We start from the raw sequence: 141,933 nt of genomic DNA on the forward strand, positions 1-141,933 counted from the left end.
TAACTAAGATTGCTAAGCCTACCTATAATAAGTACCACACCGTCCCACCGTAGGAGTGGCTGCTTCGCTGGCTACGGGACTAGGCTAATGCGCTATATCTATAGCACTAGCACTAGCTCCTAGCATACGGCGCATTCCGGCTTAGCTGCTAATATTAACGCTAGGGCGAGGGCGAGGGCGAGGGCATTAGGTGCGGTCGTCTCTATATCTATATCTATTAACCACAGGCATAGTTCTAGATGTTCACTTTAGGCGGTGCGTATTAGGCCCCACAGCGGCCTAGCCCTAAGCCCCGTTACTAGGTCGCCCCTAGCGGCACCTACTATATAGCGGGTGACCTACACTAGCGGCGGCGCAAACTAAGTCTGCGCTGCCGTTTACAGCTACGCCAGCGCTTTTGCGGCTAAGTTACGCGCTAGGCCTATAACGTTGTTAACGTCTAAGTTCTACAAATATAGTAGACCGTAAAGCTCCCTAGCCTCTTAAAGACTTCTAACCTTACGTACCTTAATACTAGCCTATGCTAAAGTTATCTTTACCGCGTAGGCTTATATTTTAGCCATATTCCTAGTAGGATATAGTAGACCCTATAAGCCGCCCAGGGCGATATTACTAATATTAGCTTCCTGCTAGCTAATCTTAAAGTAAAAGCGGTCTATATTAGCTTAGGCTAGGTACTACTATTATATATAGCTAGCGCTATTAGTAGTAAGGCATACCACACCTATATTAGCTAATATAGGCTGCGGGCCTAGCTTAAGGAAGACGCTAACGCCCTATTAGTAAAGTATCTAAATGCTATTAGTAAAGCGAACAATCCTATATACCTAGCGGACCTAATAGTTAGCTTTTTTAAGCTCGCCTGTTATAGCTAGCTTACTAGTTAAGCTGCTAACTATAGGTAATTATAGTAGGTAAAATTGCACCATCTTAGCTACTGCCTAAAAAGCTCCTAGTATATTATCTATATAGTGCGAGTAAAAGGCGTATAATATATTAAGTAACTTTATCTTATAGCCCTACGCAGTAAAATAGACCGCTACAGCCTTAATTGCATTAGAATTACTAGATATAACCATCTACATTAGCGTGTTATGGCCCGTAATATTAACCTTACTAATAAGGCCGAGTACCTAAATCGCTCTAGTTACCTCCTCTATACCAGCTTCTAGCAAAATTATACTACCATAACTAGAAACGGCCTGCATTAGTCAGCCCTATACTATAATAAAATAATAAGTATTAGCGAGGTCTAGAACGCTGGTTATATATACGGCAGCGAGCTCGCCTATATTATAGCCGAGCGCTAAATCTAGTTACACGCCCTAGCTCTTTTAGAGACGCCATAGGGCTACCTTTAAGGCGAAGAGCGCGGGCTATGCGAAGTTAGTATACTATAGTAGCGCGGCGGCGTTACTACTAGAAGCTGCCTATATTATATATATTAGCGGCGTCTCTAGTTTAGTAAAGTAGGACGTTATCTTGTCTAATATATTATAGAATATAGGGTAGACTTTATAAAGGTCCTTCCCTATACCCACGACTTAACTACCCTAGCCGGTAAACAGTATAGCTAGGCGTAGCTGCATAATATAGTTAGTGGCTGGTAGTGCGCTTAAAACTAAGCCTAGTCCCTCTAAAAGCGTAGCTTTATCCTTAGCTATAACTATAAGTTGCCGTTAAAAGTGGCTATAGGTGGTTACTAGCAAGTAGGCTATCTTACTAAGACAATCTTATCTAGGGCTGCTCGTGCTCTTAATATACCATTAAAGCTTTTTAGCCTATTAGTATAGGGTAGCATTAGTATAGCCAGATAGGAGAAATGGAATCTTAGGCGGTAATAGGGTTAATAGCGGCGTGGAATCCACACTTAGTAATAACGGCTCCTCTATAATAGTATATACGTTAGTCCTACTAATACTAAATACGCTAATACCTGCCTGTTACGGCTGGCCGACTATTAATAACTAGGGCTAGCTCTTCTATATAAGCGCTATATAGGCGCTATACTAGTTAATAGCTAACGTAGGTATTTCTATATATAACGTCCGAGGGAGCTTATTATTCTTTATTACTAGAATAACTTTAAGCATCCCTACTAGGCCGGCCGCCGCTTATATATATCTAAGGTTTAACTTCGCTAAGCTAACCTATAGCGGCCCTTCCGTAACGGGCCAGCTTCCACTAAAGACACCCGCTAGCGCTATACCCTTAATTAGATTGCCTAGCTTTATTCCTATACTATATACTTTAATATAGTTAATATTACCCAGCATCAGCCCTAATAGCGCTAGCGCCGTACGCACTAGCCGCTGCTATACTAGCCTACTTGGCACTATAAGTCCCGCAGCGCTCCTTCCCTATAGTTTATAGCGGTTTTACGTAGCACTATATATACCGCGTCGCCGTCACAGACGGCGTCGCTTAGCCGCTTTAGTACTACTGCTATATAGCCCTCGGCCCAGCCTATGCCCTATATATTAGCCGTAAACGCTTAATACTACCCGTCCGCTAATATACCCTAGAGCTAGCTAAACTAAATATATATACCTAGGGTAAGTAGGAGCGTTACGCCGCTAGACACTACTATATTACACTCACCCTAGTAGAGCGTATTATATACTAGGTATATTATTACTAGTAATAACAAGTATATAGTGTCTACTATTAAAGTCGGGCCCTTAAGGCCTAGCGTATATAAGATATGCCCGGACATAGTGCCTCCGGTAAAGCCTATTACTATATACCTATTAAGATCTACTAGTGCTAGCGTGTATAAGTGTGCTAAAATATTATATACGCCTATATAGACGCCTATCTAGCTACTATGCAGCTACTTGCCTATATAGCCTATACGCTTAAATCCCTCCTAGTACGTCTCTAAGATAACGCGCTAGGCTAAGTTTATAGCACGTGCCTTTCTTAGTAAGATACTAAAAAAGGATATATTAAAGTTATTAACTAAGCTAAGGAACCCGCCCTATTAGTAGTATAACTTTCCCTTAGTATCTAGGTTATTATTATAAAGGCTTTTCGCGTCTTAGCGGTCCTCTAGTACGTTACTAGTAACGTTAGCGCCGCGCTTAAGTAGCTCCTAGTACTCTTTTGGCGTAATTACATTACCGAGAAGCCGGTACGCCATAAAGACGATAGTAATGCCCTTATTATCTTATATACAAGGTTATAGAAGTATATATTTAGCCTTAGTCTTCTCCACCCCATCTAGGTATACCGCTAGTATCTTAATAATATAGTGCTTAAATAGCTAAGCTGCGGATAAAGGCTAGCCTAGGAGCTTTTCTACCTCCTTTTATACTTAAACTATAAAACCAACAACCCCAAAGTAGGGAAGAGATATTAGAGAAACAGGTAAAGAAAGCAGAAGAAGAATAGTGCCGCTTTAGGGCCCAGGCCCATATAGAGGAGGAAGGGAGACGCGCAAGAGGTCAGCAAAGACAACAGCAAGATAGAGAAAGGAGCTAAAGTAAAACACACAAGAACGCCGGGAAACCATCTACCGTAATACAATACTAGTTGGACTAACGCTAGAGAGGCAAATGGGAGTCGAAGGTACAGAGGCTAACTTAGGCAAGACGAACCCAAGCTATAGCATAGTTAACGCCATAGGGGGTAAATACCCAAGGGCTCCGAGAAGGCCTAACAAAGGTAGAAAATATAATAGCAATACTCTTAAGAACAGGAATAATAGGACTAAAAGATTAGCTTTACTGGGTGGGTATTCTAGTAGGTAGCCTAAGATATAAATATGGCTAGCTAAGACAGACACCAAAACACGTAATACTGCTATGCCCCCTACGCACCAATTAAGAAATAATGCTCTTAGCAGCTAGCACAGAGAACTATAATACACTACTCTTAACAAAAAAAGGCCTCAAGGCGGTTACCTAGTGGCTTATTAGTTAAAATATGCTAAATTAGTTCCGGGTTACAAGGGAAATAATAATAGAAGGCAAGGGGGCAAGCAGCAGGTGCCCCCTAGTAACTCTACAGTAGTAGAGTAAAAGTTTATAATACTAGCGCGTCCGTAGGCTTATTACGGCAGCAGTGGTTTCTAAGGAGGTCAAACAGTAAGGTAGTAGAGCACCACAGGCGACTCGCAGGCGCTAAGCAGGCAAGTCCCAAAAGGCGGGGAGATAGATCACGGGGTTTTCTCATTTTTCTTAAATAGAGTTTTCTCCCCATATATAAATAAGGAGTAGTCCGCGTGGGCCCAGTAGGGATCCAAATCAGACGTTAAGCAATGAATTATTATTATTATTATTATACTTAAACTATACATATAGAGTCGCCGCTAATCTTAAAGAAATTATTATAGATACTAATTTAGTTGTAGCCTAGGACGCTTAACTAAATAAGCTAAATACTATACTCTATCTTAATTATTAGCTAGCCTATAATAGGTAGCTTTGCCTTAGTTAGATCTAGAAGCGCCTTATAGTTAATCTTATTATTAAGTATTATAGGAAAGGTTGCTATCTTAACGAAGAACGCCGGCATTATATACTTTAGTAGCCGTTTAACTAGCTATAGACGCAGTATACTTCTAAATATTAGCTTAAGCGCCTCTATAGGAACAAGTATACTTACATCCTATATATAGTACGCAATAAGCCTATTATCCCTGCTAATCGCGACTGCCTCCAATATATCGCTATAGTTGGTAATAGCGGCCTTAATATCGCCTAACTTAATCCTATAGCCACAGATCTTAACCTACCTATCCGCGCGACCTAATATACTTAGCCTCTCTATATCCTTAAAATAAGTAATGTCGCCTATATAGTATAGAAGGCCCTTATAGAAGGGATTATTAAGAAAGCGCAACTAAGTAATCTTAGGCTTATTATAGTAGCCCCTAGCTAGGCCGGCGCCGCCTATATATAGCTCGCCATCACTCCCTAGTAGCACTAGTAAAAGGTCCTTACCAAGTATATAGAGTCTATAGTTAGTAATAGGCCTACTAATAACTACCTCCTAACTCTAGCGCACCTTTTAGACGCTTGCCTATACTATTACCTTAGTTAGACTATATATATTCTACACTAACTCTATATAGGGGAGTAGTTATTTAGCCAGCCGCTAGGGCAGCGTATTACCACTATATAGGATTTTAGAGAGACGGAGATCTTTTTACTAGCCTATTTCTAGTAGCATCTGCTAAGTTAAGGGTGTACCCTATATTATAGTAATGCTATAGCGCTAAATTAGCCCAAGTAGTGCGCTTAGGTCTTTAATATTATATATCTAGGCTATAACTGTTATTATACCGTAAAGCAGCGGCAGGAACAGCTCTAATAATATAATATTAAAATAGATGGTCGTTATAGTAAGTAGCTAGTCTATTTCGCTATATCCTAGCTCCCGCTATATTAAGTATAATAGGTTATATAAGGCCCTATAACTAATCTCTACCACCTTAGGCTTTCTGGTTAAGCTAGATATATATATTACATATATAAGGTCCTCTGCCCTTACGTCCGCTTTAAGGTTTCTTTACTTAATATTTAAGTTCGCCGTATTATTTTAAACCTCGTCTATATTTAAGCACGCGCCTTTTTAAAATAATAATATATCTTATATACTAGCTTTAATAACAACGAGCTTTAATCTGGCATTATCTGTTATATATCTAATACGATCTATAGGGAAGGCTAGGTTAATAGGTATAAACGCGGCACCCGTCTTTAATACGGCTAGTAGCACTATAATAAGGTTAATAAAGCGGTCTAAGGTAACGCTAATAAGGTTACTATACCTAATACCTTATTCCTCTAAGACGCGGGCAAAACAATTCGCGCGCGTATTAAGACCATAGTAGGTTAGTTCCCTATTACTATATATTAAGGCAGTCTTTTTTAAGTAGCTATCTGTAGCGTTTTAAAGAAGACGGTATAGACAGTATCCCAACTTCATAGTGTCGTTAGTGGCATTAAATTGCTTAATCGCTATCTAGTAGTCTATAGCCAAAATAGTACTTATCTTTCCTCTAGGTTAAAGGTTGTAGTTTACTTATACTATAAAGTTAATAAGAAGCCGCTTAAATATATCTTACTTATTCTCGCTTATAGCTAGTTAAGAATTCTATGCCCTAGTATAACAGTATAATATAATACGTATGCCTATGCATAGAGCAGTGGCTAGGGCGGGTTTGGATATACTACAGCTAATCCCTAGTATTAGTCCCGCTCTAATAGCCTATAGTCTATAAAATCTCTAGTGTTTCCCCCCTATATACGCGCGTAATATATAGCAATTTTAGTATTTACTAGACAAATGCACCATCTAGCGTAGATACTATGCGCTTGCTAAAAGAGCCATATACTAGTAAGAAAGGTAAAGCCTTTAATTCTTTAAGCTTAATTAGAAGAGTTAAACCTAAACTTCTCTAGTATATATAAAGCGAAATTACCGTATATTGCGCGCGTATACAAGGGAGGGAATACTAAAGGTCTTATAGACTATAAGTGAGATTTCTATACCTTCGACTTAGCAGTATAATCCAATCCGTGCATACCTACGTATAGAGCAGCCGGATTATATGCTACGGCTAGTCATTAGTGCTAATCCCACTCTAATGGCCTAGGTGAGATTTCCATACCTTTACCTTAGTCGGAGCACTAGACCTATACGTACTACTACTAATTATTAGTGCTAGTCCTACTCTAGTGACCTATATAAGATTTCTATGCCTTTAACCTAGTAGTATAATCTAATCCGTGCGTGCCTATATATAGAGTAGCTGGAGCGCTAGATCTGCATATACTGCGGCTAACTGTTAGTATAGGTGAAATCTCTATACTTTTAACTTAGTAGTATAATCTAATCTATACGTACCTATATATATAGCAGCTAGAGTGCTAGGCCTGTATATACTATAACTAATTGTTAATGCTAGTCTTACTCTAATAGCCTAAGTAAGATTTCCATACCTCTAACTTAGCAGTATAATCCGATCTGTATATATCTACGCATAAAGCAGCCAAAGCGTTAGACTTATATATAGCTGCGGCTAATTATTAGTGCTCTTTTTATAGGGTATAGGTATAGTATATAGGCATAGTATGTTAGACTCTTACTAGCACTACAGTTTGGATATTAGCTACTTATATAATAAAGCTAGGCATAATATAATAAGTTAGAGTAAAATTTTTATTTAATTTATATATTTTGTAGCTTATTACTATAGTGTTGGGATTTTTCCTATATTCTTTTGCCAGTATTATTAAAAGTATAATATATTATATTATCTACTTTTTAGATACTTAGTACTTATTTTATATATCTATATATAATTCTTTTGCTTTTTTCAATTAGCTTAACGGATATCCTACCTCTATTCTAGTTATTGCGATTATTATAACCTATACCTATACTATCTACTCCTCTAGCCTTATAGATAGTGCATTATATATATATTTTATCCTATAATAGATCTAGTAATAGCTAGTATATAACTTATTATAGATAAGGTAGCTAGTATTTAAAGCCTAATAAGACTTCTAATAGATATATAGTCTATTACCTTAAAGAAGCCTTAACACTTTAATTATTACTTAGCGTCTATCTACTTTAAGCCTAAGATTAATTAATATAACTTTAAGAAAACTAATGCCTATTAAGAAGTGTAAGGCTTTTCTAGTCTAGCGTGGTTATATACATCGGCAAAATATGGTACCCTTTCAATGGCCTCAATGGTTGGTGGTTGACGCAATTGGCGCGCAGTTGAGGGCATTTAGCAACTCGACCGACTAGCCTATGTCGTGTTTTTTTGACACGCAGCCTGCGCGCAGCCTGNNNGNAACCTGCGCGCAACCTGCCAGCAATCTACGCATTTGGCAACAATAATTATATTTACCTCTTTTATACTAATAATATATTTTAAATAAATAAAAGCTATTTTAAAGCTATTTATAAGGCTAGCAAAATAAATATTATTATTTTAGATAATTTAATATAATATAGCGATGGTTCTCTTCTACCTATCTACCTATTGACTTACCTACCTGCCTACATCGCCTACCTATTTATATTACTTACCTATCTATATCTACCTATCTGCTATATCTACTTACCTATCTATATCTACCTATCTGCATTTGCCTACCTATCTATATCTACCTACCTATTTATATTTACCTACCCGTTAGCATCTACTTACCTATTTATATCTGCTTACCTGTCTACATTTACCTACCTATTTATATCTACTTGTCTATATCTACCTACCTATCTATATCTACCTACCTGTTAGTATTTATCTACCTATCTATATCTGCTTGCCTATCTATATTTACTTACCTATCTATATCTACCTGCCTATTTATATCTGCTTACCTGTCTATATTTACCTACCTGTCTATATCTACCTACTCGTTAGTATCTACCTGTTTATGCCTACCTGTCTATGCTACCTTAATTCAATTAATTGATTGAATTGTTTATAGTATTGGCTAGCTAGTCGTTGTTGTCTGGCTTTGGCGACGGTTGTCTGGTTCTGGTGACGGTCGTCTGGTTTTGGTGACGGTTGTCTGGCTCTGGCAACGGTCGTCTAGTTCTGGTAATAGTCGTCTAGTTTTGGCGACGGTTGTTTGGTTCTGGTAATGGTTGTCTGGCTAGCGACGGTCGTCTGGTTCTGGCGATGGTCGTCTGGTTCTGGCAACGGTCGTCTGGTTCTGGCAACGGTTGTTTGGTTCTGGTAATGGTCGTCTAGCTGGCGACGGTTGTCTAGTTCTGGCGACGGTTGTCTAGTTCTGGCGACGGTTGTCTGGCTCTGGCAACGGTTGTCTAGTTCTGGTAACGGTTGTCTGGTTCTGGCGACGGTTGTCTGGTTCTGGCGATGATCGTCTGGCTTTGGCAATAGTTGTCTAGTTCTGGTAATAGTCGTCTGGCTAGCGACGGTTGTCTAGTTCTGGCGACGATCGTCTAGCTCTAGCAACGGTTGTCTGGTTCTGGTAACGGTTGTCTGGTTCTAGCGACGGTCGTCTAGTTCTAGTGACAGTTGTCTGGTTCTAGCGACGGTCGTCTGGCTTTGGCAACGGTTATCTGGTTTTGGTAACGGTCGTCTGGCTAGCGACGGTTGTCTGGTTCTGGCGACGGTTGTCTAGTTCTGGTAACGGTCGTCTGGCTGGCGATGGTTGTCTGGTTCTGGCGACAGTCGTCTGGTTCTGGTAACGGTTGTCTGGCTGGCGACGGTTGTCTGGTTCTGGTAACGGTCGTCTGGCTGGCGACGGTTGTTTGGTTCTGGTAACGGTCGTCTGGCTGGCGACGGTTGTCTGGTTCTGGTGATGATCGTCTGGCTTTGGCAACGGTCGTCTGGTTCTGGCGACGGTCGTCTGGCTGGTGATAGTCGTCTGGTTCTGGTAACGGTCATCTGGTTCTGGCGACGGTCGTCTAGTTCTAGCAACGGTCCTCTGCTGGCTGCCGTTCTGGTGCCTCCCTAGGTAGGGAGGATATAAAGAAGGAAGAAAGGGTAAAAAATAAGGTGGCTATATAGGGTAGAGGCACGTGTAGAGGCTATTGGGAATATAGCGGGGACCCGATGCAGAGCTTTGTGTAGAGCCTCTGTACGTAGAGCTTCTCGTAGAGCCTTGTGCAGAGCCTCTATACGCAGAGCTTCGCGCAGACCCTCGCGCAGACCCTTGCGCAGACCCTCGTGCAGAGCTTCGTGCAGAGCTTCGTGCAGAGCCTCTGTACGCAGAGCTTTGTGTAGAGCCTCGTGTAGAGCCTTATGCGAAGCTTCGTGCAGAGCTTTGTGCAGAGCCTTTATGCGTAGAGCTTTGTGCAGAGCCTCTGTACGCAGAGCTTCGTGTAGAGCCTCTATACGCAGAGCTTCGTATAGAGCTTCGTGTAGAGCCTNTATGCGCAGAGCTTCGTGCAGAGCCTCTGTACGCAGAGCTTNGTGTAGAGCCTCGTGCAGAGCCTCCAAGTAATAAGACTATAAGATTGTATGAGATTGTATAAGATTGTATAGGATTATATATAATAGTTAAATATATANTATATAACTTTACCTTAATCGCACGTTAAGAAATATATAGTTAGCTTTTAAAGTTGTTAAGTAGGTTAACTGCGTGTCAAAGGATATATAGTTAGCTTTTAAAGTTATTAAGTAGGTTAACTGCATATCGAGTTAGTTAAATTGTATATTAAGTAGGTCAACTACGTGTTAAGTTAGTTAAATTGCATATTAAGTAGGTTAACTGCGTATCGAGTTGGTTAAATTATATGTTAAGTAGGTCAACTGCGTGTTAAGTTAGTTAAATTGCATGTTAAGTAGGTCAACTGCGTATTGAGTTAGTTAAATTGCATGTCAAGTAGGTCAACTGCGTATTAAGTTGGTTAAATTGCATGTTAAGTAGGTCAACTGCGTGTCAAGTTGGTCAATTGCGTGTTAAGTTGGTCAAATTGCATGTCAATTACGCGAAACGCGAAAACCAAAGTCTACTTAAATCTCATCCTGCGAATATTTTCCCGATGTAGTAATAAATCCTTAAATGACTTCCGATTGGATTTTTTTACTAAGCCTACGCTGCCTATACTAGAAGCCATTATTACTACATCCCTTAGAGATGGTAATATAGATAAAAACTAGATAATAAATTCCTTATAAACCTTTATTACTGGCTTAGTAGGCTATAAAGCCTCTCTTCTTATTGTCTTAGGTACTATAGGTAATTAAGTAGCTCTCCAATCCGCTTTTATAGCCCTACCTTACTTAATCCTTACCAACTATTATGCGCACATTACTATCCTTAAAGGTGGTAGCGTATCTAGCCTTTACGGTACCTTAATTAGAATAGTTATCCCGTTTAACGGCTACTACCTTACTTTAGATAATGTTAAGAAACATGCCACTATTATAGAAAGTATCTATAACTGCCTAACCTGGGTTATCTCCTTAGAGAACACACTTTGGGGTACCCTTATACCCCTCTCTAATATTCGCGCTATCTCCTAGTAGGCATATACTTAGAACCCCCTAATCTACATACATCTAAATAGAGCTCGCCTTTAGGAAGCGGTTGCCGCTAGGTTCTATACCCTCTAAGAAATTAGCAAATGCTTTAGCAGCATCTAGCTGTATTTTATAAAGGGTTTTAGCGCGCCAATTAGTAGCATTATAACTAGGAGCTCCGTCTTTATTAAGCGGGTAAAATAAAGTTATAAGCTTCTTGGCGGTAGCATATGCGCTTTTAGGGTAATTGCCGCACCCGCATAAGCGGCCATTAACGACGTTTTCCTTAGTAGGAAGTTAAAGGCTATATAAAAGAAAGTAAAACGTGTATCCGTACTCTAAGAGTAACTTAGCAGAAAGCTTTAATTACCTATAGAAATAAATATGATCTAGTTTAACCTTAAAGCGTTAGGCTTAACGCCTAATAAATTCTATCCTATAGCGAGCAAATTTAACTTAAAGGTAGGGGAACTAATTTTAGGACGGATTGTTGTCCACTATTAGATTACCAATAAGGCATTTATAAGACTTTACGATTTCTTTAGGGTAGTCTTTAAAACTCGTGGCTCTTACACTGTTTGTAACTAGCGTATAAACTAATAAGCTACTTTTTGGTCTGCACTCGCGGACTCTAAAGGCTTTAATGAGCTTCCTAGCTACAAAATAGACTCTACCGCAAAAACCGGTAGACTCTGGTAAACAAACTGAGGTGCTTCACAAGACAGTACTACAAAGGGTAGAGGGGCTACCTGTAAATCCTGAATAATGCCTCACTGTCACAATCTCCTGCGACCCCTCTATTTAACGTACCCCCAGAAAATTCCCGCCCAGCGCTCAAGTTCCGCTGCAGTGAAAACAACGTCGCCCTCTGGTGGTACAGGGGCTCGTAGAAAAACACCCCAAAATTCGAGAGTTAGAGCTCCAGTAGCGGTATATGATGGGGCGGGGCCCGGTTGAATGGTGCCACCTGGCTGAGCGGCAGGATTTTGGGTGATAGTAATCTCTTGCACTCTTGTCGGAACTAGGGGATTGGGATTTGGGTGCGCTCTAGTAACCGGCCTCTGTGCAGGAGCCGGAAGAAGGCACCACTTTTCGATCCGTAGCCTCTTCACTGCTGGTGTTATCGAGATGACAACAACAATCTTTACATCCCCTCCAGAGTTAACGAGCCACCATTTTGCGTCGCGTCTTAGGCGAGCAAGCGATTCAGAGAGTCCAGACTCAAAAACAATTGTTGGCCAGTCAGTTTCCTGGGTTCGGGAGAGGGGTTTAAATGCTGAATCGGCCTCCTTAGAGGAACTAGGGCCATGGAACCTCGTCCCACCAAGAGGATATAAGCAGTCTTCCGGAAGGCCCATTCTTACAAGTGCGAATTCTAAACGTCTAGCCAGTAAAAGGTGTGCACTTTCGTGTTTCGCTGCGGGCATTAGTTTAATAACTAATAGATCGGCATCCGTATCATGGGACATCCGAGTATGCTTCCCTATGCTAGCGCGCTCATGGTCTATTTTGCCAAGGTGATCTTTTGTGACCCCCTCGAAAACAAGGTACTGCTGATTCGAGCGACCGGCCTGCAACTCGGCAGATTGTGCCCTAACACACCGCCGTAGATTTGGAATCCCTATGTACTGATGGATAGGGACGTCTTTCAGTCCCTCCATGAGCGAACTCTCCATTAATGAGCTCTTCGCTGGTGAGGTCTCTCTTGATACACCCGTGCTTGAAGATGACTTTAGCATGGGTGTATATGCATATAGAGTATCGCTGAATTCGGAAAGGGTAGTCATGTTGAGGTTCGAAGGGTGAGAGTAGGGCGAGAGTAGGGCGGAACGCGTAGTGTTGACGGAATAGAGAAAGGTGCTTAAAGATTAGGCGTGCACTAGAGTGACCGCCTAGATCGTGCACGGTCACTCTAAGGCGAGGAGAAGTGATGAACGATTAAAGTAGCCCCTCAGTAGAGAGGCAATAGGTAGAAGCGGATATTTGATTGAACTTTTAAGGAAAAACGTTGCTCTGCAGAGGCGGCGGCGATATAAGTATAAAATTTTAAGCTGGAGCTAGGGAGTTACATCATGGAGGCTTGGCAAAATCTTGGCAAAATCTTAATATTCAAATACTCCTTTAATAGTTCAATACCAATATTAATAAGCCTTTATATTAATATTAATTATTAATTAAAGTATAAACCTTTTAATTAAAGGCATCTTTATCTTTATTATTCCGAAGTCGTTAAGTTTATTCTCCTACCTAGTTAATATTTATCTTATCTACTACTTCCTTTAATTACGCTATTGTAACTACTTATAATGTCTGAGACCAAGGCATGTTGATTGCCGTCTGTAAATTATTTAGATTTAACGGCTGTCGACCATTTAAGTCTATCTCTGGATAATGTAACTTCGGCAAGAAGGCGGAGAAAGACTTTAATCCTGCTAAATGCCATAGACACCAATGAAATAGGTAGAATACCATTAAAAACTTAGACTAGTGCTTTTATTAATATTTAATACTTATTAATAAGTATTAAATATTAATAAAGGCACTAACTTAGACTAGGTAATAATTTCTTATATTAGTCCAGAGTATAACATCCAATATTACGGTAAAACTAGGCTATAAAAAGGTACCCCTAGGGTTTTAGACTAAGTTAATAACGAACTATATCGCCTATCCTAATAATTATAACGTATATATAGAATATAGCTTGCTAAGATTTAACTATAAGGTATTAAAGGAAAAGAAAAATAGAAGAGCAGAATTTTTAAAAAGAGTAGTACTCCTATCCTAATCGAATATATAAGCTATACTTATTTAGCATCTGGCCAATAACTAAGAAGCCACTAATAGTAGAATAAGCCCTATTAATGTACCCAATTAGTGTGAGAAATAGGGACTATTACTTCCTAGCAAGTTTCTAATGCTTTCGGTCTCCTTACCCAGATCTCTATAATAGGATATATAAGAACCTAGAAACGACTCTAAGTATAAGCCAAACTATAGTCTATAATCACACCCCCTAAATGATACGCGTACACCCCCCAATTGGTGCTAACTATCCCTTAGCACGGTGGCGTCCACAAGGTAGGTGGTCCATGCGGAACACCAGAATCAAAAGTACGCGCATCACCTATATAGATTCAATCAATATATTATCATCAACCATACCTCCAATCGTACTTCTAATGATATAGACTTTGTTCCGCTGACTCAGTATCCTGTTTCACCGACTTGAAAGGCCAAAGGACGTCCCCCGGAGCCCTGGCCGCTGCCCGCTTTCGAGCCTGCATATCACCGACCTCATTTCTGAGCACGCACCTTTGATCCTATCGATTCTATTGGCTAATCCTTATCGATAACGTGGACGAATTTCACCGTGCTATGTAAGGGATAGCAAATTCCCCTCTTATTCCATTTGTTAAAAATTGATCCCGACTAAATTTCTTCTTCAGGTTGTCACAATAACTTCAGGACTAACTTTCAGACTCATTGCAGCCGCAATGCTGGTTACCTTTACGGCTCTTCAGCCTTGTCGCTCCTTACGATCATTCTCAACTTATCATAAACATGGACTCAGATGCTACCAACCAGCTCTCCTCATCCCAGCCAGCGTCCACATTTGAATATCGACTGCTCGAAGCTGCAAAGCACGAGATCCGGGTGCTTACACTTCTCCCGCCTCCCGACGAACCTCTGTCCTCCCCGACTAACGCGGATATGCCAGAAGACACTGTCTGCTGCACTCTGGAGTATGTCTCGCTGGACGCTTTCACTCCTGCATACGAGGAATACTGGCGTGGAATGACCGGACAGTCCAGCAACGAAATACATTTTGAATGGCATTTCAAGTTTGATGAAAATGATAACGAGCATGATCCGGAGCGATTACGGTTCGTCTGGGGAGATTATAGCGCTTTAAGTTATGTCTGGGGGTCGCCTGATGATACCCGAACCATCCTCTTGAACGAGAAAGAAGTGACGATCCGTGCGAACCTAGAGGCGGCCCTCAGATCTCTTCGGTGCGAACCTGAATTTAGGAATGGCTTGAAGCTATGGGCAGACGCCATATGCATCGATCAAGCCAATATAAACGAACGCAATCACGAGGTACAGCACATGGGCCGGATATACGGCCGCGCTGACACGGTGACTGTCTGGCTGGGGAGCGAGGTAAAATGCATACGTAGTGCCATTCAAGCTTTAAGAGAGTGTGGGAATACTCTGCACGACATGGACAACTTAACTCCTACAGGAATTCTACAGCTTAGTACTGCTCTATCGCCAGCTCTAATCCATATATCGAATCGGCCGTATTGGGAAAGGCTATGGATCATCCAAGAAATTGCAATAGGTACACCGTGTATGGCCTTATTCCTCGGGAGGGTCCGGGTCCCCTGGGACTATGCTGCGTTACTTGCGGCCTTCTATGAAATGGCTGGTAACCAATTGGATTGTATCCGGCCCGACACATATCCGGATTTGAGCGGTCAAATCTTAAAAGCATCCCATAGGCTAAGTAGGCTAATGCTCTATGTAGATGCTCGGCGAGGGCCTGTATCCGCCGCGTCCAATTATTTTGGAACCTTGAGTCGTTTGCTTGATATGGGATCTCTAACAACGGTATCCGATGATAGAGACCACGTATATGGGCTTCTGGCTCTTCTACCTCCGTCCGTCTCGACAAGAATCACACCAGATTACTCTTTATCTGTCGGGCTGACGTTCTGTGATCTTGCCAGAGCAATCATTGAGGATGCCGGTACCTTCAACCTCCTTTTCTCTCATTCTAGCATTAAAGGTTCCATACCTTCCTGGTGTCCCGATTTTCGGGTTGAATCAAACTTCCTGCTGTATTCCTCCTATTGGGAGACCTGCGAAACCAGTGGGGATATCAAAATTGACTATAAATTTTCCGAAGACAAGACAATTCTGGTTTGCAAGGGTTGGAGAATGGATACGGTTGATAGCTGTGGTAGGGCGCCTCAAAATGCAGAGGATGACGTGACTTCTAAGGTATCGGACCGACTGGCTGTCCAGCCTCGCCGGGGTAAGCATGGATATGCTCTGGATACGTCGATTAAGACGCGTTTGTTACGAGCAATCCTCATGAGCACGCGTTATGAACCGCCTGAGGGAGCTACTTTATTCGATGTGCCTTGGCTTTGTGACGTTGAGCTTGATTCGGAGCTATTTCAGAAATTTGGGTGGCCCAAGTTCACTCAAAGCCAACTCATGTGCGACATAAGTACGCTTCAGAGGGCAAACGCAGGTTATCAGATATGGGGTCTTGAGTTCCGAGCTCTTTTCTCCTCGGAGATCAAACCTTACAATCCAGACGAGTTCCACGAGCTGTGGAATGATTTGATGGAGTATCCAGGTATTGGCCGAACCCTATTTACCACCTCCGGGGGCTTTTTAGGGTCAACACGATGCGATCTGAAGCAGGGCGACCTTATATATGCAATCGCTGGATGCAAGTTTCCCGTCCTCCTTCGCCTCAAGGGTGATTATTTCCAGATGGTTGGCGAGTGCTATGTTGAAGGACTAATGCTTGGGGAATCGCTTGAATGGCTCGAAAGCGGAGAATGCAACATGGAGAATGTTTCAATTTGTTGATGGACCCGAGCCTACTTTTTTTCATGCCGTACTCTCTTTCTTTTATACAATCACGTGCACGGTTTTCGTTATTCCGCCCTCTTACTTTATCATGAATCGGATTAAACCATACCCCGTATCCTATCTCCGCGTACATATCAGTTACACCGAACGCGGACCGCTCTCCTACTATCAAGTCATCTAACTCATCCATCACAAGCATACTGTTCCCCCCTCATAATATATTCCAATCCACATACCCATTCCCCTTGTAACCGCAAAAGAGCCATCCAACCCCCTATGTTAAGCCCAAGAAGATAGCGACGCCCTAGATGTTGCCGGGGGTATTCCAAGCCGTAAGAAGCGAAAGATCTGAAAAGCTCCGTCCAAGTGCCGGCCCTCTGACGAGGATGAGGCCAAGAGAAGAAAAAACAAAAGAACAAAGGACCAGATACTTACTCCACCGACCTAACTCCCAAGAACTCCAAATCGATGACACGAGAGAACGGCAGAAAAACCGCCCCGCATACTCATCGCCCGCACCACTTCTCCAGTCTCCCCCTCCCAACCCCACCACCGTCTTCTAAACCCGCTCATCAGGCTTCACCGGCCTCGCAAACGGACTAACCCCCTCCTCTTCCACCTCCAAACTCTCGCGCCGACTCAGCCCCTCCCCAAGATCTTTCCCAAGTCCCAAATCCTTCCCGAGATCCTGCTTCCGCAGCTCCCAGCTCCCAATGCGCTCCTTCCCCTCCTTCAAATCCCCGGGCGCCGCCGCGACGCCCGTCCCAACACTCGTAATCCCCACCGCCGCCCCATTCTTCGGCAGCGCCAAATCCGCATCACTCGCCATCTTGGCCCCGCCCTTAAACCCGCCCTTAAACCCGCCCAGAACGCTCTTCCGGCTGATCGGCACGCGGCGGAAGCGCACGCCGCCGAGCCACATGGCGAGCGCGAGGATCGTCGCCAGCACGGCGAGGGTGACGGCGGCGCCGATGACGCCCGCGACGGCGAGGGACGTGTGCCCGCCGCTGGAGCCCGGCAGGTAGACGGTGATGTTGTTGGCGTTGGCGAAGGCGTCGCAGAAGAGGATCTGCGAGTCGCACGCCGCGCACCAGTCCATGACGAGGCTAGTCATGGTGCGCGACATCATGTTCTCGAAGTCGAGCCAGGGCATGTCGGTCTGGGAGGGCCCGCGGCCGAAGAGCGGGAAGGCCTGGAGCGCGGCGCTGGCGGTGGTGTCGTTGGTGAGATCTGTGCCGTTGTGGAAGTGGAAGCGTACCCAGAAGTCGGACTCGGTGGCGGGGAAGTCGGAGCTGTTGCCGATGCTGAAGAGTTCGAAGGCCATGGCGCTGCCGTAGGCCGGCAGGCCGTAGAAGTTGGAGTTGAGGAACTCGAGCTCCGCGAGCGCGAAGAAGGAGATAAAGGGCTCGTGCTCGGTGAAGAGGAGGGAGAGCTTCGGGGTCTGCCTGACTGATGCGACGATTCCTTGGAATTGACCTAGGATACGTGCGGTGAGCGTCTTGCCGGCCATGGCGCGGATGCCGCCGTCGGCGGTCGTGTTGCCGAAGAGCGCCCATTGCTGCTGGTCTGAGTAGTAGCGGAGCTGGTCGTAGGCGCCAGCGAAGGAGATGTTGTCGGAGAGGAGGGCAAAGGTTGACGGGTCGTGGCTGTATTGGTAGTTTAGGTAGTCGTAGATTAGGTAGGCATTGTAGTAGTCCCTAGCTTTTGTGTAAGTCTAGGAGTTCTACGTAAAATATAGCAGATCTCCCAATAACAGCACTTCAAGTCTTAGAATTTCAGATTCCAGGTTAGGAGCAGGTGTCCACCAATTGCAACTGGGGTCTCCTTTGTTGGTAGAAATTCGGTATACTCACCATTGAGGCCGCTTAAGCACATCCTTCAGCATCGAATAGCCCACTGCCTGATACAGCCGCTCCGCAGTCGCCCGCGTATTCGCAAACTCCTGCGTGTCATAGTACTCGATCCCGGACAGCGTAGTATTGCGGCAGTTCTCGCTGCCCTGAACCCAAATGTTGGCCGGATCCAGATCCGACGCCGTGTGCACCTGCGCGTACTGATATCCGTCGAGCGGATAGTCCATGTAGGTGCCATTGGCGAGGATGTACGACGGGTTCAGCTTCAGCGCAGCGGTCCTGTTCAGCGTAAACGGCGGGTACAGGCCCTGTAAGAAAGCTTGCGCGGATGCAACGAGCCATGGCTTGTCGGGGGTGAGGACGTATGTCTGGCCGTTGTCAACGACGTTGGCTGAGAGGCCTATAATGGGTGCAGATCCCAGTGCCGTGCTCCCGCCGTTCAGGCTATTGATGTAGCGGCCCCGGAAGGCTTCACCGGCGGTGTAGAGCTGCTGGGCGCCGAGCGCTGTTAGTTGGCGACCTTCCGAGCCGTGGATCTCGGGAGTGCGCTCGCCAGTACGGCTGATCACCGCGGCAGCGTGTAGCTGGTAGGTATCATCGGCGTTGATCAGCCAGGTGGCGGCCATGATGGCTAGGAAGAGAGCGAGCATTGTGAGCGGGGTGGAACCAGCCAAATGAAGCTATAGCAAAGGAAGCCGACCGAGGGGAGCAAGACAGAAAGAAAGAGAGATTGGACAGACGGGAAAAATATGGAGAGGTGAGAGGGTGTACTTAATCCCGCAGCAGTCACCTCAGGCCTTAAGAGGACCTCTTAAGCAAGAGAGACGCAAATCAAGGCAGGGCAAGGCAGGGCGGGCTTATCATAAATAAGCAGCTTGGCAGCTTCACCCAGCAGCTGGGGCGTGATAGCTCTTGATAGCTTCGTCTTGGAGCTTGCAGCTCATGCGCGGGGTAGCTGCATAATGATGGCGGTTGGCCAGCTTCTTTAGCAGCATAACAACCCCCCCCCCCGGGCGTTGCCCGGCGTTTGGGGAAGCCGACAAGTACTATAGTGCAAACGTCTGTCCCATGTCTATGAGACACAGGCGGTGGAATAAAGAGCTGGGGCAAAGAGCTCGCATTCCTCGGCTTGCACGCCTCTGCACATGTTAGTTGCATCATGGGTTGCCGAAGTTGGGTGTCGTTGGCAGTGAGGCAGTTGGGGGCGGTAGTGGGGCGAAGAACTGGACTGTGGCTTTGACGGGCTTTAGTCGGGGTGCAGCTGACCAAGGTCACGGAAAAGTTGAACAAGGTCACCGATGGGGTCGGCGAAAGTTGAACGGGGTCACCGATGGAACCACCGGCAAAAGGTCGGCGGGGTCACACTTTTACCCATATAGAACGCGCATCGGTAGCCACATTTAACTTAAGCGACCGCACAAACTAAATACCTAGGGCATATGCTACGCATACGTACACAGACACGCAGACACGTAGACACACGGATATATAAATATACACATACACATACACGTATATAGACGCGCATTTATATATGCCTCGCTATATTAATAACAACTGAAAACAATACTGAAGCAAATAAGAGTATAGCAGCGTGGCTAAACGGCTTACTAGTAAGTTTGCACTACTATATGCCACGCATATGCTAAGTATATACAGGTACTCTAGAGCGTACCTAACATCGAACACGAAGACGATAGTTCTTAAGATGATATAATTAATAGAGAGAAAATTAAAGATAAAGAAGCTAAGGAGGGCGAGGGTTAAGATAGTATATAATAGCGGCTTTTATTTTATATGGGTCTCTCTAAGGTAAAACTATATATAATACCATACATAGGCTATATATATGCTTAGAATAGCCAAAGTATACTCTAAGACTATAGAGCACTTATTAGCTCCAACGGCAAGCATTAAGTTATTATCTAAGAGGTAATAAACTATATTATAATGCTAGAATATCTAGCAATTAGAAAAAAAGGAATTGCATACTTTATTTATAAAGCAACACCTTTACTATTTATAGATATAGATAAAGAGATAGTACGCGATGTTATTAAGGAGTATATATCAAAGGTAAGCTATATACATACTAGGCATATGCTATATTTATACCTCTAGTAGATTTAATTCTTATTCCATTAAACTGGTAACGCTAAGATTATACGACTAAAACTCCTTAGAGAAACCAATAATTAGGAGAATAGAAAAGCATTCCACTAAGCATTTAAATATAGCGGCATTAGACACTACGAGTACGCCTATAAGGATATACTCCGCATATACTCGGCATATAATTAGGTTAAGCTTAAATTAATTAACGACCTCTAAAAGCGTAGTAGTCATCTATACTAGGCAGTAGAGATTAATAAAAAGCTTAAGCAAAGCACAGAGAAGTAAGCGTCGTCTATATATATTAGGCATATGCTTATAATATACAGCTACTACCACAGTATTCTATAATTATGGTGGTAGTATATCTACCCTAGTATATAAGAACGTGTATGTAGTAAAAGCAGACTAATGATATTTTTTCGGCATAGAGTACGCATATGGCCAGTATATGCATAATATATGCTTATTATATACAGGTAGAGTTTATCGGTTGTTCCAGCAGTAGTAATACTAAAGTATAGTATACTGCCTAGCCTTTATTACCGACAACTGCCCAGGTAGATATTTAATACCTTCATCTACTTATTAAATATGGAGTTTAGGAAATTAAACGAGAATGTACCTATATTAGATATGCAACATTAAAGCGAAAATATTGCGGTACGTAATGTATATATTTTGCATATACTATGCATATGCTAAGCATACACAGGATTTAACCACCCGTAAGGCTAAGGCAGGGTAGTAGGCCGCGCATACGGTGCATAGTTAGATTGTTATATTCCTGTTAATATAGCACAATATCCTTATATTTGCCTTATTACACGGAATTCTTATATATATTATCCACTGTACCTAATAAAGCTACTAATTAACCTTGCTAATAACGTAGTTAAGGCAATAAGGCAGGTGGAAGTCCTAAGCCTTACTATACGTATGCCCTATATATGCATAGTATATATAAATAAAACTACTTACTATTATATAGGTCGATTTATCCTATTACCGTAGTACTATATTTTATATAGGAAGTATAGGGCGCAGACACTACGTGCAGTGTATAGTAGTCTTAATATTAAGAATCGAATTACTGCTCTAATTAGAAAGGAGAGGATGGTACAATTCCCAGAGGGGACGGCATATATAGGTAAGTATAGGTTAGATATATGCTAAGCATATATAAAGACTAAGTAGAGCAGGTATACTACGCGAGTTCTCTATTAATTAATATAAAGAGAACACCGAGTAATAGATTCGGGTAATTTATAACTTTGATAATGAGCATTTCCTTATTATATACTATATGTACGCACAAGCCAAGGCATTCCAACACGTAACATATATGGAAATGGACCTATTATTTAAGATGGTTTAAGGTAAAACAAATCTATTCTTAATTGTAGGATGGGATAAGAATTCTAAATATATATATGCCCTATGCTATATATATGCCATATATACGCTAATACCGATAATAGGAATCAAGGTATAGGTATACGCCTTTCTTAACCTAGAAATACGTGCTGCGTATATAAAGACGTTTAAGCTAGTATTTAAGGTTTTAGGTAATGCTGCTTAATCATCTATATAATTTACATATATTTACGGAACCGGATTTTGTATAGCTATCGTTAATATATATAAGAAACAAGCTAGCGGTAAGTATACGTTTGGTATACGCTTTGCATACGCCTAATATATGCTTATAACATATAGGCTTTAGGGACTACCTATATATATTTAACCCATCCCATAAATAGGATAAACACCTTTAGTATATACTTATATTCTGCCTAGTATATATTAAATAGAACTTTGCTAAGCGCTTTCTAACTTATAAAGCAAGATATATTATAGAGCAGATATAGGAAGCGGAGACAGAGTAGAAACTAATCGCGCGTATGCAAAGTATATGTACACTGTATCCGGAGCTTACGTCTTAGATAAACAATAAGAAGAAAATATAGATACTAGCCGGGCTTGCAAAGGAAAAGTTAAAGGTCCCTTATAAGTGGTGGGCATATGCACAGAAGCATACTAGAATTGGTAAAAGTAGTTACTTTTAAGATAATAACTTTACCGGTTGAAAGTTATGCGTGCTTGCCGTAGTGCTACAGTAAATGCATATACTCTGTATATGCACCGTATATTCTAATATTTTAGTAAAGGCTTAAACTCCGTATATAAGAAATGTTCGATATATAAGAGCTATATAAAGAGGCAGGAATAGATAATATATAGAAAAATTATTACAACTTAAAGTGGATAGTGGTATAGCTACGGAAACAATATATATATATATAATGTAAATATAAAGTATATACTAAGCTTAGGCAGCGTAGAAATAGCGGAAAGCAGCTAAGCGGCAAGCTAGAAATCCTAGGCTAAATCTTCCCTAAAATCCTCGGAACCCATTTAACACCCCTAAACCTACTATATTTAGTAGACAGAATATATCGCAGATAAGTACAGTAGATAATAATATTGCATTAGTATCGGATACGTCGCGTATATTTACCGCATATACAGCATATATGCCACCACTATCTTAAAGTTAAACCCCCCAGACTGCAGGTAAGAGGCATAGGTCTTACCTATCTATAAAGGAGCTAGAAAAGGAGGCATATACGCTATATATAGAAAATATGGAGCAACAAATTAATGAATTAAAATAGGCTAAAGACGTATATAATAAAGCAAAGGAACTAGCAGAGCTTAAAAAGTGGGCGTAGGAATATAGTGTTAGCATATAGGTGTATATGCAAGGTATATACATAATAAATATTACGTAGAGTTCTGTTACCATAAATAAAGAATTAATTAATATAGGCCTATCGGCCGGTGCCCTATATTAGGTATATGCCTAGCCTATCCGCCGAATAAACTCTACTAAAACTCCGACTATATATACTGCGCACTACGTATATAGTATATAGGCCTAGCGTATGCTAGAACTTAAAGATTAATACTAGCTTTTTATATAGTGCGGGAGAGGCGGGATAACTAGTAGGTTCCGCCCGTGGCTTATATAAAGCATAAGCATAATATACGCAATAGAAGGAACTAGACTTACTAGAGCTCTTACTACTACTACAACAACGGCCGGCTGGTTTTCTACCCCCTGCTGCTAAATATTAGTAGTGCATATATAGAGTATATGTAAGGAAAACTTGCCCCTTTAGCGGCGGGTAGACGGTAAGAGAGACTCCTTACGGTCGCCCGGGGGAGTCGGGCCACGCTATGTATATAGTTAGCATATGCCGAATATATGCAGGTAAAATACTAACCTTGCGCTTTAAGCCGGTTAAAGGAGTAGACGGGCCGATATACTGTTTCTCTTATATTAGCATACGCCTAGTATAAGCATATATTAATCTATAGTTAGTAGAAGACATTAGGGGTTTGTATATACGTAGTATATGCGCGTATAAGCTAGCAATATAACTAAGTGGTGGTGTTAGTGACGCATATGCAGGGCCTATATAAAGTCAGACTTTGCCAGTGTCCTAAATATAGAGATAAGTATTCGTTTCTGAATCGGGCAGTAGTCCTAGTAGTAGCTATAGTTATCCCTCGTATACGCTACCCTTAGGCCTACAAGTACTATTAGGTCTAAAATTAAACTTAGGGGGAATAAGTATATAGATATATAGATAGATAGACATATTAGGGTATGGTGCGTATATATAGAAGCGATACTAGTGCTCTTACCTTGCGATAGAATTGCCTGCCAAATTAGGCAGTAAACCCCTAGTCTTAGGTACTATATCTAGTTAGTTTGGGCTAGGTATATACTGGGTATAGAGTAAGTATACGCGATTAAAGTATAGGCGTCTATATACTCCGCAATCCTTAACCCTAAAGGGCCACAGCTATATTTAGTATTAGTACTATATATATATTGTATATATATAACCTACCTAGGCTTATATAGGTACCTAGTATCCCGCTAGCCGCCAGACAAAACAAAATACTTTAGGGCGCTATATTGTATTAGCGTTGTATATACATAGCATATACTAGGCATATACTTCTCTCCCGCAATCAGCTCTACGGCCAACATATTAGTAGTAGGAGGGTTTATCACTATATATGGTAAGCGTATACCTTAGCTGCTATTATACGGTAATACATATAGGCACCGCTGTGCTCGTTACGGATATGGCGGTAGTACTACAACTATATTAGTAGATAAAGCAGATGCTATGCGTATGCGGAATATACGCTTAGCTAGGCGGTAAAAACCTGGCCGCATATCTGCGTGCTATTTACTACAATATCGCAGCTATGTTTTTTGTTAGCATATGCTATATAGAAGGTATAGATATATAACCTATACTATGGAGTTAATAGCAGACAACACGGATGCGGGATTAGGTAGGTCTAGTTTACGCTTAGTATATACACACTCTTTACGTTAAGCTCTTCTGGCACCTATTTACGTTGTTCTATACCGTCACAGCTAGGGCTGTATAAGGTTAGCATATGCTATAGATATACGGCGCTTAGTTTACTTACGCCTTCCACCAGCTACTAATGCTGCGGCGCGTGCTTTGTCTATTGTGAGCATATACCTTATATATATATTCTCTATAACTAACCTAGTGTTACCTAATTAGGGTTAGGGTTAGGGATCGGGCCTGTATACTTCTATTAGTATATGCTTCTTATAGGCATATATAAAGCATATACTTACTATAGTAGTAGCCAAAGGTACTAGGGTTATTGGCGCCGGCCACCTGCGGATTATTAAAATTAATAATTAAGAGGCTTATGGTGAGCGTAAGCAGGGCATATACGAGAATAAAGTTTAGTAGTTAAATTTAACTAGCACTATGTCAGCATATGTAACGCTTATGTGTAGGTTATATAGAATATACCCGTGGCGTGTGGTGTTATGGAGAAGTTATGGTGTAACCGCTATTATTATGGATATGCGACGCGTATGCACGGGCCATGTTTTAATAACTTAGCTTGCGTATTTTATACTACAGCTAGGGGATGTATATACCCTACATATGCATATGAAGTGTTTTATTATATTCGTTATTTATTAAATACTTTAAATACTTTAAATTCTATATATTAATTTTTTTGGGTATATGCGCTACATATGCACAAACTCGGCGGGGTCGGAAGCTGAGCAGGGTCAGAAGTTAAGCAAGGTCACAAAGTCAAACTTAAAGTTCTGACCCCGTTGAACTTTGTGACCTCGCCGAGCTTTTCCATAACCTTGCCGAGCTGCGACCCCGGCTTTAGTTGCGATAAGAAGGTTAGCAGCTTCTGGTTTTTTGGCTTTCGGGAAATTCTTAGCGCACGGTTTTCCTGAAGCTCTTGGCACGCACTTTAGCCAGGTCCCCAAAAAAATAAAGGATTTAAAGAATTACAGTCCCATCCAATTCAGCCTATCTCTCCCGCGAGGTGTAACAATTAACCAGCTTAGACCTGCGCAATGTCGATGTATTCTTCAGACCAATTGTCTCTTCGTATCCTTGCAGTGCGCGCTTTAATATCTCCTCTGCCTCAGCGGGCTTGTACTGATTCACGTAGAGAAGGTCTAGCTTTAGTTATGTGAAAACTGACAGGCAACATGTCGCCCCACCATGATGGGCTCGGCCGCAGCCAGCATCGCGGCAGCCGTAACTTTCCCTGCTGGACTTTGTGGTGCCGCTGTTTTACCTTGTCTCACGACCCTCTATCGATCCGCACAAAGAACTGCACACCCCTAGTTGTTCCGCACTCAACTATTTCACATCGGGTCTGGTCGGACTTACGCTTGAAGAGACTATGGATCCGTACAGCTATTCTTCGCTTCTGCCGGGACATGACAGCACTCGCTTGCTTCGCCTAATGCCAAATAAAGACGAGACTGCCGTTATCAAATGCCAACTCTTCGACTACACCCTTGAATCAGGCAAACAGACTCACCTGTACGAAGCTTTATCCTACGTATGGGGCGATCCAAACAAGACCGTGCCTATTTTTGTAGGCGAGTATTGCTTCAACATCACGGAAAACCTTCACACGGCGCTGCTACATCTTCGAAATCACTCTATCGAACGAATTATATGGGTAGATGCTGTTTGCATCGACCAAGCAAATGAGCAAGAGAAAGTGCACCAAATTCAGTATATGGCGAAGATCTATGGTCAAGCAAACCATGTAATCATTTGGCTTGGAGAGGCGGCAGACAATAGCGATCAAGCGTTCGAAGACATACGTATTGCTGCAGAAGATGAGTTTACGAATTCGTTGATAGAAGAAACGAGCCAGAAAGCAATTCTCAAACTGCTTGAACGACTGTGGTTTCGGCGCATCTAGGTAAGGGAGCAAATACTCGACAATATCCGCAAAGTACTAAAAGTCGATCTAGGTGCTTCAGGAAGTCGCTGCAGCGCGAAGCGTTCTGATCATGTGTGGTTCTGCAGAGATGAACGGATACGCCTTTTGCTCAGGTCTCAACAAATTGGGGCTTTCCTGTTTTCCAGGCTTACAGGGTCTGATCCGTTCAGCAGTCTATCTGATAAGGGGAGCAATATTCCGACCTAGACATGCAGTGAGTTTGCCAAGCAGAGTCTCTTTAGGCGAGCTGATAGATATGTACCATAACCGCGAGGCTACTAGGCGCCACGACAAGATCTATGCCTTGCTCGGCATGAGCTCTGAAGGTCCCAGCGCAGCTGGTTTATCGCCTAATTACCAGGTCTCTTGGAAAGAACTTTTGCTGCGACTTGTTGGATTCCTTCTTTACAAAGAAATCTCTGTAGAGACTTGGAATGAAAGAGAGATAGCAGTGATCAAAACCAAGGGCTTTATTCTCGGCCAGGTGTCCTCGGTAGAAAGTGACAGTGCTCGGTATGATAGACAGCACGTGACTATCAAATTTAAGAATACGTCTAGGTCGTCAGAGTATAGGAGGAAATGGGGCAATCGATGGACTCTCCAGGCCTCGGCAAAGCCCATCCGGAATGGTGACCCCGTCTGCCTTCTACAAGGGGCTTCAAAGCCAACCATCATTAGAACACGCAAGGACCATTTTACTGTTATCGTGATCGCAGTTACTCCTCGGCAGGGCGTACAAACAAAGAGTAGATATGTTGAGCGCCAGGGATCCTTGCCTTCAATGGAAAGCTTCTCGCGTGACTTTCTACTGGCCTGGAACTGGGACGAGTCCAACGAAGCTTTGGCAGAGATCAATACTCTGGTATCGGAGTATTCGATGACAGCTTCGAATAAAATAACCAGCTTGTATAATGTAGCACTAATCTTACAAGACGCGGGAGAGTATGAAGAGACAGGAAAGAGGTTTCAAGAAATAATAGAGGCCTATGAGGGACCGTCTACGGAGGAGCACCCATACAAGCTAGCATGTATGGAGAACCCGGCGTTTATATACAAGAAAAAAAACCTATTAGAAAAGGCAGAAGACTTATTTTTGCAGGTAATACAGACAAGAAAACGGGTGCAAGGGGTGGATCATCCAGATACGCTGAGCAGCATAGCCAACCTAGCGTCAATTTACGTGGATAAAGGCAGGTTAAGCGCAAAGGCACTAGAGATGATGGAAAATCTATTAAGTCGAGTAAAACACAATGTCCAGATCCTAGAAGAAGAGATGGTCCTTATTACAAAGTCATTCGGTAAAGAAATAGTAACACTTTTACTCGTTCTAAAAAGAGACAATGCCCAGATTACAGAAGAGATGCTTAAGGCAGCAGCAGGAAATCTAGAGTATGGAGATGAAGTAATGACACTACTACTTGACCGAGGAGGGGACAATATCCAGATTACAGAAAAGGTGCTTAAGGCAGCAGCAGGGAATTGGGACTATGGAGATGAAGTAATGACACTGCTACTCGACCGAGGAGGGGACGATATCCAGATCACAGAAGAGGTGCTTAAGGCAGCAGCAGGAAATCAGGGGTATGGACTTAAAATAATGGCACTACTACTCGACCGAGGAGGGGACGATATCCAGATCACGGAAGAGGTGCTTAAGGCAGCGGCAGGAAATCCGACGTATGGACTTAAAGTAATAGCACTGCTACTCGACCGAGGAGGGGACAATATCCAGATCACAGAAGAGGTGCTTAAGGAAGCAGCAGGAAATCCGTGGTATGGACATAAATTGATAGCTCTGCTACTTAACCGAGGAGGGGACGACATTCAGATTACAGAAGAAGTGCTTAAGGCAGCAGCAGGGAATTGGTATGGAGATAAAGTAATAACACTGCTACTTAACCGAGGAGGGGATAATATCCAGATCACAGAAGAGGTGCTTAAGGCAGCAGCAGGAAATTGGTATTAAGATGAAAGAATAGTGCTGCTACTTAACCGAAGAGTGGACGATATCCAGATCACAGAAGAGGTGCTTAAGGCAGCAGCAGGGAATTCGACGTATGGACTTAAAGTAATAGCACTGCTACTTAACCGAGGAGGGGATAATATCCAGATCACAGAAGAGGTGCTTAAGGCAGCAGCAGGAAGTCTGGGGTATGGAGAAAGAATAATGGCACTATTACTCGACCGAGGAGGGGACAATATCCAGATCACAGAAGAGGTGCTTAAGGCAGCAGCAGGGAATTTAACTTGTAGATATAAAGTAATGGCGCTACTTGACCGAAGAGGGATACTTGAGGTAGCATTATAAGCTAAAGAGCCAAACTACCTCCCTACTCACCACCTCTTTAGGGTAAGCTTCCTTTTATATACTTCGCGGGAGGTAAATTGGCTTAGAAATTATTGGAGATTAGTAATATAACTTAGTAGCTTTAAAATCAACGAATATAACAATTTATCTTTAATATACTCTACCTCTATACCCTATATACCTTATATACAGCTTATAGATATATATATTAGGTAAAGTAAATAAGTATAACTAATATATTTTGGGCTTATAATATATATAGAGTTGGTCACCACTTGCCACGACTATGCATAAAGTCTGTTCACAATGGATAGGCAATGTATTTAAGCCCTTAGACTGAGAAAACTAGAACTAGTGTCAACCTATAAAATATGTCCTATCTGGCTTCGTCAGAAGGACCGGTCTTTTTGAGCCAATTGGGCGTTCAACAACTAGGAAGAAAGAGAAAGGAAGGAATACTTATGCCTAGCCGGGTTGCCCGTTCATCGATGACGCGATCAGTTTCCCGGCGGAAGTTCGGCGAGGTATCATGGCAATACCTAACATGGAAAGAGGTTGGAAGCTGGAGATGTTGACAATGGAAATCGAGATGGAGTTGGGAACGAGGAAGAGCTATGTGTAAAAATTTCGATTCATCCTCGAGTCATCTTTTACGTGTTAGTTACATACACACTATGCAAATAAATCAAAAATCCAATTCCTAGGTAAAGTGCGTGCCAAGAACTATCTCGAATGCAAGAAGCGGAAGCCGATTATCAGCTTGGCGCCGATCCCGCCTGCCAACCCACTGAGTAAGGCTAGCACAGAAACACCAACACGAGCGAACGATAGTGAACCGGCACCGCACTGTCTGACATGCTAGGATGGGACCTGGCACGCCTGATCTTCCGGCTATAACACAATCGCGCCTGTTCCTAGATAGAAAAAGAACACCGACGCCTCCAAGTTAGCAGCGTTGCTCTAGCTTTTGCTAGCAGTGGCACGGCGCCGGCCTGATCACAACCCTGTATCCACTGATCGTCAGGTCCTAGTCGTTCATACGGGGCAATTCATAAAGCAACCAAGGTGAATTCATCAGATGATATTAACTCTACCCAGACGTCCCGAGTCGTATGCTACACTGCTAAAACTCTAATGAACACCCAAGCCGCAGTAACCGCAGCAACTCCCTCCCAGATCCGGAGAAAAAATATTCATCCTTAAACTCGTCCCTCTCTTTTCAATCATTCCCGTTCCGTTCCGTTCTTTTACAAACTGACCTCTACTCTGCCCTCGTTTCCAGGCGCACCGCCACCAAGGTTTGGTAGCAGGTAGGTGATGTCGTCCCATGGATGCCTGTACAGACCAGTCCTCAACCTCTTCTGGTCGAGGAAATGGGCAATCAGACCGATACTCCTGCCGAGCACGAACAGACCGTTGAGCACACCCATCTTCAGGTAGTCCTCGGCCTCCTCGGCGCTGAAGGCACCGCAGTTGCGCATCAAATCAACGAAGCAGACTGCCACGCATCCGTCCACATTCAAGATCAGGTTGTCCTTCTTGGACGTTGTCACCGTCTCGACCGCAAGCGCATAGTCTAGCATCTTGCAGCTAGGGAAGTTCTTCTTGACGAACTCCTTCACGAGCTCCACACGGAGATCGGGGTTGTTACGTGACTTAACCCTGTGGCCGATACCAGGAACTAGGACATGTTAGGACATGATTTATCAAAGCACTTACAAGGACGCTTACTGAGCTTGTTCTCCTTTCTCATCGTGTCCACAAAGTCACGTGGACTCAGGCCCTTATCATAGGCCTTAGTGAACTCCTCTGCGGCGCCATCGAGAGCGCCACCGAACCGCGAGCCAATGGTCAAAAGACCGCTGACCAACGCGCTGATGAGATCCTTACCAGCTCTCGTGGTGATGATAGTGTTCATAGCACCAGACACGGCTGGACCGTGATCGGCAGTCAACATGAGGACCATCTCTAGGAAGCGACTGGCGTAGTCGGGAAGACGACGACGGAACCAAAGCAACGACATGACACCACCAATACCAATGTTGTCCTTGAACACATCGGAAATAGGCATACCAGCGTAGAGGAGTTCTTGGCCACGGTCATCAGAGATGGTAGAGATGAAAGCAGCAGGCTTCCGGATTAGACCAAGCTCTTGTGCCCAAGAGTAGTCAATGGGAATCTTGGGGACAACAGGCTCAGCCTTAGGCTTAATGGTGCCATCTTTGACCAATTTCTGGTAGACCTGAGCCAGCATGCCGGGCATGTCCTCGAATGTCTCCGGGATGTAGATGCCGGCTTCCTTCATCATCTTGTTCTTCATCGCAGCAGTCTCAAGTTGAGAGTTTGCGAAAGAACCAGCGTGACCGAATTGGACCTCGGTCTTCAGCATGCTAGCAACAGTACCGATGGCCCACGCGACGACGGGCTTGTTTACTTGACCCGATTTAACAGCCTCAATGACACGGTATTCCTCAACACCACCAACCTCACCGAGCAGGACGATGATCTTGCAGTCGGGGTCGGCCTGGTAGCGGAGAACGTGGTCAATGAAGGTCGTTCCGGGGTACCTGTCACCACCAATGGCGACACCCTCCAACACACCATCGGTTGTGTTTGCGATGATGTTGTTAAGCTCGTTGGACATACCACCAGACTTGGAGACGTATGCGACGGAACCAGGGCGGTACAACTTAGAAGCAACGATGTTGTCCATCATACCACCAGTGTTACCAATCTTGAATGCGCCAGGCTTAATTCCACCAACGGTGGCCGGGCCAATGATGGTGATGCCCTTCTTCTTGGCAACATGGAGAATTTCACGGGCACGCTAGAAATCCATGTTAAACTTTATTTCCATATGTAGAAAACATGTAAAATGTGTTAGGTAAACTTACTCGCTCGGGAACGCCTTCGGCAATGATGGCAATTGACCTGATCTGGGGGAACTCCATCAATTCCATAGTGGAGCTGTACACACTGCGGGACGAGGCGAAGTTGACGACGGTATCGACGTCGGAGTGCTTGGCCATGGCTTTCTCCACGGATTGGTAGACTGGCAGCAGAGTCTCGCTTGTCCCCCAGTACCTGCAGAAAGTAGATTAGTAACGCGCAATCCGAGATATCTCATAGGGCAAGCTCCAATAGGCTAAACGCACATTTTGCTAACGAATTGACCTCCGAACGTATAAATAATACCAGCTACAGAAGGCGTCTTGCGCTTGCAAATGAAGTCGAAATCGAGCATGCCCTGCACAGCACGAGGCTGGAGACCGCTGTATTAAAATTCCAATTAGTCTCTTTTTCCGATTATCTCCACTCAATTCGAGGCGGGAAGCTCACTAGACGAAGCATCGCGTCTTTGGATGGAAGAGAGTGTGCTCGGCCGGGGGGCTCAGCGGCCTGCTAGGAGCTGCGAAACGGCGAATGTTGTCGTTTGCAGACAGACCGCCCTCAGTAGAGGTTGTGGGTGCGCTGTTTGTGGCAGGCACGGCGGAAGGCATTGCGAGAGATGTTGACAACAGTCAGGGTAAAAAAGAGAGGTGATATTATCTGAGTTTAGAACACTAGTCAGTAATCGAGATCGCAGCGGATTTTGATAGCCTCGTCGGATTCTGGAGCTTGAGCTGACGTGAGAGGATTGGAGCCGAGCATACGAGAAAAAAAATATGGTAGGTGATGGGGGCGGTGTAAACGGACGGAGTAGAATGGGGAGAAAACAGGAAGCACAACTGACCTTTTGGGTTTTGTTGTCCCAGAGAAAGCTTCTCGAAAATCAGTGGAAGGGTGGAGCTTTGTGATGAGATGGATGATGAAGATGACGCTCTCCGAAATTCTGGTCCGACTCTTTTGGTTTTCGGTGTTGGGTTGTTGGGGTTGAGCCGATAATCTCCCACTTGCCGGGGCGGGGCGGGGCGGTATTATGGGGATCCGTGTACTCTGCGAAATGCCTAACGACTAGCTGGCTGACTTCGGGCTTATCGTAGAAAATAGTCGCACCTTGGGTTTTGCGGCTTGTCGTCGAGCGCAAAGCCTTCCGGACTGGAGGCGTCGTTTTGAGCTCAGTCAAACTGCGGTCCAGCTCAGGTCTCGGTGTCCGTTTCCCAAGTTTTCCCAACGAAGTGAGGGCCTTCGGGTGTTTAGCGCGATCCCAAAGAAAGCTGCGGTCAACCCACCAGAAAACAATTTGGAGTGCCATCCCTAAACTGTGCCTGACTACCAGAAACTCAATTGTCAGACACCCCCCGACCCTGCCTTTCTCACCCCAAACCGTCTCTTCGCTTTTCCCCCCTCCCTCTGCAGTCCTGCAGTTCAACAGTGACTAGGTAAGTGCTCAGCGCTTTTTTTTTCGGGTTGCAATGTGCGGCCGGGATTCCACCAGCACCTCCGAGTAGCCTCTTCGGACTTTCATAAGCCTGCCTTCCAAGTCCAATAATTTCCCGTCCTCTTCGGGTACAATCATCGTTGCAGCTGTCAATCCTCTCAGACACTATTGTTTTGTGGATATTCCCATTCCCTTCGAGCCTTACCTTTTCATCAGCTGTCGAGCCCATTTTCGATAGAAGGTAGAACTCACAAATCTTTCTAGATTTCTCCCCCTCAGTAAAACTCACTCACAATGTCTGCCAAATCCATCCTCGAAGCCGATGGCAAGGCCATCCTCAACTACCACCTCACACGCGCTCCCGTCATCAAGCCCACTCCTCTCCCTCCCTCTGCCACACACAACCCAGCTCCTAGACTCGCATCTCTGCACTTCCCCGCGGATGCCGCCGTCAAGGACGTCCTAGACCAGGCCGAGGCCACATATCCGTGGTTGCTCACCAAAGACTCGAAGTTCGTCGCAAAGCCCGATCAATTGATCAAGAGGCGAGGCAAGAGCGGTCTTCTTGCTTTGAACAAGACATGGCCAGAGGCACGCGAGTGGATCGAGGCGAGAGCAGGAAAGGTTCAAAAGGTCGAGACTGTCGAGGGTGTCCTAAGGCAGTTCTTGGTCGAGCCATTCGTGCCGCACTCTCAGGATACCGAATATTACATCAACATTAACTCGGTGCGAGAGGTATGTCGAAATACTCATTTCCGCATTTTCTTCGAATTGCAACCATTTCCATTTTGGCTTCGCAAAACAGACAATTATTTGTTGTATTGGTTGGAGAAATAGTGCTGTGAAGTTTTGGAGGCTGGCGTAAAGCAGGCTTCGCGGCGGCGGGAGTTCACCAGGGTTTTGTTTCCCACGGGCGAAGGGAAAAGTTATCCAGACCCATCACAGAGCACACACCTACAGCCACCCAGACATGTCTCGTGCTTTGCATTGCTTATTATCTATTATCGGTCCCTTTTGTCTGCCGCAGATCGTTTTTGTTCCCTAGAATATGTTGCGACTCTTTCGCGGCATCGCTTCAAGGCTCGGTTCGCAACGGCCCTATCACGTAATCATGCTAACATTCCCTTTTTTAGGGTGACTGGATCCTCTTCACCCACGAAGGTGGTGTTGACGTTGGTGATGTCGATGAGAAGGCTGAGAAGCTTCTCATTCCTGTCGACCTCACTCAATATCCTTCAAATGAGGAAATCGCCGCGACCCTCTTGAAGAAGGTCCCCAAGGGTGTGCACAATGTCCTCGTTGACTTCATCTCGAGGTTATATGCCGTTTATGTCGACTGCCAGTTCACGTAAGTCCCGCTGCCACCTTTATAACCATCAGTTGCTCATAACTCTTCCAGCTACCTCGAAATCAACCCTCTCGTTGTTATCCCCAACGCCGATGCCACCTCCGCTGAAGTCCACTTCCTGGATCTTGCTGCTAAACTTGACCAGACCGCCGAGTTCGAGTGCGGTGTGAAGTGGGCTATCGCTCGCAGTGCAACCGCCCTCGGCCTGCCTCAGCTTGCCTCTAAGGACACCAAGGTCACCATCGACGCCGGCCCACCAATGGAGTTCCCCGCTCCTTTCGGTCGTGAGATGAGCAAGGAAGAGGCATACATCGCCGAGATGGATGCTAAGACTGGTGCTTCCCTCAAGCTTACCATTCTCAATGCCACCGGTCGCGTGTGGACTCTCGTTGCTGGTGGTGGTGCTTCCGTCGTGTACGCCGATGCTATCGCCTCCGCCGGATTCGCCAGCGAGCTCGCCAACTACGGTGAATACTCCGGTGCGCCCAGTGAGACTCAGACCTTCCACTACGCTCGCACTGTCCTTGACCTCATGCTTCGGGCCCCGATCCACCCTGAAGGCAAGGTTCTCTTCATCGGTGGTGGTATTGCCAACTTCACCAACGTAAGTCTTACAACTATATAACTTTTTGGATGAATGCCTGCTGACATCGCACAGGTTGCCTCCACATTCAAAGGTGTCATCCGCGCTCTGCGTGAGGTCGCTCCCATCCTCAACGAGCACAACGTCCAGATCTGGATCCGTCGTGCAGGCCCCAACTACCAGGAAGGTCTCAAGAACATCAAGAGCGTAGGTCAGGAGCTCGGACTCAACATGCACGTGTATGGCCCAGAGATGCACGTCAGCGGCATCGTGCCGCTTGCTCTCTCAGGCAAGCAGATTGACATCAAGGAGTTCAGCGGTTAAGTTTGTATTATATTGCGCGTACGTTCTCTTGTTCATGAGTCCCTTTTCTGTCTAAGTCATGTCGAGACGGGTTAGGGTAAAATGATGTTGCCGCTGGTTGCTGGAGTTGTCGCTGATCCCCATCTAGAGCTGGTGCATTTGGGCCTTCGCTACTTCTTGGGTGTGGATGGACTGGTCATGTTATGGGGGAATACACGTGCTCTAATATATTTCTGGGCGTAGAAATAGAGAACTGCATTTCCGCTTTAGAGCCATGATGATATCAATTTATGAGTTGAACTAATTGCAATATTGACCCACAATATTGCCTGCTGGAGTATGTGTTGGTTGTGTCTAATTGATCATCAAAATACAGTGCTGTGCCATAACGAACCTTTCCAACATACCACGCTTCAACAAGAATGGTACTGCACTGCACTGCGTCTCATATCGAGTTTCCATCTTAGATCCCTCCATTGCTTAATTGGCAGGTCACTTATTGGTTGATCGCTAGATGAGATTGCGCCTCGCTAGATTTCGGAGATGTGTATATCCTGCTTAGCTAAGATTCGCTAATGATCATCCACTCGGCTAGTAACAAAAAATAACACCACAAAAAATGTGGTCATTTGTCTCCGCTCCCTATTTGAACTTGTTAGTATTTGTTGAAATTCCTAAAGAAGCCTAGGTATTACCAGAATCGAACTAGGGACCTTTCGATGGCAAGAATACAATTACAGTCGAACGTCTATGAATATTAGACTTGAACTCGAATTTGATTCGAGGCTGAGTTGACTTACGATAAGCCAACTACACCAAGCGGAGTCTCTTATGTAAGCCGTAGAAAAATGCAATTCTTATTCCTGAAGCTTCTGCTGACTGCTTCGAAGGAGAAGACTAACCAGTGCATCTCTTAACCACCGAAGCCATAGAAGTTTCACAGAGAAGTATAGTCATGTCCTTATATAGATATTCTCGTATAACATAAGGCTATCCCGACTCTTAAGTCACAAAACCCGACGATCGCCTCGCACACCCTACCGCACCACCAACCAGACCGCATCCACACTACAACCGCCTACCCATCTCTCCCAACCCTAAACCCCTTCACCACCACCACCTCCTCCTCCTCCTCCACCCACACATATCTCGCCTCCTCCCTCCCGCCCCTAACCCACCTCAGCCTCCTCGCAATCCCAAACCGCGCCTCCTTCAGCCGCGCGCAGGCCGAGGCAGGTGAGGAAGGAGAGGAAGCGCGTCAAGTCCGGGGTCCAGGGGGAGGGCACGGAGCAGCTTGCGCGGGAGGGTGCAGGCGCGGAGGTGCGAGAGGTACGCGAAGATGGTGGTGCGGATTTCTGCGCAGGGCGAGGCGGGTATGGTGGCTAGGCCGGGTCGTTGAGGAAGACGGCGACGGCGGATGCACCTGGGGGCTTTTTTTTCCTGCGGCCGCGGGGCACAGGCCGGCTTCGATGCTGGCTTTGAAGCGTGGCCAGGTGAGGAGACGGGTGTTGAGGAGGTCGTAGGCGGGGGGTGGGGGGGAGAGGGCGCGCTCGCGAATGTTGCGAGGGGGCTTTGGAGCTTTTGAGGATGCCGCGGATGGAGTTGCGCGTTTTGCTTTTCGCCGGCTAGAGGAGCTCTTCGGGTGTTTTGCTTTTCCGCGGGGAATAGGACCTGCGTGCTGTATTTCTAGAAGATGTGCTCAGAGGTTAGCTTCGCGGCGATCGCGGGACCGCTACGTGGAAGCTGAACGCTCATAGCCAGGGAGAATGTCTGCTAGAGAAGCTCTGAGGGGAGGTTCTCTAGAGGAGAGAGAGGGCAGGCCATGCTTGCTGTGGATTGCGGAGAGAAGCTAGGAGAAGAAGAGCGATCAGGTATATTGATTTAGCTGCCTGACGGCCACGAGTTATTATTGATCGATGTGGCTGAGGCGGGGGTCAATCATCGCTAAGAGTGGAGTTTATAACGGCTGTAACGTTGCCGACCACATCAATAAAATGGACTGCCAAATCGGAATTATAAATCTTTGATGCTGTATCCTAGGTTTCTTATGGGTGTCTCTAACACTCATGCCATAGTTACAAAAGCTTTTCACAGCCTGGCTTTCTTCCTTGAATGGTATTAAATTCAGACTTTTGTATACGTATACTTATAAAGCTCAAGCTTTCCTCTACGGGGCTAAAAGCCATATTGTTCGATCGAGATAGTAGAAGCAGCAGACCACGTCCAAGCCGTCTCCGCACAGGCCACGATAGAACCCAGCCTTTGCCAGCTATTGCGGCGCGATGTTTGTGAGAGGCTATTACTACACCCTCTCATCAATTCCGGTGGTTAGCGCAGCCACGTCTGCACGGCCTTTTTGTAGGGGAAGTTTTGGTATTTTTGCTGTTTAAGGGAAAGTTAATAAAACACGCTAACCACCGGAATTGACGAGAGGGTGTAGAAGGATTTTAATCGGGCGGGATCAGGGCAACAACGAACCAGCCAGCCGAGGCCCAAAAGTGGCATTTTTTTGGGGGGGCGGGGACAAACAAACCTAGAATCTTCCATCAGGTTGCTATTCTCGATACCTCCATATTGTAATTTCTGAATTCAAGAAATAGTCTCCGCAGACTGCCTTATATATCCGTTAACGCTAACAGCTCCACTAGATGTAGTAGTCATGGCTTAAAAGAAGATCTCATCTGCGTCGGTCAAAACGTTTTACGTTTATGCTATATCTCTGTACTAGGTATTCTTCTGATCAAGAGTACGAGAGGACTGTCTAACTAAAATCAGATGAGCATATTAAGAAAGAAAAAAAAAACGTAAGAAATTGGAAGAGTGCGAAACAGTACAAACATCTCCCTACTCGCATATTTCATCCTTAGCACCGTTCTGCAGTAATGCGTTCGCAGCCCTGCTCAGTCCCTTCTTCCTCGCAGCCTTAAGAGGACTTCCAAACTTTCCACCCGACGCATTCGGATCTGCTCCGTGTTCCAGCAGGATTTCAACGAATTTTGGGTTATGGTAAGCCGCGGCCTGCAAAGCCGTACCGTACTTACCACCTTGTGCGTTGACATCCGCACCTTTCTCCAACAACAGCTCTAGGGTCTTGGAACCATCATTCGAACTGATCCGGTCCATGGTCGTGTCGCATGCCGCAGCTTGCAGGGGGAAGCCATATTTCCCACCTGGTAAATCCACGTCCGCACCATTCTCCAGGAGAAGCCTGGCGGTTTCCAGATTTCCTCCCTTCACGGCGGCTTGGAGGGGGCTACCGTATTTACCGACACTCGTGTTGACCTTGGCGCCCCGGGTGAGAAATAGCTGGACGTGACGCATAACGCCTGTGCTTGAGGACGCTTGGAGCGGAGAACCGTGATATCCTCCTTCAATGTTGACGTCGGCACCAGCTTCAAGGAGCATATTGATGAGAGCACCGGAGTATTGGACTGCCGCCGCTTGCAGAGCTGTGTAATAATCGCCTCCCACAGCGTTGACATTAGCTCCTTCGTCCACCAATAGTTTCACTACTACGTTCTGCCTGCTCATGACGGCTACTTGCAGGACATTACCGTAAGTACCTCCTTGGGCATTGATATCGGCTCCTAATTCGAGCAACAAGCGAATAATATGATCTTTTCCAGCATAAGCGGCTGCTCCGAGCGGGTTCAAGAGCACCGTACTCGCACTGAACTCTGTGTATTCAGGGCGTTTTTGGTCAAATGCGTTTAGATCGGTTCCCATTGGCACAAGGCGCTTTATTAGCTCGAGTTGACCAGCCTTTCCCCATCCACATGCTGCAATCAAGGCTGTCGAATGTCTCCCTTGGGCATTTGGATTTGCGCCTCGGTCCAGCAGCTCGTGGGCCATATCGTAGTATTTCCCCGTAATAGCGACTTGGAGTGCGTTGCCATAGCGCCCATGCTGGATGTTGACGTCCGCACCGCGGTCCAGCAAGGTGTGGAACAAGTCCTCGTCACCTTTATATGCCGCTTGCATCAGGGAGGTTCCCCAGTAGCCAGCCTTTGCATTCACATCGGCTCCTCTCTCGAGAAGGTCCATAGCAGTCTCTTTTGACCCGCGTTCGATAGCCGCTTGCAACGCAGTGCCCCACTGGCCACATTGTAGGTTGATATCCGCGCCTGCGGCCAGCAGCGTGTGCATGAGATCCCATCGACCCCGCTCAATGCTGGCCTGCAAGGCGCAACCAGGACTTGTGATGTTGGAAGAATAATTGCTATTCACAAAATTCACATCAGCGCCATGCCGAAGTAACAAGTCAAGGTGTTCCGGGTGATGTCTTTCCACGGCCCCACGGATCGCATTTCCTCCGTGTCTCTTTATGTCTGCTCCATTTGCGATCAGGAACTTAAGCATAGCCGTGTCAGAGCAGACCGCAGCATTCCAGAGAGCAGAGGCACATGCCTCGCCGTCCGCGTTGATTTCAACGCCATGATCCAGCAAGAGCTGAATCAGCCCCGGCTTCTCCGACCCGGCGGCCGCTGCAATTGCGGAGGAGTATTCTTCCATCGAATTCGACTCCGTGGCCTTTGCGAGCTTCGCGGAAACTTGCTCCTCGATATCGGCTTGGTGTTCAAGAAGTAACCTGGCAATGTCCCCGTGTCCGCTCGTAAGAGCTGCGCAAAGAGCTGTTCCAAACCGGCCACCTACAGCATTAACATCGGCGTCCTTCTCAAGAAATAGTTGTACCAAAGATTTCTTTCCGCTATTAGCAGCAGCTTGTAGAGCTGTTTCGTATCTCCCTCCTCTTGCGTTGACATCAGCGCCACGGTTGAGAAGTAACTGGACGACCGACTCGTTTCCCCCTTCCACAGCGGCTTGTGAAGCATTCCCATAGTTGCCGCAAGCTGGCATATTGACATGAGCTCCATAATCCAACAGCAGATGCACTCCGCTCTTGCTTCCTAGGTAACAAGCAGCTTGCAGTGCGGTTCCATACTCGCCTTCAACGGCGTTGACATCTGCGCCTGCCTCGAGAAGCCATCGCACTGCGTCTTCGGAACTCGACACCACGGCAAATTGGAGTACGTTGCCTTGGTTCTTATGTTCCGCATTTGGGTTTGCCCCAAGGTCCAGGAGTCTCTTGGCCAGGTATTCTTTGCTATGATAATCCAAAGCCTCGAGGAGAGCATCGTCACCAAATTGCGCTCCCAAATCCAAGAGTTTGTCCGCTGCAGCGAGATTGCCACCGAAGATAGCCTGATCGACCGGGAATTTCGATGTGCTACCCTGCGCGTTGATATCTGCGCCGCTGTCCAACATGAATTGGAAAGACTCAGGTTCGCGGGATTGGATCGAAGCCTTAAGAGGAGTGCCATACGTCCCGCCACTTCCGTCAACATCTGCACCTCTGGCAATAAGTAGGCGCATAATTTCCAGGTCGGCTCGTTCCGCCGCACTGTGAAGCGGGGTCTCCGACGAACGCAGTGTGTTGACTTCAGCACCGGCATCCAGGAGGATCCTCACAGAATCTGCGCTGCCACGTTCACAGGCGGTGGTCAGTGCCGAGAAGTAACGCCCAGAATATGCGTTCACGTCAGCGCCGTTGCGCACCAGAGCCGCTAGAGCCTCGCTGTTCGCGTGCCGAGCAGCCAGACAAAGGGGATTTCCCATTCTCAAAGCCCGGACGTCCATCTCATGTCCAGCATCAACGAGCAACTGAACCACCTCAGGATTGCCTTGCTTCGCCGCAAGATGGAGTGCAGTGACGCCCTCCCCATCCTGAGCTTTGACCTCGGCGCCGACTGCGAGAAGCAGCTTCACTATGCTTACATGTCCGCCTTCTGCGGCCGCATGCAAAGGGCGGTGGTATACGGCACAGTAAGGCGTATTGGGATCCGCTCCTTCGTTTAATAATATCTGCACAATATCAGGATGACCCTCAACGGCAGCTGCACCGAGAGCTGATCCCAGTTCCTCTTTCTTTAGTCCAGTGTCAGAGCCCTTTAGTAACCATGTTGCAATGGGAAGAAGTCCGTAGTAGCAGGCGTAATACAAGGGGGTTTCGAAGTCTTGCCTGTTGCGTTTCAAGTTAAACCCCATCGAAACGATCTTTCCGTCGTCATATAGGCTCCAGACTGATGCAGGGTCGTAGAGGTTGAGGAAGTTCATGAGACTCTCGGGATGATCAGGGTCGAATAACCGGACGAGCAGACCTTCAACAGAATTTCTCCCACTCGCAGGCACTGCGCGCATATGCGTGATCCAATGTAGGGAGGAATAAGCGAGCAAAGGGAACTCGTCATGGTCGAAATTGCTCGCTCTTTGACTGCCGTTAAAGTCAAGCAGGTATATCAAGCACATCTCGGTGATCTGCCGCTGACAGACAGACTCTTCGATATGCAATTTTGCGGCCATAGCCTTTTGGGCCCGCTCTGAAAGGATGTATTCTTTGACTGAAAAGTGCGCAAATTGGAGCATCTTGACATCAGGTGCCCACGGGATGCTTGAAAAGCCTCTTTCTTTTTTCAAGTCTGACGTTGGGTCCGAGCTGGGCTCTGACAAGGACACAAGACTTGAACAAAGCTCCAGGATATCGTAAGGGTCAGGAAATCTTTCCTCGACGGAGAACTTCTGGGCTTCGAGGTCCACAGCAGTCGCCTCTGCGACTTCCTGGATTGTCATTGGCCTAGTGGAGAATGCCAAAAGCATAAGAATGGTTCGCATCTCCCTTTCGTAATCGGGTGGCATATCTTTGAAGATCCTTTCGTAGGTACCTTCCAAGGTTCTTGGAAGGTCATCCAGTTTCTGTTTTATAGTTGGTAGCTTTGGTTTGAGACAGGTTCGGAGAGAATCTAGCTGACATACAGCCCATCGAAACCTTAGCAGAATTAGCTTTTGTCCTTTACAGGTTACGAAATACTTACATCCCGTTTGCTTTGTCCGTGAGAGCATCTACAACCTCTTCTTTCACATTTGCTGGCCATTTTTTCATTCGGGCATCTTTCGCTAGATACGCTTTGACATGCAATCGGATATCTTCATTCACTAAGGTCCCTAACACCTCCAAGACCATATCTCCAAGTACCATCATTTCGCGTCGAATGTCCAGTTCCGGGCGACTCGTAACGAAGATGCAGTAAGACCCCGTTGCCAACGTTTTGATACTAGCCAAAGCTTCGAAAAAGGCCTCTCGCTCTCGTTCCCCTTCCTCTTCTTTACATTCATCCAGAGCATCAATGACGATGAAATCTCTTGATGAGGTACTCAGCATGGATGTCAACGCATCAGTCAGCTGTGCAGAGCTAGGATCACTCCCTTTACACTCTTCGTAGAGCGACAATAAAGGTTCGGGAACGCTATCCGACTGCGCGCAGAGCTGTTGAACAAGAGACTTCAGACAGCCGGTGACGGTTTGCTTTCTGGGGTCATTGAAGTCGAAGTAGTAATAGGCGACACGGCAGCCTGGACGCTTATCATATTGAGCGGTAAGGTGACGGATCACCGTTGAGCTTGATAGAAATTAGACTCGTCCTGGTGCCTTGGGCTGCGACAGGGAAACGGACCTTAATATCGTCTTTCCCGCTCCAGGTATCCCGTAAAGCCACATAAATTGGCCGTCTCCTACCTCCCAAGATTGAAATTGTTCTGAATGAAGTAGCCAATCACTAGTACCACTTTCGTGCTTCTTACGCGCAGCGTTGTAGTTGGTGGAAGGATCAGCTCCTCTTAACCAACCGATAACCTTATTCCGCTGCTCAGTGACCTTCATATCCTCCAACATTATCTTGACTTTGCCAACTTCAGCCGCATTTGCATCGTCCGAGAAGGCGTGATCTCCAACGAGAGCGAAAAGGAATGTCTGTTTCTGTTCCCCTAACTTGTTCAAGATTTCGGCAATTTTGCTTTGTTCAAGGGGCCACGTCAGTCTCCTCCGAGCATTGGAAGCTTCAGTAAGTGATTTCAGCCTCTTCTGCAGTTCCTTCAACGCCTGGGAGGATGCTTGAAAAGCACCATTTGGCCCCTCAAGAGACTTTAATAGAGCATGACGTTCATCTTCAGGATCTGAGGTGAGCGATTGTAGGCGCTTGAGGATGCCCTCAAGCCCGCTGATATCATTGATGACGTTCTGTATATCACCAGGAGCATTCTTGGCCTTCCTAATATAGTCGTAACAACTTGAGAGGACAGTCCCGCTGAACTGGACAAGTTGAATGATAGTGGCTGCTGCGGCAATTTCGGCCATGGCTTTGATTAATGTGCTTTGGAATACAGTACCCCAATTAGGGCAAAGTACCGATATGAAAATGGAAGTGTGATCGTCCAGTTTCTTTTCGGAGAGAGATACTATGAAATCACAAGCGACATGCACAACTGAAAGAAAGTTCGAGCATAGGCCCTTTCATCAAGGAAAAGTCGACCTACCACGCACTGCAACCGCCGCCTAGGCTCTCCTGTTCAGCCACATCTGTATGTGCGCTCAAAGCGAGCCAGTAACGCCCGCCAAGAACGCCCCCTAGTCTTCGGCCTCCTGAGGGTTGGAAGGCTGAAATCAGAGGCACTGCCGCCCTTCTAGGCCTCGATGTATGACCTGAATAGAGGATGGTTGTCACTGGATGGTCTCCAGAGCATGAGCGAGATGAAAATGAGAGGAATGCAGTCGGGAATTCGATGATGTGGCCCCGGGAGTGGTCAAACACGCTAACTACAGTGGTGCGCTAAACTCAGAGGCAGCGTACCTACACGTAGTTTACTAGAATGTTAAACGCTACAATACAAGTCTACATAGTTCTTTTGCATCAGACTTTACATGATATCACATGACTTAAACTGGATGTTGGTGTAATAGCCGAAGCCGCCTTTTCTAGTTAAATATCAATAGTGATATCCACGGGAAAATTTGTATAGCTGATTTAGTAGCTTAGCAGCAAGCCGAATACCAGCGCGAGCGTTGATTGGAGCTAGGTGAGGCATTCAATACCATACAAAGCACCTTACTGTCTGCTGAGTACATAGAAAACTAGGTTCAACCCGTAACATGCCTATCTCCCATCCCGTCTGTCTCAAGGGGACATTAGACCTTTTAGAATTAATCGGCCCTCCTCGCAATCATCGTCATCATAGAACTTTAGTCCATAGCTATACAGGAAGTTCATAGAGTTACCATACCCTTTCTCAATGTATTCCAGTTCAGCGTCCGTGAAGTGGTAGTCGGCCATATGTCCTTCAAGGCTGGATTCGATATCTTCGTCCTCATCCTCGTCCTCGTCCTCGTCCTCGTCCTCGAGTTCCTCTTCCTCTTCACTTCGCATTAAGGAACGCAGAATCGCGCGGCCCTCTTCACGATCCTCGTCCTTGTAAATGCTCAAACCAAAGTCCCGAAGGAACTGGAACTCGCTACGGTAGTTCTCCTTTAGCCATCCTTTCTCCTTTTCTGTATAGATAGGCCCGGGATGATGGGCGGTACGGCCTTGATGAGCTTCCCACTTCTGCCTCTCAGAATCAGGCCAAATGGCATTGATCACGTAATCCTGCCCATCCTTTAGGACGTTCGATCCAATTGGATGACCGCGAAGCTTGACTTGTAGCAGAGGGCGGCGGCTATCGAAGTACGCGACCGAACGGCCTTTCCGATCCTTGATCGAGCCTAGGGAAGCTTTCCCAGCGGGACCGGCGGTTACCTTGTGGTCTTCTAGGATTGGGCCGCCAATGATATTGCAGAGAGCGGAAGGCACATGGTTACCTTGTGGTCTTCTAGGATTGGGCCGCCAATGATATTGCAGAGAGCGGAAGGCACATGGTTACCTTGTGGTCTTCTAGGATTGGGCCGCCAATGATATTGCAGAGAGCGGAAGGCACATGGAGCACGTTCGTGAGGCATAGAATGCCGTGGGAGTCTCGTCCGGAGCGATTTGGTGATCGCTTAGTTGGTAGCTCGACGGTACCTATACCTTCAACACCGAGACTCTCCTTGACCATTCCGTAGAGGTCGCCGACAACGGATTCGTACGGCGTGTAGTCTCTGAACCATGCTCTATCCTTAGCGATGCTGTAACAGTTAGCGGGTTTTGGCTTTGAGGTAACGAGTGCGTCAAGATGAGGAAAGCGATACTCACTGGACATTGGAAGTATTCGAAAACACCCAGTTCGTACAAAGAGGAATAGATTGTGGATTAGATGCCATACCGGGAGGCTCGACTTGAGGGGTTATAGGTAGAAGTTGGTGTTCATGGCTTATCTCATAAATCCGACGCTCCGCAGAAGATTCGGGCGACACGGGGTGATGCACGGACTCTGAAAAACTCCTGCGGACTCCTGAGCCAATTAGAACGGTGCACTAACTTCAGCCCCCTGCACACCCCCTGTCACCCACAAATCTTCTGCGGAGCGTCTGAGAGCTTATGGGCGTCGCTTTGGTGGTAATTGAATGTTTTAGAAATCGAATTTTGTGTATTTCTACGAGCTATGTCTTAACCACGATAGTTATATTATATATATTTAATGTAATGGATTCTTTAGGTAATTATATCTTTATAAATATATACTATAGCCCTATATCTAGAATATTAAGGGGCGAGATACATCGTCGTAGAACGTAAGTTAGGATTCTCAAATGCATCTTCGTAGATTTTGAACTAAAATCGATCGACTACCTACGTCCAACTTCTTATAGAATAGAGCCACGATATCGCCACAACGTAGAGGCGATAGAGAAGATAAAGAGCTTTTACCTTATAGTATTTTAGAGATAATTAGACGTAGAGAAGTACGTAAGTTTTGGCAGTAAGGCAAGATTATAATAAAATACACTAAAACGACTAACTACCTATGTCTAACTTCTCGTAAAATAGAGCTATGATATTGCTATAATATAGAGGTAATAAAGAAGATAAAGGGCTTTTACCTCGTAGTATTTTAGGGATAATTAGATGTAGAGAAGCATATAAGGTATAGCAGTAAGGCAAGATTGCGATGAAAAATGCGACCGACGAGAAAACGCGACTGACGAGAAAACGCGACCGACTGCCCCTATCTAACACCCTATATAATATCGTTATTTAATACAATAAATAGAGAATCTAAAGAGCTCCTACCTCGTAGTATTTTTATAATAATTAGACGTTATAAAAGGGTTGAGATACAGCGTTGTAATAGATGAGCTATCGCCTAACAAGAAACTTTGAGTTTGTATACAAAGGGCGCCCATTTGCTCTCAGACCCTCGGGGAGAAATTCCTCTCGGTGTGATCTGATTGGTCTAGGAGTTAGCAGGACTTGGCAGGAGTTAGTGCGCTTGTCTGATTGGCGCAGGTAACCGTGGCGCAATTTCTCCCCGGGGGTCTGATTTATGAGATAATTCATGGCTCGGCTGAGTCGCTGAGCCGCACGTGACGCCGTCCACGGCCAAGCCTGCGGCCAAGCCGTGGACATATTTGGATACCCCCCGCTGATCGAGCCGCTGATGCGCGCGTACTATTGGCCCATTGGGCCAGCCGTGCGCCCATGTATTTACCCTATACGGCAAGGTTACCTATCCGCTCGCTAAGCGGCTAGTAGGTAGGCATACTTTCTTTACCTCTCCTCCTTAGTCTATGTCTGCGTGTATATAAAAAAATGGAAACCCCCCCTAGGGCGCCGCATCTCTAGCAATGTCCTATTTTAAAAATGGCGTTAATTAGTCGCATAGAGATTAATGTTGCGAATAATGCTAAACTACGCGCTAATACGTAGAGCATTCTCACCCTTATGCGTGCCGAAAGGCCTAAAAATATATCTTTAAATTATAAGCTAAAGCAGAAGGAGTTTAAGGTAGGTAGGTACTTTATAGAGTAGTATACTTATAGCTAACGCGCGCCTCTACTTAGGCCTTTTATAAGAAGAAGCAGCACTATCCCTTAACCCGCCAAAATTCGTCCACGCGTTACCGATAAGGATTTACCAATTAAATCAATGCATTAAAATCGCCGTGCCTAGGAATATACAGCTGATGTCGAGAGGTTCAAAATCGGGCAATAGCCAAGACCCCGGGGGAGGCTTTTTTGAGACACGATTTGGTTAAACGTTATATTAAGTCGGCTGAACAAGGTCTACATCATTGGAAGTACAATTGGAAGGTATAGTTAATAGTTTGTATTGATCCAAATCTATACAGCCCATACGCGTTGTTCTGATCCTAGTGTTCCGCACTGACCACTTGATTTGTGGACGTTGGCGGGTTAAGGGATAATAGCGATACCATTATAGAGGAGAGTAAGGAAAGCCTCCAGAACTGTCGACCTCGGAACTCAGAGCTGATTTGGGCCAGATCGTATCGTGGCATTAAATGCCAATTTGTGTCCAACTCATCATCAGCATGACGGTAACAGTACCGAGTGCCGAACCATCTTGCCATTCTTGGCGCAGGTGCTCTGTTGATCTTCTGCACTGGCAAAGAGTTGTCGAGTTGCCAACATATCTGTCATCACTATAATCAATACGATCAATCAAAATCAATACCTGCAAGTTTACAAAAATCCTTATCTGGTGGGCGATTATAGTTTCATTGGTTATATGCATCCCTGGGTTGAGCTAAAGGTAAAAGTTTCTTGCTTAATAGCGTTGTCGTCTAACAACGCCTTAATTGGATAGTCGCTCCAACGACAAGCCTTTGAGCTCCTTAGTGGTCTACAGGTCGAAAGCTTCAAAGAGCAGCTCTGATAAGCTTTGCAGCCCACTGGAAGCAATTACGTCAAATCCACCAAGCCATATCCAATGGAAACCCCTGATTCAGATGGCACTACGGCCTGCATTTCCATAAACGCAACTGAGGCGCAAGCTATTCCTGATATCGTTTGGTCATACTAACTAACTCTCCAGCAATAGGTGCTGCTGAAGGCGGGTGGTTACACAAGTCAAACGGTTGGCTGTAGATAGTGCGCATTCCGCCGCAGGCCCCCCCGGAATGATCGGCAGGACGCAACCGATCCCTAAGCTGGTTGCGACAGGCATGCCAGACAGTGGCCATGGTGTCTATTTCACCTATCATAATTTGATTGGCGGCTACTCTGAAGATGCCTATACGATGGAGGTGTCCAGTGCACATGAGATTTTCAACGTGAGCACATGCAAACGAGATGCGAGAAAAGGAGGTTTATGGTCGAGCGTGGAGCTTAGATCTTAATCCTCCTCCAGTCATCAGANACATGAATTAACTAGTCTCCCATCGTGACACTCCGCCAGTCTTGGATATGGTCTCTCCGTGGGACCTGTAAATTCAGCGACCTAGATTTAGATGTGTTGGCGATCCTTGCACGTTCCCGTGAGACAGTGAGTTGTTGTTAGTGATTTGCCATTCAAACTACGCAAAGAGATGGTTCCGGCGATAAACCCTTGTCAGTTGTAAAGTGCTGACCTGCTCGCAATGCGGCTACCCGCTGTAAGATTCGCACCAGCCACGCTGAGCCGCCAACATCCATGGTAACCAGCAGGAAATTTCTGTTCCACTTGAATTGTTTCTAGCATGAAACCATGGTGTTCTCGTCTGCCCCTGCTGGGTTATGAAGTGTGGGTGCTGGAGACGGGTATTGGCGAGCGGAATGTGAGCGTTGTGTGCTTGTGTCACAGTAGTCCGCTCTCTCAGGCCCACACTTAACGGCCGCTGGTTGAAGGGAACCCTGCGACTGGCGCCTACGGGCACTCGAGTCGCATGACATCTGCAGCTCATTGAGCGACGAACTGGTGGAACTGAAAATCGAATCTCATGCATATTTTTGAAGTCCATAGGTGGTGCGCTGACGGTGGTAAGAAAATTTCGTGATAGTCAACTTAGGCAGGGCCAGATCCACTGGCGGGTCGTGAGGTGGTAGGCTAATACCCCAGAATAGATAGATCATATGGCCGCATTTAGCCCCATCGAGCTTCAACAATATCTGGTATACTAGAGCAAGCAAAATCTCATCGCTAGGAGTATTTGTTCTTCGTTTTGCGCTCATCTGTTGTCGTTCAGAAAGCGCCTCGTCCAAAAGCAGCCGCTGGCAGCCAAATGTGGTAACCCTTAAGTATATCACGGATCCGGTGCACTTGTCCGTCTTCAGCATCCAGATAGCCCGCGCTCTACGTAAGCAGTCGACCTCGAGGCCCTTAAATCGGTGCAAATACCTGTCTGGGTACTCCATCGGATTAAACAAAGAATTACTGCCAGGCAATTTGCCTCCTCACATTTGTCCGACCGACTGCTTCGACAAAGAAACTCCCCCGAGACCACAACAATACAGAAACACCACGTTCTGGTAGCCGGGACCTTGCTCAGTCAAAACTCCCAGGCTGATTGCTTGAACGGTCAAAGAAGCGCTGTAGCGAGAAACGGGTATCTGCAACAGGTTGGTTCCCAAGCTCTTTCTGACCTACTGCATCAAAGCGTGGAAGGCAAACCCCTTCTCTGCGACATTGCGAATTCGCCTTACCGCTGACACACTAGTTCAGATGAATTCCTGGTAATTTAGAAGCCAGCTTGACCCACAAAGTCTTTCCAGAAGCCTGATAGAAGGAAACCTTTTGTACGCTCACGGCAGAGCACGGCCTCTCGGTGAGACGACGTCATTTGATCAAGAGCAGCACAGCCTTGAAGGAATAGGATTATCGAAATCCAACCGTGAAGCGTCTTAGGAAATCCAAGACCGCAATCGGAGTTGACGAAGTAGTCTCCGTAGACAGCGTACGGTTATCGACCACCCTCCACAAAATCCTAGATCCATCTTATGAGCATCAACATCATCTTAAAAAACAATTACGAGAACATATTTCGCTTTCAAATCGCCTGCCAGAGGACGTTAAGAAGAGTTGGGTGCCTTGTACTGAACCTTGAGGATTTGCTGTTATGAAAGCTGTCACCATGGTGCAGCAACACCCACCCATGCCGCCCAGTAGCAACATTGAGCTTCAGTATGGCCTCCATCATCTCGTCAACCACAACACAGGCCACCATTACCACCATGACTACCGAGAAGCACAATACCTTAGCAGGCAAGGCTCAGCCTATGGGTCGCCTTGCCCAATGATGCAGGAAGTAGGGTCACAGCAATCTGGTGAACATTTTCAAACCCAGCAGTTCGAACCAGGGCCTTATCCAGACCCTCACGGTGGCGAATTTGGCCTAGGAATTCAATATGTAAGGCCTGGATGAAGAAACTATGGCAGAAGGGTACTAATGAATTGCGTAGGATGGGTATGGAGCGCCTCCAAATTATTTCCAACATGATAGTCATGATATTGGATTACCGGTAAGTGGATTATCCAGGACATTAGATCGAGATTTTGGGTGATAAGGACTAACTGGCAAAACTGCTAGTATGCACACCGAGGCACACTATCAGGTTCGCCACCCACTCCAATGTCGGCTACCGACAATAGCGAAATCGGCCGACGAACCAGAAGTGGGAGATCGATTGCGCGGTCCGGTTCGCCTCAGACCAGTAAAGCCCGAGTGGTGAAAACCACCAAAACAAAAAAGGCGAAGGCCAATAAGGCGGACAAACCAAAAACTCCGAAACTTACGGCCCCTTTGAGCGTCTTGACGAAAAATTTTGCCAATATTCCGGTTCGAAACATGGAGGAGTGGGTCAATAGACCACCAGAGGTGAGACGAACAGAAGTGGAGAAACGAAACGGATATGTGACGAGGCCTATGAATTCCTTTATGCTCTACCGCTCCGCATATGCCGATAGGACCAAACAGTGGTGCTTACAGAACAACCACCAAGTTGTGTCATCTGTGTCTGGAGAAAGCTGGCCGATGGAACCGCCCGAGGTACGCGAACTATACAATGACTATGCGAAAATCGAAAGGATAAATCACCAAAATGCGCACCCTACCTACAAGTTCTCCCCAAGTAAGGCATTGAGTGCAACCCGAAAACGAAAGGGTGAATATTCGGAAGAGGAAGATGAAATGAGTGAACTGGATGATCCTGATGCAGAGTGGGGGCCACCAGGCCAACGAAGGTCGAGGGGAAAATCCACTAGACGGCAGGGCAAAGGGGCAGGCTATCCATCAAATAACAGCATGACAACGGGGTTTGACGGTCAGTATTTCGGACCAAATAACGGCATGAACAAGTCAACCTGGGAAGCGAGCAACGAAGGAAAGCCTCTTCCTATTCCAATGGGTCAAGTAGACTTGTACAACCAATATTACCAGATGACCATACAACCAAACATGTCAGTACCGGGAATGGAGGATGTAAGGATGCGGAGAATGGACACTCCGGGCATAGTTATGCAATTTCCTCAAGGCCACTCACTCCTAGGGCTGCCAGGCGTTCGCCATCCCGAATTGCTTCAGATGCATACACATATGGGCACCCCAATACCGCATGAATTCCAGGTCGATCCGATGTTGTTGGCCTTTGACGATCAGTTTGGAGGACAGCCTAGCCAGACTAGTGACGTAATAATAGGTATGGAACACCGCACTGAATTTGGAAATGGTCACATGGGAATGATGAAACGAGAACTTGATCAGGAGAGTGTGCACAGCTTTCTCGGAAGCGGTGCTGCTCATGAGGAATATCGTCCTGAGGCTTGGCAAGTCGACACAACGGTCGTACCGATGGAGCCTGGATCCGAGTTCGATAAGTGGATGGATGATCACCCTGCCAGTTAGCAAATACATTGGTTTACGTTCTCGTTAAAACGGTGGTATTTGGGACATGGCGTTCAACCGGAGAGAGGAGAGGAGAAATGTATAATTTGAGTATGAAATGTACCTCTTATCCTTTTAATGGTACAAAAATTCTGTGTCATACACATGAGTTCCATGATTTTTGTAACTTTTCTATTCCTAGAGTTGAGGTTGGAGTTCGAGGATTTTATAGATGGGAAATGCACGCTGTTTTTGCATTTTGTCTAATTTGAGAAATTAACCTGTCCTCACCTTTGATACGACTGCTTAAGAATTCAATTTCTCTGAGGTTAGAAGGATTGATTGGAGGGAAGTTGAGATTATGAATATTTCTGATGTGGCTCTTCGCTACCATTTCGTTTAGGGGTACAACGGCATTGTTCCACGGCTAGTCGTTTGGCAGGTGTGGAGAGGCTAGCATGTGTGGTTGTGGGGTCTAAAATTATCAGGTTTATAGCCAGTGTCCACCATTTTCGCAAAGCAGGTCTGACAGAATTATTGGGTTGCTGATGTGAAAGAGGTTGTCGAGGATTCTGACTCGGCTTCCAAGCTGCCAAGGATCTCTAATTCCGGGTTCAACAATCCCGGACTTCTTCCGACGCGGCACGACATTGGGAGAGAAAGCCTCCCCCCTGTCAGGAATTGGAACATTGGAGATTTCAGCTGTTCGATCTGAATCTCGCTTCGAGTGCTTCAGATTGATAGATCTCGACTTCATCGGCTACTGACGCCATACTCAGGGTATATTGTTTATTAGTCCGAGCGCCAAAAACCTCGCGGCCCTCAACTCCCCGGCCATGTATGGGGAATTGGGAAATAAGCTGGTAAATGGTCTCGCCATCTACCTCTAGAATGATCTAATATTGCTCAGGTTCAGCATGCGAAGCGCACGCAATCTCTCGCCCACCTTCCGCCATATCAAGCAGAGATTGTCCGTGCTGTAACGCGAGAGGTTCGCGATCTGGACAAGGACGTTTCCGCCATACTGGAGCCGTTCGCTGGGTCATTCAACCCCTCTGCAGAGCCTGCGACGGCATGTGCACTCCTAGTCAATCACCTTTGCATGAGACGGAACAAGCGATGTCTATTGGCCTACCACCGTGTCAGGTCCGACAAGCTCGAGGAAATGTGCTGGAGTGGAATTGACGTGCTTGAGAGACAGCAGCAGCAACAGTCTGGGAAAAATGGAGGAGAAGGTGGCACCTCTCTTGGCGCAGAAGTAGGCAACACGAGCAGCCTAAGCCCCGAGGAGGAAGAATACGTGAGACAATACAGTGATCTACTAGCAGCATACAAAGGTCAATGGACAGACATTGACCTCACTGGGAGTTTAGAGCCTCCGAGGGATCTTTTCATTGATGTGCGAGTACTCAAAGATGCAGGGGAGATCCAAACGGAATATGGGTGCGTAGTTTAAATGATAACCGGCAATGGCTGGGGCTAACTAGCATTCAGAGCTATCACTTTGACCAAGAACAGCCAATTCTATGTTCGGCAAGGCGATGTTGAACGCCTCATTGCACAAGGCTATCTTCAGCGACTCAGCTGATTAGCCTATAAGTGGAAAAGGCCTCGGAGACTATATTCTCTATACGGGGGACGGAGCAAAAGGAGATTTCCCCCTCCTTTTTGGGACTAGTGGTTTTCTCCCCATAAGGTGCCCATAAGGTTGCTGAGGTTTTGGGCCTCTTTGGGGGGCCTTTGGCGGGTCTAGGGGCATAAAATCTTGTTACTCAGGCGACAGAGCCCCCATAACTTTGGCGACCTTATGGGGGTAGCCACTAGTCACAAAAAGGAAGTAGAAATATCTTTTTGCTCCGTCCGTATATTCCTGGGGTGCTTGAAGAAGAGGTCGGATTACCATTATAGGCAATGCGCATGGAGTGGGCGGTCCCGACATCGCTCTGGTTGACCTTAATCGCATCACATGAGCGGAAGGGAGGCGGTTATGTAGGATCATGACTCTGTCCGTGCAGCCGTGGGCACGTCCGCCGCTAGTTCCCCTAGAGTGCGGAGAAGAACACCGGTGGAGTGGATTCAGGGCTTCCAAGGCTTTTTCTGGGCTAGAGTAAAAAAAAGCAATTATGCTCCTGCGGGCGCGTTAGGAACGGACGCTCGCGAAAATAAATTTGCTGAGACTTGAGGCGCCGGCTTGCGGCTCGCTAAGCCTACTGTAACAACGGCCGACCGATATAGCCTAGCTGCCGTGCGGGATGCCTGTCTCGCCGGCTTTCTGACCTTGAAGCAATGGCGTGCACCGGTGGTGTGATGGAGAGGCTCTTTGATGCCACTGGGTGCGACGCGTCTTTCAGCAGATAGCCTTTCAGCCATGTCAGTATTTTATCATAGTAGGGTTGTACGTCCCGCAGTGGCGGCGAATAGAGACTCACGCTGCTTAAGCCCGAGTGGGGAAATTTCTACCCCTACCTGACGCCTGCCGTCATTCGGTCTCGAAGAACCTTCGCAACCATGTTTAGCTCTCTCGATGCGTTCACAAACTGATTAGGGTGTGAGTGCAGTCAATTGCTGGACTAAGCCATTGCGCCAGCTGAACTGCCGCCTTCAACTAGCTCGCCCTTTGCCTGCCATTGAGGTCGTAAGGACCTTGGATGTTCCATCGTTTGCGTAAGAAGAACTCTAGCTCTTGCGATGCCTACACGCCTCATAAGACGGTCTGGGGAGTCCTCAGCTTCGGCCCAGCAGCAGCTTCCCTTCACCAGTCACACTGTAGAAGACGGGGATTTCACCAGAGACCAAGCAGGACAAGCCCGTCTGGGTACTGCAAGATCTCCATCTTCCACTTCCGGCTCCATTCTTTCGTCCTCATTCACGCAGAGAACACCCGCGAGATCCTTCTTCCACCAGGCATCCCATGGATCTTCAGGTACTGGTGCTCCAAAACCTAAGGATCCGTCTTGATTCTTACTTACCTCTCAAGTAGACACGCCTCAGTACTCGTCACATGGCGTCCGCGAGAAGACACAAGAACTAGCTTCGTATGCCCTGGATTCCGATTCCTTCCACGGTGGTCGAAGCTTCACAGACTCCGATGGAAACTCTACGCGCCGCGCACCTCATTTATCCCACGATACAGATCAGAGCGAAGGGAGTCTATCCGTTGAATCTATTGGCCCAAGCGTTATCGAGGAAGTTTCCGAACCCGTCTCTCCAGAAACCATTGGCCCCGAAACCTACCGGGGTCGTCAAAGTCCTTTCATACCACCGTCGCAGCACCCAGACCTCAATAACTATGCGTATAACTCTTTGGGAAGGAGACGGGGGGATCTTGGTAGAGCTGCCGTGGCAGTGGAAGATGTAGACATATCCGAGGACGGTGAAGACGCACTACTTTTGCCTAGAAATCGACTCTCACAGCCTAGTTCCAAGCATCCATATGGTGCTATCGGACGGTCGTGGTCAGAAAGACCAGCCTCGTCTGAAGTCAGGACACGATTCAGACAAACGCTATCGATTGGTCGCGATTATGTGCGTGCCGCAATAAATCCAAAGAATTATACCAAAGAAGCGGTGGCCCACAATGCAGTCGCTGGTGTTCAGGTACTCTCCGCCGTGTTCTTGGGATTGCTTTTGAATGTCTTGGACGGGCTGTCTTACGGTATTGTCATTCCACTCATGATACTAGACGGTGAACTCACAACAAGCAGGGTTAATTCTGTTTCCACTGGGCGAGGAGATCTTCTCAAAGACAGGACCTGATGGAATTTCAATCTTCTTTGTCAGCTGCATCGTATCCCAGCTTTGCTACTCCCTTGGGCTTTCAATTTTCAGGGGGGGAGTGGGTTCTGAGATGGTGAGAAGCCTACGATCCGCTAGCGAGTGTCAAAGTTAACAAGAACAGATTGAGGTCGTACCATTCTTCCATAAGATGGCCTATTCAATCATGCAGCGCATGGTTGGAAAAAGCCCGCAAGCGATAATTGCTACCGTCATTGTATCGTACTGTCTTAGTTCAATTGTCACTGGAGTAATATTTCTGGCTCTTGGCTTGTTCAAGTTGGGCAACCTCGTCAGCTTCTTCCCACGCAGCATTCTTACCGGCTGTATTGGAGGTGTTGGATTCTTCCTCGTCGTAACTGGCGTAGAGGTTTCCGCGCGAATCGATGGGAATTTGGAGTATAATTATGCTACGCTCCAAAAGCTTTTCGACCGCGATACTGTCATGCTTTGGATGCTTCCACTGATACTTTCTATCCTGATACTGCTACTACGGAGATTCGTGAAAAGCCCATTCGTCCTCCCTGGATTCTTTATATCCGTAACCGCGATTTTCTATATAGTCGCGAAAGGAATCCTCAAGCATGATCTGGAAGATGTCCGAAATGCAGGATGGATTTTTCCACGGCCTGATTCGGGAGTACCCTTTTATCACTTCTACTCGTATTTTGGTACGGTCTAAATCCCTTCAGGTCCGAGATCACATGATGCTAACGTCCATAGATTTTCGTCTCGTTGATGGGATGGCGCTTGCAAGTACGATACCCAGCATGTTTGCATTATCATTTTTTGGTATCATCCATGTTCCGATTAATGTTCCGGCGCTTGGAGTTGCCGTTAAGGAGGATAATGTCAACGTCAATCGGGAATTAATTGCTCATGGCATTTCTAACACACTTTCGGGATGTTTGGGAAGTATACAAGTAAGCAATACTTCGCCTTCCTGGGCTTGTGCAGTACTAATTTCAGCAGAATTATTTAGTTTATGCGAACAGCATCCTCTTCATTGACAATGGCGGTGACAGCAGGGCAGCAGGAATATTATTAGCCATAGCAACTACTGCAGTCTGGATGGCAGGGCCTGCGATGATAGGATTTATTCCGGTGTGTATGGTTGGTGCATTAATCTTCATGCTTGGATTTGAGCTGTTACAGGAAGCAGTCTGGGATCCACTTGGAAAGTTACACATATTAGAGTATTTAACGGTATGCTTTACGTCGAACCGCTTGAACAGCAGAAATACTAAACTACACCTAGATTATTGCAATCGTATTAATTATGGGAGTCTATGACTTCGTGGTTGGTATAGTTGTTGGCATTGTTTTGGCATGCCTCAACTATGTCGTTCAAACTTCCCGCACTCCTCCCATCCGAGCTTCCTACAGCGGAGAGGTGGCTGAGTCAACAGTGCGTCGGCCTCGAGCTGACCGTCGGTATCTGCACCAAGTGCGCCGTCAGATCTGGGTACAAAAGCTCTCCGGATACCTCTTCTTCGGAACAATTGTTGCAGTGGAAGGCGGTATTCGTGCATTGATTCAGGACGAGGCTTTCAAGAAACAGCCAATTAGCTTCATCGTTGTTGACTTCTCCCACGTCACCGGCCTTGATTTCTCCGCCGCTGAAGGATTCCAGCGTATAAACCGAATACTGTGTCGAAAGAATGTCAGACTACTGCTTTCCGGGGTCTCGTTTACTAACCCTGTCGGTAAAAGTCTTGATATGGTTGGGTTGTTGGATGCAGAAAAGGGTGACACAGAATGCCCGCCTCCTAGGGTGTTCGAAGATCTCAACATGNCACTGGAGTCGTGCGAAAATGAACTCCTCGACTCTTTCTACAAGCATCGGAGCAGATTAGGGCGAAAGAAGACACCTCCGATGTCTATCTGTAAGTAATTGTGATGATAGTCTTAGTTGTTTGCTAACATAATGCAGCTACTGGAATGGAACCGCAAGACTCCATGCTGCAGAATTCATTCGGCAGCTCTCTGAAGCCAGGTCCTTTTAACGAACCCTCTATAGATCCCGCTTTCCAGTCTCCGAGGCGCGAGGCGCAAATGCAAGCAGCTGCGACTACATTGAATGAACAAGGTGATGGAGTAGTCAACGGAAACGACACAATCATTCCGTCGAAGTGGAAGCACTTCGCTCAACCAATCAAAATCATGCTCCAGACTTTCGAGGACGTCAGCGACCGGAACGAAGACTTTTGGCATCGTGCGGCCCCGTATTTCCAACGCCGAGAATATTCCGCCGGCACTGTTCTCTACTCACGCGGCGATGAGCCGGACGGATTCTACATACTCGAGAAAGGGCGGTTCAGAGCGGAGTATGACCTCGAGCAAGGCAACTACTACGAAGTGATTCTACCTGGAACCACATGCGGCGAGCTGCCGTTCTTCTCCGAAACCGATCGGACCGGCACAGTAGCCGCGGAGAACGACTCGGTGGCATGGCTGCTCACTCGCGAGAAGTACAAAGAATTGGAGCGGAAGCAGCCGGACGTGGCATCTGAGCTGCTCAAAGTCGGTCTGAGGCTGACCAGTGAGCGCATGAACGCCATCACCTCGTAAGTTTCCGACCCCCCTCTCCCCGCACGAGCGCGTCCGAGACAATTTGCTAACGCTCCGGTCAGATACGTCCTCGTCACGGCTTCCTGATTGAATGAACGAGCCCCGCCACGTCTCAACGACTAGATTGACCACACATTTCGCCCCCCCGGCACATGCTGTTGTAACTATACGCAAACTGAATCGCTTGCCGCACATATATCGAACATCTCAATTCCCTTGCGTGTGTATTCTGACATGGCTTGAACAAATAATGGAAAGGCTGCGCGAATGGAGGAAAGCATCTGGGTGGTGTTAAAGCCTGAGGGATTTTTTAGTACGATAGTGGAAAAGGGAAAGGAACAAAAAACTGTTTGCTACTCTTAGAGTTCTGGAGATTTGTGTTAGCGATATTCCACTTCAGCCGTTCGCGTTCGATGGCTTGGCATATGACATTCGCAATCTCAAATTGAGTTTTCATGGGCAGACAACAATTGGCGGCGGTGGTGAGAGATAAATTGTAATTTGCATGTGGATTAACGTTGTGGAGCCAATTGAAACAGATAAGCATGTGTAATGAGATCTCTAACGCGATAAGTTTCTAGGATCGTATCGGAGCGGTGAGATGATGGGCAGGCAACCAAGTAGGAGGGGGTTGATGCGGGAAGGCAGCTCTGCTCTGCCAAAGGGATTTGTCGGAGCATGTGGCGATGAGGGGATTTTCGTCTTGAACGAAAACGCGCAGAGATTTGAGGACAGGCCTGGGGGCCTCACACTTTATGTGTTGCTGTGCTGACGACGGCGCCCTGGACGGTGATCGTGAAGCAAGTGATTTTCCCCAGGGCTGGCTGCGGTTAAATGCGGTGCGGTGCTTTGCTTTTCCCTCCAACGCTGGTATCACCCCCTCCTCGAGACATGACACGGAGTTGCACCGTTTGCCCTTTCATTGGGAGAAACCACATCACCACCGCCTGCGCCATCGAGATCTAACGTGTACCCCACCCATCTCGACATCCGTCCAGCAACGGCCTCGATGGCCGCTCCCCCTACGATACTCTACAGTTTCCGCTTTCGTGCACACTCATGCATAAGGTAGTTCTCAACGTCTGGTTTGTGTGCTACTCGCTAGCGTGGGCCCCACTGAGTTCTACACTACGCAGAGCAGCGCGCTGGCTCCTGCTTTCCGCTGAGCGTAGAAAATAAATTCTCCTATGAATGGCGGTCAAGGCGCGGTCTCACGGTCTTTAGTCATGGCGCGGCCAATCAGCGCATGACAGCGACCCGAATGAGTGAGCATAGTAGTAGGTTCCGGCCATGCTTTGACCGGTGGGAGACCCAGAGGGTTTCTCTCATTTAGCGTGGCTGTGCCCCTAGGCGGACGAGGCGACGAGAGGTAAGCGCGAGGGCGTCTATGGCGATAGTTTGGGGGGTACTTGTCACCGTATGGCTGGTACGCTGGTTTGTATATTTTGCTAGATTTTCAATGGCTTCGTTTTTCAGCACCCACGGAGTTGAGGTACCGGGTATTTTCTTTTTCGGCAGTTTGTTATTAGCTTGGTTGGACCTCCCAGCTCACAGTGCCTTGGACTCGGGAGGTTTCTTGGGAAAAGCATACGGGGCATCGCTTGTGGAGATATTCTTCCGCGAAGGGCACGGCTACCGGTCTAAGATGTACGCGTACTCTGAACATATTGGAGCATTGCATTGGATACAGATAAGAAACTCCGAAAGCTCAGACAGATTCTCCAATATTCCTATTGGATACGACAGGCTCGGGAATGCATACTCGAAAGACATAGACGGTGGCTGTACCATTTAAAATCGGACTATGGCATCCTTTCTTACTAAGGGTTTCCGAGTTCTGAAGTGAATAGCTAGAGTACATTGTACGCTTCAAAAGGAAGATGGAAAGTCGTGAAAAAGACATAAGTATAGTTGTCGAAAGCAGCCTAGTGGCTATACGGAGATAATAGAAGTGATTATCACTGGCCCGGTCTCACGTAGATTGGCAGAAAGTATCATCGCAGGATATAAGCGGTCAGGATAGAGACCCGTGCTTGCGGTTCCCTATCTTTCGTATAACCACTCATTACGTTTTCCGAAGTCGATGCCAAGAGTAGTAAGGGTGCTGAAACGGGCCATGGATTGCATTGCACCACCAAAAGAGCCAACGTCCATTTTGCGTCAACGCTAAAAGTCAGGATTGCTTTATGCTTGACCCACCAGCCACCAGAGCCATATCTGGCAAAAACGGCATCGAATCAAGAGCCGGCTGCACACGCCGCTCCCTCGGCTACCGAGCTCCACCTCGCCCGCAATGGCTGTCAGGCCAGCAGGACTAGGTGGATTCGAAACGGGGATCAGCGTGCGAAACAGGTCACGATTCGCTCGATGAGCATGGAGGGCGCAATTTGCCTCGAAGCCGTCTAGCCCTGGGCGCTTTGGCCGCAGCCTGGCCGTTCATCGAAATTAAATTTGTTTGTGCTTGCCACACAGCATTGGCCCGTCTTTGTGCATCTCTGTCCTCAATGAATCGAGAGCATGCAGTGGACAAAGTGGACAGAGTTGGATGGGAGAAGCCTGGCAGCGCTGAGCATTGTCGGCAGCGGGTGGACTGGGCGCAGTGAGCAGTGGCGGCAGCGTGCGAAAGGGGTGCAGATGGGCTTGGCCATTCTTCAGTGTTTGCCAGAGTACCAGTGAAAAGGATCCTGGGCTGATGATGTGAATCAACCATGTGACGGCACTGATGGGCAGAGCACGTAAATGGACGCTCATTGCAAGACCCACCGTTTTTCTTGCATCTTCCAACAGGCTGGGCAACGGCTGCGACGACTGCGACGGCCTCGACTTCCCTTGCTCTCGTGAGGCAGGCTTGGGTGGGACGATCGCGTTAGGTGCGATTCGCGGGTCATGCGACCAGCAACACGGTGAGAGATCAGACAGATAGAGCAGGCTTTTTTGGCTATGGTGCTCTCTGGGAGCAGCTGGAATACCTGCCTACCCTTCTGCGTCTTGGCAGAAGATGCAGAGGTGCCAGACGCTGGGTTGCGCCGTTCATAAAATTGACTTGCTGCAGGCAGCGCAGCATCTGAGGCTTTGTGTTTTTGTGTTTGGCGTGGTAGTGGCTTGGTAGCTAGCGGGTGCATAACTCTCGCGCTTGGTCGTGTGTATCACGTTTTATTGCCCGTTGGTCAAGCGGGGCCGGTCAGCCACCCAGTCGTTTCCTCCAAGCCGGCAGTTTGCGATCCCTTCACAAACCACCGCAATTTCGCGAGCCCAGGTATTGACTTAGCGCCCGAATCCCTCCCCAGGCAACCCGACTCGGTCAGACGCCAGACTACTTACTGAAAAGCTTCCCCCTGTGCTCCAGCTCTTCTTTTGTTTCTCCCTCCGTCACACCACTTGCTCTTGCCTCTTCAAGGTCGAGCTCTTTCAATACCTGCCACCTGCCGGCACAGTCGTCTTCGCCTTTCACACTGTTTCTTAAGCTTTGACTCACTCCACCCCTTATCTTCCACAGTCGCCACAATCTTCATCCGTCCTTCTTCACTCAAAACGCAAAGAACATCCACCCACACCAACAATAGCAATGGCGGAGGAACAGAAACCAGCCGCTACTGAGACTCCGGCCGTCGATCCTACGCCTGCTGTCATTGAGACTCCTGCCGCTGAGCCCGCCGCTGAGGTAGCTCCAGCAGCTACAACTGAAACTCCCGCCGAGGCTCCGGCTGAGGAGATTGCAGTAGCTCCGGCTAAGGAGAAGATCACAAAGACCAAGAAGCCAGTTGAACCCATTCATTCCGGTGCCTTAGGCTACAAGGCTCCAGGATTGGTCAAGTGAGTTCTCTGGAGAATTTCAATTTTCATGATACGAGCATCGACTAAACTGGTTTGGCATCTACAGCTTCCGCTTTCCCAAGAAATACTTCTGGTTCGGCGATGAGGCAGTATCCACCCAAAGCTTGAGCCACTACCTGCGGGGCGAGAAGCCCGAAGTCGCACACCCAGCTGCTGCCTGGTCGAGCCAAACCGGAAAGGGTCTTTTATACTTTGTCAAGCATGCCGATCAGAAGGCAACCCCGGCTGGCGTTCTCAACTTGGTATGGTTTGCAGCGTGCAGAGTTTTTATCCGGACAAACGCTAATTTTCGAGAAAAAAACAGGCTGAGGCGACGGATTTGACCAAGGATGGCACTACCGCATTCTACTTCAAGCTCCACGGCCACAAGCACACTTTCGAGGCTACTAGTGCTCCGGAACGCGATGGCTGGTTCATGGCCGCTGCAAAGGTCCGCGAAGAAGCTAAGGATTCCCGGGAAGAAATTCTCGCCAGCGCTGGCTACAAGGAACAGCTTGAGAAGCTCAGTAAGTTTTACGCAATGCATTTAATATAGATTTAAAGTTATTGCATTCGCTTGTTCCGTTCGCATGCTTACATGAAGCTAAGGCAAACCCGCTGCACTAGCCGTTGCAGGTGCGTCCGTCGCTAAAGAGGGATCCACCCCCAAGAAGAGCACCGAGGTCAAGCCGACTGAATCAGCTGCTCCCGCTCGCACTGGATCGAGCAGTAGCGAAGATGCCGAGGGAAAGAAGAAGTCCAAGAGCAAGAGCCGATCTCTTTCCCGCAAGCGTGGTAGTATCTTCGGCAGCCTTCTAGGAAAGAAGGAAGAGAAGGCCGAGGAAAAGAAGGAGGAAAAGAAAGAAGAGGAGGCGGCTGCCCCTGCTGCTGCTACCGAACCCTCTGCTGAATCAACTGAAGAAGCCAGTAAGTCACGATGAATTCCATTCAATTACAACAATTGGTAACATTTTACAGCTGCTGCCGTTGCTGCCGCTCCTGTTCCTGCTTTGGAGGGACCAAGCGACGAGGCCAAGCCCGCTGAAACTGCTGAGACCACCGAGGCTGTCGCAGAGGCTGCTGAGACACCAAAGGCTGCACCAAAGCCAACCAAGCGTGGTTCCATCTTCGGTAGCCTTGTGAGGGATACCTTCTCTTCGAAGACGAAGAGCCCAACAACTGAGAAGAAGGAGGCTGATATCGTTCCACCTGTTCCTGCGAAGGATGAGCCTGCTACTGAGACTCCGGCTGAGGCCCCGAAGATTGAGGAGAGCCCAGCCGAGGCCACAGAAACACCTGCCGAGGCTCCAAAGGAGACAGCTGAGGAGGCTCTTAAGGAGGAAGCTCCTGCTACCACACCCACTGCCACTCTCAAGTCAAAGCGCGGTTCCATCTTTGGCAACTTCACCGGTAGCGTCAAGAAGGAGAAATCGGATGGTGAAGGTGAGGCAAAGACAAACAAGCTCACTGGACTTTTCCGCAATGCCAGCAAGGCCGGCAAGAGCAAGGATCCTAAGAAGAAGGATGCCACGACCCCGCCAAAGGTTGAGGAAGCCGCCGAGCCTGCTACTACTGAGGAGACACCCGCGAAGGAGGCTGAGGCTGCTCCCGTTGAACCAACCTCAGCCACCGAGCCAAACTCCATCGGCGACGCGGTTCTAGCTGCGGCTACAGTAGGGCAGGCTCCCAAAAGCACGCCCGCAGTCTCTGCCGCTGCATAGAGTATGGTGGGAAGACCCTTCTTACTTGGACGACAGCCACGACGGAATGACGGAAAAGCGGAACAGCATGTCTCTTGTTTGACCGTACGGACCACCCCAATGACAATACACACAATCCACAACTGAGTCTCTGATTCAGACTCGGATTTGGATTACCATGCATACGCACACAACTCACCTCTCCAACATACCATCGCTCTTGCGTTTCTAAGCTCTATACCTACGTCTAACTCTTATCACTCGCTCATCGTGGGTTCATGTTTGTGGCATTGCACATGTTTGGAGGTCTCCACTTCTTTTTTTCTTATGATGCCTACTTTGTCTAGATTGATACCACTGCTGCACTTGCTTATTTGTTTATCGACTTTGGTCTGGCTGTCGTTATTGATTTCTGCGAATACCCCCTTGATACCCTGCGTACTGCCTTATTAGGAAATGTACAAGCGGCCACTAGGGCACACTACCTCCAGTTAATAATAACTAATAGAAAATGCGGTCTTTGTTTAAAAAAGCATCTGGATGCGACGGCTGTAGATCTTGCGGAAAGCCAATACAATGAATATCTTTGTAATGATGCGTGATGCAGCTGCATGACATTTTAGTGATGGTAATGATTTGAATAGTGGCGAAAGAGCGGCTGGCTGGGTGCAGGATTCCACATCAACTTTCCGCCTTTCTGCGGGCGGTATGCAGGTCATGGGCTTTAGCGTGCAGGCCAGACCCGGTAGGGTAGGGGGAGCCATCTATGATCACAAGCACCAAACTTGATACAGTAAAGCCGCGTTATACCGTTATCTTGGTATACCGTTCCTCTACGGTATAACGGTCAATAGCCATGAACAGTTGATTTTACTATGAGGTTTATAAGGCTTACGTTCAAATTTAATACGCCGTTACGTTTAAAGCTCTCTTATACAAAAACGGTATAGCGCAAGCTATTGTGGTGTTAAAAACCCTATTTTTGGAAGTATTAACCCCTTACTCTTAAGCCTACAAACCAGTACCGCAGCCATTAATATTCATTAATTTAACACCCCTCTTGCCCTATATAATGGCGAAGCCTAAAGACGACCCTAAGTGCCTTCGCCGCTATGGAGTTTTAGAGCGTAAAAGGCAGCAGATCTGGGTATACTGCCGTAAGAACCCTGGAAAACCTTAGAGAGATACTGCTTGCTTTTTTACCGATTAATTTTAACGCCCTATCTAACAGTCTATTGTATTAGACTCCTTAAAGCCTAAATATAAGTACCTTAATTTATTAGTCCTTTAACGCGGCTAGGAGGGCTTTAAGAGGCGTAGAGTTCCTAATAATCCTAAGCTCGAAGAAGCGCTATTTAAATGGCAACAGCGGATGTAGGCCGCTAATATACTCGTTACCGGCGACCTTATTCGGGTTATGGTAATAAAGCTTTAGAATATAATAGCGTGTTATTAGGGTTAACAATAGCCTAGCTTCTTAAGCGGTTGGGTTGATAACTTTAAGAAGAGGAATTAAATATTAAGACGGAAACTATATAGCGAGGCTGGGTTAGCAGATATAGAGGGCGCTGAGGAGCGCATGTAGGAGCTTAGGGTTGTTGTAGATGCGTACCTAAATTAAGACGTCTATAATATGGATGAGGCAGGGCTTTTCTATAAGGCCACGCCGGATATAGGACTTATAACTATAGGGTAATTAGGCACTAAAAAGCAGAAGGAGCGTATTATAACCATTTACTGTAGTAACGCAGACGGTAGCCATATTGTACCCCTATGGATTATTAGAAGAGCAAAGAATTCTTAATGTTTTGGCACGCAGCGCAGCAACCTTAAGGGCCTTAACTTCGCCTGGAGGTTTAATAAGAAGGCCTGGATGACGGCGTTAATATTCCTTAATTATATTAAGTAGTTTAACGGCTTAATGGGCGGCAGGAAGGTCCTCCTGCTTATTAATTCCGCTCCTGGCCATACTGGGGGTATACTTATAATATTAGAGCGCGCCAGCTTACTTAATACTAGGGTCGAATTCCTGCCTAAAAACGTTACTTCTCTCTATTAGCCTCTAGATTAGGGTATAATTTAAACCTTTAAAGCCTATTACCGCCGCTACTGGCTATCCTATATGGTAGATCAGGTAGAATAAGATAGGAACCCCCTTAAGACGATAAACGTACTTAGGGCTGTTTAGTGGGCTATCGCAGTATAGCATAAAATTAGCCCTTAAACCGTAATGAATTGCTTTACGTATTTAATAATCTTTGGACCCCGCGAGGGCCCCTAGGGTGCGCTAAGCGGGTACAGCGAGCCTTAGCTTAAGGCCGAATTAGAGGTGTATTTATAGCAGCTTAGCTAGGCAGGGCAAATCAGGCAATTGATTCCTATTAGTAACTTTATTAATATGGATAGGGAGGACGCTTTAACAGAGCCTGAGGCCTCTATATTATAGGAAGCAATTAAGGCCTTAATTGTTGCTTTATATGACGCGCCAGATGATGAAGAAAGCGATGAGGAGGTTGAGCCACAAGTTATTAAGCTTAATGAGGCTTTAGATGCACTAGAGCGCCTAAAGCTCTATAAGGGGCAGCAAGAGGATGGTGATGAGACTCTAATTACAGCTCTTATAAAGGCAGAGAGAGTAATTCGAGGCCGTTGAGCTGCGCGGGTAAGACAGATGACTATTATGAGCTTCTTTAAGTAGTTATGGATAGAGACAAGAGTTAATTTAGCCCCTTGCAGCGATTAATAAGTGAGCTCGCAATATAACGTTTCTATACGGCATAACGTTCAAACCCCCTACTACCGAGCTGAACGGTATAGCGCGGCTTTACTGTACAACTTGAAGCTGCAAGCCACCAAGTAAGTGCCCACATACCAAGTGCACATCTACACTCGACACCGACAAACGCCTCTTCTTCCTTCTCCAATGTGCATACTTTACCCGAGGGCAGTCGCTCGTTCTGCCGCCGTACACTTGTAATTCTGGGCCAGGAATTGATCATTCTACACAATCATGGTGAGTCGCACGACGCTCTTCCTCCACGCACGCCCCCTCCTCCCTCCCTCAATCCCTCCACCAGCACCAGCGCTACCAGCCCTCAACCCAGCTCCAACTCCAGCTCCAGCTCCAACTAACCACCCCTCCTCTCAATAGGGCTGTTGCCTCTCGCACGCCTCCACCCCCAGCTCGCCCTACCCCCCAGCCCCGGACGCCTCGACCTCCTCCCCGCCGCACGCCTCCTCCCTCCTCTCGCACGCCGCCTCGCACACCACGCCCTGCGCATCCCACACCTCACACGCGCACGACCACGCGCACGCCCGCGCCCGCACCGCCTCCCCGCGCCGCCGCCCCTCCATCGCCCCAAACACGCCCCTCAAGCCCCTCAACCCAGCGCACACCTGCGCCCTGCCCTCCGCCTCCGCCTCGCCCCCGCCCTCGAGCCCGCGCCGCAGCGCCGCGCCGCGCACGCCGTCGTCGCCCCCGGCGCGGCGCTGGACGGCGGCGCGGCTGGCGCGCGAGCGGGCGGACTTCTTCGACACGCGGGTCACGGGGCGCGCGGAGGTGTGGGGCGTTGTGAGGTTGGTGGTGGAGCTCGTGAGGGCCGGGGAGGTCGCCGAGGCGCAGGGCGTGCTGGATGCTGCCGGGTGTACCTGTCCGACCGGGGAGGTGTGGCGCGGGGTCTTTGATGAGCGGGGGGAGTGGTATAAAGTGCCTGAGTGGGTGGTTGTGGAGCCGGGGGGGTTGGTGGAGGAGGGAGAGAGCGAGGAGGGAAGCGAGGGGGGGAGTGAGAGTGGGAGTGAAGAGGAGGAGGTTAAGGGGAGACGGGAGGGGAAGGGGAAGGGGAGGGCGGTTGAGGGCGCGGATGGGGGTGGGGCCGATAAAGGGCCTGTGGTGAAGATTCGGGCGCGGCTGAGCGACCGTGGGACAGATGTGGTGGTAAAGGTTGGGAAGGGGGAACGGGTGGGCGTGCTGGTGCGGAGGGTGAGAGAGGTCGCTGGGGTAAGTTGTTTCGCGCCATTCATTCTTTGTGGTGGATTCTGGGGTATTCACGAGGTTTCGCCTGGATATGGATTGGGGATGTGGGAATTCCTGAAGCTGACAGCTACCTTGACCCAGATACCGCACCATACCCGCCTCAAAATTGGCTACCTGGGCAGACTCCTCCACGAGCACGAGTCCCTGGCCGCGCAGGGCTGGCGCGAAGGTCATGTTGTCAACGCACTCGTGTTTCAATAACAGTGGACTCGGATTGCCTTCACCGGTTCAAAACTGCTTCAATTGTTTATATGGCAGCAAAGTGAGACCATGTCGGATTCGTTCTTGTCGCAGTTTTTCTCCTCGGTCCCTGAATGGATAATGGAATAAATCTTTTTTGGTTCAGATGTTCAGATACCCTTCCACTATCTTTCAGATTATTTTTCTCTATCGGTTCAATTGGTCATAGAATTGGTGCTGGGCTTTTCCTATGTCTGTCTGGGACCTAGCTAGCGTGAGGATTAATCTGGGAGGATGTCTTCTTTTAATCTTAGGGATTAGGAGGCTTCAAAATGATATCCACTGAGTGGCTCTAAGATATCAGGTCGATAGGAGAGGTTTGCGTGTCCCCTAGTATCGGGCCCTGGCCCCAGGCTTGCAAATTAACCAACGAGCCTTCAATATTAAATTGAATTGAATGCGAAGACTCAATCAATTCGATCATGAGAGCTCGCGGGCTTGGCAGCGCATTTAATCTGGAGGTCCGGATTGAATTGAGGTCATAGAAGATATTAAAGCCTTTAATATTATATAGAAATATACTAAAGTTTATATGCAGTAATTGTCACGAGTATATATATTGAATACCGAGCCGTGTTGAGCCGGTTGGCTTAACATTGTATCTTTTTGGTCCGTGTGATGCAAGCCTTACAGTAATGTCCTAAACCTTATTAAAAGTATCCCTTAAGCCAATTGGTCGTACGGTTATCGATAAATGGTCGGTCAATTAGACCAATTAGATCAAGGCCCGCGCGTTATTTTGATCAGTCTTGCGGTCGATACCTCCGATACCTTTAGGTCTTAAATATATTTAAACCAGCCCCAAATAAGCGTAGGATCCTTATATTTAACGCGCTAGTAGTTATACTTGCGATTAAATTTAGATTATAGGTTGTTATTACGCTTAACAAAATTATATACCTATCTCTCGCCAATAGGTTGTATAGTAAGTTTGGCGCGCTGCGTAGCTAAAATACCAGCCATCTGCCGCACGATTGCGATTCTTAGTGGCATACCGCGTTAATCTATTAATAGAATCCACTGCTTAAGGCTCTCTTCTTATACTAGTATAAGACGGCAATTTAACGCGATAGAACCGCGTTTTAGCTAGATGCCTTTAATACGTCACCGTGCCGTTGTTCTGGGCACATTATACGTGCTAGCGGCCTTTCGGAAACTTGTAAATTGGCCTTTCTTATGGGCATTAATAGATAGAAGAAGTCTGCCCTCTTGAAAACTGGGGTTTTGTTGTTGTAGGGTGGCCATTGAGGTTATAGTTGTATAACGCGTTCGCGTTTTTCGTGATTTTGGTGAGGTGGGCCACATGCATACATGGGCCACATGCTTACCGACTACGTTACTAGCGATGCTATTACGTGATTGCAGGAAGCTCCTGTGAATATCCCCCTTGTCAGAATTAAGCGAGAGGTGCTGACTAAGCTCTGGACACATTGCGAGGACGAAGTCCGCATGCAATCTATATAGACATCAACCGCATCTACTGCATCACGAATCAATCAATATTCATCGTCTGCGTCATCTCTATCATCAATTAGACCCTCAAGATACCTCCGCTGTGACCCCCATGACCTTGTAATTCCAACACCCCTACCCCCCTATTAATAAGTAATTTTAACTTCGTATAGGGTTACCTAACAAATTTAAAATATACACGTATCGCCAAGAGGCTTAAAAGTCATTTACCGAGCCTCTAGGCCTTATATCTACTACCTCAACTCAAAAAATATTCAATATTCAATAACTTTCAGTATTGAACATTTCGTATTGGTGTTGAATATTGAATGCCAATATTCAACATTTCAATAAGCGTAATCAGTATCGAATACTGATAAAAACACTGCTAAAGCTGAACTACCTACCACCTAGTCCGGGGCCGCTTTCGCGCTGACAAATTAAACCCGGGCTACAACCTATCTAAGTACCTCACTTGTATACCTTTCACTATGCCGCTGCTAACGCTTTAGACTACACGCTGACTAGAATATATAAATAAGAAAGTATTATACTAACCATATACGCGCCCTGTAGGCTATCTAACAGGAATAAATCGCCTTTTATTTCTGGCGTATCTATAGAATTTTAGAGCCATTAACTCTACTACATTTCCTGCATTAAAGACGAATAGTGCTTAGAGCATGCAACGGTGGTAGGATACTCTGGACCAAGTGCACATTCGTATCCGCTGGCTGCCCTTTAATATAGTACCGAAGAAGCTTCGTATTGTTGCTGTTGATGAAGAAGGAAAGCCAGGCAGTATACGCTGGTTAGTGTGTCGGGGTGCTCTTTCCCCAGTGCCTTCTCATATCCCTCCAGCGCCCGCCGGTTTTATTACCGCCATCTAAGAGATATCCGCTATCTTCCGGTGACGTTGATTTTTGGATATTTACTTGGAATTATTAAATACTATGCGCTATTCACGCTCAAAGGGGTATGTACGTTTGTCTACCGGAGATTAGGAACACCGAGTCTGATAGCTGATTTAGACCTCTTGGGGGAGTCATGATGCAGCTGATGCAAGTATCAAATGCCAGTAGCGGCGTGGAAGACTGGAGCCATGAGCACGTCCATCCTTCCGTCAGCCCACAGAGACGGGACTAATGCTATGACCAGACTTCTCTTTTGGCCCATCGAGGGCAGGATTTATATAATGGGATTGGGCGAGGGTGGGTTCGCCAGGGTGGGCCCAGGCACGAGTTTCCTAGTTTGGCTATTATTATCTGGGAGTCGGATTTCAACGACTTTCTTGTCGTCCCTGTTAGGCGATGCCCCCGCCAAGGCTTGTCACATACTATCGCCAACAACTTGCAGATGACCACAAGATCGTCTTCACCCACGTGGATCTTTGCGGCAATCATATACCAGTCGAGCCAACAACTGGAAAGGTCACGGGGATTATCGATTAGGAAATGGCGGGTTGGTAGTATACCAAAGCATTATTCGGGAATAGATACGATCCGTGGTGGAAAACACTGGTGGCTGAAGTCTTAGGTCATTATCAGTATGAATTACGGATTGAAGGTGATCTCTAGTAGTTCCGAGCTATGACAAATGATTGGAACATTTCCTATGGCGACACACACCATTCCCTTGACCAAGACCACATACACCCCCGCCCTTGGAGCTATTTATCCTACCGGAGCCAATACTCAATAACGTTATTCTGATACTGCTCGTCGATGAAACCCTCCGCTCGGAGCCAATCCAAGACCATCAGACTCCAATCCTGACAGTTCCAGCTCGATGATTCGTCATTGGTGATGGGCGCGGCTGCTAGAAGCTGCTTGAAGCGGTCATACTTGTCTACGGGGACGGAACCGACTTCCAGCTCCCCGTTTTTGCTGCTGGACGAGTTGATGTTCGCTCTCTCTTCTCCCGAATAATAGAAGGCTCCAGGCATCCCACGAAGCTGGAATGCAAGACCCTCACCCGCAGCATTCCCGGTTTTGAGGAAGAAGGCCCAATGGAACGGCTTCTTCTTGGTGGGGTCGTCCCAACTACTCGCCGCGGTCAGTGGTCTTAGTAATGAATGCATGCATATTTTAGCCAAATATTCATTTAATTCATAAACGCGCCAAAAATATTCATGATTTGAATGCATGTAATGAATATAGCCTAGGTAAGCTCTATTCATTACATACATTTAAATTATAAATATTTTTGGCGCGCTTATGAATTAAATGAATATTTGGCTAAAATATGCATGTATTTATTACTAAAACCAGTAACAAAAGCTTTAAAAAATCCATATACAGCCTGTACAGGCTCCAGTGTCCCCCCCCCCCCTATGTGCGCGCAGCACACACACCTAATTTCGCTACGTCTGCAGGGTGTAGTATGTGGCCAGGGCTTAAGCCACGGCCCACCTCGAATTCGGAGCTCCGAGCTTAATTTTGAAGCTATTCTGAACTCCTCTCACCAAAAGTCGTGGTATCTATTCCGGATTGTGGTGTTATAAAGCTTTTTCTCTTATTAATATAAGCTCCAAATACGTTGAATTAACTTAGGAGAGCAATTGGCATAACGGGCGTATACACGCTTACTAGCGCCAGCTATAAGAAGGATTTAATAAAGGCGTGCTACTAGTTGCCCATATGCGGAGCCACATTAAGGAAGGCAATAAGGTAAAACACCAAGATCTGGAGGCAACATCACGACTTTTGGTGAGAGAGAGGAGTTTAGAACAGCTTCAAATCCGAGCTCTGAATTTAAGGTGGGCCGTGGCTCAAGCCCTAGCCACATACTACACCCTGCAGACGTAGCGAAATTAGGTGTGTGTGCTGCGCGCATACAGGGGGGGGGGACACTGGAGCCTGTACAGGCTGTATATATATTCATAAGCTTATGAATAATTCAATTCTTAAGGGAAAAAAAATATTCAATGCATATCATTCGTTATGAATGAATATATTCATAAAAATGAATGAATAAAAATATTCTTAAGACCACTGGCCGCGGTTATAGGTCGCGATGGAGAGCGGATAGCTCGACATGCTTTAAGAGGTGCGGTTAGCGTATCTTCGTAATTAGGGTACGCGGTTCTTGTTCATAGTATCTCAACAAAACGCCCACGGTGGGCAGCAACCACCGAACCCACTCTCAGTCCACCCTTTAGGACAACATAGTCCCTTGTCACTATTCACGCAGAGGGGCTTGTCGGGATTTGAGCAACAGGTATCGCCACACACAGAGTCTTTCGGACAACAGGAACCACCGAGGCATTGTTCTGAGGGCGAACAAGGCATGATATCGCATAATAACCATTTCTCACAGTGATTCCCCTTGCAAAACTCCCCAGGGGGGCACTGCCCGCAAGCGCAGGGGAAGAAAGTGGTAGCATCTGCTGTCACGCAACTGCCACGGAAGCATTTCCGCCCTGGTCTGCAAGGTACCGGACACTCCCAATAAATGTGGCCGCATGTCCCATCGGGTAAGCAATCTTCCTCCATGTCGCAGCAGAACAGCGGATGGCCACAACGGCAATACTTTTGATCTGCGCGGCAGATTGTAGGGTTTGAGCCGTTTCCTAAGGTAGATGGTGTTAGCTGGGATGGGCGGAGATTCAAGAGACGCAAGAACACGGGCAAACGTACGTGGAACCAAGTCAATGCTTGCTTTATGTTCGACGACAGAGCATATAGCAGCCCAGATGAAGAATGTAGCGAAGAAAAGTGTAAGGAAGGGACGGAGGTTCGTCATTGCTGGATTAGATATTGAGAATGAGGGCAGGTAGTAAAGAGTGAGGGATAGGACTACGTTGAGAGGAGGTTAAATCACGCATTTTATATCTAGGAAGGAAGATGTTCCACTTTCAACGGAAAAGATATTGTTCAGAGTCCTGTTTTGTGTATACCAGCCAGCCAAAACGGGGCTGAGGACAAAGTCTATGGCAGGCTGAACTCGCAAATGCCCCATTCTCTACATGATTGGTCAGTTGATATCAGCTTTGAAGGTTCTGAGGATTATAAGAGGGGAGGCTTCAAGGGTTCCCTCTATCGACGCGCGGCGTTCTGCGATGGCCTTAATGGTCATTAGGGCCCTTGAAAAGCGCACCAGGGTCGTCAAGGAATTCCTAAGATTTTCAGCCTCGGTAAGACCAGACTTAAGGGCTGAAACAGTAAAGACGCATTGAACTCCACCGCAGTGAGAGTCCTGGATATCTCTTGATTCTGGACCCACCATGCTGCATTGCTTTCTTTTGTCTGGTGATTAAAGCAATTCATTCTGAATTCGGATCTATTATATCTGCAGAGTCCGCCAAGATCTCACTAGTGATGCAACTGGTTTGGTTCGGTTTTCCAATAAGAAAACCTTAACTGGTTACAGTTTATAACCAGATTACTAACTAAAGTAGGCTTAACGCTTACCGTATCTAGTAGTTAGATATCTGGTTTTACTGGTTCAACCGGCTAAACCACTTTTTAAACTGGATTGGTTACGGCCCAAAATTCGTAACCGATCCAAACCAGTTGCATCACTGGATCTCACCTATTACACAGAAGATCTACACGGTTCTATTTCGGGCACTGATCAGCCGCACAAACACGATGGCGTAGGTCGAAATGTGCGATCATGAGACTCTTACCGGAGGAAGAAGGTGGAGGTGTATAGGCGTCGCAAGGCTCAAGCGAATAGGCAGTTGAGAGAGGTGACTTTTCTCCTTGGCACCATCAGCTGAGGACGTTCATTGGAATAGGGATATTAGAAACGAGCTAAGAAGTCTCGTCCTTCTTTTCTCAGTTGGTCAGCTATTTGATCCAGTTTCTTGGCTCAGCGTCTCCCACTTGTGTTGTTGGGCCTTTGCGCTTGGCTCTTGGCCCTCGTTCCACTGCGCTCGATTGAGAGCTTAGTGGAGGTTCAGAAGAGCTCGAAGGCAGGCCGGATGAATTAGTGAGCACGAGACCCATCCAGGTCTTGTTCAGCTGCCCAGCCTGGGAAACCGTCCTCACCTCATGCGGTGTCTTTCGCCGCTCTTAAATAGCCAATCGTCTTTCCGCTAACATTCAGCTGCGATACCGATGTAAGTTTAACTTTAGCCGTAGGAGCGATTCTACAGTCTTTAAGGCAGCAATTATTGATTAGATATGGACTAATGGTGCGAACAAAATACTTGCAGAAACGGAAGCCGGAGGACTACAATCGGACAACAATCGCACAACCAAATAGCCGGCTTCCGCACCGCCAGACGAGTAGGGTGCGGCTAGAAGATTGTAAGAGGCATACGTATAATCTCCGCGGCGATGGACCTCTAAATCTGGCACAAGAAGTTCATGAGTAATTGTTACGATTCTTCTAGGACTTATCCTTTTTCGGATCCTAGGCTTAATTTCCACCGCTTTTACACGAAGCAAACAGAGCTGAAGACCCATAATTTTCCTACTCTTATTGATTTGATCAAATAATTCATTTTTGTTAAGGATGCCAAGTTACACACCTAGCAAGTATTAGAACGCTCTTAGATATGCCAACTTCATTGGATCCTCAAAATACTAGTTGGGTGCCTAAACCCATGCTAAGATTCGACGATTTGTATCAAGCATGTTCTATTTCCATACCTTCCAGGGCGTCAATATCAAAGCCCAATGCCAACAGGCCCGGAAAGCTGAGCATCCTGCAAGGACGAGCTGAGCCGAGCTGAGGAATGTCGAATGCATCCTTGCTTCATAGTGAGCACGAGCTTGCTCCTCGTTTCTCTTATATGAGTCTCACGCTTGGAAACTTACAGTCAATTCGACCTTGTCCCAACTCAATTCAAAGCACTTTGTAGCAACTCAAACCGTCGACTACAAAGTTAAGACTGAGATCCCTCTCAAAATGCATCTCTCCTGGAGCATCATGGGTACCTCCCTCATCTTTATCAGTTCTACCTCCGGTCAGCCCCAGAGCAGTAATCCAATCTCCCCGACGGGGATCCCCAACGTCACCAGCGAAAGTGTCTGTATTGAATGCGAGTAAGCTTCCCCCTCCCATCTAAAAATGCCCCCACTAACAAATGCACCAGATCAGATATCCCTCCAATAGGTGGCTGGGATGGCAGATGGTGGTGTAGAAATCATCCTTGCATGGTACCTGTCGAGGTCCGTCAGGCGCCCAACAAATGTTCCTCCGGCTACCACAATGAATACCTCCTGCGCATACCCAGGGACGGAATGCAGGCCTGTATGCCCGCTAAGGACATGACATATGACTTTTGGGGCTACAATAGCAAGTGCGCAATACATGGCACCGCTCCCTTATATAACCTTATCACACCTGTGGATGAGGTGTGGGCATGCGCGGTCCCCAGCGGCTGGAGTTACAGTCAAAAGATGATTGACCCAGGCACATGCGGGCCGAACAATGAGACGCCCCTATATCGTCTGGTACAACCGTTACACTGTATTACTGAGTCTTGTAAGCCCTCGGGACAATGCATTGGTGGTTTCTATTGTCCATACGACTCAACGTGTGGCGAAATCTGTTGCTCAAAGACTACTCCCCACTGCGTGAATAGCGACAAGGGACTATGCCAGTGATCTACTTGGACTGGAGCTATCTTGGAGCGCCATATGGATCGCCTAAACTTCTGGAGCTGGATCCCTTGATTTTATTGGTGGACTGGACTGGATCTAGGCTTGTGGAGGCTCCTGGCGCTCCAGTTCCGTTCCTTATTCAGACGTGAGGCTGATGAGGACAGGACGCTGAGGAGTCAGTGCAGGTGGTGGCGGCCAATCAGTGACTTTTGTAGTATTACACCGTCTCAAAAGACGGTCAATTGCCCGTAGAATTTTGCCGTAGAATTAAGGAGTTACCCTCCTGTCACTCCTACTGCGTATACTACTCATTAATTTGGTGTTTTGTTTCACCATGGCCGCTAAATAAACTCGCCCACCAGCGACGAATCAATTTAGTATTGCGCGCTTCTTGCCTAATTACTTAGCTACACCCCCGTTTAACGACGTTATTCTTACCCTAGAATATATTAACTCTGCAGCTAAAGGCCGCCTGGAGGTAGAGGAGTTTTGTCACGGGACTCACACGTTCTCACGTCTCTGCGCGTTTTGACGTTCTTGACCCGTGCTCACGTTCGTCCCGAGACACCTACGCACGTTCCCCTACAACCCCTGACCTGTTCTGTTTCTGCATCCAAATGTCTTTGTATCAACCACGCATAGTTACGCGTACGTAGCCTTCTTCAATTACTACCCTGTTTAGTACATTGTATTCCAGCTCGTGCCTACTTCCGTGACAAGTTTAAATATAGCGGTAGGCAGTATATCCGGTGCAAGTCTCTTATGCTTGGCGTTAAAAACACTAAGCCTTATACGTCACCAATATGGAAATAGGGGGAGGACGTTCAGCTTAAGGGCGCGGTTGGCGATAGAAAGAAGGTATACTACTACTGCTACATCTATAAGAGGGCGAGGCGTTAGCAGGAGCTCATAATAATCTTATTAGGATATACTACTACTTTAGATTACCTTATTAACGATTACCAGATAAACCAATATACTAGCTTCCTTAAGCCTCCCAAACTAAGTAACTCTAACCAGCTAATAATTAAGGACTATCCTAAGCAGTGGGTGCTTAAGCAGAGGTTAAACTTTAAGGCGTTTAAGCAGCTGTTAATTAGGTGGATTATCTGCTATTATATTACCTTCTTCTAGTTTAAAAACGAGTACTTCTAAAGCCTTCTCTATTACCTCTATCCGGCTCTTTTAAAATTCCTACTAAAAGCTAGAAAGATAATCTGGGGTTAGGTTATAGTAGAGTTTAAGCAGAAGAAGGATAACCTAAAGAAGGAGCTGGCCTCTGCTCATAGCTCTATATCTATATCCTTTAATTTATAAACATTGCCAAACTCCTACGCAATTCTTAATATTATTAGTTATTTTATTAACCAATATAGAAGGCAACGGCACGTAGTTCTAGGGCTTTATAAGGTTATTAGTAAACACTCCGGTAAGAATATAACGGCCATTCTACTAAAGCTGATTAAGGAGTATGGATTTAAAGGCAATGTTAGCTATTTTATAGGTAATAATACAGAGTTAAATAATACGTGCGTTAATGCGGTACTTTGAGTTCTATACCTAAAGATATTAGCAAAAAAATAAAAAGCTTATTAGCTACGCTGCTTTGGCTATATTATTAACCTCTATACGTAAGCCTTTATAATTAGAAAGGACGCTAAGAAGATTTGCAAGGAAATGGCCTCTGCGTACCGTAAGATAGACTTTAAGAGGATTTAGGAGCTTTGGAAGAAGCAGGGGTCCATAAATTACTTTATAATCTTATCTAGTATATTTAAATAACTCCCTAAAGGTATAGATTCTTTAAGAGTATTAAAATTAGAGGGGATCTAGCAAAATATAACTGCTTAGAGGTAAGTAATATTTTTAAAAGTGGTAATATTCGCCACCCAGTCCGTTAGCGGACCAATTAGATTATTAGGATTTAGTTCTACCGTATTTAGCTGCCTTTACGGTCGCAAGACTTACTTATAGTTGCAATCTTCTACTCTACTAAAAGCGATACTAATAATTTACTAGCTTATTTAAAATAATTAAACTCGCTAGAACTCGCTCTTTATAGCAATTACTTGGTTTCTAAATTACCGTAAACGCATAACTCGGTTCTATAGAAGTCCGTACCACCTTATGCACAGTGCCACCTCTCGCACACCCTTTTCCTATACAAAATCGCAAATTTCTACCCTTTATAAAATAGCAACCCCTAGGGCTATTATTATAAAAATTTAAATATAGTATATTTAAAGTCCTAAATATATATCTATATATTTATTTTATTATAATTTAATATTAATAAGTAGTTATATAGCTTTAAAAAATAAAAACTTTAAAAAAAGTTAAAATTTCTTTTAAAATTTCTATAATAAAATAACTACTATAGCTATTAGTATAAAAATTTAAATATAGTATATTTAAGTAATAAAGTATAATATAAAGCTATAATTTAGTAGTATATTTTATAAATAAACCGTTTATTTAAGTAAACTATATACTTAATTTTTATAAAAACTATAAAGTAATATCTTAATAACGGCTTAATAATAAACTTTAAATTTTTATAATTAGGTTTTCCTATACTATTATATTACTCTATAGAAATATAAGAGTAAAGTATATAGTAGTTATTAAGATTAAGTAATTTAGCTTATATTTATAGGCTAAAATATAGTATCTTTAAAACTATAATATATATTACTTCTAAATTTTTATAGGGTAATATAATAGTATATGAAAGTCTAATTACAAATTTTTAGAAATTATTATTAAGCCATTATTAAGATATTACTTTATAGTTTTAGTAAAAATAAAGTAAATAGTTTACTTAAATAGATAGTTTACTTATAAAATATACTACTAAATTATAGCTTTATATTATACTTTATTACTTAAATATACTATATTTAAAATTTTATACTAATAGCTATAGTAGTTATTTTATTATAGAAATTTTAAAAGAAATTTTAACTTTTTTTAAAGTTTTTATTTTTTAAAGCTATATAACTACTTATTAATATTAAATTATAATAAAATAAATATATAGATATATATTTAGGACTTTAAATATACTATATTTAAATTTTTATAATAATAGCCCTAGGGGTTGCTATTTTATAAAGGGTAGAAATTTGCGATTTTGTATGGGAAAAGGGTATGCGAGAGGTGGCACTGTACACGAGGTGGCACGGACTTCTAATAACTACGTTCCATCTACTAACTTAAAGCCTCTTACTAAGGAGGACCACCTTAAGCCCCACTAATAGAAAGAGCTTAAGTACCTTTATACGCACCTAGAATCTTTTTATAAGGCAACTATTATAGTAGAGGGTAATTGTATAGGCCTTGCTAATCATTTCCAGACGCTAGATTGGCTTATTAATGAACTCTATACTACTAAAGATTGGTTCCTTAAGCTCGCGGCTCTACGTTAACTTAATAATTAAAACTACAAGCTACTATCTGGCTGCGCGAGCGCTATATAGGAGAAGTGTAAGAAGTACTTTAAGAAGGCTAATGAGACACCTGCCTACTACGCCGCCATTATAATAAATCCGACGCTTAAGATGGAATAGTTTTACTAAAAATAGGGGTCGGATAAGAATAAGAAGGCCTAGATTAATAAGGTTAAAAAGAAGGTTTAGGATATATTTAAAGACTATAAAAGTAAGAGCTTTGGATTATAGCCTTAAGATCTATTAATTTATCCTATTAAGAAGCTATAAAAGGAAAAGGACTATACCTCTACTCGCAATTATAAGCGCATTAAATATACCCACCAAACCTCCGCAGTAAAAAAGGATAGTGCTTTAGATAAGTATCTAAAAGAGGGCCCTCTTAAAGTCGCCAATAATAAAGATTTTAATGTAATTAACTATTGGCAAAGGCTCTATTACAGTTAACCCGACCTCGCCCGTTTTGCCCTTAACGTACTCGCTCCTCCGCCTATAAGCAATAAATGCGAACGCCTATTTAGCAGTTATAAGATACTCCTTAAGGACCGACGCTTGCGCCTAAAGATGGATATAATTAAGGCAAATAAGTGGCTTCGCCATAGCTACGGGCCCCTAAGAAGTAATATATTTAATAATAAGGGCGTTAAATCAGTAGAAGGAGAGCCTTAGCCGTCACCTCTATATAACCCTACACCGGAGCAGCTCAGGGAGTACATTAAGAAGCGCCAAGCTGCGGATGTGGCTGCCGCCGCCGCTGCCTAGGTAGAGGAAGAGGATACGGAGGAGGATGATGAGGAGGTTCTGGCGATAATAGAGCGTGCTGGCGGTAAGGGTGGGGGCGATAATAAGGATGAGGGCAACGATAAGGACGTATTTAAGACGTTTAAGGCCTTTAAGGAGTAATATATAAGGAGTAATATAAACAATTTGGGCCGAATTTAATAGTCTGCACAGCTTCCTACTGCAACACCAAAGGATGCTAAGACTTACTATAAATAGTATATGGATTGTATGGCGCTCCTAGAGCCAAATCGCGATAGAACCAGAGTGGACTGGATTTGAGCCTAAATCCAGTCCAGTCCAGTCCAAGCAGATCACTGGACTATGCTGTGCTAAAGGGTCGACTGAGAGTGGGTTCGGTGGTTGCTGCCCACCGGGGGGGTTATGTTGAGATACTGTGGTGAGCGAATAGGTACCCTCTGTCATTTGCTTGGAATATTGGGGAGCACTTCTGAAGGCATCCCCCAAACTAGGTGTCTTGATGCTTCTGAACCACACAACGGGATTTTGGTATCCTTTCTCTTGCATGTATTTCTTGAAACGGTCCTCATCGTCTTCGGTATAATTACCAGACTCATCACCATGAAAGCGTCAATGGAAGCCCGGTCCCCGGTATTTTACGAGGAAGAGAAATTTGCGCAGTATATATCTTTTATTACGCAATATCGAGATACCACTTTTCCTAGATTCTAACGCCTTTCTGATGTTAGCTATAATTATGCTGACCTAAGACTCGAGTTTACCGATTTCTTTCTCTAGATAATAATGGTCGGTAGCGTTTAAAATATCACGGTATATATCTATTAATCTAAAGGTGCGGTTAACTGGTGATTCGGAGAATTTTGGTACCTTATTCTTAAGGTCGATAATGTTTAGTACTGGATCGCTTGGGTAGAATTTAGTCTTCTTGTTCTTCTTTCTGCATCCTAGCGCAGACTTAGAGCTATATGGTAAAGGAGAATATTTATAAGTAAATATAGGCGCAGTTGCGGACGCAACTATACGCTATCTGGCGAATTTAGAGCATATTTAGGCCATAAAAGATTCGCAATAAAGCTAGGTAGAAGCCATCCTAGCTATTAAATAATAGTGACGTTTTATATACTTATATCTATAATGCTTTTATTCTCATGTAAAATCCAAACTCCTTAAATACCCTTACCTCCTATATTTTAGATACTAATAATATAAGATAATACTAAAGAGTGTATATGCTAAATTATTAGTAAGATTAAAGACTAATTACTAAACTAGATTATACTTAATTAGCTTAACAAAGAGCAAATTACTATATAGCTATAGCTATAACCCTTTCTAAAGAAATAGATTTAAGATCCGTATATTATATAATATAGTAATATAAAGCTATTCTGGAATGGGATATAACTTAACCACTATAACTTCCGCTAGTTTATAAACTTTATAAAAACTTATACTTAATAAATAGATTTAGAGCCCTTTAAAAATAAGAACGGTAGTATTTATATAAAAAAAAAAGAAGATTAGGTTTATTTAGGTTAAAATTAAGCGTATAAAAGCCCTATTACGGATTACTATATATATAGATTTTAAACAAGTAGTTCCAAACGCTAAAGATATAGTAAGGAATTAGACCTCTTCTAGTAGAAAGCTAAGGGGTTATTAAAAGTATAGGTATTTTAATGGTAATATAGGGCAGACCTAACCTTTAAAGAAGCTGTTTTTAAAAAAACTTTAAAAGGGGTAAAGTTAGGGGCCTTAAGTAATAGGAAAGACTTTTAGGGCCAACCTAATATCTATTTAGTACCTTTATAGAAATACTTTAAAAAGTTATAAAAAAACTCTAGAGGTAAATTTTATTAGAAAAATAAATAGGGTAATAACTACACTAATAATCTAAAAAAAGAAAAGCCCTAGTTATAGACCTTTTTTTAGCTATAACTAGGGCAAGATATAAAAGAAGAGACTTTCTGTATTACTATTAAGCTAGAAACTATAAGGGGACTTTATAGATAGGGGGCTATAAGGCACGATTGTAGAAATAGGATAGATGTTACGGCACTGGCAGAAAATGGCAGAACTTGGTTGGCAGAACTTGGTAGAACTTCGCACTGGCAAGTTGCCACAGATTGCCGCATATTGCGGTTATGAGACGCGAAGATCTTATAAAACATTAAGCGGCGCTACTCTTCTTCTCCTTTCCTTTCCCTAGCTTTAGATTCTTGTTTATAGACAACCTAATTATATAGGCTTGCGCGTCCCTTATACTGTGCTTATGCCTTAATTAACTAAGTCGCTAATATTATCTAAAGCTTATCCACCCTTTCTTCCTAAGAAGGAACTTAAATATATCTAAAGAATAAGAACAAGAATAAGAACGAGAATAAGAACCAGAACTAAAAAATATATAAAAAATATAAATGTCTGTATAAGTAGAGGTTGTAAATTGTATTACGCGCAGAGCGTATGCGGCAGGGGCCACATGGCGTAGCGTAGGTCACCTGACCACCTACGGCCCGATAGATAGCCCGACCTTTACTACCCCTTTCTTTCTCTTTTGGTAGACGAAAAAAGACACGAATGAATCAAGAACCAGTTACCTTATATTGCAATTGCAGTACCCCCCCGGGTGATACCGACACTGATCAGTTGATATCACAGATCAGCCAGGTGTTATTACGAAGAGAGACAACACGCGATCGCTCCTACCAAGGCCCGTCGATCACGTCGCGTTTGCTAAGGAGAACCCTTCCTACCAAGGCCCTGGGAACTCAAAGAACCGACTCCTACTAAGGCTTCGTTCGGTTCGCGTCCACCACGCAAATCAATACCCAGTACGACCTCTTTACTGAGCGCCAGTACACCCTATAACCCCGACACCGTCTGCTACCTTGCAGATCTGCCACGTCGAAAATCACGTCAACAGCACGCCCTAAACGCCAGCGTATCCCCTTTCTTTCTACGGCCTTTGCAAGCCACGAACACCACAATCTACGCCAGTCATTATGTCAGTTAAACGTCTAAACTGGGCCAACGGAATAACCCTAACCAACGAGACCACTGCGGAAGATATCACCAACTACATTAATTTCAAAATTAATGAGTATACTAGCTATAACTTTAAAGACAAAAGCTTATGGGATTTATACCAAGAGGACTTTGATAATTTTAAGGTATAAACATTTAAGGACGCTGATAGGTCTGCAATTAAAAGACTTAAATAACTGCTCCGACGTAATGGAGTATGGGTCTTTAACAAAAAGAGTAAGTTAGTACCACAAGCACTGTACGACGTCGCTTACGAGGACGACCGTACGGAATGGTCAGATGAAGAAATTAAACTATTTATCAACAACGAAGGACCCTTTAATTCGTATGCCATAAACTACCGCCTCAAATCACGTTCATTAACTCCCTTAATATCGTCTACTGCTCTAGCTTCAGCTGTCTTAAATAACCTTCCTACGGCCGAGCTTCCCTTGCCTACGAACGTCACAGCTCCGCCTGCACAAGCTCCGTCCGCGCAAGCTCCGTCCACGCAAGCCCCGTCCACACAAGCTCCACCCGCACAAGCTCCGCTAGTTTTACCCTCTTCCTTAACCAAAGCCAAGGATCTACGGCAGCCAAGCTCGCACAAACCTCCGCCCACGCAAGCCCCGTCCGCGCAAGCTCCGCCCATAAACGTCACGGCTCCGCCTACAAACGTCACGGCCCCGCCTACAAACGTCACGGCCCCGCCTACAAACGTTACGGCTCCCTCTGCGAACGTCACGGTTCCCTCCACGAATGTCACAGCTCCCTCTACGAATACCCCTGTGACACCTCAAACACCTATTGCATTTGTACCCCAATAACCTACCTAGCAACAGTACAATTTTTAGCAGCCTGCCCAGCAGCAGCAGTACGACCCTCGGCAACCTACCCGACAACAGCAACCAGACCCAGGAGGAGGAGGAACAACGTTATATAATGCTTGGTTGTCAGCCCTTCCACCTATTTTCCCCTATGGTCTGCGACAACTTTTATACCTTCCGAAGCCGCCATACCTTCGGTTCTGACTTCAACTACGCTCTGTCACAGGACACCTCAGTAACACCTTGTACGCGCCTACCTGTCTCCACCGCAATATCCGAATGTTCACGATATCCGCAATATCCGTAACGATATCCGCAACGTCTGCAATATCCGTAATATTCGCAATACCCGAGACATTCGCGATTACTGCCCTAAGCACCTGTTGACCTATATACTTCTCCTTTATACTTTCTTACCTTCTTTCCTTTTTGTAAATGTCGCCAGTGTCTGTATAAGTAGAGGTTGTAAATTGTATTACGCGCAGAGCGTATGCGGCAGGGGCCACATGGCGTAGCGTAGGTCACCTGACCACCTACAGCCCGATAGATAGCCCGACCTTTACTACCCCTTTCTTTCTCTTTTGGTAGACGAAAAAAGACACGAATGAATTAAGAACCAGTTACCTTATATTGCAATTGCAGTACCCCCCCGGGTGATACCGACAATAAACCTTAAGAATAGGACAAGCATAGACTAGAATCCCTAAAGAATTTACCTAAAATTATCTAATACCCCTATTACTATGCTAAGAAACACAGTAGCTAGTAAAGCAGCTATAGGACCTTTAAATACCTTAAATAATAAAACAGTTAATATTTTAAACCCCTAGGCAGAGCTAGTAGCAGTTATTACTAAAATTAAATAACTATAAGAGCTACTTAAAGCTAGAGATACCCCTACTTCTATATCTAGTAATAAATTATTAAACACCTAGAGACTTACTATAGTCCTTAAGGTCCTATTTTAGCGCCTTAGCGGATCTACTAAGCCCTATATAGTACTATTATAGTCTATAAAGGTTACGGACCCCCCGTTACTTATAGATAGAATAGACTCTATATTTAATAACTAAAAGCTCTAACTATGGGATAAGCTTAAAGTTAATACTGACTACTTTCCTACACCTTAGGCCCGAATGGCCTATATCTTTAGCCGTACTAATAGGGATACCTAGATATACCTACGCCCGCGATACACCAAGGACTTAATAAACTATTTTACCTCTAAAGAGGAAATAATTAACTACTTGTCTTCTATTTATAAGACCCCCTTTAAGGTATAGAACGCCCGCCTTAATTATAAAGGCCTAAATATAAAAATAATGGAGACCTTTTTAGCCTTTTAGACCCGCTTTTTATACCTAGCTAGCTAGGCCTAAATTCCCTAAGAAGATTTAATGCTAGATCTATTTAATAAGCTTACCCTAGACCTATAGCGGGCCGTATTACTAGTTTTTACTACTATATAGACGCTAAAGGAACTTATAGATTAGTGCTTAGCTATTAACTAAGGCCTTTATTAAATTAAGGTATACGCTAAATAGTATAAAGCTAGAAACCCTCTAAATTAGATTATAAGCAACTTAAGAACGGCCTATAGTGCCCTAGCACAATTAGTAACTCCTATAATACTAGCTATACAGCCTACTACTAATATAGTAGCTAGCTATACGGCTAGTCCTACTATAGGTTTAGTAAATGCTCGGCCTATATATAGCAGCCCCTATATATAGGCCCTTAGCAATTAAGGCGCCTGCTTCTCTTATAGCTAAAAAGGCTATATTATAAAAGACTACCTAATAAATATAAAAAGGGACAAAGTTTTATTAATTTAGGAGGATAGTATAGATGTAACGGAACCTTATAGCAAGTACTACGATGGGCTTGTTAATAGGCTAGGTGTGTAGGTAATGTAAGTTAAAGTTAACAACGTAATAATAACTGGTAGAGTGGTTGCCTAATAGATTAACTCTAATTATATTCTAAGAATTACTATAAGGAAGGAACTATCTAGGTAGGGACTAAGGGTCCTTAAATATATAACTATACTCCTATAAAATCCTTCTTGTACGTAATATACGTATACTCTATCTACTTTATTACGGATTACTTAGATCCCATAGATTATACAGATTACGTTACGTGACCTTAGTTACCATTTCTCGTTATATAGCTCTACCGGCTCCATTTTAGACCGTGCTTAAATTAACTAACTAGCTTCTTTTAACTCTTCTTTAAGTAGTCGTAATATTATACTTAAAGCGTCTATAATACCATTTCCCTCCTTTCTATCTTCGTCCTTAAAGATCCTAAATATCTCTAAGTTATTTACTAGAGGTATAATATCTATCTAATTAATTTGGTTAATATTATTACTTATTATACCTAAAGTAATTTCTTCGTCTTTAACTGCTCGTCGTGTTCGTACTATTGCTGCGATATTATCCCTTAGTGAGATTATACCGTCTTTATATTCTCGCTATTTAAAAGAGGGGTTAGTCTATATTGCGTTAGTGAACCCATCTTTATAATAACCGTCCTCTTACTTAAAGTGCACTAAAGCGAATATTTATTTATCCTATAACGTCCGCTCTATCTCTAATACTAAATATATATAACCTATTACCCTTAATAGTTATTTAGTTCCCTAATTAATTTATCTTAAGGTCTTATATTTAATCTATTACTACGCAGCTAGATAATAAACTATCTGTTACTTTGGTGGAGTTATACCGTTTCTATAATGTAGAATAGGAGGCTACTAATGCTTAGTAACGGGCCCTTAAGTCTCGTCTTATGGCGTCCACTTAGTTAATCCGTCTTAAGAAGGTTTATAAGAAGGTCTATTTTAAGAAGTAGAAACTTATAAAATAAGGTTTATAGAAACTTGGCAATAAAAGAACGGATTCTCTTCTAATAGAGAAGGAAATAAATCTAAGTAGTTTAGTAACTACTCTTCTTAGGTCCCCCTTAGGTAACTTATTCTTTAGTAATCTTTCTTTATTAATGCTACCTAACCTAATCTCTTCTAATACTCTTATACCTTTCTTATAGCATTCTTTAAATTCTCTAGTAGCTCCTAGGTAGTCTTAGTATAGCCTATCTACTTAACCTTATACTATATTTTATTATTAACGTCCTTATAACTAACGATCTTTAAAACTTACTATTTATCTTTTTCTTATCCTCTATACGTATCTGCTTTATAAACCGGTAGCTTAATATTCCTATATACTAGTTCTAGTATTATAATATGCTATATAGGGTAGATCTTTATCTTAGCTAGTAGGTTTAACTTAAATATAACCGGTAAAATCCTTTATATAATTTTAAAAGGTCCTAGTTTAACGTAGTCCAACTTCTTACTTAGTCGTTAACTCTTGAAATTTTTATATAGTAGCTATACTTTATCTCCCTCCTTAAGATCTAGTTCCTTAGATCTCTTAGCATTATAATACTTTTTTATTCTCTCTTATACCTTTTTTACTAATTCTATAAGGTCTATATAAAGATTTATTAGTGTCTTTATTCTTTCTTTAGCTATACTACTTATTTTCTTCGCTTATTATAGTAACAACGATATTCTTAGCTTATATCTATAATTTGCCTTAAATAGTAATATACCTATGCCTTCTTATAGCGTTATATTATATATAAACTATATAATTAGTAATAGCAATACCTAATTATTCTATGCATAATTAATATAATGCCTTAAATACTGTTCTAGCGTCTAATTTAATCTTTCCGTTTAACTGTCTGTCTATAGGTAATACGCGGTAGAAGTTACTGCTCTAACTCCTTACTCCGCTAAAAAATACCTTCTAAAATGCTATTATAAATCTTAAATCCCTATCTAATATAATCTTACTTAGTGCTCCGTATCTTATAAACACTTCTTTAATATAGATTTTAGCGACATCTTCTGCTAATATTTCTTCTATATATGCTATAAAGTATCCCCACTTTATAAGCTTGTCTACTATTACTAAAATCGCGTTATAATCTTATCCGGTAATAGGATCTCTTAACTTTAATAACTTAATAATAAAGTCCTATAATATAACCTCCTATAGTCTTTCTAGTATTTTAATAGGTTATAGCCCTCTATATAGCTTATACCTTATTAGTTTATTCCTTTAGCAATCTAGATATTCCTTTATAACTTTTCGTACTAAGCCCTAGATTCCGTTAATAATATACTCCTCCTAAAGTTTTAATACTAAGCCCATAGCTCTATTATGTCCTTAAGTTATTCCCTTATAGAAATCTTCTATAAAGTCTTCTGCTATACTTCTTAGGATGTACTTTGCCTCTCTATACTTATATAATATTTCTTCTCCTAAATATTCTAACTATTCTTTTAGTTATGCCTTAAAGATTCTCTATGCCTAAAAGCTTTCTAGTAACTTATAAACTCTTTCTAGTTTGTTATCCTCTTAAGTTGCTATAATTTTTGGATAATTGTACCTGATTAATCCATCTATATCTTTTCCCAGTAAAGCCCCTAATGGCTTTTTGTTATTTTATAGTTTAGCCTTTCTACTTAGAGTGTCTGCTTATATATTATCTGTGCCCTTAGTATACTAAATCTTAAAATAGTATTCTGTAAGTATCTCTACCTATTTAACCTATCTTTAGTTAAGTTCCTTTATTATTAAAAATCCTATTAGGTTCTTATAATCCGTCTTAACTATAAATAGTTTCTCTATACCTTATAAGAATACTCTTTATTTCTTTAGTGCTGTAACTATACTTAATAACTCCTTATTATAGATGTTATAGTTTAACTCTAGTGGTGTTATCTTCCGACTATAGTATGCCACTAGGTGCTATCTATCTTAATGTTTTTATATAAAGTATACCCCTAGTATAAAGTCTAATGCATCCGTTTTTATAACTATCTCTATTCCTAGTTAATAGATCTTAAGAACTGGCTCCTAGGTGAACAACCTTTTAACTTTCTTAAATAGCTCTTATTATTCCTCCCCCTATACCTATAGTTTTTCTTTCTTTGTTAATTGCGTAAATAGTTTAATATCTTTTAACTACTATGCTATAAACCTTCTGCAGTAATTGCAAAACCCTAAAAACGATCTTAATTGCGTAATATTCTCTAGTTCTTACCAATTCACTATAGCCTTAATCTTCTTTAGATCTATACTAAGTTAGCCTAGTTTAATAATAAATCTAATAAAGTTTGTCTTCCTTATAAAGAACTTATATTTCTTAATTACTACTAGCATCTATTCTTCTTATAGTCTCTTTAAGACCTATTTAACATATTCCCCATATTCTTCCTTAGTCATTAAGTAGATAATAATATCATTAAGGTATACTATAATAAATTTATCTAAGTGCTTTTCTAATACGTTATTAATACGCTTCTAAAATGTTACTAGTATATTTATAAGTCTAAACTGCATAACTAATAGTTTATATAGTCCTTCCTTTAACCTAAAGGCTGCCTTTTATTTATCGCCTTCCTTAATCCTAATTTAATGGTACGCCTATCTTAGATTTATCTTTATAAAGATTTATACGTTACCTATTTAATCCTAGATTTCGCTAATTAAGGGTAAAGGATACTTATCCTTTCGAGTAATGCTATTTAACTATTTATAGTTAATACATAACCTAAGCTTTCCATTCTTCTTTAGTACAAACAGTACTAAATAACCTGCTAATAACTGCGATAGTTTAATATATCCCTTTTATAAGTTTTCTTAAATAAACTCTTTAAATGCTCTAGACTCTTCTTTAGTAAGTTTATAGGTTAAAAAGAACCTTAGACTTATTCCTGGTTCCAACTCTATTTTATAGTCCCATGCTGCATAATTTAACAGCTTTTCACTTTCTAGTGACCATAGTTTCTTACCATACTTGTAGTATCTCTTTAGTACATAACTTAAGCCTTACTTAGTCTCCTCGTATATCGCTCTAACTTAGTACTATACTAACTTAGTCTATTATCGCATCTTATAGCATTAAATATCTCTAATATTAACCTAACCTATAATCCAATTAATCTTTAGGTTATATTCCTGTAACTAAGGCATTTTTAATACTACCTTATCCCGTCCTAATAGTAGGATATTAAAAGACATCTTAATTTGCCTTCCTTTAATGGTTATTTAAATAGGTCCTGTTTTAAGGTTAATAATCCCTCTTTTATAGGCTATTAGATCTCCTAAAATTATAACTAATAGGTAAGGTTGCTCCTTTTATCTATAAGGTAATTTTATTCTCTTAACTACTACTAGTAAGATATAGTTTCGCGTTACTCCACTATCTATTAGCGCTTTAAACTGCTAATCTTACCACTTTATTTATAAATTTAGGTATTGTCCTTAAATTCCTTTAAGGGTTTAAGGCTCTACTACTAGCTCCCTCTAGTCCTATAGGCCTCTACTTTTTCTAACTATTAGCTATTTAATCCTTATACACTTAACTTACTCTTTAGCTAATACCTAGTTCGCTTTTTGTCTTTAATATACTATAGACACGTATTCTCTAGGCATTTCTACTACTATTATCCGTCTAAGCATTCTTCCGTAAGGAATTTTTTTAGTTAAAGTGCTAAGTCTCCTAGCTCTTAAACTTCTACTAAATACTAGCCGTGTATATACTTAGCATTCCTATACTATCGCTTATCTAGCGCCCAATACATCCTTATAGGGTATTTTCGATTCTTTTTCTTTAGATTCTTGTGCATTTTATATATATTATCCACGTATACAATCTATAATAGCGTATAGTATACTAGGTGCTTTGGGTTAACTCTTAATTTGTTTTTATCTTTAAGTTTAAACTTCTATTATGTTAATCTAAATGTTATAACTTTATTCGTAGGTACTAAGATACGCCTTTCGCTTCTCTAGTCCCCTAACTATTCCTTTAGATCTTTTAACGTTATAATTAAGGCTCCTTTAATATAAGTTATGGCCTTCTCTATAATTAGATAGTCTTAAATAACTTATTTATCCAACTACATGTAGAAATCTTCCTACTTATCATTATATCGCTATCTATACCACTTTTAGTACAGCTATTAGAGTGTATACGGCTTATCTATAAGGAAGTATCTTTTTATTACTGCATTATAACAGCCCTTTATATATCATTCTTTAAACCTAGTAGGGATCCCTAAATCCTCTTCGTTTTCTAGTTCAGTAAGCTACTTAGCTCTTAGTATACCTACCCTAGGCCTATTAGTAATTCTTTATACTAGTACTCTATCCCTTATACGTCCTAATATGCTAGATCTCTTATTTAGTTTCTATTCCTGCTATGCAATAATTCTTTATCTAAATTCTTCCATAGTTTCTTTTGGTTTGCGTCTCGCGGATAGATCCTTAAAGTCTTCTTACTTCTTAATCTTAGTGTTGTGTTCTTTAATAGTCCTTATTTATATCTAGAAGTCTTAGTCCTATAGGATTCTTAATCCTAAGCTTGCTTCTATCTTAAGCTTAGCTTCAGCCTTAGTTTAACTAGGCTTTACTAGTGTTCTTATCTCGTCTTAAGAGTCTTAAATCTTACTTATCTCGTCTTAAAAATCTTATGCCTTTAGAAAGCTTCGTCCTAAGCTTATTTATATATTACTAAACTAAGCCATTACTCTGCTCTATTGATTATTATCCGTTATAGGTCCTTAAGCTTACCTTATCTTATCTTAAGAATCTTAGTCATCTCTTATCTCGTCTTAAGAATCTTAAGCTTTTGGCCTTTTGCCTTTATTAAGTGCCGAAGTAGTTTACTATCCTACTTCTCTTGCGTCTCGCGAAGCGATGCATCAGGAAATTTTTTTTTGGGCACGTTGTCGCAAGCGAAAATCGGGGTCTGCAAAACCTGCGTAAGTCGCGATTTTAGCGATTTGCGGCAACTTGCGGCGATTTGCTACAAATACATAGGCTACCCATGTAAATCGCCGCAAATTGCGACTTAAGTAGACCCTAATTTTCGGGCTGCAATAAAAACGCAACAAAAATACTATAAAGCTCTACACGAAGCTCTACACAAAGCTCTGCACGAAGCTCTGCACAAAGCTCTACACGAAGCTCTGCACGAAGCTCTGCACGAGGCTCTGCACAAAGCTCTACACGAAGCTCTGCACGAAGCTCTGCACGAAGCTCTGCACGAGGCTCTGCACAAAGCTCTACACGAAGCTCTGCACGAAGCTCTGCACGAAGCTCTATACGAAGCTCTGCGTATAGAGGCTCTGTACGAGGCTCTGCACGAAGCTCTACACGAGGCTCTGCACGAAGCTCTACACGAAGCTTTGCACGAAGCTCTACACGAGCTCTACACGAAGCTCTACACGAAGCTCTACACGAAGCTCTACACGAAGCTCTACACGAAGCTCTACACGAAGCTCTATACGAAGCTCTACACGAAGCTCTGCATAAAGCTCTACACGAAGCTCTACACGAGGCTCTGCACGAAGCTCTACACGAAGCTCTGCACGAAGCTTTGCATAAAGCTCTACACGAAGCTCTACACGAAGCTCTACACAAAGCTCTGCACGAAGCTTTGCGCGAGGCTCTACACGAAGCTCTACACGAAGCTTTGCACAAGGCTCTGCATGAGGCTCTACACGAAGCTCTGCACGAAGCTCTGCACGGAGCTCTATACGAAGCTCTGCGTATAGAGGCTCTGTACGAGGCTCTGCACGAAGCTCTACACGAGGCTTCTGCACGAAGCTCTACACGAAGCTCTACACGAAGCTCTACACGAAGCTCTGCACGAAGCTCTACACGAAGCTCTGCACAAAGCTTTGCACGAGGCTCTACACGAGGCTCTATTACGAAGCTCTGCGTACAGAGGCTCTGTACGAGGCTCTGCACGAAGCTCTACACGAGGCTCTGCACGAAGCTCTACACGAGCTCTGCACGAAGCTCCTACACGAAGCTCTGCACGAAGCTCTACACGAAGCTCTACACAAAGCTCTGCACGAAGCTTTGCGCGAGGCTCTACACGAAGCCTCTACACGAAGCTTTGCACAAGCTCTGCATAAGGCTCTACACGAAGGCTCTGCACGAAGCTCTACACAAGGCTCTACACCGAAGCTCTACGTACAAGAGGCTCTGCACGAGGCTTTGCGCGAAGCTCTACATACGGAGCTCTACACGAAGCTCTGCACGAAGCTCTACACGAAGCCTCTACGTACAGAGGCTCTGCACGAGGCTTTGCGCGACATACGGAGGCTCTACACGAAGCTCTGCATCGGGTCCCCGCTATATTCCCGATAGCCTCTACACGTGCCTCTGCCAAGTGTACCCCTTATCTATATACCTAGGTAGCCACCTTATTTTTTACCCTTCCTTCCTTACATCCTTTCTACCTAGGGAGGCACCAGAACGGCAGCCAGCTGAGGACCGTCGCCAGAACCAGACGACCGTCGACCGTCGCCAGAACCAGACGACCGTCGACCGTCGCCAGAACCAGACGACCGTTGACCGTCGCCAGAACCAGACGACCGTTGACCGTCGCCAGAGCCAGACGACCACCGTTTGAATATACAGCCAGCGAACGGCTGTAGAGAACGATTCGAATTAATACGATTAATCGATCAATNAAATNAGGCGGAGCCTTCGATCGGGCCGACCTTTCCCCCAAATTACAGACAGGTAGGCATAGACAGTAGCACAGATAGGAGGCACAGACGGTAGGCACAGACGGTAGGTATAGACAGGTAGGTATAGACAGGTAGCACAGATAGGTAGGTACAGACAGGTAGGCACAGACAGTAGGCACAGACAGGTAGGCACAGATAGTAGGCATAGACAGTAGGCATAGGCAGGTAGGCATAGGCAGGTACAGACAGACAGACAGACAGACAGGTAGGCAGGCAGGCAGGCAGGCAGGCAGGCAGGCAGGCACTAGGCCTAGTTAGGAAATCGGTATACAGCCAGCAGATCGTTAGGAATACCGCCAATTAATGATTTGGAGCCTTTGTAAAGGGTATCCCCCTTATCTTAATTGCTTAATAAATAGCTCTATATTTTATATAGTTATATAGAAATATAAAATATGCAAAATATAAAATGTGTAAAATATGCAAAATATATAAAATATATAAAATATATAAAACGTGTAAAATATACAGGCTCTGCGCGTTTGCTGCAAGTTGCTGTAAAATGCGTAGGCTCTGTGCAGTTTGCTGCAAGTTGCTGTAAAATACGCAGGCTCTGTGCAGTTTGCCGCAAAATGCGCAAACCGCACAAGACCATATACGACTGCCGCGACCGTATAGTTTGCCGCAAATTGCCGCAAACTGCAACAACGAGCCCGAAATTTTTTTTCCTGATGATAGACATCGTATCTAGTAGGGTCTTAATCCCTACTAATGTTCCCTATTCTATAGTAGAATTATTTTTTACCTCTTATATAATATCTCTAAGGTCTATATACTCCTAGTAAGCCGCCTTTATTGCCTTATTATTATAAAATATTTCGCCTATATTAAATTTATCGTCCTTAATATCCGGTCTATAAACTAGTTTATTAGTTCCTTTATACTTTACTAAGTATGGCTCTTATAGCTAATAGCTTGCGCTATACTTAGTATCCTTATAAATTTAGTATGCATTATTATAACAGAACGCAAAACTTTTAATTAAACATTCTTTTATTCCTCGTAGCATATTATTATCCCTCTATATATATATATCATCTACTAGCCTCATCCCTTTTACTGCGTAGTAACTCTAACTACTTCTATAGTCTTTAATATAGTGACCTTGTTTTCTGTAATTTATATAAGCTCCTTTTTTAAACTATTTTTCTTGCTATAAAGTCTACCTAAACGTCTTCTGCTGCTAAAATCCCTAGTTTAGCCTCTGCTCCTTAGGTCTTTAATTACTTAATCCTTACCCTTTAGGTTTCTATAATTTCTTATTCCATTTCCTAAAATTTTTAGTACCACTTAGGTCTATTAGCTCTGCGCCATACTATAGTTTTTAACTTAGCTTTAGTTATTGCGTACTTTACGCCTTATATAACTATAGAACTTTATCCTAGCCTCTTTTAGCCTGTTCCCTTTAGTAGATCTAATTGTTAATCTTAATCACTTAATCTATTAACTCCCTTAGGGTATTCACATCTTCTATTAGAATAATCACGTCCTAGACTTTAGCCTTAAGTCCTTACTTATACTATGCTATAAGCGCCTTATTATTCTACTTAACTTATATAGCTAGCGTCTAGAACTACGTTATATACTTAATTGCTAAGGTTTATTATATAATGTCTTAGAGTTTTCTTTCCGCTATAGTTACTGCCTTTAGGTCTTTAAATATTTATATAAGTCGCTCTATAAACCCTTCCTAGCTTAAGAATATAAACCGTACCTCTTAATTAGTAGTTGTTATTCTATTTGCCTATATCTCTATAAGGTAAGGCTTAAACCACTTAAGTGCTCTTCCTAATAGGAATAGTCCTGCATATGCTATTCGATCCATGGGTATTAGTAGCTTTACCCCTTCTTATATAACTTTAAAGTGCATTTATATAAGAAATCCTTTAAGCTTTAATCTCTCTCCTAAGTATCTCTTAATTAATAGTAACTTAATCTTCGCTGCTCCTATTTTATTAACCCTTTCTTCTAATACCGCATTATTAGTTATTAACTAGTCAACTATCTCTTATAGTTGTCTAACCGTTATAGGTTGCTATAAGTTAGTATTTACTATACTGGTATTACCTCCTAACCTTAAAGTAGTTGCCGCCGTTAATGGCGTTGTGGTAGCTGCTTTTAGTGGCATATTATTTAACTTTTTATACTTAATACCGTAACCAGGTAGTAATTATATAACGGAATTTTATAGCAAGTACTACAATAGGCTTATTAATAGGCTAGGTGTATAGGTAATACAAGTTAAAGTTAATAACGTAATAATAACTGGTAGAGTAGTTACCTAATAGATTAACTCTAATTATATTCTAAGAATTACTATAAGGAAGGAACTATCTAGGTAGGGACTAAGGGTCCTTAAATACACAACCGTACTCCTATAGAATCCTTCTTATACATAATATACGTATACTCTATCTACTCTATTGTGGATTACTTAGATCCCACAGATTATATAGATCACGTTACGTAACCTTGGTTACTATTCCTCGTTATATAGCTTTACCGGCTCCATCCTAGACTATGCTTAAATTAACCAACTAGCTTCTTCTAATTCTTCTCTAAGTAGTCGTAATATTGTACTTAAAGCGTCTGTAACAACAGAGTTAGAAAAGGAGAAACCCTAAAAAAAAGACTCCTTTTTAGGGTTAAAAGGGATTAATATATTATATATTAATCTAGGTCGGCTAGTTAGCAGAAGAAGCTATACTATCCCTTATACTTTATTCCGTAATAAATATTAAGTTTTAACCTCTACTTTAGCTAACTTTAGAGTAAATACCTTTACCTTAATAGATACCTAGTATGCTATAAAGCTAGCTAACTTTTTAAATATACCCCTTAAAGAACTACCTAAACTAATTCCTATTTATGGGTATAACCGATAAATAGGGCCACCTATTAACTATTTTACGGATTTACCTTTATATTAACGGACGAAGGCAATATAACGTCCTCTTCCTTATTATAGACCTAAAAAGCTATAATATAATCTTAGGGAGAAAATGGCTAGCCTATTTAGGCTTATAGCTAAATATATAGAGTAAATAGCTTATCTAGCCTAAAACCCTACTCCTAACTCCTTCCTTTATAAAAGAAATTAGTATTATAATAGAAAATCTTATATAGCCCTAGATTAATACTATTTACTAGGCCGATGCTATATATAGGGACTAGGCCTTTAAGAAAGATATATAGCTTAATCCGTAACAGATCCGTATACTACGCCACCCCTAAACTACCTATATTACGCTACTCGTATTAAAGACCTAGAAAGTTAGTAGTAATCTAAAAAAGCCCCCTATAGAGAGCTTAAGCCCTATATAGCTACGAAGAATAGCAAGGAATATTAAACGCTATACTAAACTAATAGATTAGAGGGATAACTTGCGGAAGATGGAATAGGAGCTAAAAAAGATTATAAACCCTAAACCGCAAAATATAGTCCGGTAAACAGCTGTAAGGAAACCTATAAACCTCCCACTAGTTAATATCTACTATATTAGCGCTATAGGATCCTACTAGAACTTAGTTTAGCCTAATATTATTACTTTTATAACTAGCTTATACAAAATTAACCAAATATTTAAGGAAAAGAAAAGTAAACTTAGTGGATAGGAGGGTAAGCTTATAGATAAGGAGCTAGTAGAATAGAAACTACCCTATTAATATTAGAAGTTTAAGGATATATTCTCTAAGGCAGCATCTAATAAACTCCTGCCTTACTGACTATATAACTATAAGATTAAAATTAAGCTAGATAAGGAAAACATTCTTAGCTTTAGCCCCCTTTACTAGGTATTTACTGCTAAATTATAAACTATAAAGTAGTGCCTTATTGATAACCTAAATAAGGGTTTTATTAAGCCTAGCTAAGCCCTTTTTAACTCGCCTATTTTCTTTACTAAAAAGCTAAATAGAGGACTCTGTTTCTGTATTAATTATTATAAACTAAATAATATAACCCGCAAGGACCGCTATTTACTACCCCTACTTAATAAGTGTTAATCGGAAGTCCGTACACCGATTATAAGAAAAGAATAATAACTCTGTCTATTAAATGGTGGCTCTAGAGCCTCTATATATACATAGGAAAGGTATAGGAAATGAAAACGAGAAGGGGGTAAGGGGGTGGCAATAAAAACAAGGGCTAAGTGACCGAGTCAATAACCGAGTCAATAATTAAGTCAATAACTAAGTCAATGGGAGGTTGCTAAGTCGGTAATAAGATAACCTAATTTAGGTCGACATACCCCCCCAGCTAATTAACTAGTAGGTAATTAGCTAGATATACCTAAATAGAAACCATCTAAAAGTAAGAACTTAATAAGGAAATCGTGTAAATAGGTTAAATAGTACAGTCAAATCTAACTACAATAGGGTCTTAATATTAATTAGATTTAGTTATTAAATAAAGCTTTTATGCTTCTACCTTGGCAGGGCCTTTATAAGACCGTCAGCCGTTATATTAGTAGTAGGGACCTACTTAATTACAATTAAGCCCTTTTAAACTTCTTAGCGAAGCTAATGCTGGTGGATATCTACGTAACGAAGCTTTGTGTTTAACTAAGGTCCGTTCTTAGTAAGCAGTCAAATCGTCTATAGGTTATTATAGCCAATTATATACTCCTTATTCGTGTGGAGTTGCATAGCTTAAAAGAAGCGCTACCACTAAATTAATTTGGTAGCTGCATTTAATAGAGCCTTAAGCTCAGCTTTAGTGCTTAATATTATAACTATCTTCTGCTTGGTGGAGCGCCAGTTAATTACTCCCCTAAATAGTGAAAATATAAAGCCTTTAGTACTCTTCCGACTAATAGGATTATCGCCAAATATAGCGTCGCTTATATAGACGACGATCTGACTTCTAATATTCCTATTTAAGTATTTAATCGCCAGGGTTCTCGTTTAATAGAGGTATATAATTACTTAATTAACTGCGGCTTTATATAGGGGCGACGGATTACAAAGGAATTCTGCGAGCTTGCTCGAGGCTTAAGCGACGTCAGGTCGTGTAATGTAGGTGGCGTAGAGTAGTAAGCCGACCTTCCTCTAATATATATAGACCTGCTGCTTAAAGGCCTACTCTAGATTAGGCAAGAGATTATCCGTACTTATTAGCGTATATATTAGACAATAATCTTTTAGATAGAAGGTGCTGGCGATCTTATTAATATAGGAATCTTAATAGAGCTAAAGCTTCTGTTAAGGTCGATCGTGGAGGATTCTAATTTCTAAGAACTAGGTTAGTTCTCCTAGGTTCTTAATCTCGTACTTCTTTATTAGCTCTTCCTTAAAGAGTTAAAGCTTTAGTAGGTCTTCTATGCGACAGGCTGCTATAATATTATTAACGTAGAAGAATACGATTAGCCAGTCGTTATAAAATAGGTATAATTCTCTATTAACTGCCGTTAGACCTAGGGTCGTTAGGGTAGTTAAGAACTTATTAAGCTAAAGTAGTAGTAATCGTTTAAGGACGTATAAGGCTCTTCAAAGGAGCAGACACCTACCCTTCTATTAAAAGCCGTTTGGAAACTTAATATAGACTATCTTATTAATAAGGCTGTTAGCAAAGGCGTTAACTATATTGTACTACTAAGTCTCTAGATTGCATATAGCGACAATTACTATTATAGCCCTAAATATTTTTGCTGTAAGGGTTGCTGTATATATATCCTTTTTACTAGGTCGTTATAAGTTACCTTATATATAAAGATAGGCTTTATATTTAACTAGATATCTATTAGTGTTAAACTTATAAGTAAACACCTAGGTAACGGGTAAGACGTTAAGCGACACTGTCTGTATAATAGTCTTGAATGTCCCTTACTGCTTAAGATTACTAAATTCCTTATTAGCGGCTTCCGCAAAGCTATCTTTATATAGGTGAGCTTAAAGCTCCTTTTAGCTGCGAGGTAGTAATAAAAGCTCGTCGCGGTATAATCGCTTTTAGTAATATTTAATTCCGGTAGTAAAAAGCTTTATAAAAGGTAAGAAGGGTATCTAATTGCTTAATATCTGTAAGGTAAGCTTCTTGACGCATTAAGGGCTTTTTAGTTCTTCTATTTATTACAATATTAATATCGCCTACATCGCCGCGGATCTCCTATTTTAGGCGGGCTTATTCTCTAAAAACGAGTTTAAATTAAGGTTTTCGCTTAATTAAGGCACTTAACGGCTCTATATTAGTAGTATCTAATTAAGGTTAGCGTCTTAGCTAGGGTAGGGAGGCCTAGTGTAGAGTTGTCCTTAAAGGCTTGTAGGCTGATTACGTCATCGTCCTAATCTATCGCTTAATCTTAATTTTCATTAGTATCTACCTATTAACTTCTACTAGTATCCGTTTCGTCCTCCTCATCTAATATCTTATTTAATGTCTTGTTAAGCTCTTCCTAAAGCGTCCTATTAATATTTAATATATTAATTACCTCTAAAATTTAATCCGCGCGTTTCTAGAGTAGATTTGCAAGATTTAGCTAACTGTTGTTGTGGAGCAATTGCTCGTTAAACGTCACGTCTCTCGTTTAAATTACCTTCTTTTTGCTGGGTATATAGACCCTAAAGATGTTTGTTAACTAGTACCCCACTAGGTATCTAATATAAGCCCTTAGCTTAAGCTTTTATATATATAGGATTTTATATTTAAGCGGGTAAGCTCTACAGCCGTATATTTATAGGTAAGCTATATTTAGCTTTAATAGCGAGAGCCCTAGTGCTAACTAAAGCTTCTTAAAAGGTGTTATTTAGCTAAGCTAGGCGCTTAGTGTCTAATTAATTAGATATGCTATAGCCCTAGTAATTTCTAGCTAGAGCTTTTCTGGTAATTAAGCCTTAATCCGCATGCATTAAGACTTAATAATAATTACCCCCCTAGAACGTTTAGTAGAACTGTTCTAAGACTTTATATATAGGGCCGACTGCTCTAGTAATATTCCTTTTTAGGTCCTTTAGGTGTTAAACTCGCCACCTAGAGACGTTTTGCCATTGATTTAAATTATTATAATCTTTAGGTTATATTGACGTTCTACCCTATTTAAGTATTATATAATTACTTGCGTTGTTAATAACTTATAGGTAAAGGTCTTAACCTTGTTTAAATATAGAAATTCGTTATAGAAATATATTATCTAGATATAACTATTATACGCCATAATCTCTTAAAATAAGTTAATATGCACTTAGTAGAAGGGTCTAGTTGCCTTACTAGTAGGTAGTCTTCTTAATACAATTTTATAAGCCTTGCTGACAGCATAGGTCTTATAGTTAATTATTACCAGACCTTAAAGTTTTGCACTACCTACTTCCTAAGGTAAATACTTAATTGCGTTAGGTCCTATATAGCCCAGTCTCTTATATTAGAGCCTGCCTATTACTTCCTAATTAGGAAGAGGGTTTTGTAATTATATTACGAATAAGGCCTTACTTAGAGTCTCTAATTGTAGCTTATTGTACTCTAGGGTTAATTAATTATAATAGCGCTCACAATATACAAACGTCTTATAATCGTTTTTATACAGTAGGTTCTTTTTATTATCCCACTATATATCCCTATTATTAAACTTTCTTAGGTAGGCTAAATTTATAAAAAAACCTAGTATATAAGCTGTGTTAGCTAAGAAGATCTTTTTGGGACCTAATAGCGTCTAAATAGTAATTACCGCCGTCCCTACACCCTTAACTAGATCTATACCCGTTCCGGTATATATAAAGTTATTACTTAGTTAAAGCTAGTTAACAAACCTTAATTAATTATTAATAATGTATATAGTAGTTCCGTTATTAAGTATTACGCTATTACGTAGCTTATAGTTAGTGCCTGCTTTATAGGCGCCTATTTAATATACGTAAAAGGTACTATTGTCTTCCTTTTTATCTGGGCTCTATATAGCTTTCTTCTTTAAAGACTACTTCCTAACCTTCTCTAGTATTCACTTATACTATTCTAGGGCGTTAGTAATCTTTTCCTTAACCTTTTTAGCTGTCGCTTTATCTAGTTTCTAATCCTTTAATTAAACCAACTTATTAATATAAGGACAATCTTAGAACTAGTAAACAGCTCCATAGTAGTACATTAGGGTATCTTTCTTCCGTGCCATTTTAGAGGTACGTTAGGAAATAATTTACCAGCATTTTCGCAGTATTTGGCGGCATTTGGCGACCAAATGCGCAATCCGCGCACTGTAATGTGTAGCGTATAGTATTAACTTAGGTGCGGTATATTGCCGCATCTGATAACGCGGTGCAGTATACTGCTGCATTTAATAACGTAATATAGTATACTGCCGTATCTAATAACGTAGTGTAGTATACTGCTGTATCTAGCAACGTAGTGCAAGCATACTGCCGTATTTAATAACGCGGTGCAGCATTCTGCCGCATTTAATAACGTAGTATAGCATTCTACCGTATCTAATAACGTAGTATAGCATTTTGCCGTATCTAATAACGCAGTATAGCATACTGCTGTATTTAATAACGTGGTGTAGTATACTGCCGTATCTAGTAATGCGGTATAAGTATACTGCCGTATTTAATAACGTAGTGTAGTATACTACCGTATCTAATAACGCGGTGTAGCTAATTGCGTATTTATAGCTATTCGGGTAAGTAGTTCCTTTATTCTATTAAGCTCTCTTTATACTTAATACGCAATTAATATATAATACCCCCCTTACTTATTCTGTATATCTTACTTACTTTAAGCAATAGATAAGCGTTGCTTTTTCCGCGTATTTAATAGTATTTACTTAGTCTGCGCCGTTAGTAGTATTTACCTATTCCGCGCAATTAGTATACTTTACTTAGTCTACGTAGTTAGTACCCTTTACTTATTTTACGCAGTTTGTACCCTTTACTTATTCTACGTAGTTAGTATTCTTTACTTATTCTATACGCCTAGTATATACTATATAAAGAATATATTTTAACCTAATAGTAGTATAGTATAACCTTAATACGCCTAATAACGCCCTTTAGTTAACCTACTATTTTAAGTTTAATATTTATATAAGTCCTGCCGCGATAGTAGCACTATACTATTAAACCCCTAATTATCTTTATTCTTGCCATTATTCTTATTATTATTTTCCCCGTTTATCCCGCTGCCTTCTCTACTCTTATCCTTTTTATTGCCGTTATTTTCCCTATCTATTCCACTGCCTTCTCTACTTTTATCCTCTTTATTAGTAAATTCTAGTGTTACCGGTCTATCTCTACTCTATAGGCGGGCCTTTATATTCTTTAGTATAGTACTATCCGTAATATCTATAACCTTAAACTCGCCGGCGAAAGTATACTATAAGATGCAGTGATTAATTTCTATTTCCTATTTATTATTACCTTAAATTTATTTAAGGCGCGCTTAGATAGCGTTAATATTATAGTTATATAGCATTAAAATCGTCTTATTAGTATACTGCGAGAAGGAGACCTTATATATAGTTTTGGGGTTTATTCTTTGCGACAAATACGCTAGGCTACCGTTGTCCTATTATATTATCTTTATTAGCCCGTATATAATAATTAAAATAGCGTAATATTGTAATATAGGAAACGGCGGTAAAGTGCTATAGTATATAGCAAGTATCGCGATATAACGTTGCGATGCGATTAATATAATATTGTGTGTTTATACTTATAGTATACAGTTATTAAGTAAACCCGTTATTATACTTAGGATTTAGTTCCTTTAAATCTTTTATAGTATCCTTAAATAGATCGCTAATTGCTTATTAAGTCTATAGTATCTTATCTCTAGTTATATTCCGTATCTTATTAACTTATTATAAAAGTAGCCTATATAGCCTTTTATCACGCTTAAGTTAGTAGCTCTTTTAGGTATTTTATAGTCGCTCCTAACTATCTATAATACGCTTTAATAAGTATAGTAAGAGGCTTCCTATAAATTTACCTATAATTATAGCGTTGGCTTTAAACTTATAAATGACTTATATTTCGCTTCTATAGTCCTTAAAAGCATATTAAATTGCTACGTATATAAGCTATATTGTATTAGCTATAATAGGCAAAAAGAGGTTAGTACTATTCTTATTAAGGGTAAGTGACCTTAGCCTAGTATTAAAGAACACGCGCTTAATATAACGTGTAATAATTAGCGCCCTAAATCTTATCTCTCTATCCTAGCCTTAGTTAGTTAGGTATAGTAAAAGGTAGAGTACTAACTAGGCTACTAAGCGTAAAGTGGTTATTCTTAAGTAGTTCCGCTACTTTTTTTTACCACGGCCTCGGTATCTAGTTTAAGGCAGTAATAGCTTCTGGTAATAGTATTACACACTATATTTATTATATAATACTAAAATACGCTAAGCTGGTTATATAGCTAGAAAATTAGTTAGTATAGTGTTATTAAATCTAAGAACCGCGAACCTTACGTGCTGCTGGCCCTAGTAGCATACTTAATGCTCTATTTATTAGGTTTTTATAACGGTCTATAATAGTAATCGCCTCTTTCTATATCTGCTTTATTAGTGTATTTAAACCGCTTATGTTTATTTCTAGCTAAGGAGAGAGATAGAGCTTTTTAGGCATAGAGCCTGTTATTACTTATATAATAAGATATATTTAAGCAATACTATATATCTTTATATTAACTAGGCTAAGTAGTTACTTTATATATTATCTAAAGTTATCCTATAGTGGTTATTTATTTAAGTAATATATGCGTTTCTTTTAAGTGTAGGTTTTAGATATCTTACGGTCGCTTAGGGTTTATAGGCTTTTGTTTAATAAGAATAGGACTATCCATTAGGATAACGTTATTAAAATTAATAATAATAGGTTATACTATAGTATATTAATAACAGCCTTGCCTTTTAATAAAGATAGTTACAGTATAGAGCTTAATATTATCCCCTTTAAGATCCAGATTATCTTAGGAGCTACTACTTAACTTATAGTATCTTTGTTTACTTTTCTACGGGATAGGTAGAGGATAAGTATATTAGTTTAGTAGAACTATTTGGCTTTTGCACGCACCTTACTTCCCTAAAAGATACTAGATAGTCTAGAGTTTTATGCCTAATATACTTTAAATAATAACCTAGTTAACTTTTATAATATAAATTAGGCATTTTTTGCTAAGTATATTTATTTTTTATTTTTTTTATATCCGTTGTATTATACTACGTACAATACTGCGCATGCAGCCTCTAGGCTATGACGCTATAGTTCTATATACATAAATCCTTCCTAGGCAGCTTAACATGTACTAGTAGCTAAGTGGACACTCTGGCCCGTTTTTAAAATGCTAGGGGAGCTCTAGCGACTGGTGTTTTTTCGTTCTGGTATTTTGCTTACTATGGTCCAGTTTACACCAAGAAAAGGAAATCCTGGCTCTTTTATCTATTTCTGCCGTATTCTGCCGTTCCTAGAGTAGAAAAAGCGCTCTAAAAGAAAGATTTTTATTAAATAGTTTTGTACTTAAGAATAAGAGGCGTTACAATAGCTTGCTAGCTTGGAAGCAGCTACCAATTACCTAAAGCGACTTTTTATCCTGTACCCTATCTCTTCTCCTTGCTAAAGAAATGGGTAGGGAATTAGTAATTAATAGGTACTCTCCCCAAAAATAACCTACTAATGGTATTTTATAAGGGCGAACCTCGTTACATAAACCCACTCCCATAGGAAAATTTTCACGAAGTTGTCTTGTATAGGGTATAAACACCAATTCGCCTATACACCTTAGATTTAACGTGCTAAAGTAACACGGGCCGGCCCCTTCCCCTCCCCCACTATAGCCACCCCTATCTGCGCATCTGCGGTACGCCTATAGTGCGGTATTGTATGGTATGTTGTGGCGGTGGTGGCGGTTGTNGTAGAGGTCGTCTGNAGCGCGATGGCCGTAGACAGGTTGTGGAGAGGTCGTCTGCAGCGTGATGGCTGTAGATAGGTTGTGGAGGTCGTCTGCAGCGCGATGGCTGTAGATAGGTAGAGGTCCGTCTGCAGCCTGATGGCTGTAGACAGGTTGCGAAGTTCGCTACAGCCCGATGGCTATAGACAGGTTGCGAAGGTCGGACTACAGCCCGATGGCGATAGACAGGTTGCGAAGGCCGACTATAGCCCGATGGCTATAGACAGGTTGCGAAGGTCGACTACAGCCCGATGGCTATAGACCAGGTTGCGAAGGTCGTACCTACAGCCCGATGGCTATAGACAGGTTGCGAAGGTCCGACTACAGGCCGATGGCTATAGACAGGTTTGCGAAGGTCGTCTGCAGCCGATGGCTGTAGACAGGTTGTGGTAGAGGTCGTCTGCAGCTTGATGGCTGTAGACAGGTTGTGGTAGAGGTCGTCTGCAGCCTGATGGCTGTAGACAGGTTGTGGTAGAGGTCGTCTGCAGCTTAATGGCTGTAGATAGGTTGCGAAGGTCGTCTGCAGCTTGACGGCTGTAGATAGGTTGCGAAGGTCGTCTGCAGCTTGACGGCTGTAGACAGGTTGCGGAGGTCGTCTGCAGCTTGATGGCTGTAGACAGGTTGCGGAGGTCGTCTGCAGCTTGATGGCTGTAGACAGGTTGCGGAGGTCGTCTGCAGCTTGATGGCTGTAGACAGGTTGCGGAGGTCGTCTGCAGCTTGATGGCTGTAGACAGGTTGCGGAGGTCGTCTGCAGCTTGATGGCTGTAGACAAGGTTGCGGAGGTCGTCTGCAGCTTGATGGCTGTAGACAGGTTTGCGGAGGTCGTCTGCAGCTTGATGGCTGTAGACAGGTTGCGGAGGTCGTCTGCAGCTTGATGGCTGTAGACAGGTTGCGGAGGTCGTCTGCAGCTTGATGGCTGTAGACAGGTTGCGGAGGTTCGTCTGCAGCTTGATGGCTGTAGACAGGTTGCGGAGGTCGTCTGCAGCTTGATGGCTGTAGACAGGTTGCGGAGGTCGTCTGCAGCTTGATGGCTGTAGACAGGTTGGGAGGTCCGTCTGCAGCTTGATGGCTGTAGACAGGTTGCGGAGGTCGTCTGCAGCCTGATGGCTGTAGACAGGTTGCGGAGGTCGTCTGCAGCCTGATGGCTGTAGACAGGTTGCGGAGGTCGTCTGCAGCCTGATGGCTGTAGATAGGTTGTGGAGGTTGTCTGCAGCCTGATGGCTGTAGATAGGTTGTGGTGGAGGTTGTCTGCAGCCTGATGGCTGTAGATAGGTTGTGGTGGAGGTTGTCTGTAGCGTAATGGCTGTAGACTGGTTGTAGTAGAGGTTGTGATGTGTCTGGTATTTGGCGTCTGGTGACCGTGTCCGTAGGGCTATATAGCCAGGGGCGTCTCCGTAAGCGACGACGACGGAGGAGCGAAGGGGAGACGACGACGGAGGAGCGAAGGGGGAGACGACGACGGAGGAGCGAAGGGGGAGACGACGACGGAGGACGAAGGGGGAGACGACGACGGAGGAGCGAAGGGGGAGACGACGACGGAGGAGCGAAGGGGGAGACGACGACGGAGGAGCGAAGGGGGAGAACGACGACGGAGAGCGAAGGGGAGACGACGACGGAAGGGGGAGACGACGACGGAGGAGCGAAGGGGGAGACGACGACGGAGGAGCCGCTAAGTATATAAAAAGGAGCTTTAATAAACTTATAATGACAAGTTAGGAGGGCAGCCTAACTATTTATTAGGCTTTATAATAGGGCGATTAGATTGCCTTGCTATAGCATAGGGTCCTACTTTATATAATTTTTTTCTATACTATATAGAAGCCTAGTTCCTCGCGATATTTACCTACTTTTAAGGTAGATAGTATAGTGTATAGGATATAAAGGGTAGCTAGCGCGTAGAGGGTAATATATAGTGGTATTATATTCTAGTTTATTATAGTCGCGGCAATCTACCCCTTTATTATAATCTAGCGCCGCTAGTTATAACTTACCGCTATTTTAGCTAAGTTATATTTATTTACCGCCTAGTGCGAGCCTATTTCCTTATATATACATTAACCTATACCCTATTTATTCGCTCGAAATCTTTATTATATATAGTATTATATATATCCTAATCGCTATAGTTATTTATAAAGAAATAGTCTATAACGTTAATATCCGTTAGCACGAGTAAGATAGGCCTTATAATATAGTTAATGTTATATATCTAGAGGGTATCTAGCGTACATTTTATTCTGCTATTAGATAGCTTTATACTCTATACTTTAAGTATTCCAATTCTTATATTAATCTTACTATTATTATAAACTTAGAGGGTCTCTACTAACGCACTAGCGTATTTTAAGTATTTGCCCTTACTATTTAATCGCCTAGTATCTTAGATTATAAGTAGTAGACAAAGCCTCCCTACTTTATTACTATAGAGGCTATTATTTACCCGCTTATATTCTCGCACTATTATAGTATTATAGTGGGGGGCTTTAGTGTTAGCTTATAATGGGGTATATTAAGCAAACACCTTATTAAGCTTATTAGTGTTAGTAGCGTCCTTTTTAAAGCAAATGTAGTATACGACGCTATAATAGATACTTAAGGGTATCTTTAATACCCAATTATTATTAGCCTTTAGTTAGTTAACGTCCTAGTCTATTTACTAGATTCCGTTAATCTGTTTACAGCATTCCCTTATAAAGGGGGCTAGTTTAGATATAAGGTTAGTAATCTCTATCTAGTACTATACCTCCTTAACCGTACGCTAAATAGATATATTAGTTCTCTAGTCTTAAAGTGTTTAAGTTATATAGTTATCGAAGTTCTATATATATAAGTAATATGCGTATATATTAACTGTAGGGCCTAGTTATATTATCTATGTTGCGCTTATTAGGTCTGCTATATTAATTATATTAGTTAACGCCTATAGCTTAAGTTCATTCCAAAGTATAGTATTAAGATATATAGTGTTATATCGTAGTATCTGCTCTTTATAGTTATTCCATTTATTAGTCCTATAGTAAAATGCCTTCTATAGCTTATATACTTGCTCTAAATACTCTAAATTTATACCTCCAATTACTTCTAGTTACTAAATACTCTCTAGATAGTAGGTAATGGCATATAGCTTAGGAATATTAAAGTGTGGTAGTCCTACCTTACTTAGTTAAAACAGAAGGAATATATCCTTTGTCTTATCTATTCTATAAATAGCTGCTACTAGGTACCGGATAGTTAATTCGTTATATAATATATATTAAGATAGTATAGTAAAGTCTATAAACGCCTAGATAAATAGCATAGCGCCTTTATTCTATTTTAGTAAGAGTGCTATAGTAGGGACTAATTGTTATAATAGAGATTTATACATCTTTTTTATCTATTAGCTGACATTTGCCTAGCTATCCCACACTATTATATTAGTAAATTGTTCCACCTATATAAAGTAGGTAGTAATAAGTGCATTAATATTCAATATCTCCTGGCCGTAACTATTTGTGTATAGGATATTAAGGCCCTAATATTTTCCGGCCTATATTTTACTTTATATAAGCCCCTTAATCTAGTATATAAGATATTTACTAGTAAGGCCTTTAAGCACCTAGTATAGGAAATTAGGCGCCATTATCTTATAGATATTAGATAGACTATAGCCCTATATAAAGTTGCGGAATGGCTAAATATAATCCAAGTTATCCTTTTTATTAGTATTATAACCTTCCTACTGCATTTATATTTGGTCTTTTGTTAATTAGTATATACGGAACGGCCACAGTCGCTAGATAGCAGTTATTAGATTATACCGTTTATTCGTATATATATAATAAGTTAAATATTTATAGCCACTTTTAATACCTATAAGCGTGACCTATTCTTTATAATTAGCCATAAATATAGCTAGAAGTAAAAAGTAGTATTAATCCTAGCTATCCGCGTATAGGAGATATACTCCTTTATTACTAGCTTTCTTTAATACTGTAGGTATTATTAGCATAACTATACTAGTAGTAGGGTTATCGCTAAAGCATATATTTAAGGATAGCCATAAGGGTCTTATATTGCACCGCTAGTTATATTATTTAGTTGCTAGGTATATAGACCGGGAGGTATATAAGTAGTAATAGGGCTAGTTAATTTACGGATTATTAAACACGCAGTTTAATATTTCTAATTAAAATATAGAGCGGCTATACTTTCTTGCCGCCGGCGTATTATATTAGTTAGGTCTTATCGCTAGCTAATATAATTAGCACTATAGTTACGCTAAGCAGTAGCTGCTTTTATATCTTTTACTACTAGTCTACTATATTAAGCTTATTATATATTCTTATTCCTACTAATAAGTACTGCCTTACTAGCGAGAAAGTTATATTTTCTTAAAAAGGGCCGTAACTAATAAGGAAGGATACGATCTTTAAAGCATTTTAGTAACGTACCAACAGCTACTAGTCCCCTATAGTTATAATTATTTTAATCTACTACGGTTAATTACTCTTAGATTATATCTATTTTAAAAGTAGTTTTACTTTAACATTATTAGCACTTTAGTAAGAAAAATGGTTAGTAAACACTCCCTAAAGCCTAATATTATTAAACTACTTATTAATAGCGCGGTTAGAAGTCCTATAGCTTACCTACTATAAGACCTATACGTATTCTGCCTTACTACTAAATAGATAAAATAGGGGAGGTATTTTATCTAATATACTGCTAGTACGTTTAATATGCGGTATAATGTTGTATACTACTATAGTATCGTCCACAGTTTATGGATTTCCTTAGTTCCGTCTTAAAGGCTTTTCTATAGTATAGCTAGTGGCCTTTTTAAATATTTTAGTTTAAAAGATGTCTATAGATGTTCTAGTTAAAGTTTACTAATTAGTCTTAACTATCGCTAGGTTATATACCCTATTAAATATTATAGAATTATTATTATAGTATATATCCGCAGCCCCGTTATTTAGCTTATTAATAATATTATCGCCTAGAGCTTATACGGGTAGCTACTTATTACCTTACTCCAATTCGGCCTTATAATTAGTTATATAATGCCCTTTTAAGGTTTAATAGCATAATAGTATATCGTTGTCTATATATTATATAAGTGGCTACTTATTATATTGCTCTAGCTTAGCCCTATAATAGGCTGTCTAATACTTCTCTAAGCTTTAATAGCGTAAGGGTGCATTATTATTTATCTTTTTAATATTAACGCCCTTATATCTACCCTTCTTCCGTTTCTATTATCTTAGATAATATTATTTATAATAGGTTAGACCGTTTATGCTTTTTACTTTAGTCCTATACTTTCTATATTGCCGCTAGATAGAGCTTATTTATAAATTACCGCATTAAGCTATAATTTACTATAGTTTAGTTAGAAGGGAGCTAAAAATAATATTTGTATAGAACCGTATATTTAAAGTAGTATTTATGGCTCGTGCTATATTATAAGCCAGTTAAGATGGGAGGAGTATAGTAAGAGTATAGCGATATCTGTGGATATTAACGCGCTAAATAGCGTAACCCGTTATGTTTTATGCTAATTTACGCTAAATCGCGTTACATTAGGCTAGGAGACTCTACTTATTACTAACGTTGCGCCGCCTCTCTATTATACTAAGTATAGGATTCTAAACACTATTATTCCCTACTTAGGATACTAGACTGTTTTTTATAATAGGGCGCAATATATAATAGCGGTATACCGTAAATGCGGCGTAATATAACTCTACGAGCGCTACGGACCTACGAAAAGATATATAGCTTATTACTAGCTTAGGAATTACTACGGAGAGACTTAATACTATTAAATAGACTTTTAAGCAGGTTATTATTAAGGATGGCATCCTATATATTTTATTTTATAGATAACTAAATAATTTACTATACGAGCAGGCGATTTAGAAAGTTATTTATTAGGTAGTAGAATATAAGAAGGCACTAGCGCTATAGGTATATAAGGCTATATAGAATATGCTAGCCTATATATAGTTAAATATACGTAAGAAGATAAAGGTACTAGGGCGGCCTGGCATTAACTATATAGTAGATATAGAAAGGGGGTATACAGCTACTATAAACTTATAGAGTTTGTCCTAGCTTAACTATATATAGAATTGCAGCTATAATCTCAAATAACTTATTATACTACTTTATAAGCGGAAACTAGATGGTATAAACTTAGTTCTAAGTATAAATATAGCCTTAAGTCTAGTATTGCTGTTTAATACGCCTTAAGACCTACGCACAGTTAAATATTAGCTACTGGTTAAGATGTTTTTAAAGGCCGGGGTGGATTGTAATAAGGAGTAGATATAGGCCGCCTATATAGAGACTATACCTATCTAAAATAATGGGGCCTTAAGGGCTGCTTTGTTAAGGGCAGTTTATTATAAGGTAGGCTAGGTTATATTTACGGCTATCTATAAAGATAGTATATAGGTGTCTGTTATAATTATAATGTATTGCTAACGTTTATCTAGCCCTATTTTTAGTATAATATGTTTTACTAGGCAGGCTAGAACATCAGGATTTTTTTTTTGGGGCTCGTTGTTGCGGTTTGCGGCAGGTGGATATGGTCGATAGCAATTTGCGTAAAACGCACGTTTTGCAATAAAATCGCAGCACCTGATAGCAAATTGCGGCAAAGTGCTACCCCTATAAATAAATTACAGCAAAACGCTACCCTATAAATAAATAGTGCGCAAACTGTACAAATTGTAAAAACTGTACGAATTGTACGAATTATAAAAACTGTACAAATTGTAACTATATAAATTATAATTATATTACATAATAACCAAATTATCACATATTTCCATAGATTTCTGTAGTATACTTTTAAATATATTTATATTATAACTATATAAAATATAGAGCTATCTACTTTGGGCATCAAGGGGGAAGCCTCTCGCAGAGGCTCTAAATCATCTACCTACCTACCTGCCTGCCTGCCTGCCTGCCTACCTACCTGTCTGTCCGTCCGTCTATACCTACCCGTCTATGCCTACCTGTCTGTGCCTACCTGTCTGTGCCTACCTGTCTGTGCCTACCTGTCTATGTCACCTTGATTCGATCGATCGATCGAATCGTTTATCGTGTTCGCTGGCTGGTCGTTCGAACGGTTGTCGTGTGGCTCTGGCGACGGTCGTGTGGCGATGACGACGGTCGTCTGGCTCTGACGGTCGTCTAGCTCTGGCGACGGTCATCTGGCTCCGGCGACGGTCGTCCAGCTCTGGCGACGGTCATCTGGCTCCGGCGACGGTCGTCTAGCTCTGACGACGGTTGTCTAGCTCTGACGACGGTCGTCTGGCTCTGACGGTCGTCTAGCTCTGGCGACGGTCATCTGGCTCCAGCGACGGTCGTCCAGCTCTGGCGACGGTCATCTGGCTCCGGCGACGGTCGTCCAGCTCTGACAACGGTCGTCTAGCTCTGACGACGGTCGTCTGGCTCTGACGACGGTCCTGCGTCGACGGTCGTCGTACGTCTGGACGACAGTTCTGTTGGACGTTCTCGCTCGACGTGTCTGAGTCACGTCGTTGGCTCTGACTGTAGCGCTCTCGCGTCGCCTCGCGCGACGTGGGTCTATAGTCGCGCCGGCGACGGTCTGATCCGTGCTCTGAGCGACGGTCGTCTAGCTCCAGCGACGGTCGCGTCGTAGGCTCTCGGCGACTTGGTCCTCCGGCGACGCCGACGGTCTTCGCGCTGCCTGCTGGCGTCTCTGGTGTCTTCCTTAGGTAGGGAGGATGTAAGGAAGGGGTAAAAATGAGGTGGCTACCTAGGTGTGTATATAGGGGGTATACTTGGCAGAGGCACGTGTAGAGGCTATCGGGGAATATAGCGGGGACCCGATAGTAATGTGTCGCGCGCACACACAAAGCTTTGTGTAGAGCTTCGTGTAGAGCCTCCGTACGCAAAGCTTCGCGCAGAGCCTCGTGTAGAGCTTCGCGCAGAGCCTCGTGTAGAGCTTCGCGTAGAGCCTCGTGTAGAGCTTCGCGCAGAGCCTCGTGTAGAGCTTCGCGCAGAGCCTCGTGTAGAGCCTCCATATGTAGAGCTTCGTGTAGAGCTTCGTAGAGAGCCTTTGTGCAGAGCTTTGTGTAGAGCTTTATATAGAGCTTTGTGTAGAGCTTCGTGTAGAGCTTCGTGCAGAGCCTTGTGTAGAGCTTCGTGCAGAGCTTCGTGCAGAGCTTCGTGCAGAGCTTCGTGCAGAGCTTCGTGCAGAGCTTCGTGCAGAGCTTTCGTGCAGAGCTTCGTGCAGAGCTTCGTGCAGAGCTTCGTGCAGAGCTTCGTGCAAGAGCTTCGTGTAGCTTTGTGTAAAGCTTCGTGTAGAGCTTCGTGTAGAGCTTCGTGCAGAGCTTCGTGCAGAGCTTCGTGCAGAGCTTCGTGTAGAGCTTGTGTAAAGCTTCGTGTAGAGCTTCGTGTAGAGCTTCGTGCAGAGCTTCGTGCAGAGCTTTGTGTAGAGCCTCGTGCAGAGCCTCTGCATCAGAATTTTTTTTTTTGGGCACGTTGTTGCAAGCNAAAATCGGGGTCTGCAAAACCTGCAGGCGTAAGTCGCAATTTTAGCATTTGCGGCAATTTGCAGCAATTTGCTATAAACACATAGATAGGGCAGGCGCGTGCATAGGTAGCCTATGTGTTTGTAGCAAATTGCTGCAAATCGCCGCAAATTGCCAAAATTGCGACTTACGCAGGTTTTGCAGACCCCGATTTTCGTTTGCAACAACGCGCCCAAAAAAAATTTTCCTAATGGATGGGATATCTTTTACAATTTTACAAAAGGCCTACCCTATTATAGAAGATCTTCTATATAGAATCTATAGGATTTTGTTTATCTTAGGCTATTAGCTAAAGGTCTAGAGAGAAGCCCAAGGAGTTATTCTCCCTAAAGTAAATAAGGAGGACTATTCCTTACCAAAGTCCTATAGACCTATCTCCTTATTAAACTGCCTAGGAAAGACTCTAGAAAAGATCTTTACTACTAGATTAAGATATCTAGCTAGTACTACTAGCTTACTCCAAGATTCTTAACTAGGAGGAAGAAGACAGCGGTCCGTAATAGACGTAGTCTTACTACTTCTAAATAATATCCAATCTAAAAATAGTAGGAAGAAAGCTAGATAAAGAATAGCTACTACGTTATTCCTAGACGTAAAAGGGGCTTTTGACTATATCTCCGCAAACCAGCTTCTATCTATCTGTAAGGAACTAGGACTACCTATAGCGTTTATACAATAGGTAGCTACTTTTCTTAGCAATAGAAAGCTACAGCTCTCCTTTAATAGGCAAATATAAGAAAAAGTAGAATTAGAAACAGGGATACCACAGGGTTCGCCTATATCCCCTATTTTGTTTCTACTATATCTACGTAATATCTATAGGCTACAGACAGAAGGAGCCTATTCCCTTAGCTATATAGACGATTTTGCAATTACGATTACTTTAAACTCAGCTAAATCTAATTGCAAAAAGCTAGAGAGAATTGCACTAGAGCTAATATCTAGAGCTAAGGAAGCTGCTATTAGCTTTAATATTGGCAAAATAGAGCTTATATACTTCTATAATAAGCGTACTACTATAAAAGAAGGGCTAAAGCTAGGAGACATAGAAATATCCCCTAAACCCCTAGTTAGGTGGTTAGGAGTATTCCTAGACTCTAAGCTTACTTTTAAACAATATGTAGAAATAAAAACTTCTAAAGCAAAAGCAGCCTTCTATTTAATTAGAAGACTAGGAAATATACAAAGAGGTCTATCTCTATAAGCCCTACAGCAGCTCTATATAGCCTGTGTTACTACTATAGCAGACTATAGAATATAATGCTGGTGGAAAAGCAAATCTAGAGACTACCTACTGGCTAGGTACCAGTCTCTATAAAATAAGGCCCTAAAACTAGTTTTAGGAGCGTTTAGAGGATCTCCTAGCCAAGCTATAGAGATTGAAGCCTCTATCCCTCCTCCTAGAATTAGATTCGAAAAGCTTTGTAATAGCTACGCATTAAGAATCCTAAAATTTAAGGAAAACCATGTAATTAAGAAGGCCTATATAGAAGAGAATAATAAAGACAAGGATGAACTAACAACTAGCTCTGATTCTAGTTTTAAAAACTCTACTATAAGGCACTTACTACAGCCAAAAACACAGCTACTATCCCTAGTATCTAGGGTTTAGCAGCTAGTTCAGAACTGGAAAATAGAGAAAATCTCTCTAGAGTGGCAAAAACCATGGTCTCCTCCTATATCTGCATCTTCCTCTATCTCGAAGAATAGTAAAGTAGAAGCTGTATAAGAACATCTAAGACCAGTAGAAAATTTATAAGAATCCCTAGAGTGGGACCTAGTAGATATATACTATATAGATGGCTCTAAAGATAGTAAATTAAATGCAGCTGCTGTATGTAAAATAGGGGAGAGAAATAGGATTAAATATGCAACAAACTGGAATCTAGGACCCTATATGGAAATTATAAACGCAGAGCTTTATGCAGTCTATAGGGCCCTAGAACACCTAAAATAATAAAGACTAGAAGAGAAATAAGTCTATATCTTTATAGATAGCCAAGCGGCTATTAAGAGATTATAGCTTAATTCTCTTACAGGGGGACAAGAGCTAGTCTTTAAAATTACGTAAAGCTGTTCTTACTTAGCTAGTAAGGGTATCTCTATTAACTTTTATTGGGTTCCTAGCTATTTAGGAATCTATAGAAACGAAATAGCAGATAAGCTAGCTAAAAAGGGCCTCTCTAAAAGAAAACTATAATCTTCTTATACTTCTCTAGCCTACTTAGGGAGACAAGCAAGAGAAAAGATACTAGAATAGTAGAAAGACAATTGGCAACAGAATAAAAGTAAAGGAAAACACTATACTAGAATCTGTAAAGGAAACTACCCCTTTTCTTTTAAAGCCCCTAAGGATAAATATCCTAAAAGGCTACAATCGGCTCTCTTTCAACTAAAAGTAGGAAAAGGCTTCTTTAAATCCTTTTCTAAAACAATAGGGAAGGATAAAGAAGGTAGATGCTTTAGGGACTGTACCGCGGTACAAACCCCTACGCATCTATTACTAGAATGCAGACTATATTGGGAAGATAGAAAGGAAATACAAAGACAAATAGGCTCTTCTCTCTCCCTAAAGAAGCTCTTTTGCACAAAAAAAGGAAGAGGGGCGCTTTTTCTATTTCTAAGTAGGACAAAAATAGCTATTAGAAAGTGGCTAAGAGCAGTAGGATCTCTAAAAGGAGGTAACTCCTACTAGAGTCCTAGTAGATAGACTATAGAAAGCAAAAGAATAGAAATAAACTACAAATAGGACAGGAACAGGCGTTAGGATTACTTTTATTTCAATTTTTTCTAGTATTTTCCTACCGTTTTCTCACTACCTAATAGTTGCTAGCAACCTAGTATTTACTAGGAAGCTGTAAATCCCTAGTTAGGGATTTATAAACTACTAGGACATAGTTACTAGTATATATTAAGCTGCCTAGAAAGGATTCATATATATAAAACTATAGCGCCATAGCTTAGAGGCTGCATGCGTAGTATTATACGTAGTATAATACAACGGATATAAAAATAAAAATAAAAAAGACCTCCCTAGATTAAATATAGTCTACTCTAGGCAAACCTAGCAAGACTACTTAGCTTAGACGCCTTCTTAGCCTTATTATAGAAAACTACGCATATAGCGCTAATAGAATATATATAAGTCTGCGAGACTATATTGGGTATTATAAGAATAATATTAGCCTTTCTAGCTAGGTCTGCGATGACTATATTAGCCGCAAGTGTTAATCCTATCTTATTATTTTGCGTTATATTATTACCAAACGTAAATTAGTATAAGTATTGGCGGAATTTAGTATATTTAGTTATATTAGGGTCCGTAATAGAATATAGGTTTCCATTACTATTTAGGATACCTATAAGACGTAATAACTATTAACCTTTAGATAAATCTATAACCTATAACCGCTTATTAAAGCTAGTAGTATTACTAGCCTTAAACGTATAGTAGAGCAGGAATGCTATATTTAGCATAGACGCGTCTTTATTAATTATAGCATAGTTATCCTATTCCTTAAAATACTTAAGACAAGTATTAATGCCTGCCGCTATTTACTATATAATAGTATCCTACTTATAGACCTTAGTTTCCATTAAGCATATATAGCAGTAAAGAACGATAGGAAATTTAGTGGGACGGCCTTACGTAATTAGTACCTTATAGTCCTCTATAAGCGCATTATTAATTACCTTAGCTAGTATATTTAGTTAGTAATTAAGTAGTAATAAGACCTAGATTCTAGTAGGATCCTACTAAGGCAACCTAAGTTAATACTAGTATCGTACTAAAATAGTTAGAAAGGTTAATTTCCCAACACTACTAGGGCCTTATATTAGCAAAATACCGCCTATTATATATTTAAGCGCAGTATAGGCACCTATTTACTCTTTATTAAGTAGCAGTAAAACGGCCTTAAGGGTATTATTAACTAAGTTCTTCCTATACTTAGCAATATTATAGTTAAAGTAATTAATACGCGGGAGATCTATAAAGTTATTAAATAGCGCAATTTAGCGCTTAATATAGAAACTATTACCTCCTTACTATAGGTAATGTAGAGTATTAATTTTTCGGGAGATTTTAACCTTAGGGACACGCTTAGTTATAAGATATTTAATGCCCTATGCCGTAATTAGGGCCTTACTTAGGTTACTAACTATTATAAAGTTATTACTATTTAGGATATGCTCCAAAGTAAATATAGGGTTTAGTATAAACTTATAACCCACCTATAGTTAAAAAAATAAAAGTATAGTAATTATTGTAACGGAACCTTGTAGCAGGAACTACGATAGGCTCATTATTAGGCTAGATGTGTAGGAAATGCAAGTACAAAAGTCAACAACGTAATAATAACTGGTGGAGTGGTTGCCTAACAGATTAACTCTAATTATATTCTGAGAATCACTACAAGAAAGAAACTATCTAGGTAGGGACTAAGGGTCCTTAAATACACAACCGTACTCCTATAAAATCCTTCTTATACGTAATATACGTGTACTCTATCTACTCTGTTATAGATCCTATAGATTATATAGATTATACAGATTACCCCATATGACTTTGGTTACCATTCCTCGTTATATAGCTCTATCGGCTCCATCCTAGACCGTACCTAAATTAACTAACTAGCTTCTTTTAACTCCTCTCTAAGTAGTTATAATATTGTACTTAAAGCGTCTATAACACTATCTCCCTCCTCTTTATCTTTATTCTTAAAGATTTAAAATATCTCTAAGTTGTTTACTAGGGGTATAATGTCCGTCTAATTAATTTAGTTAATATTATTGCTTATTATACCTAAAGCAATTTCTTCTTCCTTAACTACTCGTCGTGCTCGCACTATTACTGCGATATTGTCTCTTAGTGAGATTATACCATCTCTATATTCTTGCTGTTCGAAAAAGGGGTTAGTTTATATTGCGTTAGCGAACCTATCTTTATAATAACCGTCCTTTTATTTAGAGTGCACTAAAGCGAATATTCATTCGTCCTATAATGTTTACTCTATCTCTAATGCTAAATATACGCGACCTATTGCTTTTAATAGTCGTCTGGTTCCCTAATTAATTTATTTTAGGGTCTTATGTTTAATCTGCTGCTGCGCGGCTAGATAATAAACTGTCTATTACTCTGGCGGAACTGCGCCGCTCTTATAATGCTGAATAAGAAGCTGCCGATGCTTAATAACGGGCTCTAGAATCTCGTCTTGCGGCATCCGCTTAATTAATCCGTCTTAAGAAGGTGCGTAAGAAGGTTCGTTCTAAGGAGTGGAAACTTATAAAATAAGGTTTATAGAAACTTAGTAATAAAAGAACGGATTCTCTTCTAATAGAGAAGGAAATAGATCTAAATAGCTCGGCAACTGCTCTTCTTAGGTCCCCCTTAGGTAACTTATTCTTTGGCGATCCTTTTTTGTTAATGCTGCCTAACCTAATCTCTTCCAATACTCCTGTACCTTTCCTATAGCATTTTTTAAATTTTCTAGTAGCTCTTAGGTAGTCTCGTTATAACCTATCCACTTAACCTTATACTATGTTTTATCGTCAATGTCCTTATAACTAACGATCTTCAAAACTTGCTATTTATCTTCTTCCTATCCTCTATACGTGTCTGCTTCGTAAACTAGTAGCTTAATATTCCTGTGTACTAGCTCTAGCATTGCAATATACTATATAGGGTAGATCTTTATTTTGGCTGGTAGGTTTAACTTAAACGTAACTAGTAAAATCCTCTATATAATTTCGAAAGGTCCTAGTCTAACATAGTTTAACTTCTTGCTTAGTCGTTAACTTTTAAAATTTTTATATAGTAGCTATACTTTATCTCCCTCCTTAAGATCTGGTCCCTTAGATCTCTTAGCATTATAGTACTTTTTTATTCTCTCTTATACTTTCTTTGCTAATTCTATAAGGTCTGCATAAAGATTTATTAACGTCTTTATTCTCTCTTTAGCTATACTACTTATTTTCTTTACTTACCGTAGTAATAATAATGTCCTTAGCTTATATCCATAATTCGCCTTAAATAGTAATATACCTATTCCTTCTTAAGGTGTTGCATTATATGCAAACTATATAACTAGTAATAGCGATACCTAATTATTCTATATATAATTAATATAATGCCTTAGATACTGTTCTAGTATCTAATTTAATTTTTCCATTTAACCGTCTGTCTGCGGATAATATGCGGTAGAAGTTACTGCTTAAACTCCTTGCTCTGCTAAGAATACCTCCTAGAATACTGCTACGAATCTTAGATCTCTATCCGATATAATCTTACTTAGTGCTCTATATTTTATAAATACTTCTTTAATATAGATTCTAGCGACATCTTCCGCTAAGATTTCTTTTATATATGCTATAAAGTATCCCTACTTTGTAAGCTTATCTACTATTACTAAGATCGCGTTATAATCTTATCTGGTAATAGGATCTCTTAATTTTAGTAACTTAATAATAAAGTCCTATAATATAACCTCCTATAGTCTCTCTGGTGTTTTAATAGGTTATAGCCCTCTATATAGCTTATACCTTATTAGTTTATTTCTTTAGTAATCTAAATACTTTTTAGTAACCTTTCTGGCTATCCTCTAGATCCTATTAATAATATACTCCTCCTAAAGTCTTAACACTAAGCCCGTAGCTTTATTATGTCCTTAAGTTAGTCCCTTATAAAAGTCTTCTATAAACTGCTCTGCTATACTTTTTAGGATGTACTTCGCTTCTTGATTTTTGTATATATCTATTTATAAATCTTCTAGTTATGCTTTTAGAATCCTTTATACCTAAAAGCTTTCTAATATCTTATAGACTTTTTCTAACTCTTCCTAAGTTGCTATAATTTTCGGATAATTATACCTAATTAATCCATCTATGTCTTTTTATAGTAAAGCCCCTAATGGCTTCTTATTGTTCTATAGTTTAGCTTTACGACTTAGAGTATCTGCCCTTATATTATCTATACCCTTAGTATACTAAATCTTAAAATAGTATTCCGCAAGCATCTCTGCCTATCTAACCTATCTTTAATTAAGTTCCTTTATTGTTAGGAATCCTATTAGATTCTTATAATCCGTCTTAACTATAAATAGTTTCTCTGTGCCTTGCAAGAATGCTCTCTATTTCTTTAATGCTGTAACTATACCTAATAACTCCTTATTATAAATGTCATAGTTTAACTCTAGTGGTGTTATCTTCTAACTGTAATATGCTACTAGGTGCTATCTATCTTAATATCTTTATATAAAGTATGCCCCTAGTATATAGTCTAATATATCTATCTCTATAACCGTCTCTAGTCCTAGTTAATAGATTTTAAGAACTGGCTCCTAGGTAAACAACTCTTTAACTTTCTTAAAGAGTTTTCTTTATTCCTCTCCCCATACCCATGGTTCTTCTTTCTTTATTAATCGCGTAAACGGCTTAATATTCTTTAACTATTATGCTATAAACCTTCTGCAGTAATTACAAAACCCTAAAAACAATCTTAACTACGTAACGTTCTCTAGTTCTTACCAATTCACTATGGCCTTAATCTTCTTTAAATCTATGCTAAGTTAGCCTAGTTTAATAATAAATCTAATAAAATCGGTCTTCCTAGTAAAGAACTCGCATTTCTTAATTACTACTAGCATCTATTCTTCTTATAGTCTCTTTAAGACCTATTTAACGTGTTCTCTGTGTTCTTCCTTAGTTATTAAGTAGATAATAATATCGTTAAGGTATACCATAATAAATTCATCCAAGTGCTCTCCTAATATATTGTTAATATGCTTTTAGAATATTACTAGTGCGTTTATAAGCCTAAATTGTATAACTAATGGCTTATATAGTCCTTTCTTTAACCTAAAGGCTGCCTTCTATTCGTTGCCTTCCTTAATTCTAATCTAATAGTACGCCGATCTCAGATCTATCTTCGTAAAGATTTACGCATTACCTATTCTATCTTAAATCTCGCTAATTAAGGGTAAAAGATACCTATCCTTTCTAGTAATGCTGTTTAACTGTCTATAGTTAATACACAGCCTTAGTTTGCTATTTTTCTTTAGTACGAACAGTACTGGATAATCTACTAATAACTATAATGGTCTAATATATCCCTTTTATAAGTTCTCCTAAACAAACTCTTTTAGTACTCTACCTTCTTCTTTAGTAAGCTTATAGATTAGAAAGAACTTTAGACTTATTCCTAGTTCCAATTCTATCTTATAGTCCTATACTATATACTTTAACAGCTTTTTACTTTCTAGTAACTATAGTTTCTTGCCATACTTATAGTATCTCTTTAGTATATAACTTAGTCCTTTTTTTATTTCTTTATAAGTTGCTCCTACTTAGTACTATACTAACTTGGCTTATTATTACATTTTATAGCGTTAAGTATCTCTAATATTAACTTAACCTGTAATCTAATCGATCCTTAGATTGTATTCCTATAACTAAGGCATCCCTAATACTGCCTTATCCCTTCCTAATAGTAGGATATCGAAAGATATCTTAATTTATCTCCCTTTAATAGTTATCTAAATAGGTCCTATTTTAAGATTAATAATACCTCCTCCATAGGCTATCGGATCTCCTAAAATTGTTACTAATAGGTAAGGTTCCTCCTTTTGTCTATAAGGTAATTCTATTCTCTTAACTACTACTAGTAAGATATAGTTCCTTATTACTCCACTATCTATTAGCGCTTTGAACTGCTAATCTTACTATTTAACTTATAAATTTAGGTGTTGTCCTTAAATTCCTTTAAGGGTCTAAGGCTCTACCACTAGCTCCCTCTAGTCCTATAGGCCTCTACTTTTCCTAACTATTAGCTGCTTAATCCTATTACACTTAGCTCATTCTTTAGCTAATGCCTAGTTCACTTTTTATCTTTAATATACTATAGATACATGTTTTCTAGGCATTCCCACCACTATTGTCTATCTAAGCATTCTTCTATAAGGAATCTTCCTAGTTAAAGTACTAAACTTCCTTCCTCTTNGACCTCTGCTGGATGCCATCTATATATATATTTGGCATTCCTATACTATCGCTTGTCTGTCATCCAGTATATCCTTATAGGGTATTTCCGATTCTTTTCTTTTAGATTCTTATACATCTTATATATGTCGTCTATATACGCAATCTATGATAACGTGTAGTGTACTAGGTGCTTTAGGTTAACTCTTGGCTCGTCTTTATCTTTAAGTTTAAACCTCTATTATGCTAATCTAAACGTTATAACTTTATTTATAGGTATTAAGATGCGTCTCTTACTTCTCTAGTCCTCTAAACGTTCCTCTAGATCCTTTAACGTTATAATTAAGGCTCCTTTAATATAATTTATGGCCTTTTTTATAATTAGGTGGTCCTAGATAACTTTCTTATCTAACCATATATAGAAATCTTCCCACTTATTATTATGCCTTTGCCTATACTACTTTTAGTATAGCTACTAGAGTATATACGGCTTGTCCGTAAGGAAGTATCTTCTTATTACTATATTATAACAGCCTTTTATATATTGTTTTTTAAACCTAGTTAGGATTCCTAGATCCTCTTTATCTTCTAATTTAGTAAGCCACTTAGCTCTTAGTATACCTACCCTAGGCCTATTAGTAATTCTTTATACTAGTGCTCTGTCCTTTATACGTCCTAATATACTAGATCTCTTATCTAGTTTCTGTTCTTACTATGCGATGATTCTTTGTCTAAACTCTTCTATAGTTTCTTTTAGTTTGCGTCTTGCGCTTAGATTCTCAAAGTTCTCTTACTTCTTAATCTTAGTATTAACTCTTTGATCTTTAGTCCGAATAATATATTTTACTAGTAAGTCTTTTAGGTCTATATATTCGTCTCTTAGTTTAATTACTGTTTACGCTATAGATTCTCTAATCTATAAAGAAGCTCCTTACCTCTTACTTATGGGTGTCCTAATTTATACTCCAAATTCTTGACCCTTTAGATTCTTTAATCCTGAGCTTGCTTCTAACTTAAGCTTTGCTCTAGCCTTAGTCCAACTAGGCTTACTTAGTATTCTTATTTTATCTTAAGAGTCTTAAATCTCACTTATCTCATCTTAAGAGTTTTATACCTTTAGGAAACTTCGTCCTAAGCTTATTTATATATTACTAAACTAAGCTATTGCTCTGCTCTATCAGTTATTGTCTATTATAGGTCCTTAAGCTTACCTTATCTCATCTTAAGAATCTTAGTTATCTCTTATCTCGCTGTAAAAATCTTAAGCCTTTAGCCTTTTGCCTTTATTGAGTGCTAAAGTGGTTCGCTATCCTACTTCTCTTGCGTCTTATAAAGCGATAGACATTATATCTAGTGGTGTCTTAATCCCCACTAATGTTCCCTATTCTGTAGTGGAATTATCCTCTACCTCTAGTATAACATCTCCGATGGCTGCGTGTCCCCAGTAGACCGCTTTTATTGCCTTATTATTACGGAATGCTTCGCCTATATTAAAATCATCATCCTTAATATTTAATCTGCGAGCTGGTTTATTAGTTCCTCTATATCCTATAGGTGCTGGCTCCTATAGCTAATAGCTTACGCTATACTTAGCGTCCTTATAAATTCGGCATGCGTTATTATAATAAAACGTAAAACTTCTAATTAAATATTCTTTTGTTCCTCGCAGTATATTATCGTCCCTCTATATATGTATATCGTCTGCTAGTCTTATGCCTTTTACTATATAGTAACTCTACCTACTTCTATAGTCTCTAACGTAATAACCCTATTTTCCGTAATTTATATAAGCTCCCTTTTTAAACTATTTTTCTTGCTATAGAGTCCGCCTAAATGTCTTCTACTGTTAAGATCCCTAATTCGGCCTCTGCTCCTTAGACCTTTAATTACTTAATCCTTATCCTCTAGGTTTCTATAGTTTCTTACTCTAATTTTTATAGGCTTCTCTAGTACTACTTAGGTCTATTAGCTTTACGCTATACTATAGTTTCTAACTTAGCTTTTGTTATTGCGTACTCTGCGCCTTATATAACTATAAAACTCTATCCTAACCTCTCTTAGCCTATTCCCTTTGGTAGATCTAATTGTTAATCTTAATTAACTAATTTAATAGTTCCCTTAGGGTGTCCGTATCTTCTATTAGAATAATTACGTCCTAGACTTTAGCCTTAAGTCCTTACTTATACTGTGCCATAAGCGCCTTATTATTCCACTCTACTTATATTACTAGTGTCTAGAACTATGTTATATACTTAATTACTAAAGTTTATTATATGAGGTTCTGGAGTTTTCTTTCTGCTATAGTTATTTCTTCCAGGTCTCCAAATATCTGTATAAGTCGCTCTGCGAATCCTTTCTAACTTAAGAATATAAATCGCACGTCTTAGTTAGTGGTCGTTATTCTATTTGCCTATATCTCCGTAAGATAAGGTTTAAACCACTTAAGTGCTTTTCCTAATAAGAATAGTCCTATATAGGCTATCCGATTTACAGGTATTGGTAACTTTACTCCTTTCTGCGAGACCTTAAAATATATCTGCGTAAGAAATCCTTTAAGCTTTAATCTTTCCCCTATAAATCTCTTAATTAATAGTAGCTTAATTTTTGCCGCTCCTATCCCGTTAAGTCTTTCTTCTAACACTATATTGTTAGTTATTAACTAGTTAACTATCTCTTGTAATTATCCGACCGTTACTGGTTGCTAAGAGTTAGTATCTGCCATGCTGGTGTCGTTACCTGATCTTAAAGTAGTTGCTACCGTTAATAGCGTTGTAGTGGCTGCTTTTAGTGGCATGTTGTTTGACTTCTTATATTAATACTATAACTAGGTAGTAATTATATAACGGAACCTTATAGCAGGAACTACGATAGGCTCGTTATTGGGCTAGGTATGTAGGAAATATAAGTATAAAAGTTAACAACGTAATAACAACTGGTGGAGTGGTTGCCTAATAAATTAACTCTAATTATATTCTAAAAATTACTACAAGGAAGGAACTATCTAGGTAGGGACTAAGGGTCCTTAAATACACAACCGTACTCCTATAAAATCCTTCTTGTATGTAATATATATGTGCTCTATCTACTCTATTACAGATCCCATAGATCGTATAGATTATATAGATCACTCCACGTGACCTTAGTTACCATTCCTCGTCACATAGTTCTATCGGCTCCATCCTAGACTGTGCCTAAATTAACTAACTAGCTTCTTCCGACTCCTCTCTAAGTAGTCATAACATCGTACTTAAAGCGTCCGTAACAATTATAGCCGGAGCTAAAGGGAGTAGTATTAATAATAACTCCTTTTTAGCTAGCCTAGCTATTTGCATCTTTACCTAGGAATAAGATATTAATAATAGAGTTAGTATAAAGGGTAAGACTATTAACTATTTAGATAGCAGTATAGTAGACTTAGTCTACGCTACTTAAAAAGGTAATAAAATAAATAATAGTAGGTACCTAGGGGTTCTAATTAACGGCCTTAAGGCTTATAACTACGGTATAGAACTAAACCATAAAATACTTAAGGACGCTATTAAACTAATACCTTATAGGGATTTTATATAATAGTTAGTCCTTTATTAAGAGCTATATACTAAGCTAAATATTTATATTATAGTTCTTCTACTAGCGACCTAAAGAATTGTTAACGCTTTACTATTATAGGCTCGCGATATAACTATTAAGCTATTTAGTGCCTAGCGTAAAGAAGTAGATAATAACTATAGGACTATTTAATAGTATATCCCAAGCTTTATAGATTTACGGTATAAATAGGCTGAAGTCCCTATTAATAAAGAAGTACTTACTAAGTAACGTACGCGTACCTAGTATAAGTTTATTAGAGGCGATAATAAACCTAATATAGTAAAGTTATAGGGTTATAGCATCTTACGGGAGAATATAAATAAGATGCTTAAGCGTGGTTAGATGTAATAGTTATTAAGTAACTAAAGAAGTAGTATTAGCAGTATTAACCTTAACGTCGCTAGTAATGTTAGTATTTATAAATTAGATAAACGCCATCTTATATAAATAATAAGTAGGCATTTTACTGGTTTTATAAGACACCTAGAATGTAATACTATATACTATAATATACTCTTTAATAATTTATATAATAAACTAAACTATAAGGTAGTTATTGTTTGGAAGCTAGAGTATATTTAAAGGTTTAGCTATTATAAAATTGCTATCCTTTATATAGGTATCTAGATTATTTATTAGGCTATCCGCTACCAGATAAAAGCTAGCTATATTAAGAGGTTTAGGTAATAGAGAGGTAGCAGCTATACTTAAAGCGGTAGTACCTAGTATATTTACCTTGCCTAGAGCGGTTACAACGTCTATCGCCCAAATTAAAGTAGGTTTACTTATATAATTATTAATATTATGCCCTATAACTTTATAGTTCTTATATACCTAACTATAGAAGATAGTTTAATAGTTTAGGGAGCTATAGTTTAGGTAAGTCTACTTCTTCTTACCTAATAGCTAGGGATAGTCTCGCTTTCTATAGCCTATAGTACTATATTAGTTACACGTTATACTAAAATAGTTACTCTTAAAATAACCGGCTTCCCTATAATTATTATATATAGGGTTAAGGTAGTTAGCTTTAAAATAACTAGCTTTACTATAGCTATAATAAAGTTAAGAAACTTTCTTAAGAGGATAATTAGCGTGTATATAGCCGGTGGGTAGATAGAGATAGCATTTTAAAGCGTTGTTAGCTAAAAGGTATAAACTACTAAGCTTTAAAAAAAGAAGCTTATTAAATATAGGGCCCTTACTATTACCTTATAAGATACCGGAGCCTATAGCTGCTATAGTTAAGGTAATCTTAAAAACTATAATATCCTTAGCAAACTTTTTGTGGTTATAGATATAGTTAACGTTATAAGTTATAAAATAATTAGTAGGTAGATCCATTTTAGTAGCAGGCTATATTAAGTAGTAGTCTATATAAATATATTAGTAAATATAGATTCTCTATTATATAGCTAAGGCCAAAGATAAGGTAGCTAACTTACTACGTTTTAAGGCTCTATAGCTTAAATAGATTTATAGAGGCACTAGTTATAGAGGTAGATGCTAGTAGGGTAGAAGTAAGGGTAGGTAGTTAATAGAGTTAGGTTAACTAGTAAAGGTAAGGAAATAAAGCGCGCCCTAATAAAATTATATAAGTAAGGCCTTGGTAGTAAAGTATATAATTATATACTTTATAGGTTAAATACGTATAAAGGTAAATCTATAGTAATAAGACTAACCTATAGAGGAAGACGCGGTATAGTGTAAGTTATAGGGACTACTTTACCTAGCCTATCTCTTAATATAGGCTAGGTAATGGTCTAGTACTATTAAGCTTTTATAGTTTATAATGTAAGTATATAGATATATAAAAGGGTAAGGGAAAAGAGAAGTAAGTAGTAAAGTAAAAGTACTTTACTATAGGTAGGCTAATTATATTATAGGTAAACAGAAACTTAAATATTATAATCTATTAAAAATATTACTAATAAGTATAGCTTACTACTACTAGAAAGTATAAGTCTTTTCCTCCCTTAATTAGTAAGAGAAAAGGTATTATTAACTAAACAATTTCTTACTAGAGTACTAGGTGGGGAGCGGGATATTATAAAACTATATATAGTTTTAAACAGATCTAAAATAAAGATATTAAATTTAAGAGACTCTAATATAATAAATACTATAGTAGAATATTAACCTCTTATATAATACTAAATAGATAAATAATAAGATAAGTTAATATTGCTAAGCGGCTANATNCTAGTATATANAACATNTNTACTGTNTTAAAATNCCCTAAAATNCNNNAAAATNCTATAAAATNCTATTAATTATATAAACTTATAATATAAGATATAAAACCTCCTACTACCTTTTATAGTAGATATACGTTTAAATAAGCACTAGATATTTATATATAGACATAAATCCTATATACTAGATAATTATTATTCTAAATAGACTTATCTAGTAGGCCTTTAAGTACTATATAGTGTAATAATAATACTAGCGATTATAAAGTGAGTATAATATATTGCCGTCTACTAGAAGTACTACCTATTATATATTAAGTACTTTATAGTAATAGAGTCCATATATATAGATATAGGCTAGCCCTTTAACTCTAGTAGCGTATATATCTACTAACTTTATATAATAATAAGAAATATAGTAATGCCTATAATAAGTATAATACGTTACTATTTACTAAAAATACTACCTGTTATATAGTAAATACTTTATAGTAATGGAGCCTATATATATAAATATAGGCTAGCCCTCTAACTCTGGCGGCGCGTATATATACCAACTCTATATAATAATAAGAAATATAGTAACGCCTATAACCTCCTATATTTTACTATACCATAATAACTAGTTACCCCTTTATAGGCACTTAATAAATTACTTATATTAAAAACTATAAGAGTTTAGTAGTATTAGACCGCTACCTAGCCCTAAATAGGCTGGGTAGGGTAGTCCCTATAAGTTATATAATTATGCCCTTATTTAACTGTATAGTACTAAGTCTAGCTATATTTACCCTAACTAGTAGCAGTAAACTATAGCTAATTTTACCTCTATACGGGCACGTGTGGGCAATTATAAAATTTACCTCTTTACCTTTTTTTAATTAACTTTACTTATTCTACCTTTTATTTCTTCTATAACTAACCTCTAACTATATTTAATACTAGAGTTATACTAGTATAGCACTAGCCAGTTACTATATAAAGCCTTTTTACTTTAATAGTTACCTTCTACTTAATATATGCTGTAATATTATATATACCTAACTAAATAAGCGACTTAATAATAATGTAACTATAGGTAAAGCTAGATATATAGTATAAGGCGAACCTAAAGCTAACTAAAGATATAGATATTGCTTAAGGCTTTAGAATAAGTATTAAAAACTATAATAGACTAAAAGAGAGTGTTAAAGATATTATAATTAAAGTTAAGCCTAAGCACGTAATATATTGCGGTAACTTTATAATAATAAAAAAAGGGTATATTAAGGAGTTTTATAAGTAACTTTTATAATTTGCTAATACTCTACCGGATTAGAAACTATAGGTAATTTTAAAAATTATAAGAAGTACTTATTCTAATTATATAAGGAGGGTACTAAGTACCTCTAAGAGTAGGTATACTCTATATAAATATATATTACCCCTAAAGACTAAAGTATAAGATAAGATAACGCCACTTTAGCTACTATATGCGATATAGCCTATAGACGTTACTATAACCCTACTATATAGTATCCCTTTGCCTTAACCAGCAACTTTAGTAGTAAGCAATATAATTAATATAGAAGATATTAAGATTGAAATTTAATCTATAGGCTTAATGGGTAGGTTAATAGTTAGGGTAATTTAAGTCTTATATCTAATAAGCAGAAACCTATATATAGCTCTAGGTAAGCTATAAGAGGAACTGCAAGCCTATATAGAGCTTAATATTAACAGTCCGCCTAAAAAAAAATCTATATATCGCTATAGAGATATAAAAACCTTATAATACGGTTAGAGGGTATACTTATTATAGCTTTTAGTGAAATAGTAAGAAATAGTATAAAGGAGGCTATGCTTATAGTATTACTCTTACCTCTTAGCTTAAACTTCTAAGTCGCTACTACTAATAATACACCGCTAGCTATTAAATTTAAGATACCTAGACGTAATAGACGTAGCGTAAAAGATAGCTAGTAAGTCCTAATGCCGCGTAAGGCTAGCGGCAAGAGTAAACTAGGAAAAGGTAAGAAGTAGAGTTATTTAGGATTAGCAGTATATAGCTCTAATAAAAATAGTAAGGGCGAGCCTATTAGATATAAGAAATTAGATAATAGTAAGACTAAATTAGGTAGATATAATAAGTGGCCTTAACTAAGATTAGTAATAAGTGCCCTAGTAAAAAATAATAAAAGCAAGCCGGCTGCGCCTAGGAAGTTAAATAATCGCAAGGCTAACCTAAATAGAAGTAGGAAACGCTCTTAAGTAGAATTAGCGGTAGGCACCCTTATAAAAAACAGCAATAATAAGCCGGTTATACGTAGAAGGTAATTAGTAAAGGGAAGATGTAACCTATCTGCCTATAAGCCTATATTAGCGAGTAATAGTGGTATTAGAGAAATTGCTATAAATAATAGCAAATCGCCGCAATTTATTACTAAATCTAAAGGTATATACTAGCCTAACGATATAATAAACAACCCTACTACTATATTACTAACCGTTAATATCCCTTAAGATATTACCATAGAGGATAGTAAATTGCCGTAACGTGCTGGTGGATATAATAATTAGTTCCTATATTACACTAACTCTAAGAATATAGAGAGTGGAGATAAAGATAAGGATTTAGTTAATAATAACGACTAAGACGTAAATATAAAGGAAGAACTTAACTAGTAAACTTTCTTAGCCTAGCTCTATAAGGCTAGGAAGGATAACCTAAATAGTATACTAGCGTATATAATAGAGGCGGATCTTTTACTTACTCTAGAGTATTTCCTATTTATCTTATTAAAAGCACTCTTTAAGACCGCCCTAATTAAACTCCCTAATTGGGGCCTTATATTAGGCTTTAAATTTAGCCTATATTAAGTAGTATATATAGCTTAGGTATTTAAGTAAAAGAGGACGATTAAAGGAGGTAGTATTTATATAGATAAACCTAGCGCAGGTAAGACTGTATAAATAATTACTTAATAGCTAATAAACTACTTTTATTATTAGAATATAATAGATATTTAAGAGGTCTAAGCTGCTAGGAATATAACCCATTACCTACCTAAGATATATCCACTAGATTTAAAATGCCTATAGGTAGTAAAGCAGCCAATTATATACTACTACAAAGATAACTTTAAGAAGCTATACCCTATAGACCTATAGCGAGGCTACTTAGTCGTCCTTATGCTAATTTTAGGCCTACTAGGATTCCTAAAGGACGCGAGTATAATATTATAAGACGGCGCGATTATAAAGCGCCCTAACTCGCCCTAGATTATAATTCTCGCCCCTAGTTATAATAAAGTTAAGATATTTAGTAAACTAAAAAAGGATAAATAGCCGTAAATCTATAAGGCTTTTAAGTAGATTAATAAGGAATAATAGGAGAATAATAATAATATATATCTAATTAGTAAGGCTCTTCTATTATACCTATAGGGTAAAGCTAGGTTTAAGAATAATTATAGTTTTGCCCCTAATATAATAGAACTATTAGCGCTAAGACACTTAACCTAATTCCTTTTAATTACTACGCGAAATTGTATTACTATATAACTAATATGCGGGTTTATTACTATATAAACTAATATATAAAAATACTTAAATAGCTAATCCCCTAGAACGTATTAGAAATTAAAGAGTGTAATATAGGTTAGGTGTATTCTCTAGGATAAATACTACTTAAACGCAACTAGTAGAGTTTTAATGTCGTTTATTAAGGATATAGTTAAGGAGTACTATATTATATATAATTGTAGCCCTACTATATAGGGTATATCTAGTACGCTTAATAATAGAAACCTAATATAACTAATGTGGTTTATTATAGTAGGATTAAAGAGGCTAGAGTGGGAAGAAGTTAATAAGCTAAAGGGAACGGAGTTTAAAGTACTACTTAAGCTTAAAGAAGAAAATATCTAGCTAAAGAAGAAGGAATTTAACTATTTTTATAAGGATGCGAAGACTAACCTAGTTAGAGTAATAGTAGATAGGAAATTTAGTAAACTAGCTATATTTTTCTATATAGTTATTCTAATATTTTAAATACATAGAGGGGAGTTAATACTCTAGTTTAACCAGTAAAAGCTTATCCTAAAGAATAGCTATCTTAAATTAGTTATATTATAGGCCGACCCTAATAATACTAAGGCGGCTATAATTATAGCTATAGAGGACTAAGTAAGAATAGAGTATAGGCGCTAATATAAGGAACTTCTAGCTATATAGGAGGAAGATAGCAGCGATCTAAATACTAAATCTAAGATACTAAAACTCACCTAAGCCGAGTTATATACTAACGCGAAAATAGTAGTAAGTATAGCCTATATTGTCTAATACTAGGACTAGTATACCCCTATTATAATTAAGTTTAATAAGTCTAATAAGTCTAATAATAAACGCTTAAAAACTTAAAGTTATATACTTAAGGACCTAATTATTATTAAGTAGACTACTAACCTACTTAGTAAGGAGTTCACTAATATGCTTAACCGCTATTTTTAATAAAATATAAAGTTCTTTTAAGCTAAAAAAATTTATAATTATATTTATGTCAAAAAACAAATAGATGGTTTAGTATGTAAGATTATTATTACTACTTACTTACCTTTTATACTAGCTTATTAGTTTAATAGGCTATATAAAGAATATAGTAAAGATAAGGTGCTCTGCTATATAGCCGGTATATCTAATATTAAAAAGGCTAAGGCTAGGTAAACCTTTAATACTAATAACTCTAAGTAGATCCTACTTTGTACCTTTATATTAATTAGGCTGTTTATTAACCTATAGCGTATAAATTATACTATTATAGTTAAGCTAAGCTATAAGCTCTTGGAGGTAAAGTAACTATTTACTTAGATAGATTAATAAGAACAGACTAAGCCCGTTTACTATAGTACTATTATAGCTAATTAGAAGTTAAGTATTAAGTAAAGGATATTAAAGTTAACTAAATTTACGTTATTACTGTATAAGTTAGTATATAATAATAATTCATTGCTTAACGTCCGATTCGGATCCCTATTAGGCCCACGCGGACTACTCCTTATTTACATATAGGGAGAAAACTCAACTTAAGAAAGACTCAACTTGAGAAAACCCCGTGATCTATCTCCCTGCCTTTTAGGACTCGCCTATAAGGCGCCTACAAGGCGCCTGCGAGTCACCTATAGTGCTCCTACTACCTTACTTTTTAACCTCCTTAAGAACCACTGCTGCCGTAATAAGCCTACGGACGCGCTAGTATTATATACTTTACTCTACTACTATAGAGTTATCAGGGGGCGCCTATTACTCGCCCCCCCGCTATTTATTGCCATTTCCTTTACAACCTAGAACTAGTTTAGTACATTTTAGCTAATAAGCTACTAGGTAACCGCCTTAAGGCCTTTTTATATTAAGAGCAGTGTCTTATAGTTCTCTGTGCTAGCTACTAAGAGTATTACTTCTTAGTTAGTGCGTAGGGGGCATAACAGTATTACATGTTTTGGTGTCTGTCTTGGCCAGCTATATTTATATCTTAGGCTACCTACTAGGACACCTACCCAGTAGAGCTAGTCTTTTAGTCCTATTATTCCTGTTCTTAAGAGTATTACTATTATATTTTCTACCTTTATTAGGCCTTCTTAGAGCCCTAAGGTGTTTACCCCCTATAGCGTTAACCATGCTACGGCTTAGGTTCCTCTTACCTTAGTTAGCCTCTATACTACCTTTAACTCCCATACGCCTCTCCAGCGTTAGTCTAGCCAGTATTATATTACGGTAGATATTTTCCCAGCGTTCTTTTATACTCTATTTTAGCTTTTTTCTCTCTCTTACTATTATCCTTACTGGCCTTTTACGCGTCTCCCTTTCTCCTTTATATAGGCCTGGTCCCTAAAGCAGTACTATTCTTCTTTTACTTTCTTTACCTGTTTCTCTAATATATCTTCCCTACTTTAGGGTTATTAGTTTGTTCTCCTATAAGGCGCCCTAGGGTCCCTCTATAGTTTATTTAGGCGTATCTTAATATACTTTATAATATTAGAGTTACGTTTCTTTTACACCCTTTATATTGCAGCGGCTTTAATATATAGTTATAGGGGGGGAATATTAGCTTCCTTCTTAAGCAGAGCTGTGGCCGTTTACTTATATCCGCCTATTATACTCTAGAGGCAGGCTATTTAGACCTTTTGGAGTAGTTTAAGGAGTAATTTAGGGGGGCCTTTCTTAGATTCTCTAATGTCCTAGATACTAGACCTATATGTTATAGTTAGCCGGATAACTGCTATATATAGTAGGCGTGACCTCTAAAAGCATGGACCCCATATAGATTTAACGATCCTAGATAGTGCGATATACTATACTTAGCCCTTATAGGCCGCTTGCGCCGCATATACGCTCCACTAGAGCTTACTATCTACCTATACTCCTAATACTCTTAGGCCCTAAACTAGTTAACCCCTAAAGCCTTAGATGCGAATTATATACTAAAGATCTATAGATTGGTTGCGTTTTCTTATAAAATAGATTAGCTAGTATTTCTTTAGTAAGAATTGAATTCTATATCGTCTTACCTATTCTATATAGGTATTATATACTTTCTTTAGTATTCTACAATTCTCTGCGGCTATTAGTCCGTATATAATTAGGTTTATATTATTAATAAAGCCTATCCCCTAGGTCGCCCCTTCCTTAAAGGAGTTAAGTAGGTTACTTATAAAGAAAAGGAAGAGTATAGGCAAGAGGGGTAATTTTTATAGTATTCCTGTTGTAACTATAATAGGGGGGCTTTAATATCCGCTAAAGACCAGTAATATTTCTTTTTAACTTATAAACCCTTAAATAAATTATATAATCTATTCTAGGAAGCCTTTTACCCTAAGGATGTATAGGAGACGCTCGTGGGGTATATTATTATAGGCGCCACTAATATCTAGGCTAAGCATTAATACTATAAAGTCCCTTCGCATCGCCCATGCAGATTTAATAGTAGTAGCGAGTAGCGTAAGTGCTAATAGTGTTAAGCGGTTCTTTCTTGCCCCCATTTAGCTNTATNGTAGTAGGGNNTNTTNCTNNNCCGTATCTNCTATATAGTCNNCTATTACCCTTTCTAAGATCTTGCTAAGGGTATTCTCTAAGGCAATAGGGCGGTAGCTCCCTAGGAGTAAGTAGTCTACTTTGCCNTCTTTATATAGGATAAACGTTATTATAGCTCTTTTAAGTCTTAGGTAGTAGCCTATTATAAAGTATACTCTAGCTATATCCGCAAGCTAAGGTGCTATTAGTGGTCCGCAGGTCTTTAGGGCTTTATTTGGGATCCTATTTAGTTCTAGTACTATATTATTTAAAAGGCGGCTAATGGTTCTAGCCATTTCTTTAGTTGTTATATCGCTGTCGACCCTTAGGTAAGTCACTAGTGCTTTACCCGTAATATTGCTAAGGTCTACTAAAGCTAGTTAAGGGAAAAATCTTTCTATAAGGATCTTTGCCTTCTTATTATTGTCGCTTATGGCTAGTAATTCACCTAATCTTCACAGGGGCGAAAGGTGTGGGTCTTCTACTAAACGTCCCGCCTTTTTTTTTTTTTTTACCTATTTTGCTATCCTCCAAAGACCTTTATTATAGGGGAGGCTTAGGTTAATAATATGCTTATTTATAAACCGTCTCCAGCTATTCCTTACTTCTTTTTTTAGGGTATTCTTTAGCTAGTTTCTTGTGTCTTTATATTATCTCTCGTCTTTAGAATTATAGCTGCTTATGTATTTTCTTCTTGCTCGTCATTGGCTGGCAATAAGAATTGCACATTATACGGACCATGCGTATCGCGCGTAGGGGCCCGGTTTTAAGACCGGGCAGTATTCTTTTAGCCCATTTTTAATTACTGCCTAGATCCTTTCTAGTCTTCAGTTAATTTCCTTAGGGGTAGCTAATAAGCCTCGCTCATTTAGTATTAGGTAGATTTCTTCTAGGTCTTAAAGTTATTATTTAACTGTGTTAAGGAAGCTGTCTATCTTAAGCTTTCTTATTATATATCTTTTACTATTTAATTACGCCTTAATATCCAGATCTAGCTATATCTAGATGGGGATATAGTCTAAGGCGAGTGCCTATTCTTCTTCGGGGTTATACCTTTTAAGTCTCTGGTATAGGCCTTCATCTATAAATATAAGGTCAATTATGCTTCTAGCAGTGCCTTATTACTATATAATTGCTCCTAGGGGGGTGGCCAGCTTACGGCCCTAGGTGTTTATAGCTCTTAGTAGGCACTCTACCTGTTGTTTAGCAGCAATATAGATACCCCCCTACTGCGGGTAGTAGATGTTTATATCTCCTAATAGGATAAACTCTGTGCCTTTAGTTTCTAGTAAGCTTATTACTAATATAATATTCTCTGTTTATGGGACCCCTTTAACCCTAGGGTTATATATATTAATAATCTGTACCAGTCCCCTATATATCTAGATTGTTATTACTATAATATCTGGGTTAACTACCTACTATAACCATAAGGACAGGCTAATAGCCTTACTAATTATAAAGCATACGCGTATAGCTGCTTTTGGTTTATATAGGAGCTAGAATCCTTAGGGGCAGTATATTAATTATATATAGGTATTGTAATACGGCTCTTGTATAGTAAGGATATAGTATTTCTCTAGGTCTAGGCTATCTAGTAAGGGCCTTACAAGACGGTGGTTTGTATTACCGCAGTTGTACTATATAATGGATAGGTGGCGGACCCCCGGCAAGGGTCCTTCGCCTCTTTTTTGTTCTTCACTTCTTCTATTTCCACTTTCTCTAGGATATTTAGAACTTCTATCTCTTATATCTACACTCTGGTTACTACTTATTTTATATAGAGCTTTCTATTCCCGTATCTTATGTTCCTACTAGCGCTTCTATATCTAAATCTGTTATTATCTCCAGTTCTTCCCCTATTCTTGCTAGTTGGCTATATGCCCTTTAAGAGTCGGCTATAAATATTATATTTGCCGTGTTAAGTCTAATTCTTAATTATTCTAGTCTTAAGCTTACTATAGCTGTCTATAAGGGTCTTCTTATAGGGCGTCCTCTCCCTTGTGTCCCCTGTAACCCTTATATCCCTATATAGTCTAGTGATATCGCGCGGCATCGCTTCTAGCCCGTTAAGGTTTGGGATAGCTAGCCTAGCCCCCTAGTATTAAAGGTAGGAAACGCTAAAAAGGCACCTGCGCCCCCCTAGCTTATTGCTTATTATTTCTATTTATATAACCTAGCGTATAGTTATTCCCGTAGCTATTAAGCCCTTACCTTCCGTCTCCTGTATTTAATACAGTCTTCTCTCTCCTATGCCTTGTGTGTGCTTTAGTGGTAGTTTACGCATTTTATTTAGTCTTAATTTAAGCAATATCTTGTATCGTAGGGGCCTATACAGTAGCCGCAGCACACCTATGCTATGCATGTGGATTAGGTATGTCCCTATTATATATAGCGATAGTATTATTCTAGGCGGAGTCTATAGTTATAGAGCCTTGTATCGTATATAAGGCCATTTATAATAATACCTTTTTAGATAAGGAGTTTTTATATTCTTAGTATATGTGTGCTAATAATAAGGGAGCTATGCGTTCGACCGGCGTCTCCCTAGCGAGTCTTTAGCGACCTTTATATTCTTTTATTATTTTCGTTATATACTTAGTTTATATTTTCCTATTATAGCCATTAGATTTGGGTAATCTCAAGTTCTGGTATAAGGCGTTCCATTTATTTTACTATCTTATATATAGTTACTGTATTATCCGCCTAGCGTCCCTTTTTTACCCTAAGGCTTAGGGGAACTACTAAGACTTTAACTAGGTAATTTTCGCGGAGCACCTTTATACTAATACGTTCTCCTAGCCTGTCCCTTACCCTTACGGCTTATTCCTTTACCTATTAGTCCCTTAGGGTAACTTTAATATCTCCGCTCCTAAGGTATTAGACTGCGATAGCGTTATAGACCTCTTTATAAATCTCTATAAGGACTTTTGTTTCTAATTATCCCCTAAGCCCCTTTACTTTTTCTATATTTAGTTATATTATAATTATATACCCAGATGTTATCTTTAGGGGGGTAGGTTCCCTATACTATAAAAGCGCAGCTACGGCGGCCTAGGTGCGGTTCGCCGGTAAGGAGGGATTTTATTTGTTTTTAATTTTGCTTAGCCGTTAGAGGATTTAATTAAGGGTTTGCTAAAGGGGCGCCTAAGGTTCGCTAGACTGGCGAAGCTATTCTGCTAGCTGTATTAGTTTATTATAGCTAACGATTGCTCCCCTATAACTACGGATACTAAACGCGTCCAATAGGCTTTATATTTTATTAGATGCCTTCTTAATAGGGGTCTTTCCACTTTATAGTGTGGTATTCGCCCGTTCTTGTTGTGGAGGGCCATTGCTAGGCGTGGTTCTAGTAGACGCGCGCGAGTACGAACCACCGTCGTTTAATGTGTGCCTTCCCTGCGATATATGCATTTTAGGGGGATTCTCTGGGTGTTTTTTCAGGGTTCTTTTGGTTAGTTTTGGTCTTTTTAGGCCGGGTGTAGCAAGAGCTCCAAAATCCGCGTTTAAGGGTCCTAAGTTAGTATATAAGGAGAAGGCTAATTTAAGCTTAAAAGTAGGCTAAGGTAAAAAGAAAGACACTAAGACTATTTAATGCTAGTAATAATTATAAGAGTATAATGGAACTGTAGATAGTTTTAAATACTATATATAGCCGCTATATAGCGAAACCTATTATAATTATATAGTGGCGTATATATAGGCTAAGGGATATATCTTCTAGTAACTTATAGGTAGTAGTATAGCGTATATAGTAAACTTAGTTAACCAAAATATTTTTAGTATTATTATTTTTAAGAGAGTATTAAGCTATAGCTTATAGCACTTTTATTATTAAGGTAGCGTTTAGCCATAAATTATATTATTATTATTAGCGGTGTAGTATATAGCCGTAAAATGCAACTAAATGCGGCTAAATGCTAAAATTGCTTAATTAGCATAAACCTAATTTAAGATACTAGTAAAAATTTTAATAATGCCGCCCCGCCCCCTATACTTACTAATATTAATAAAATATATGTAAAATATAAAATATATTATTTTTATTAATAATATTAAATTTATAAAAATTATACTTTTTTATACGCTTAGTAATATTAATAAAGCGTATATAAAATACTAAAATTATGAAAATTATATATTTATATATGCTTAGTAATATTAATAAAGTGTATATAAAATATTAAAATTATAAAAATTATACTTTTATATATGCTTAGTAATCTTATAGTTAGCACTTAGTAGCTAAATGCTAATACTTAATTATAAATGCCGCATTTGGTAGCTAAATGCTAGGAAATGCTAGAAATGCTAGAAAATGCTAAAATAGTAGAAAAGTAAAATTAAATGCTAGTAAATTTTTTCCTGACGTAGTAGGGGCCTTATCCTTAGGAGCCTTGTCCTTAGCAGCCTTATTAATTGGCTTGTCCTAAAAGCTTACTATATTAGCACTAAGCTAAGCTCTATTCTTCTACTAGGCAGTCTTTAATTATTAATAGTTTTAATATATGTTAACCAGTTAATATATAGATATTACGTAGTCCTTAGCCCAGTCGTATTTATCAAATTCGACCCTCTACGTTAAGGCCTAATTTGGTAATACTGGCTTTACTACTAGCAGGAAGTCTCTAATTACTTAGTCGCCGTCTACGTCTAATAATTTAATCTTTTTACAGTCGTTATACGTCTTCTCCTACTGCTATAACCAGGTCTTAAAGTTTTAATTCTTTAGGCCCTTTTTAACCTTAGCGTATTAAGTAAATAGGTAGAGCTAACGTATAGTATTAGTAGGGGCAACCCTCTCCTTAAAAGTCACTAGTATATTATATACCGAGTCAATACCCAGTATATAGGTGTTTAGATATCTAGCTACTACCCTAGTAGTATAGCTTTATAGAGAAGTCAAGGCCGCCTTCTACTTCTTATACTCCTTCTCTACTATCTTGTACCTCTTATAGAGAATTTAAAGCTTGTTCTTCTCGTCCTTAGAGAGAGCTGTATAGGAGGTTATTTCTAACTTCACGTCTTAAGACCTAGAAAAGACTAGTTTAATTAATTAGGGCAACTTATCCCGTTTGGTTAAGGGGTTAACGTATTTCTATACGTCTTTTATTCGGGCTCGGAGCCTAATAAGGTCAATCTATTTATCCTAATCAGCTTAGCTTAATAATATCACCGTTATAGTAATAGCTTGGGTAGGTGGTTAAGAAGTTATTTTAAAAAGGTGCTTGCAGGAAGGTTAAAGGATTTAGTAATAAGTAATAATTTAATAAGGGGTATATTAATTAAATAGGTTAATTAAATTAAATAGGTTAATTAAATTAAATAGTTAAATAGGGGTAATACGGCAAGCAACCTGGGCTTATAACTGTTAATCGGAAGTCTATACACCGATTATAAGAAAAAAATAATAACTCTATTTATTAAATGGTGGCTTTAGAGCCTCTATATATATATAGGAAAGGTATAGGAAATAAGAACGAGAAGGGGGTAAGGGGGTGGCAATAAAAATAAGGGCTAAGTAACCGAGTCAATAACCGAGTTAA

The 141,933-nt window shown here is 41.4% G+C and overlaps 21 protein-coding genes across 21 annotated transcripts; 11 read left to right on the forward strand and 10 right to left on the reverse strand.

Annotated features, from left to right (window-relative positions):
- The first annotated feature begins 10,354 nt into the window (after nt 1–10,354).
- On the forward strand, nt 10,355–10,975 carry K441DRAFT_724188 (uncharacterized protein). Its single transcript, XM_067654105.1, has one exon. It carries the CDS (start codon nt 10,430–10,432, stop codon nt 10,610–10,612), a length of 183 nt encoding a protein of 60 aa, XP_067502439.1. The 5' UTR covers nt 10,355–10,429; the 3' UTR covers nt 10,613–10,975.
- Nucleotides 10,976–11,772: 797 nt separating this feature from the next.
- K441DRAFT_568394 (uncharacterized protein) lies at nt 11,773–12,636 on the reverse strand (the record flags this gene model as incomplete). The annotated part of the gene is made up of 1 exon (XM_067643828.1): nt 11,773–12,636. One exon carries the CDS (start codon nt 12,634–12,636, stop codon nt 11,773–11,775), a length of 864 nt encoding a protein of 287 aa, XP_067502440.1.
- Nucleotides 12,637–14,294: 1,658 nt separating this feature from the next.
- Nucleotides 14,295–16,869, forward strand: K441DRAFT_151300 (uncharacterized protein). Its single transcript, XM_067640192.1, has 2 exons — nt 14,295–14,355; nt 14,425–16,869. The coding sequence occupies exon 2, from the start codon at nt 14,540–14,542 to the stop codon at nt 16,586–16,588; it is 2,049 nt and encodes a 682-aa protein (XP_067502441.1). The 5' UTR covers nt 14,295–14,355; nt 14,425–14,539; the 3' UTR covers nt 16,589–16,869.
- A 281-nt stretch (nt 16,870–17,150) lies between these two features.
- On the reverse strand, nt 17,151–19,070 carry K441DRAFT_678493 (phosphoglycerate mutase-like protein; the record flags this gene model as incomplete). Its single annotated transcript, XM_067651163.1, has 2 exons — nt 17,151–18,288; nt 18,445–19,070. 2 exons carry the CDS (start codon nt 19,068–19,070, stop codon nt 17,151–17,153), a joined length of 1,764 nt encoding a protein of 587 aa, XP_067502442.1.
- Nucleotides 19,071–27,157: 8,087 nt separating this feature from the next.
- On the forward strand, nt 27,158–28,090 carry K441DRAFT_567912 (uncharacterized protein; the record flags this gene model as incomplete). Its single annotated transcript, XM_067643814.1, has 1 exon — nt 27,158–28,090. A coding segment is annotated over one exon (933 nt), but the record flags the coding sequence as incomplete, so codon positions are not given.
- Nucleotides 28,091–30,278: 2,188 nt separating this feature from the next.
- Nucleotides 30,279–32,956, reverse strand: K441DRAFT_638933 (putative ATP-citrate synthase subunit 1). The gene is made up of 5 exons (XM_067646556.1): nt 32,549–32,956; nt 32,365–32,481; nt 32,104–32,293; nt 30,941–32,036; nt 30,279–30,890 (listed from the first exon to the last, which is right to left on the reverse strand). The coding sequence occupies exons 1-5, from the start codon at nt 32,707–32,709 to the stop codon at nt 30,457–30,459; spliced, it is 1,998 nt and encodes a 665-aa protein (XP_067502444.1). The 5' UTR covers nt 32,710–32,956; the 3' UTR covers nt 30,279–30,456.
- An 834-nt stretch (nt 32,957–33,790) lies between these two features.
- On the forward strand, nt 33,791–35,975 carry K441DRAFT_662130 (ATP-citrate synthase (ATP-citrate (pro-S-)-lyase)). The gene is made up of 4 exons (XM_067648991.1): nt 33,791–34,265; nt 34,664–34,878; nt 34,930–35,482; nt 35,537–35,975. The coding sequence occupies exons 1-4, from the start codon at nt 33,825–33,827 to the stop codon at nt 35,783–35,785; spliced, it is 1,458 nt and encodes a 485-aa protein (XP_067502445.1). The 5' UTR covers nt 33,791–33,824; the 3' UTR covers nt 35,786–35,975.
- A 1,705-nt stretch (nt 35,976–37,680) lies between these two features.
- On the reverse strand, nt 37,681–38,459 carry K441DRAFT_151348 (uncharacterized protein). The gene is made up of 2 exons (XM_067640193.1): nt 38,183–38,459; nt 37,681–38,073 (listed from the first exon to the last, which is right to left on the reverse strand). Exons 1-2 carry the CDS (start codon nt 38,309–38,311, stop codon nt 37,840–37,842), a joined length of 363 nt encoding a protein of 120 aa, XP_067502446.1. The 5' UTR covers nt 38,312–38,459; the 3' UTR covers nt 37,681–37,839.
- Nucleotides 38,460–38,947: 488 nt separating this feature from the next.
- Nucleotides 38,948–39,277, reverse strand: K441DRAFT_489497 (ankyrin; the record flags this gene model as incomplete). The annotated part of the gene is made up of 1 exon (XM_067641968.1): nt 38,948–39,277. A coding segment is annotated over one exon (330 nt), but the record flags the coding sequence as incomplete, so codon positions are not given.
- A 309-nt stretch (nt 39,278–39,586) lies between these two features.
- On the reverse strand, nt 39,587–39,901 carry K441DRAFT_484877 (ankyrin; the record flags this gene model as incomplete). Its single annotated transcript, XM_067641920.1, has 1 exon — nt 39,587–39,901. A coding segment is annotated over one exon (315 nt), but the record flags the coding sequence as incomplete, so codon positions are not given.
- Nucleotides 39,902–40,447: 546 nt separating this feature from the next.
- Nucleotides 40,448–40,747, reverse strand: K441DRAFT_488128 (ankyrin; the record flags this gene model as incomplete). The annotated part of the gene is made up of 1 exon (XM_067641960.1): nt 40,448–40,747. A coding segment is annotated over one exon (300 nt), but the record flags the coding sequence as incomplete, so codon positions are not given.
- A 1,882-nt stretch (nt 40,748–42,629) lies between these two features.
- On the reverse strand, nt 42,630–43,478 carry K441DRAFT_613645 (uncharacterized protein; the record flags this gene model as incomplete). The annotated part of the gene is made up of 2 exons (XM_067645648.1): nt 42,630–43,218; nt 43,273–43,478. The coding sequence occupies 2 exons, from the start codon at nt 43,476–43,478 to the stop codon at nt 42,630–42,632; spliced, it is 795 nt and encodes a 264-aa protein (XP_067502450.1).
- Nucleotides 43,479–44,466: 988 nt separating this feature from the next.
- K441DRAFT_638970 (uncharacterized protein) lies at nt 44,467–45,932 on the reverse strand. The gene is made up of 3 exons (XM_067646557.1): nt 45,823–45,932; nt 45,512–45,755; nt 44,467–45,387 (listed from the first exon to the last, which is right to left on the reverse strand). The coding sequence occupies exons 1-3, from the start codon at nt 45,888–45,890 to the stop codon at nt 44,770–44,772; spliced, it is 930 nt and encodes a 309-aa protein (XP_067502451.1). The 5' UTR covers nt 45,891–45,932; the 3' UTR covers nt 44,467–44,769.
- Nucleotides 45,933–50,560: 4,628 nt separating this feature from the next.
- On the forward strand, nt 50,561–52,330 carry K441DRAFT_638971 (uncharacterized protein; the record flags this gene model as incomplete). Its single annotated transcript, XM_067646558.1, has 3 exons — nt 50,561–50,851; nt 50,904–50,963; nt 51,032–52,330. Coding segments are annotated over 3 exons (1,650 nt in total), but the record flags the coding sequence as incomplete, so codon positions are not given.
- An 830-nt stretch (nt 52,331–53,160) lies between these two features.
- Nucleotides 53,161–53,912, forward strand: K441DRAFT_688001 (DNA replication complex GINS protein psf1; the record flags this gene model as incomplete). The annotated part of the gene is made up of 3 exons (XM_067652144.1): nt 53,161–53,187; nt 53,235–53,767; nt 53,819–53,912. The coding sequence occupies 3 exons, from the start codon at nt 53,161–53,163 to the stop codon at nt 53,910–53,912; spliced, it is 654 nt and encodes a 217-aa protein (XP_067502453.1).
- Nucleotides 53,913–54,853: 941 nt separating this feature from the next.
- K441DRAFT_151543 (uncharacterized protein) lies at nt 54,854–59,090 on the forward strand. The gene is made up of 9 exons (XM_067640195.1): nt 54,854–55,247; nt 55,305–55,979; nt 56,029–56,174; nt 56,223–56,769; nt 56,822–57,021; nt 57,071–57,304; nt 57,357–57,984; nt 58,032–58,665; nt 58,732–59,090. The coding sequence occupies exons 1-9, from the start codon at nt 55,013–55,015 to the stop codon at nt 58,754–58,756; spliced, it is 3,324 nt and encodes a 1,107-aa protein (XP_067502454.1). The 5' UTR covers nt 54,854–55,012; the 3' UTR covers nt 58,757–59,090.
- An 806-nt stretch (nt 59,091–59,896) lies between these two features.
- K441DRAFT_151527 (uncharacterized protein) lies at nt 59,897–60,564 on the forward strand. Its single transcript, XM_067640194.1, has one exon. It carries the CDS (start codon nt 60,057–60,059, stop codon nt 60,462–60,464), a length of 408 nt encoding a protein of 135 aa, XP_067502455.1. The 5' UTR covers nt 59,897–60,056; the 3' UTR covers nt 60,465–60,564.
- A 1,670-nt stretch (nt 60,565–62,234) lies between these two features.
- Nucleotides 62,235–64,203, forward strand: K441DRAFT_678502 (uncharacterized protein; the record flags this gene model as incomplete). Its single annotated transcript, XM_067651164.1, has 5 exons — nt 62,235–62,482; nt 62,550–62,745; nt 62,808–63,009; nt 63,092–63,409; nt 63,461–64,203. The coding sequence occupies 5 exons, from the start codon at nt 62,235–62,237 to the stop codon at nt 64,201–64,203; spliced, it is 1,707 nt and encodes a 568-aa protein (XP_067502456.1).
- A 2,796-nt stretch (nt 64,204–66,999) lies between these two features.
- Nucleotides 67,000–68,582, forward strand: K441DRAFT_151689 (uncharacterized protein). The gene is made up of 2 exons (XM_067640196.1): nt 67,000–67,195; nt 67,334–68,582. Exons 1-2 carry the CDS (start codon nt 67,193–67,195, stop codon nt 68,414–68,416), a joined length of 1,086 nt encoding a protein of 361 aa, XP_067502457.1. The 5' UTR covers nt 67,000–67,192; the 3' UTR covers nt 68,417–68,582.
- Nucleotides 68,583–72,955: 4,373 nt separating this feature from the next.
- On the reverse strand, nt 72,956–73,800 carry K441DRAFT_151731 (uncharacterized protein). The gene has a single exon (XM_067640197.1). The coding sequence runs from the start codon at nt 73,649–73,651 to the stop codon at nt 73,220–73,222; it is 432 nt and encodes a 143-aa protein (XP_067502458.1). The 5' UTR covers nt 73,652–73,800; the 3' UTR covers nt 72,956–73,219.
- A 1,657-nt stretch (nt 73,801–75,457) lies between these two features.
- K441DRAFT_151744 (uncharacterized protein) lies at nt 75,458–76,533 on the forward strand. Its single transcript, XM_067640198.1, has 3 exons — nt 75,458–75,618; nt 75,678–75,903; nt 75,954–76,533. The coding sequence occupies exons 1-3, from the start codon at nt 75,594–75,596 to the stop codon at nt 76,465–76,467; spliced, it is 765 nt and encodes a 254-aa protein (XP_067502459.1). The 5' UTR covers nt 75,458–75,593; the 3' UTR covers nt 76,468–76,533.
- Nucleotides 76,534–141,933: the final 65,400 nt, after the last annotated feature.

Source organism: Cenococcum geophilum (genome assembly GCF_001692895.1).
Source record: "Cenococcum geophilum 1.58 unplaced genomic scaffold K441scaffold_29, whole genome shotgun sequence".
In the NCBI taxonomy this organism is placed as follows: Eukaryota; Fungi; Ascomycota; class Dothideomycetes; order Gloniales; family Gloniaceae; genus Cenococcum; species Cenococcum geophilum.

Excerpts from the sequence above, each read along its gene's own strand:
- K441DRAFT_724188 (XM_067654105.1), top strand. The coding sequence starts at position 10,430 with ATGTCAATTACGCGAAACGCGAAAACCAAAGTCTACTTAAATCTCATC.
- K441DRAFT_151300 (XM_067640192.1), top strand. The coding sequence starts at position 14,540 with ATGGACTCAGATGCTACCAACCAGCTCTCCTCATCCCAGCCAGCGTCC.
- K441DRAFT_638933 (XM_067646556.1), bottom strand. The coding sequence starts at position 32,709 with ATGCCTTCCGCCGTGCCTGCCACAAACAGCGCACCCACAACCTCTACT. Across the intron at positions 32,482-32,548 it reads AAGACGCGATGCTTCGTCTA|CGGTCTCCAGCCTCGTGCTG; the intron begins GTGAGCTTCCCG and ends ATTTTAATACAG. Across the intron at positions 32,037-32,103 it reads CCGAAGGCGTTCCCGAGCGA|CGTGCCCGTGAAATTCTCCA; the intron begins GTAAGTTTACCT and ends ATGGATTTCTAG.
- K441DRAFT_662130 (XM_067648991.1), top strand. The coding sequence starts at position 33,825 with ATGTCTGCCAAATCCATCCTCGAAGCCGATGGCAAGGCCATCCTCAAC. Across the intron at positions 34,266-34,663 it reads ACATTAACTCGGTGCGAGAG|GGTGACTGGATCCTCTTCAC; the intron begins GTATGTCGAAAT and ends TCCCTTTTTTAG. Across the intron at positions 34,879-34,929 it reads TATGTCGACTGCCAGTTCAC|CTACCTCGAAATCAACCCTC; the intron begins GTAAGTCCCGCT and ends TAACTCTTCCAG.
- K441DRAFT_151348 (XM_067640193.1), bottom strand. The coding sequence starts at position 38,311 with ATGGAAGATTCTAGGTTTGTTTGTCCCCGCCCCCCCAAAAAAATGCCA. Across the intron at positions 38,074-38,182 it reads ACACCCTCTCGTCAATTCCG|GGTGTAGTAATAGCCTCTCA; the intron begins GTGGTTAGCGTG and ends AATTGATGAGAG.
- K441DRAFT_638970 (XM_067646557.1), bottom strand. The coding sequence starts at position 45,890 with ATGGCATCTAATCCACAATCTATTCCTCTTTGTACGAACTGGGTGTTT. Across the intron at positions 45,756-45,822 it reads TCGAATACTTCCAATGTCCA|CATCGCTAAGGATAGAGCAT; the intron begins GTGAGTATCGCT and ends TAACTGTTACAG. Across the intron at positions 45,388-45,511 it reads CAATCCTAGAAGACCACAAG|GTAACCGCCGGTCCCGCTGG; the intron begins GTAACCATGTGC and ends GAAGACCACAAG.
- K441DRAFT_151527 (XM_067640194.1), top strand. The coding sequence starts at position 60,057 with ATGGCGATAGTTTGGGGGGTACTTGTCACCGTATGGCTGGTACGCTGG.
- K441DRAFT_151731 (XM_067640197.1), bottom strand. The coding sequence starts at position 73,651 with ATGACGAACCTCCGTCCCTTCCTTACACTTTTCTTCGCTACATTCTTC.
- K441DRAFT_151744 (XM_067640198.1), top strand. The coding sequence starts at position 75,594 with ATGTCGAATGCATCCTTGCTTCATA. Across the intron at positions 75,619-75,677 it reads GAATGCATCCTTGCTTCATA|TCAATTCGACCTTGTCCCAA; the intron begins GTGAGCACGAGC and ends GGAAACTTACAG. Across the intron at positions 75,904-75,953 it reads AGTGTCTGTATTGAATGCGA|ATCAGATATCCCTCCAATAG; the intron begins GTAAGCTTCCCC and ends CAAATGCACCAG.